The sequence below is a fragment of the Marmota monax genome, unplaced genomic scaffold (genome assembly GCF_021218885.2).
Source record: "Marmota monax isolate L192 unplaced genomic scaffold, Marmota_monax_Labrador192_F-V1.1 WCK01_AAM20220418_F8-fsc00161, whole genome shotgun sequence".
NCBI classification, from domain to species: Eukaryota; Metazoa; Chordata; class Mammalia; order Rodentia; family Sciuridae; genus Marmota; species Marmota monax.
The window spans coordinates 2,752,441-2,865,740 of NW_026693511.1; the positions used below are offsets into that span (position 1 = coordinate 2,752,441).

At 35.9% G+C, this 113,300-nt stretch overlaps 2 protein-coding genes and 1 pseudogene across 8 annotated transcripts; all 3 read right to left on the minus strand.

Annotated features, from left to right (window-relative positions):
• Nucleotides 1–16,720: 16,720 nt before the first annotated feature.
• LOC124102227 (large ribosomal subunit protein uL23-like) lies at nt 16,721–21,421 on the minus strand (annotated as a pseudogene).
• A 3,586-nt stretch (nt 21,422–25,007) lies between these two features.
• Znf248 (zinc finger protein 248) lies at nt 25,008–49,117 on the minus strand. Of its 6 annotated transcripts, XM_046458406.2 has the most exons (7): nt 48,924–49,117; nt 48,156–48,217; nt 47,103–47,204; nt 46,966–47,007; nt 34,008–34,134; nt 33,589–33,684; nt 25,008–29,203 (listed from the first exon to the last, which is right to left on the minus strand). In XM_046458406.2, the coding sequence occupies exons 4-7, from the start codon at nt 46,978–46,980 to the stop codon at nt 27,708–27,710; spliced, it is 1,734 nt and encodes a 577-aa protein (XP_046314362.1). In that variant the 5' UTR covers nt 46,981–47,007; nt 47,103–47,204; nt 48,156–48,217; nt 48,924–49,117; the 3' UTR covers nt 25,008–27,707. The 6 variants fall into 6 exon arrangements, with proteins under 6 accessions (XP_046314362.1, XP_046314364.1, XP_046314366.1 ...); XM_046458408.2 differs by lacking the exon at nt 48,156–48,217; XM_046458410.2 differs by lacking the exon at nt 47,103–47,204.
• A 38,096-nt stretch (nt 49,118–87,213) lies between these two features.
• Nucleotides 87,214–108,798, minus strand: Znf25 (zinc finger protein 25). Of its 2 annotated transcripts, XM_046458451.2 has the most exons (7): nt 108,643–108,798; nt 106,856–106,961; nt 106,632–106,748; nt 95,209–95,335; nt 94,015–94,110; nt 91,003–91,060; nt 87,214–90,550 (listed from the first exon to the last, which is right to left on the minus strand). In XM_046458451.2, exons 3-7 carry the CDS (start codon nt 106,644–106,646, stop codon nt 89,482–89,484), a joined length of 1,365 nt encoding a protein of 454 aa, XP_046314407.1. In that variant the 5' UTR covers nt 106,647–106,748; nt 106,856–106,961; nt 108,643–108,798; the 3' UTR covers nt 87,214–89,481. The 2 variants fall into 2 exon arrangements, with proteins under 2 accessions (XP_046314407.1, XP_046314408.1); XM_046458452.2 differs by lacking the exon at nt 106,856–106,961 and having other exon boundaries at nt 108,643–108,785.
• Between the last annotated feature and the right edge of the window lie 4,502 nt (nt 108,799–113,300).

Consider the following 113,300-nt stretch of genomic DNA (forward strand, 5'->3'; position numbering starts at 1 on the left):
CATGATTGAAATACAGCAAATCCTGAATCAACTTCGCATATAAACTTATTTCTCCTGTGTTAGAGTCTGTAAACAAGTCAAAATAACACCTGGCATTCTGCCAGGGGAATGTTGGAGTTCGTAAACAGGTCTGGATGGTGCCTGGCAAAATGCCAGAGGGAGTGGTTTGAGAAGTAACAAAAGCAAGCCATTAAGTGTGGAGATTCCTGATTGGTTGACTGATGTATCTAGTTTATGCTAATTAGATAAGCTGTGTGGAATGTATAAATACTGCTCCTGTCCTGCAATAAACGGCTCCCACTCCTGCTGTATCAACGTACACAAGTTATTCGTCACCCCCCGGTTATTTTGCTGCAGCCAGCCGGACTGCGGCACTCCTGAGATGGTTGAATGTTAATATTTCTGAACTAATAATTTAAGAAGGCATAGCTGAGTTGCTTAAACCATGGTCAGATCTGAGAAATAGAAAATTCCACCTCAATCAATGCTACAGTTAGGGTCTGTCCCTCAAGGGTCCATGTGTTGGAAGCTTGGTCCTCAGGGTGGCTGTATTGGGCTCCCAAGGTGATAGAGTTTTTAGAGGTGGGGTCTAGTGGGAGGTCTTGGGACTCAGAGGTGTTGCCAGGCATGGAGAGCTGCCTTCAAAAGGTTTAAAGTAACTCTCCCAGGAAGGTTATCGAACTTTCTGCCTCCTAATTCAAGATGTGATGCTTCCTTCCACATGTATTCATCCATCCATCAAGTGGTTCCTCCACAGAGCCTGAACTATGTTGTGGGACTTTCAGCCTCCAAAACTCTGAGCTAAATAAAGCTCTTTATAAGTAAGCCTGTCTCAGGTATTTTTGTCATGATAATAAAAAGGTTACTAACACAATTGATATAACAAAAGAAAAAACCTCATATAGAGAAGCTCCCTCAAGACATGTTGGTCCATGTATGTAATTCCAGTGACTTGGGAGGCTGAGGCAGGAGGATCACAAGTTTGAGGCCAGCCTGGGCAATTTAGTGAGACCCTGTTTCAAAATAAAAAAAAAATAAATAAAAAGGGCTGGGGATGTAATCAGTGGTAAAGCACACTAGGGTTCAATCCCCAGAACCAGAAAAGAAAGAAGCTTCAGAGTTGGCTAATTCACCTGATTAAAAGACATCCCTAGGGCTGGGGTTGTGGCTCAGCAGTAGAGTGCTTGCCTAGTATGTGCAAGGCCATGGGTTTGAACCTCAGCACTACATAAAAACAAATAAAAAATAAAGGTATTAAAATTTCTTAAAAAAATAAATAAAAGACATCACTGACTTTTTCCAGCTTTGTATTCTACTGTTCTCAGATACTACCTCAAGACCAAAAGATACAATCAGATGTTACTTTCAGATATAAGAATATTCATCAAAATCAACTGTCTGTTACCAGTTATATATAACTGGTAATATAACTGTATATTCCTAATATAACTGTATATTCCTCAGTTTTTCACTGGTCAGAGCTGGGATACATACTTAGTCCAAATCACTGACCAGGAAAATTTTTAAAAAATTAAGTTAGACCAATTATTGTTAGTCAGCTTTTCATTGTTTGTGAAATATCTAAGAAAAACATTTTAAAGGAGGAAATACTGGTTCAGGGTTTCAAAACATGGTGGGAAGTCTGCATTGCTTTGGGCATGAGGCAAGGGTGAATATCATGGCAGAAGATGTGCGGCAGAGGGAAGCCGTTGGCTTCATGGCAGTCTGGAAGGAAGGAGAAGCCTGGGACAAAAATATATCCTTCCAGGGAACACCCTCCAGTGACTTATTTTCTCCAACTAGATCTCATCTCCTACAGTTTCCCCCACCTCCCAATAATCCATCCATATTATTAATTCATAAAATGGATAATCCACTAACAATATTAGAACCCTCATGATCCAATCATTTTCTAAAAGCCCCCTGTCAAAACAGTGCTACAAGCCTTCGATACATGTATCTTTCAGGGACACTTCATATACAAGCCATAGTCATTTGCTACTGAATCATACAGAAGAAATGTGGACAATTAAAAAACAAGGTTTTGCTGGCATGGAATAAGTGGAGAAGAGCAAACTAAAACCAGCAAACCAAAAGCTGGTAAATGCTCCTAAAAATATGTTGCAAGGAAATAATGCTTCCTGTAGAAGGATTAATACTTGTGACATTCTATACATTTGTCTAAGTACTTTACATTTACTAACTTGCCCACTTCTTATTAGAAGATGATCATGGGGTCTTGTTATAATTTTCGTTGTGAGGAAACTGAAGAGAAGATGTTAAGGGATTCGTCACAGGTCACAGAGTTAATATGGAAGAGCATTGAGATTTGGGCCCAAGAAGGGTGGTTCACAGGCGTCTGATCTTAACTTCTATATCAAAGGTCAGCAAACTAAAGTCCTCAAGCCAAAGACAGCTAATACTTCAGTTTTCAGTGGTTGGTCTTTGAGGGATGGGTATGTGGCTCAATAGTTGAATGCTTGCCAATCATATGCTGTGCCCTGGGTTCACTTCCCAATTCTACAGTCCTTGAGCTGAGAACAATTTTTCTGCGTTTAGAGTATTGTTCTTTTTTTTTTTTTTAAACAAGATGACAGAAACATGTGAAAATATTTACTGGAAGGTGAAAATATTTACTATATGGCCTTCTATTGGAAATGTTTCCCAATTCCTGTTTTATACCATAGTTGCCAGTTCTAGGAAATCAAAGCAAAGACAATATAAAGTATGCTATATACAAATAGTTTCTGGGTTATGTACAAGTTAGCACATTCAAACCTTCTTGGGTTCATTTAGACATTTCAGGATACTGAAAGATGGGGCTGTTTTCTTACTAAGTACATTTTATGGCAAAAGAAACAATGAGCATTACTGTTCTCAGCTGCTTTCTTGAATTAATTCAGGCTCATGCTAATGTAAAAGTGGGGATCTTGACCATGCTATTTTATACAAATAATTGTTTTACATAAAAATTGTTTTACAAGTGTTTACATGTGGGTGATAAAACACTATTTGGCTCCTTAATTGAAAAAGCAGCTTGGTAACAATGACCATACTCATTAATATATGTGGAGAAATGGTAGAAGAAAATGTGTGTAGTAAATTGTTTAAATGTGTCAAATATTATTTCACATAAAATATATATTTGTGTTAAAATATAAAAATACTGCAGTGATTTTACAATAAATCATCATAATAATTAATTAAGCACTTTGATTTTCAAATTCAATGAAAAAGTTAAACATGAAAGTTACCTATGTAATATGCTCACATAAAAAATTTCCCCCATGACTCAAGGACTCTTCACACCTATTTTTAATTCTATATACCTGATTTATTTGGAAGATGTGTGACATTTTATAACAATACATGTTATATAGTGGCTACATACACAGGAAATATTTCATAGTTAATATTTTGTTACCACAAAGTAAACATTTTTTCCTAAAGAAAAAAATTTTCTGTATTTTCTAAATTCAGTTTCCCTCAATATTAACTCTGAGATATAACAAAGTATATTTTGCTAAAAACTTTTGGAAAAACATTTCTAAGATTTATTCTGCTTTTATTTACCTGAGGTTCCAAGAGATAGCATCTTTTGGTAAAGGCTTTTCCACATTTGTTGTAATCTCTGTATTTATTAAGTTGGATTTCTCCAATTACAATGAGTTTTATTTATAGATGAGGCTTCTAGATATTTAGGGTATTAATAGTAGTCTCTATTCTTGGGTGAATTCAGCAACATACAGTGAGCACCGACCTCTCAATAGAAAACACCCACATTCCTACCCCAGAGAAAAGAGCAGAGAGTACAAAGGGTTACCATGTTTCACACCCAGAAATGAATTACATCACTTACATCCACATCCTACTGGCTAGATCTCAATTCAAATGGCTCTGTCTGTATTTAATAGAGGCTGAGAAATATAGACTAGATATGTGCCCAGTAGAAAAAAATACACAATAAATAAACACAATGATAAAATTTCTCCCCATTTGAGTTCTTTGATGTAAACATAGTTAAATTCTAATAGAGGGACTAACCACATTTATTACATCCACAGGTTTTCTTCCCTGAGTATATTCTCTGCCAAATCAGAAGCTCTTAGTTACGGCAGGAAGGTTTCTGTTCCATGTGTGCTATGTGTGGCAAGACTTGGTTTGTAATTGAGGTCTTCCTACATTCATTACATTTATGGGATTTCTCCCTTGAGTAAATTCTCTTATGTTTAATAAGGGTTGAACTATCATACAAAAAAATTCCCCCTTCATTACATTGATAAGTCTTCTCTCCTGTGTTTGTTCTCTAATGCACAATGAGGGACACCTTCTGGAAAAAATATTATTCCACTTTCTTTGCATTCATAGAATTTCTCCCCTATGTGAAGTCAGTCTCTGATGTTGACTGAGCTGGGACTTTTAGCAGAAAGCTTTCCCAAAAGGGTTTTCTCCTCTGGGTGACCCTCTGATGTCTACTGAAGATGGACTTATCAGAAAAGGTTTTCCTACATTCAACACATGCATAAGGGTTCTCTCCTGTATGAGTTTTCTAATTTTTAAGGAGAACTGACTCCTTGCAAAGAAGGCTTTCTTACTTTCACTGCATTTGGATATTTTTCCTCTGTGTTTTACTTCGGATTGTTTACTGAGGATTGTCTTTTCACATAGTACGTTTTACCTTATTCTTTACATTTAGAGGGCTTCTCCCCTGAGTGCATTCTCTGGTATACAGTGAGTTTTGACACTATGCAAAGAATTTCTCACACTCATTACATTTAATTGGTTTTTCTCCTGTGTGAGATCTCTGATGCAGTGTTTGGCTGACTTTGGGGGAAAGATTTTCCACATTCACTACATTTGTAAGGCTTCTCATCTACATGTGTTCTTTGTTGTTGGAGATGGTAGGAAGTTTTCTCATACTTAGCACACTAATAGGGTCTCTCACCTATACAGTGAAGGCTGGCCTATGGTAAAAAGATTATTCACATTCATTACATTCATAGAGCTTCTCTCATGTGTGTGTTCTCTGATGTACTGTGAGGTTGTAATTCAGGAAAAAGGTTTTCCCACATATATCATAATCATGGTACTTCTTGCCCTTGAGAATTCTATGGTGCTTCTTCCAGAGGATTGACTTACCACAGGTTTACCCACATTCATTAAATGCATGATGATTCTACCTTGGGTAAACTGTCCTATGGGGCATGAGGTTTGACTCATTCCTGAAGATCCTCTTAGGTAAAATTCACAGTCACATCCTCAAATAAACTTGATCTCTGTAGTAGCACATATATAATCAAGCAGAAGTTTTAAAAACTGGATGGCATAGAAAAGATACTTAGGAAAAAATTCTCTGCTATGTCCATTGTTGAGTTTATCAGAAAAAAAGTTTATAATGAGATATTTAATATATTCCCTGTTTTGTATTTATATTTTGTGGGAGAAAGAGAAACATAATAAAAATACCCAATAAACTTATTAATTTATACATAATACAGATACACATACATTCATACATAAAACATCAGATGCATGAAACTGATCTGTTCAGGGAATAAATTATGTGGTAATTTTGGAATCATTCCTTTAGACAAATAGCTTCCAAAGTATTTGATGACTCAGCTTTGCCAGGAAAACTTTGAGCATCCACAAGTTTGTGGCAGCAGATAGTTATATATAAATATGTGTGTGTGTGTGTGTGTGTGTGTGTGTGTGTGTATATATATATATATATATATATATATATATATATATATATACATACATATATATATATATAAAGTGGTTTGTGCTTTACATAGTTCTGATAAGCAATTTATTTTCAATAAAATAAAACCAATCACCAAGAATACTGCTCAGATTTCATTTAAATTATGTGGTAATTTTGGAATCATTCCTTTAGACAAATAGCTTATTAGGGCATATTATTTATAACTGCACAAACAAGTTTTGCTTCTAGCTTTTCTGTTCACAAACAACTATACTACATTAATAATAGCTGTGCATCAAGGTCAATGACCAATCAAGTCATCTCTTCAAAATCTGCCAGTAGCTGCTTACTACGCATCTGTTACTTTGTTCCCATGCAGAAAGCAAAGTATGTAATTGTGTAACTCTTTATCTCCCAGCAATAAAACTATAAGACATTTTTGCAAATATAGTTAATGGGTAAAGGGAATTGGTCAACAAAGATGAATTGGTCTATGAAGATGAAAGAGCAATAAAGAAAGGAAAAGTGGTTACACTGTAAGTGAAATTCAAATCAAATATAAGTTGAGGTACAGAATAGCTGATGATGGGAATATTGACCCTGGTGCCCCTTATAACACTGTAGGCATGCAGCCAGAGGGACTTGGTAATGGGGAAGTTGGTACTAAGCAAATATTAGTTGTCCTATTTTTTTTCTTTTCTATATACATTTAGAAAATATATATAGAAAAGAAATTTATAAAAGAGCATTCGTGGACTATGTGTGAACCAAAATCAGCATTGTAGCCAGTGAATAGGAAAATCTGGTGTCTGGGAAATTCCAGTGGCAATCCCTCTGGTAAGATCACCCCGATACATATGAAAACCTATTCATCTCTGCCCCGGGTTCCACAAAGCACTGAAGATGGGGTGACCCACTACAGACACATAGAAACAGACTCTCAGAGAAGGGTGTAACCTGCCAAGATGCCAATCAACCTGTTGACTGCAAGACATCATGAAGCCAAACTTCACAAGTTTTCAAAATAATTTCTAATTATCTTCTGTACTTCTGTAGTGTCTGTTGTGATATTTCCTTTTTCATCACATATGTTAGTGATTTGAGGTTTCTCTCTTCTCTTCATTAGCATAACTAAGGGTCTGTCAATTTTATTTATTTTTTCAAAGAACCAACTTTTTGTGCTGTCAATTTTTTGAATTGTTTCTTTTATTTCAATTTCATTGATTTCAGCTCTGATTTTAATTCTTTCCTGTCTTCTACTGCTTTTGGTGTTGATTTGTTCTTCTTTTTCTAGGGCTTTGAGATGTAGTGCTAAGTCATTTATTATCTGTGAGGTGAATAGAGAGCCTACTTCTCGGGAGCAAATCTTTACCCCTCACATATCAGATAGAGCACTAATCTCTAGGTTATATAAAGAACTTAAAAAGCTAAACACCAAAAAAAAAAAAAAAAAACAACAACAACAACAAATAACCCAATCGATAAATGGGCCAAGGACCTGAAGAGACACTTCTCAGAAGATGATGTACAATCAACCAACAAATACATGAAAAAATGTTCATCAGCACTATCAATTAAAGAAATGCAAATTAAAACCACTATGGCAGCTATTGATGCTAAGAGCCACAGCCAAGTAATATGATGCATGGCATTTTTGGTTGAAAGGTGAAGCCAGCAAGCCATTGAGATGATATGATTATGTTAAGATCTGCATTCATATGGATATTGGGAGAATTCCCAGGGAGTGTGTGTGAAGTGTTTTCTTGCAGTTTAAAAAATAAAGTTTGTTCCTGCTTCAGTGGCTCGTGATTTGTGCCCAGCCAGACTGCGGCAACTATGAAGACAAACAAGTTGTTGGCGAGGATGTGGGGAAAAAGGTACACTCATACACTGCTGGTGGGACTGCAAATTGGTGCAACCAATATGGAAGGCAGTATGGAGATTTCTTGAAAAATTGGGAATGGAACCACCATTTGACCCAACTATCCCTCTCCTTGGTCTATACCCAAAGAACTTAAAAAGAGCATACTACAGGGACATAACCACATCAATGTTTATAGCAGCACAATTCACAATAGCTAAACTGTGGAACCAACCTAGATGCCCTTCAATAGATGAATGGATAAAAAAAGATGTGGAATATTACTCAGCAATAAAAGAGAATAAAATCACAGCATTTGCAGGTAAATGGATGGAGTTAGAGAAGATAATGCTAAGTTAATTTAGCCAACCCCCCCAAACCAAATGCCAAATGTTTTCTTTGATATAAAGAGGTGGATGCATAGTGGGATAAGGAGGGGGAGCATGAGAGGAATAGAGGAACTCTGATAGGGCAGAGGGGTTGGAGGGGAAGGGAGTGGGCATGGGGTTATTAATGATGGTGGTATGTGATGATCATTATTATCCAAAGTACAGATATGAAGACACTAATTGGTGTGAAAAAAACTTTGTAATACAACCAGAGATATGAAAAATTGTGCTCTATATGTGTAATAAGAATTGTAATGCATTCTGCTGTCATATATAAATTTAAAAAATAGTTTAAAACCCAAGGGCTGGGGGTATGACTGGGTGGCAGAGTCTTCCTATCATGCTTGATGCCCTGGGTTTGATCCCATGCACCAAGAGAGATGGGGAATCCAGAATATTTAATCAGTCAAATTAAAGCATTAAAATGAGCCAATGAATACCTGATAAGCTATGCTAAAAAGCAAGATGATCTGATGCAGCAAACAGAAGAAATCAGCAACTTGAGTCAGCTGAGTTTGTTTGGCTTTCTGTCTTCTGTGCCCACTAAAGAACAATCAGTGAAAACCATAGGCAGCTCAATTCAGACTATTAACTGAGGTTGTCAACTATGTTAATTTCATGAAGACAATAATAGACAGTTTTCGGAGTTCAGACCAGGAAATATTTATGTCCCAAGAAGAATTATTTTTGTTTATTCTATGGTTAAAGCAGCATTTTCTATTTTGCAGAGTATCAGAGATAAATTTGAACATTATTATTCAAAATATAGTTATATAATATGTATTGTAAATATACACTAAAATAAAACTATGATTATATTCACAGATCAACATGTTGACTTTATCCTGATTTAGATCTGCTAACTATATTCCTTGATTTTTTTTTTATCACTTTACTCTTTTTAATATTTTTTAAATTATAGATGGACACAATGACTTTATTTTATTTATTTATTTTTATAAGGATTGAACCCAGTGCCTTACACATGCTAGGCAAGCACTCTACCACTGAGCCATGACCCCAGCCCCTCACTTTACTCTTTCATTTTAATCTTTTATTGTTTTTATGCAATGAAAAACAATGTGAAAATTAATAAGCAACTTGCCTGAGATCTGCTCTTTTTCTGTTGGCTTGGGAAAGGATAAGAAAGATTGATTCGATAAACTAGGAGAGGAAAAAAAAAATAGAAGCAAATCATGAAAGACCTGGACTACTACCACAGGCCTTTGAGATGTAGTGTTTTAAAAATCTCTGCCCACCAGCTGGCTAAATGACCTCTTATGGTCAAAAGTTTCTTTGATCCTTAAGGAGGGACAGCAAGAAGTAGGTTGAATGAGAATTCACATATATGACCCCAACAGGATCTTGAAGAATTTATCTGTGCACTTTTTTTTTATTGGGTTCACTTCCTAATGGTCAATTTCATTTTATACACAGAATCAATACAGTTTAATTCAACAAATAACATTTCATAAGAACATAAATTATTATCTTTCATTATCAATGTTGTAGGAAAAATAGTCAAAGATATTTGTTGACTTACTTTCCTACTGATATGCTTACCCTTAGAAAAATTATTCTGTAGAAAAGGATGGGAGTGTTCTGGGGAAAGATTTTTAAAACTGTTTCTAACTCAACTGCAATAGAACCTGGCAGGTGACTTACCTGTTATAATGTGGAAAGGGGTTTTCTACTCCCCTGACTCTGCCACCAACAAACAAGATGATTCTGGATAGGTTACTTAATACATTGATAATTAAGTTTTCTCAACTTTGCAATGAAGTGGTCACAGATGACCCTACTCTGATTCTGTAAGGTCAGGGTAGAATGAATAATAGTATAACTCTAGATAGTACATGCTGTAATGGACATGTATGAGGACTACTCAAAATCTGAAAAAAAGTGAGTGCAAGTTGAAAGCAGGGTATCCTTAACATATATTATTAGATTGGAGGTAGAATTCCTTTAGCTGTGTCTAGGCAGACCATGTCCAGGCCGGCCCTCCAAAAGACTTACCATTTACTTGCAGCCTCCCCTTTGCCCACTTTTCAGTCCCCACTCACCCATCTTTTTGAACCATGGTCCAGACCTTTGGCCAACAGTGGGAAGCCTTCTGTATGTGATAACATTAGCAGAGCATCAACAAGGTGAAAACTTACTTCAGGCTGTCAAATAAGACCCTTTCTGACAGCTTTTTACCTTTGCTCTGTTGTGCTGAGGCATTTCGCATCAGAGGAGTTGTGTGATTTGGGTAAGATTATTCACCTCTTGGAATCTGTTTTCCTGTTTCTTGACACGGAGATAGTTAAACCTACTGTCAAAGAGGGTGGTGAGTACCAAAGAGATCTGAAGGAAGAAACCCAGAACTGTGTATTACTGAGCATGTATACTAGATTTACAGTTCAGAACAACGCCCTAAGTCAGGTCAGGTACCTTTGTACAGAAAGGTAAATGAAATTTCCCGCTGTTAACACGGTCATTCCTAGGGTTCTTAAGGGAGGCTCTGGGACTGAAGCCTAGTCCAGGTCCCGCTCTGACGTCGCAGTCTCTAGGGCCCCTTGTTCCACCAGATCCTGGCCTTTCCTTGACAGAGATGCCATCCACGCAGCCCGCTCTGGCTCACCCTCCGCTCCCCAGAAGTGAGGCAAGCTTCTCCTGCTTCCTACCTCCCAAGCCAAAAAGCAGATGGGAATTTACAAACGTGGGGGTAGGAGTGCGCACATGAGAAAGGACTCAGTGCCCCCACCCCCACCCCGGCCCAATACCAAAATTAAAACCACATTTTCCACAATCCTTTGCTCCTGTTCCCCTGGAAAAGATCAGATTCTGGTTTATTTTAAAAGTTCCTGATACCTAATGCCCAGGTTTTCTAAACAAAACGCTACTGACAAAACAAGCGGAATTGGTAGTTTTTGCTTGGATCTGAGTTAAATAAATCAGCTGAGAACATTTGGGAACCAAATAGATACAAATTGAGCAGTTTATTAGTGATAATAAGAAATTATTGTTATGTTTACTAACTGCAAAAATAGTTCACATTGTGGTTCTGCAGAAAATGTATTTAATTTCTAGAGATATAATATTGAAGTATATAAAATTTTTATGCAAAAAGTAATGAAGAACAAACATAGCGAAGCCTAACGTTTAGGCAATGAATAAAGATATTCATTTTTCCATTGTCTTCTTTAATATATGTTTGAAGGTATTTCTAGTATTTCTTCCCTACACAATGACAAAAACCAAAAACTTGGGATTTACCTATAATCTGTATATGCATGAATATTCCTACGTTTTAAGAATAATTTTTCACATAAGAAGAATTACATTTTAGGGAAGATGTATCCTTAACATATATTTACAACTACTTTAGCATATCTATTCTTTAATGTGATTTTTATTTTGGCATTAATAAACAGAATGCATCTTGTTACTGTACCTGTACATTGCATGGTAGTGGTGGTTTTAAGCTTAAAAAGCAAACTTCAGTTTCTAAACTGAAGCTTTTAGGAATATTTTTCATCCCTTGTAACTAGCATTACTACTTAATAACTGAACAGAAAACACTATTATATGTCATAAAAATGATTTTGAATTATAATAACACCATATCTTAAAATTGCAGATCATAAATTATTCACATTTACAAATCTATAAACAAAAATATATGTGATTTATTCATAAGCAACAAAATAATATTTAATTCTCCCTTAGTAGCTAAATAATTGTCATTTTATAATACTACATAAATATTCTTATTTACATTTTGTATTTCAGTTTATCAATTGATTCAATACAATTATGTTTTAATTTAGGAGTATCAATTTCAAATTCTGGGTACCACTACCCAAAAGAAGATAATAAGTTGAAGTAGACAAGGGCTCTCTCTTCAAAACCTAGAAAAAGAGACTAGATAAATTAAAACAATTTTATACTCAAAGACAGTGTGGATGGATAAAATCAATGAGGATTAAGTAAACTCCATCCCAGAGAGGAGGAACCTCAACTGAGCACACTGAAGGCTCTGGCTTTTTCTTCTATTGGGTCATTTGCCCTTTCTAGATATGGGCTGAACCAAGGCAGAGAATATACTACAGGAAAAGGATGATTTTTACAATAAATGGTACTAGAGAAATTGGTTATCTTAATGGAAAGAAAGACACCTTATACCCTCTTTGAATCATAATCAAATCAAAATGTGCTCAAGATGAATCACAGACATAAATGTGAAAGTAAAACAATAGTGCTTCTATAAAAAAACAGGTGAATATCCTCATGATCTGAGGATTGGTAAATACTTCCCTAACAAAACACAAAGGCACTGATCTGAAAAGAAAAGTTTGATAACTGGACTTCATTAAAAGTAAGTTAGGTCTAGGGTTGTGACTCATAGGTACAGCGCTCGCCTAGCATGCATGAGGCACTGGGTTTGATCCTCAGCCCTACATAAAAATAAAGGAATTGTGTCCACCTAGAACTAAAAAATAAATACTTTTTAAAAAGTAAGTTAACAAAAGACAAAACCGATACAGTGAAAATTAAAAACAAAATTGGAGGTATATATTTGCATAACATTTATTTGATAGAGAATTCAGTTCAGATTATATAAAGAATTCCTTGGGCTGGGGATGTGGCTCAAGCGGTAGCACTCACCTGGCATGCAAGGGGCGCTGGGTTCGATCCTCAGCACCAAATAAAAATAAAATGGAGATGTTGTGTCCACCGAAAACTAAAAAGTAAATATTAAAAATCTCTCTCCCTCTCTCTCTCTCTCTCTCTCTCCCCCCCCCCTCTCTCTCTAAAAAAGAAAAAAAAAAGAATTCCTACAAGTCAATGAAAACCAAGATCCAAACAAAACGGGGATTGGGGATATAACTCAGTGATTCAATGCTTGCCTAGAATGTACAAGGCCCTGTGTTTGATCCCTATCATTATAAAAATAAATAAATCCATTAATTAATTAATTTTTAATCATAAAACAAAGGGAGGAAACAAGGACTGGGAATGTAGCTCAGTCAGTAGACTGTTTGCCTAGCATGAATGAGTCCTTGGGGTTTCTATCCTTAGCATTACAAAATAAACAAATATAATAAAAAAGACGAAAGGATTTGACAAAAGATATTTCTCAAATAGAAACAAACACATGAAAGGTATTCAACATTGTTATTCATTAGAAAAGTATAAATTAAATTATAGTAAAATACAGCAATATATTTATCTGCTAATAGGTTAATAGTGGTATCTCATTGTTTTAATTTGCATTTTCCTGATGACATATGATGTGGAGCATCTTTTTAAAATTTTTTTTAGGATATTGATGGACCTTTATTTTATTCATTTATTTATATGTGGTGCTGAGAATTGAACCCAGTGCCTCACATATGCTAGGCAAATGCTCTACCACTGAGCCATAGCCCCAGCCCTGATGTGGATCATCTTTTATATTCATATTTGGCACCTATGTACATTCTTTGGTCAGTTGTCTATCTAGGTCTTTTGCCCATTTTTTTTTTTTTGAGAGAGAGAGAAAGAGAAAATTTTAATATTTATTTTTTTTTTTTTAGTTTTCGGCGGACATAACATCTTTGTTTGTATGTGGTGCTGTGAATCGAACCCAGGCCGAACGCATGCCAGGCGAGCACGCTACCGCTTGAGCCACATCTCCAGCCCTCTTTTGCCCATTTTTAAAGTTAGGTTACTTTCTTTCTTACTATTGAGTTTCCTTACTTTGTATAGTTTTGATAAGAGTATTTTATCAGATAATTTTTTGTAAATATTTCTCCCAGTCTGTGGTTTGTCTTTCATTCTCTTCATAGTTTCTTTCACAAAGCAAACATTTTTAATTTTAATGAAGTCCAGCTACTCAATTCTTTTCATGGATCACTGGCAAATCAAGAACACTAACAAAACCAAATGCTGTCAAGGATGTAGAGCAAAGTGAAATCTCATTGGTGTTGGGAATTCAAAATGGTACAGCCATGTAGGAAGACAGTTTTGGACCATCTTACAAAATAAAACATGCTTTACCATTTGATCCAGCAATCACAATTCTTGCCATTTAAATAAAGGAGTTGAAAACTAATGCCCACACAAAAATCTGTACATACATATTTATAGAAGCTTAAATTTACAGTTCCCAGAACTTTGAATCGACCAAACAGTATTTCAGTAGATAAATTAATCTGGTTTATCTAGACAATGGAATATCATTCTATTCTAAACAAAAATGAGCTATTAGGAACTGATGATGTCAAATTATCTGTGTTTGAAGATGACATGGTCTTACACGTAGAAAAATCTAAAGACCAACAACAAACCAGAACTAATAAACAATGCAGGAAAGTTACAAGATATAACATTAACATAAAAATCAGCTATCCCCATCTATCCTAGCTGGTGACCTAATGCTGAATTCACAAATTCTGACTATTCCAATAACTTAAGAAAACAACAAAGAAAGCCCGAAAACACGGAAGTACCTTTTCATAATCTGGGACGGCTCTCCGAACTTAAGGGTCCATGGAAAGAGATCGAGTCACTGGAATTCTTTATTCTTATATAGGGGACACAAGAGGAGGGTCTGTGGAAGTTCTATCCCTAAAAGGGCAGATGGGTAGGATTACAAAGGAACAGGTGAGTGTACTCTACCCCAGCGGGCAATGCCTACTGGGGTAAATAAATAAAACTCAGAGATGGGTTCAAGGGCTTCCCAAGGACTTACTCCAGAAAAGGAGTTGCTTGTTAAAGCAAATTTTTAAATGGAGACAAGACTGAAAATTCTCTGAGAAAAGCCATTTAAGCCTTGAAAATAACCTTAACCTTGCTTCAGTTGCAAACATAAGGGAAACTTGGGCTGCTTCTTGTAAATGTTTGTATTAGAGAAAAACAAAACTTAAGCTCAACCAATCAGAAGCAGTCTAATATTAAATGGTGTAATGGTGCCTAATATAACAATGAACTTTCCACTGAGCTGGAGGAAATAATGCAACTTTGTAACTGTAACCAATCATTTTTTTCTTTGTTTTACTTCTGCATTCATTCTGTAAGAGCCAGTCCCTTCCACACACAGTGGCACATACCTGTAATGCCAGCTACTTGGTAGGCTGAGGAAGGAGGGCCAGTCTTGAATTCATGGCCAGCCTTGGCAATTTAGCAAGACCCAGTCTCAAACAAACAACAACAAGAAACCCCCCACAATCCTCAGGAATACACACAACACAAAGCCAGTCCCTTATACTTCTTCAATGGAGACCAAAACCTCTTTCCATTGTGCGCTTCCCAATTCATTAATAACTGCTTAATCTCTAAAATTTTTCATTGAATCTTTTTTTTCCTTGTATTAGAAGTATATAAGGAATAATTGGGTCAATGTTCATGATGAAACCATTCTCTGGGATAGAAATATTGTCATGTTCTACATACATGATGTTTATATTTGTATCTTATGTTGTTCTAAAATAAATGGTGGGTAGTCAGCTACACAATGTTAAGAATGCTAATAGCCCATATTTTATATATATATATATATATATATATATATATATATATATATATATATATATTTAAGAAAGACCCAGAAAATGTTATTTCAGACAAAGAAAAGTTTCATTGAATAAAATCATGCAACATTCAGACATTTGCATTCACATAATGAATTTGAATGCACTCAGTATAAGCATGGATATACAAGCATCTGAGTACAAGCATTTGAGTATTTGCTTTCATTTCTCTTGTGTATATTCCTAAAAGTAGAATTGTTGACTAATATAGTAACATAATGTTTAATAGTTTGGGGTTGAATGACATTTTATTGTAAGTATATAACATATTTTCTTTAACCATTCATCCATCATGGACACTTGGTTTGCTTCCATCTTTTGGCTTTTGTGAATAATGCTACTATGAACATGGGCTTCCCTGCTTTCAATTCTTTTAGGTATATACCCAGAAGTTGAATTAATGGATAATATAGGAATTCTATTTTAATTTTTTTGAGTAACCACTATAACAGATGCACCATTTCACATAGTAACAGCAGCATTTTACGTTCCCATATCAATGGTGCCCAAGTGTTTCAACTTCTCCACATACTCTGTAACATTTGGTATTTTCTTTTGCAAATGTGATTTTCAGGTATTTTCTCCCATTTGGGGAGCTGCCTGCTTACTTTGTTGATAGTGTCTTTTGATGCACAAAGTTTTAATTTTTATGAAATCAAATTTGTCTATTTTTTTTCTTTTGTTGCCTTACCAAGAAATCATTCCTAAATCCAATGTCATAAAGCTTTTCTCTTAGTTTTATTCTAGGAGGTTTAAAGTTTCAGCTCTTTCATTTAGGTCTTTGATCCATTTTTTAAAGTTAATTTGAGAATACAGTATAGGGTAAATGTGCAGCTTCATTCTTTTATTTTTTTTAGGGTTTATTTTATTTATTTATTTATTATTTGTTTTAATTAGTTACACATGACAGTACAATGATCTTGACATATCATACATTTGAATCAAATGGAGTATAATTTCTCATTATTCTGAGTGCACAGGTTGCAGAATCACATTGGTCATACAGTCACGTATATACATACAGTGATACTATGTGTCTATTTTATTCTGCTGTCCTTTCTATCTCCCCTTCTCCACCCCTCCCATCACTTCTCTCTACCCAATCTAATGTGACACACTTCTTTTTTTTCCCCTCACATCATCATACATGTAATCTGTATAACCATGAGGGTCTCCTTCCTTCTTCCGTGCAATTCCCCTTCTCCCTTCCTCTCCCTCCCACCTCTCTTCCCTATTTAGTGGTAATCTTCTCAAGATCATGGCATTTGCAGGGAAATGGATGGCATTAGAGCAGATTATGCTAAGTGAAGTTAGCCAATCCCTAAAAAACAAAGGCCGAATGTCTTCTCTGATATAAGGGGGGTAACTCAAAATGGGAGGGAGGAAGAGCAGCTTCATTCTTTTGCATGTTGATACAGAAATGAAAATATCCTTTAAGGCTGCCCTTGGTCATTAAACGGCCTTGGCACGTGTTAGTCAGCACGGTAGACTGTCTTACAATAAGATACCTGAGACAGTCTACTAAAGAAAAGAGGCTTATTTAGCTCAGAGTTTTGGAGTTTGAAAGGCATGGAAATGGCATTGGCTCAGTCCAAGTTAGGGCCTTCTTGACTCTGTCACATTGTGTCAAGTGGCAACAGTGGTATGTGTGCAGGACCAAGTAATCACATCTCAAACCAGGAAATACAAAACAGGTTGCTCCTTTTTATAACCAACTTCTTAGGAGAACTACCTTGGGGTTACATAAGAACTACATTAATACCTTTCAAGAGTACAATATTGGTCCCTCAGTGGGACCAATATTTTAACACATGTGCCTCTGGTGGGGAGATACTCAAACTATGTCCAAACTATAGCAGTACCTTCATCTAAAATCATTTACCCAAATGTGCGAGGATTTATTTCCCTATTTTATTCTATTGTTCTGTCTGTCTTTTTGGCAATATCACATTGTTTTGATTATCAGAAAGTATAAGATTTCCAATGTTGTTCTTTTTTAAAGATATTTTGACCAATGAACTGTTTTTTTTGTGTGTGTGTGTGTGTGTTTCTGGGAATAATGTTAGCTAGTATATTATTAGCTATAGATTTTTCCCATGTCTTTTATTATATGTATTATTCCTTCTACTTCCGTTGATTTATCATTTGTGATTTATCATTTATTATTATGAATGAGTATTGAAATTTGAGCAAATGCTCTCCCTCTTCACCCATGAAATGATTGTTTTTAACCTTTACTCTGTTAATGTGGTATATTATATATTAACTGATTTTCCTATGTTGAAGTATCCTTGTATTCCAGGAATAAATACTGCTTGGTCACATCATACATATCCTTTTGATATGCTGTTGAATTCATTTTTGTAGTATTTTGTTGAGGATATTTGCATTAATGTTCATAAGGGATGTTGGCATATGGTTTTCTTGTAGAAACTTTGTTCTTGATAATTGTAACTTATACAATGAGTTTGGAATTGTTCCTGTGTTCAGTTTTTTGGAAGATTTTGAGAAAAGCTGATGTTATTTATCTTTTAAATGTTTAAAAGAATGCATCTGGGAAGCCATCAAGTCTGGTGCTTTTCTTTGTCATGAGGTTTTTGATTACTGTTTCACTTTCCTTATTAGTTATGTCTCCTTTTAGATTTCCTATCTCTTCATGAGTCAGTCCCAGTAGGTTTTGTGTTCTAGATATTTAGTTTCTTCATACATGTTATGCAGTTGGTTTGAGTGAAATTATTGGAGTTAGTGCTTTTTATTTCTGTATAATTAGTAGGTATGCCCCTACCTTCAGTCCTGATTTTAGTAATTTGAACCTTTAGTATTTTTTCTTGTCTATGTAGCTAAGAGTTTGTCAACTTTTTGACTTTTTAAAATAACCAACTTTTGATTCATTTTTTATGGTATTGGTGATTGAACCCAGGGGTGTTCTACTGCTGAGCTACAGCCTGTCATTTTTATTTCTAAATTTTGAGACACTAAATCACCAAGGCTGGTCTCAGACTTGTGATCCTTCTGCTGCAGCCTCCTGAATAGCTGAGATTACAGACTACCCACCACTCCTGGCTCATTGATTTTCTCTATTGTCTCTGATTTTTTTTAATGTTGAAAAAAATGGGTATTTTTAGAATTAGACAGCTGGACTCCGTTTAGATGATCCCAATTTTGTTGGCAACTGTCCAAAGCATCATAATCATGAGCCATTTAAACATATTAATTTTTCTCTCCTGATCAGGGTATTAATCTTGGCCACACCAATGTCACAGAGGTTCTTTACAGTTTGTTTGATCTGGTGTTTGTTGGCTTTGACATCCATAATGACCACAAGTGTGTTGTTGTCTTCGATCTTCTTTATGGCTGACTCAGTGGTCGGAGGGAATCTGATGAGGGCATAGTGGTCAAGCTTATTTTTCCTGGGGGTGCTCTCTGAGAATATTTGGGCTGCCTCCAGAGCCTCAATGTCTTGGGGTCGATAGAAAGTAGGTGATGTGGGGTTCTTCTTCTTTTTATGAATTCAACAGTTCAACACTGCCTTCTTGGCCTTCAAAGCTTTTGCTTTGGCTTCAGCTGTGGGAGTGGCAGGAGCTTCCTTCTTAGCTTTTGGCAATATCTTGGTGAAAAGGCTCTGATCTAATCTTTATTTCATTCCTTAAGTTACTTTTGGGTTTAACTAGTTCTTATTCTAATTCCCCATCTTATAAAGTTAGGTAATTGATTAGAGATCTTTTTTAATGGAAGCATCTAGAGCTACCATCATGCCCCTTATAGCTGCTTTAGCTGCATCCTATGTGTTTTGGTATGTTGTGCTTCTGTTTTCATCATCTTTAGGTATTTTTCATAATTTTCTCTCAGACTTTTTGAGCCATTGGTTGTTTAAAAGTGTATTATTTAAATTACTTTCACAAATGTGAGGATTTCCTAGTATTCTTTCTCTTAGTTTTCTAACTTCATCCTATTGTAGTCAGAGAAGATACTTCGTATAATATCTGCCCCAAATTGATTGAGACTTAATTTGTGGCCTAACATATAGTATATCCTGGAGAATGTTTTGTGTGCACTTGAGAAGAACATGTATTCTGTTGTTGGATACAGTTGTTAGATCAAGTTGGTTTACTGTATTTTTCAAGTCCTATATTTCCTTATCTGTCATGTTTTATCCATAGTAGAATTTTAAGGTTTCTAACCATTACAGTAGAACTGTTCTCCCATCAATTCTATCCATTTTTGCTTCATATATTTTGATGTTCTATTATTTGGTGTTTATTATTGCTGTATCTTATTTCTGAAGTGAACCTTTTATCAACATGCAATGTCCTTTTCCTTTGCACCTTTTAAATTTAAGGTCTATTTTTTTCTGACAATCACCACTGCTCTCTTTTGGCTACTTATTTGCTACTTACGAGTATATTTTTTTCTTTCTTTTCCTTTTTCTGTTAATTCTATCCTGAGTCTTTTGTAGACAGTATACAGTTGGATCATGGTTTTTTTTTTTTTTAATTTTGATTTTTTTCAACATGCAATATCTTTGCCTTTGATTTTATCATACTTGGAGTTTATTGAACTTCTTTCATAATTAGATTCATATATTTTATCAAATTTAGAAACTTTTCAGCCATTTTTTCTTTTAATCCATTTTACCAATTTGAGGACAATTTAATTAATTTAAAACAATTACTGAGAAAAAGGAACATACACATGTCCTTGTGCTGTTTTCTAAATGCCTTATAGCTTTCTGACCTATTCCCTGAATTAGTATTTTTAGTTGCTATTCCGTAATGTTTCAATTCTTATTTTTGTGTATTTTCTTTCTATAACTGGTTTCTGCTGTTAACAATCTAAGTCATTACATTCTAATTTTAATTTATTCTAGTTTAATTTCAGGAACCTAAAAAATACTCTGCCAGGAAACCTGTCTCCATCCCCTTTAGTTACTGGTGTCACAAATTACTTTTTTAGTCACTGTGTGTATAAAAACATAGACTAAAATTATTTTATGCATTCATCTCTTAAATCACAAAGAAAAAAGTGGGATAAGAAACCAATGTTAAAACACTTGTTTTTATAGTTTACCTTTACTCTAGTAACTCTTTATTTCTTTAATAGCAACAAGTTTCTCTCCAGTGTCCTTTTATTTCAACTTAAAGGACCCTCTTAAGCATTTCTTGTGGTAACACTAGCCCAGTTTTTGTTTATCAATGAATGTCTTAATTTCTTAATGTTTTAATTTCTTCATCTTTCTGGATATAAGATTCTTGTTTTTGTTTTTTTCCCTTAGCACTTTGAATATATCGACCCACTGCCTTCCGGCCTCCAAGGTCTCTGAGTAGACACTGATAACCTGTTTGAAGATCCCTTCTATGCAATGAGTTGCTCCTCTTACTATTTCATTTGAGGTGCTGGGTATCAAATCGAGGGCCATGGTAGAGGCAAGCACTCTACCACTAAGTTATACCACTAGCCCTCTTGCTGCATTTCATGGTCTTTGAAAGTTTGATTATGATGTGTCTCAATGTGACTGCCTTAGATTTTATCATACTTGGAGTTTATTGAGCTTCTTTCATATTTATCTTCTTTCATATATTTTATCAAATTTAGAAACTTTTCAGCCATTCTTCCTTTTCTGAATCCTTTCTCAAGCTATGTTGGTTCACTTAATGATGTCCAATGGGTCTCTTAGGTCTTGTTCACTTTTCCTTGATTTTTTTTCTCTTTCTGTGCCTCAGATTTGATGTCAAAGGTCCTATATTCAAGTTCACTGATTTTTCTGCCTGCTCAAATATGCTTCTGGATTCCTCTATCAAATATACTCATTACTGTACTTTTCTACTTCAGAATTTTTTTCTACATCTTTTATATCTTTTATTGCATTGTTTTCTTTGTCCACATCAGCTTTCAGTTCTTTGAGCATCTTTAAAACAGCATTTTAGAGCCTTTGTCCAATAAGTCCACCTCTGGTCAAAGGTATCTTCCTTTTATGTATTTTTTCCTTTGCATGGGCAACACTTCACTTTTTTTTTGGTAGATCTTGTGATTTTTGTTGTTGTTGTTGTTAAAAAACGGATGTTTGAAAGTTATACTGTGGTATCTCCAGATATCAGATTCCCCTCTTCTGCCGCAGTCTGGCTGGGCACAAATAACCCAGCCGCCACACAGCCTTGTAGGTTCAAAACAGGAACTCCTTTATTCTCCACACTCCCATGAACGCCATGCACGCGGCCTTCTCCCGGGACACACCACACCAACCGGAAATCCCTCCCCTGGGCTGCGGGCGCGCACTCACGGAACCGCCAGAACTCAATGAGAACTCCAACTTAGCGGGCGTCGGTCGCAGCAAGAGCCATCCTATTACTAGACAGTAAAGGTCTAATATACAATTGAATCAATCCAGCATCATCTTAATGGCTCACCTCTCAACCATTACTTCTGGCAAAATGCCAGGGGCCATTCCGACTCGGCTGTGACTCTCAACACTCTTCCATGGGGACTTGCTTAGTTTATGTTCATTTCTTTCATTATATTTAAAAAAATATGTTAGTTAAATAAGTTGAACACAAGTTTTCACTCATGTGGAAGCTAAAAGTGTTGATCACAAAGAATACTGATTACTAGAGGGTAGAAAGGAAAGAGAATAGGAGGAGGTTGGATAATGAATACCCAAATATGATAGGAGGAGTAAGTTTTAATGTTCTAAAGCACATCTGGGTGACTAAAGTTAAAAACAACAAATTATATATTCTATGAAGAACTAGAAGAATTGAGAGGGAAATGCTAATTATCTTGAATTGATAATTATATAATGTATATACATGTTATCACATTTGCCCCACAAATGTTTATTATGTCAATAAAAAGAAAAAAGTATATCTATTTCAAGATTTCCCAGGATATAAAATACTAACTTGAAAAAATTATATAAGTATTAAACTAAAATGAAAAAAAAAAAAAACAACAAAACACAGTCCAAGTAGGGTATGGTGGTGCATGCTTCTAATCCTAGCAACTTGGTAGGTTGAGATAGGAATATCACAAATTCAAAGTCAGCCTCAGTAATTTTGTGAGGCCCTAAGCAACTCAGTGAGACCATAAAACAAAAATAAAAAGGACTGGCAACATAGCTCAGTGGCTAAGCGTACCTGGGCGGCAGGGTGGGGGGAGCGGGGATACAACAAAACAATACTATCCAAAAGTAAAGTAGTATATTGGACTCATTCAATGAATTTTAAGTGCAACCTCTGACATTTTTACAACTACCAAATTCCACAGAACTAAATAACAACGCCAACCCCAAAGTGCACAAACTCCCAATTCTCTGCATAGAACCATGTCTTGAAAGGATGAAGTCTAGATAGTGTTTTAACAATCTTCACTAAACAGCACAGAGTGAAGATCTTTATTGGTAAATATATGTTATTACAAAATGCCTCTATTATATTCATAATATAGTAGAGATATTTATAAGTCCAAAGGAAAAAATATCTAGAAATAAATGGGCAGAGTCTATGTAAAGGAATATAGAAATTTACAGAATGGATGTTTATGTGAATGATGAGAGATACAAATCGCATATCATAAAAAAGATGAAGCATATTATGGCATAGCATTCCAAATTTTCAACATGGTTTTATATTTTCAAAGATTCAGTTCTTTTGCTGAATAAGAGCAGATATAAATTTTATGTTAAATAATGAGAATTTAGTATGTAATAATAGTAACACTGTTAGTCAAGTTTCTCCAAAGAATAAATGCATATGCATGTATATATGTATGTATTGGTATATAAATGTATATATGTGTATAAATATAATTATATGTAAATTCATATATAATTATTTTATGCATATAAATCAGATCACAAGTTTATAAATTATATATTTTATATATTTATCCACAAAATTCACAATATACTTGTATATGTTATATTTATAATAAAATTTTTTTGTTATAAACAAATTTTTATATATTTATAAATAAATTCATTGTAAGGAAAAGGCTTACATGATTATGGAGGATGACAAGTTCGGAGATCTATAGGTTGAATTGTCAAACTAGAGACCCAGGAACCCAGGTGTTGTGCCAGTTTGAATGCATATACATAGAATATATATGACTGAATAGACTTCTCAGCAGCACATGCATCCTTCTCTAATATAGAGCAGGCCAGAAAAAGGAAATGGAGGAGGCATTCCACAGATAAAGGAATGGGGTTGGGATATACAGTGGCCAGGCACTAAGTGGTAGATGAAGAGTCAGAGGAAATAAAAGAATTGGAGATGCAGGGCAGTCACACCTGCAGTCTTATTGAGAGCAATAAGCAATAAGCAATAAGCTGAGAGCACCAAGGACACCTATGGGCTGAACCCTCCTGTAGGTGATGGCACTACCTGTCAAGTCCATTGGGTGAAGTGCTGCAGAACACCAGACAAGGGGAGGACAAGTCAAGACAGAAAATAGGCCCACTTCCAAAAGTAGACTCTTGGGAGTTTCCAAGCAGAATGTGATTTACTTAATCCTCTTAGAAAGCACAAATCAATGACCCAGCAATTCACATCTTGGTTTCACACACTAGTGAACTGGGGATGATCTATTTGTTGGTTGTGAAATCAGTTTAGTATATGGACACAAGTATTTCTTTTAACAGAATGTACTACAACCCAAAAGGAAGTACAAAAAACATATTATAGGTAAATAGGATGTTTCATGAAAAAGAAAATTTATGTACAATTATTGATTATACATGCTTATGTCTCTCTCTCTCTCTCTCTCTCACACACACACACACACACACACACACACACACACTCTTCCAGTTATCCATTTGGCTCCTCTTTTAACGTAGCCTTCTCAGTGAGGTCTTTTCCTTTCCTATCTAAAATAAAACCATCTCTCTGACAACTTTTATTAATGGCATTTAACACCACCATCTCCTTTACAAATATATTTTCTTGTGTGTATTAAAGGCTAACTTTGAATACACTGCAGTACAATTGCAGTCTTGATATGATTGCTGGTGCTAACAAGTATACAAATGGTCTGGTCCATGTTGACCTCACAATGTTAAGTACTCTAGGATGGGTTCTCACTAACCTTATTTTGGAACAAAATGTTAATTTTGGGATCAACACAAATGCAGGTCAGGAAGACAGTACCATCTAGGGTAAAAACTATGTGACTACTACTAGAAAATTGTTTAAAAGTTATATAGCAGACAAAAGCAATAGAGATAATTTATATCTAAGTAAATGGTAACACCAGTACCATATCAAATCAATAAAAAAGGTGAACAGTATAGGGACACCTAGCTGGTTTTTTTAGAAGACTATAGAACTACTTCCCTCATACCACATTTAACACCACAGAGAAATATATGAACAATGCAATTTAACTTAACATCTGCTTCATACATGTCAAAAGGCAGATGTACCTGCTACAGGGCTCAGTTCCAAAATAATTTACTTATGCTGATATGAAAAATCACAACAAAGTGGAAACTTACCTTTCAACTAATATAATAACTTTATTTCTAATACTGAGCCTTTACATAGGAATTTACAGAAATGAAAAACAACAAACCACTGTGCTTATTCCACATTTTCTCCACCCAAACTCTCTCTCCATCATTCTCTGTGCCCACCTGGGCTCAACAGCAAAGGTATCTAAGTTGAGTTCTTCAAAGGAAGGTACTAACAATTTGGTGCCACAATTCTGGTAGTGACAATACATCCTCCATGACAGGAGCTCTCAAATGGACTCCAACCTTGTTCCCTGAAGACTCAGAATAGGAATGGCTTCATGCAGGTGATGGTTTCTAAGTGTATGTTTTAACATCGCTTGTTCCATATTATTGTAAAAAATCTACCACTAAAATGTTTTTAGATAGAAAATTCTGTTTTCCATCAGAAAAAAAAAAAAAAAAAACCTGGCTTATACAAACATCCATCCCCAAATCAGAAAAAATTCTTCCCTCAAATCACGGTGCAGAACTTGTAACACTTAGAAAAGTGTTCCTTTGTATCAACTAAAATGCCTTTACCTTTAAATATCAGACAGTCCTATGAATAAACAAGAAACTGTATTACTTCATGTAATCTAAAGTTTCAGAAGAGAGCAGCTGCAGAAAGAGTTGAGCATCTCAGTTCTGGGCCAGCTTTTCCCACATGTGCTCTGTTATCTTCAGGCTACTGCCCTTCAGGGCCACAAACTATAAGCTGATATCATGTACAGACATGAAAAAGTCTAGAAGAAGAGGGACAATCTCTTCTCATGTCTCTCATATCTTCTCATGTCATGTCAATGTTTTATCATTGAGACTTTTCCCAAAAATACTACAGTCTATTCTCCAAACATCTCCTTGCTCACCTATTCATCCAACAAAATTACCTGAATGGAATTTCTGTGATTAATTCCAACTAATCTGGATTTATCCCCTAAATCATCTAGACAATAAAAACTCAGCTCAAAGTGATAAAACTCAGCTCAGCAAGGAAGAAATAAGTAGTCACAGAATTATTAACCAATGTGGTCCTAAGAAGCATAGAGAACAAAGGAACAAAGGAGGCAAACACTATATGACATTAACACTAAATACAAGTACATAGTTTCTGGATTACATAGAACTAGGGTTACATATATCATGCCTAAAGAGATCCACAATGAAATACCAAGAGTATGAAAATGGCATTCCATTACATACCACCAGTTTTTATTTCTAGAGTGCATTGAGTATTACCATTTACAAGTGATGTTAAACTTTAATTTGTGTAAATACCATTCTTATTAACAGAATTTACATGACTGATTGGGAGGTAGCTCAAAAACCTCAGAAAAATATTGTTTTGACTTCTTCATTGAAGGGATAGCTTCATAATAATAACCATACTCATTTATATATGCCAGGAACCAGTCAAAAGTAGGTAGAATGCTTCTTTGTGAAATAATATTTCACTTCAAACATATACTGGCCAAGCTATAAAGAGTCTCTGATAGTATTTAGAATCAAACTGGTTCAGAGGTAGTTAAAACCTCACAAAACATCTTTTGGCTTTTTTTTAACTGATGAGGCAGTTCAGTAATAATGGCATAGCCATTTATTTGTTTCAGGAAATAGGAAAAAGGGTATGTGGTTTGTACTTTAAATCAGCCAAATATGTTTTCATATATAGACAGAGGTGTGCTGGTAAACACTGGACAACAGTTTCTCTGAGAAAATGAATACCCTGCTATGTAGAGTTTGCCAATTTCCATGGTTTAAATATGAATAAGGCCAAGTTACCAACATGATGGCACTGAATGTGGAATTGGGAAGAGGTGTATAGGAGCAAACCATTACACAGTATTCTCACCATATGGATCCAATAATGTAAATAACCTAAATAACAAAAAGAACAGTGAAATGCAGCAAGATTATTAGAAAGTTGTGAGTGATGAGTATTTGGGTTACCTTTGCTTTTAGTTTTAGTTTAAGTTTACAATAATTCTAGGTAATGACTGTGTTTAACAAATGACTTACAAAATTCCTGAAAATTTAATAATCAGCAGCACTTTTAAGTCAGTACAAGGTGACACTAACACATCACTGTATGTGTGGAGTAGTTGTGTACGTACAAATGTATTTACATATGTACACACACACACACACATATATATATACACACACACATATAGACATACAAACACACATTCACACATAAAAATCACTGTGGTATTTAGTGTGGAAAATATTTATGCCTTAAAATTCACTAACCTAGGGGATCATATTTTCTCCTTACAATCATGTTGGGCTCTAATATGCAAATCAAGCATACCCTTTATTAGTTACATTATCATACTCATGTAAATCTACAAATAGCAGGGACTCTTAACATGTATGTTTAATGTTACCGCCATTCAATTTTTAAACTTCAAATTCCAGTGTGAATACAAGTAAAATGAATATTACCAATTCTATTTAAAAATTTGGTATCACATCTGGAAGACATATCAAACAACATAAATTCTAAAGATTTTTACCACATTGATTAAATGAATAGGTTTTCCCTCATGACAAATTTCTTTAGTTAAGTTTCAATTTTTCTTGGAAGCTTTCAGATATTTAAATGAGATGTCATTTTTCTAGTACTCTGTGGCATTCTTTGGCTTTCTTTAATTTCATTTTAAAAATTTTACAACAAATCTGATGTCTGAAAGCTTCTGAACATTTAAGATGTTGAAAGAGCTTTCACTCTTGTGTGAATCCTCTGATGTTTAGTGAGTACTGATCTTTGACTAAAAGTCTTCCCACATGCAGTACACTCATAGGGCTTCTCCCCTGTGTGAGTTCTCTGATGTTTAGTCAGAGCTGATTTTTCACAGAAGGTTTTCCCACATTCATTACATTTATAGGGTTTCTCCCCAGTGTGAGTTCTTTGATGTACAATGAGGTTTGACTTCACACAGAAGGACTTTCCACATTCATTACATATAAAAGGTTTCTCTCCTGTGTGTGTTCTCTGATGGACAGTTAGGGCTGACCTGTGGCAGAAGGATTTTCCACATGCACTACATTCATAGGGCTTTTCCCCTGTGTGTGTTCTCTGATGTTCAGTGAGGTTTGACTTCACACAGAAAGTTTTCCCACATTGTTTACATTCATAGGGTTTTTCTCCTGTATGTGTTCGCTGGTGGTTGGTAAGATGTGGTTTCTGGCAAAAAGCTTTTCCACACTCAGTACATTCATAGGGCTTCTCTCCTGTGTGTGTTCTCTGATGTTGAGTGAGGTTTGACTTCTCCCAGAAAGTTTTGCCACATTCACCACATTCAAAGGTTTTTTCTCCAGAATGAGCTCTCCGAGACTGGGTAATATGAGATTTTTTGCTGAAATTATTCCCATTTTCATGGTACTCATAGGGTTTTTCTCCCATATGTACTATCTGATGTTTAAAGAGGGTTGACTTTTCCCAAGTTTTGTTACTCACTTTGTATTCTTGGGGAATCTTTCGTGTGTATCCCTGATGAATAATGAATGCTGAATTGTCACAGAAGACTTCCCCATACTCATTATATTCATAAGGAATGTTTCCTGAAAGAAATTTTTGATGTCCAAATCGTAAATCCATATAAAAGGACTTCCCACAGATACCACATTCATGCGGCTCCATTTCCAAATGAGTTCTCTGAGATACACTAAGCTTTAAACCATCAATGAAGTTTCTTCTACATTCAGTGTATTTACAGAGTGTCTCCCCTATCTGAGACCTCTGATTTATAAAAAAGGTTGCTTCTTCATTAAAGCCTTGTTCATCTTCACTATACTCAAAAGGCTGATTAAAAATTGGCTGAGTAAGATCCTGGCGATGACTGAGAACATTCCTTTTTTGATCACATTTATAAGATTTCTCTCCAACAGAAATTTTCTCATGCCTATCAAGGAGTAATTTTTCACATACATTAAACTCATCAGGCTTCTTTCTAGAATAGCTTCTTTTACTAGTAATTAAACCTGAAATATTTTTCAAACTCATTTCACATGAGTCGCATATTTTGAAATGAAAATTTCTTGAAGAAACGGGGTCTGTGTCCACACTGCAAGTTTTCCTAACTTTACTGCCACTTTCTACACTTTGTGTTTTACTGTTGGTGAACATGAACTGCCAAAAGTATTCATCTTGATTTTCCTGGCTGTTCTCTAATAGGTCATCAAATTTCCATTTTCTTTCTAGAAATGAAAAAAAAAAATAATCACAACTTACATATTTTAATACATTTCTGATGGACTTAGACTTTTACACAAATGCCCTATTCTATAGTCAATTCTTTAGTTTTAGACTCATTTTCTTGGTTTGAACTAAATAAGATATTTCCTTTGCTCTCTTTACTTGAGTAGAAAATACAAATGTGTTGCTGTGGAGTCAGGGAAAGGAAAGTGGCAAACACATTTAACACTTTATAAATACAAATTTCAAAACTGGACTTAGAAAGGCTGGGGATGTGGTTCAGTGGTACAGTGCTTGCCTGGTACATGTGAGGCACTGGGTTCAATTCCCAGCACCATAATAAAAAAATAAAAAACAAGGAACAAACAAACAACCTGGATATAAAAAGGATAGATAAAATTCATAGGACAGAGAACTATAGTGGCTAATTGAAAAATAGGGAAACTTGAAAACAATAAGGTAAGCCCAAAAGAGACACTGAACACTGAAATAAAGTGACACTAAAGATTAGTAGGCAAGGGTTTCAGAGGATAAACTACATTGGCTGGATACAAAATAGGGAGCCCTCAGACAACCTCTGCAACCTCAGCCCTCACACAATCACTGGAACAGATTTATTTCCACTAGAGTACATTCTTTTCCATTCCATTCATCACACCAACTTAAAGTCCTATAAACACAAACTTTCCCATGGTGAAAAGAATGATCTGATAGCACAGGCCTGATAGAAGTTTTCTTTAATTTTATCAACAAGGAAATTTTTTTCCCCCTAAAATGCTGTGGAAATGCATGTTAGAGGAAGTGAAATAAACTTGAGGTATGATAAATAGAGAAATGGAGATTATCTGAGATTGTTCATTTCAAAGAACAGAAAATTCACACAATAAAAAGAATGTCTGAGAAAAATATAGAAAGAATTAGGTTTTGGCAAAGGCAAGAGAAGTATATACCCTGTTTGCTCATAGACTTATTATTGTAGAGGGACTCTCACTAATATTCATGTGTATGTTCTATATCTAGGTGTTGAGTCTGCCTTTATTTCCACGATTTTCTAGGTTTACTTGTTTAATATTTAGTTTCATCTGTGTGTTTTTTATTTGCATGTGGGGCCCATAACAATCATTCCTATATATGAGACTAAAATCTTCAGTACACTTCATCATAAAAATTCTTGGCTATATACTTCACTGTTGCTAATCAATGAAACAATGTTAATCATGTTACAAAAATATCTATGAAGTCCACAGTCCCAAAGACAAACAAAGATGTTATTATCCTGGCCAAAACAAAGTAAGTAAGCAAACAAAAATTTACACCAGCTGATTTACATTGACTATTCAAACCAACATTCCTTAAGTCCACAAAAAACATCTCTGTGCATTCTAGCTATGTATCAGATTCTTGTAAATTGCTAATTCCTAATAACACATCTTTCACACAATTAGAAGCAATCTAGCCTTGGTTCTCTCCTTGGAATCTAGACATCCTTCGGTGCAACGCTATTTTTTTTTTCCATTAAAACAACAACAGGAATAATAAAAGAATGAAGCAAAAAATCTCTACAACATTCCTACCATTTTAAGACTCTACCTGCTTTATTCTTTAAAAGAAGCTACTGTTCATATAATTCCCCGTAACATAAAAAATCCCCTGCTCAATGCTAAGCCTCTGTTGTGACCAGGGTCTAACTCTTGGCAGGTAATACAAGTCTTGTTTCCCCTGCTTCCTCTGAAATGATTCTTAGGAAAACAATGTGCATGAGGATTATTTCCAAACTCTAACCAATAGTAATATAATACATTGGACAAAAGAAGGGAAAGTACACTTAGGAAGAGTACTATAGAGTGCTTTGTGAATGGATGGAAAAGAAAAAAAGGTTTCTCATAAACTTGGCTCTACAGGTAGTCAACACTAATTACCAAAATATCAGAATTAAGAAAAGTCCTTTTTTTAGAGAGAACAAAATCTCAGTAGGGAAAGAAACCCTAAGCAACTCAGGTCTGAGTTTTGAGGCACAACCACTGATGGAATAGTGTCACAAAATATGGTCTATTAATGGCAAAAAATTGTTATGACTTAAAACAAGTGAAATAGTAACAATGACTGAAGTCATTACCATGTACTATGCAGTGTCTGAACATTTTACACATATAATATTAATTATCTGAAAAAAAGCAAAGTAAATAAGAAAAAGGTTTTAGATAAATGAGAGAACATTTATAATCACAATTTAAGATATAGGATAGTATAAGGTTTAATATCGAAAGAAAGAAATGTAAGACAAGTAAAACAGAACCACATTATAACAGTCAATAAAAAGAGACTATAATCTCATTTATTTCTATAGATTACTTTGTCAGGCTAGTTAAAGAGAAACTGAAATGCTTGAGGTTAAAAAAAACAAAAAAAGAAGAATGAATGAATAAATGAATTAGGAATTAGGCCAAGTCAGAAATGAGAACATTGAGAGACACTGTTCTGCTTTCAAGTGTCATCAATGCAAAATTAGAATATGAAGAGATATAGGTAGTTTTGAAAGAAAAATAACATAAGTATGATAAGATCAGTAAGAGATGACAAGGAATAGTGTAGGGATCCCATGTTTGCCATTTAAGGTACTAGTAGAAGGTAGAACAGACTGTATTTAACTCCTGGCAAACAGGCTCTGTGGTTTTTGTGAAGCTCAGGTTGTTCCTTCTCAATCTCTTCAAATAAATGGACTTAATACCTTCAAAAAATAGTATTGTACTAGGACTACTCTCACCTACATGCTCAAGATAAGCTGCTGGCAAACAATGACCACAAGGAAATGGTCTTTTAAGGTTTTTGAAGGGAAAAAGAAGAAGAGTAAAGAGGTGGGAGAAGGAAGGAAGAAAGGAGAAAGGAAGAGAGAAAGAAGAGGAACAGGAAGAAGGAAGAGAACAGCAGTAAGTAGTTCATGTGGCTTTTTAGGCCTAACACTTTTATTATCTGGTCTTTTACAAAAAACGATTCTGTCAATCTCTGTTCTAGATTGCATCTCTGCCTTATCAGCATTTAAAGTTGATGCCTTTTAAATGGCTACCTCTAGTTCCAACCTCAACCATGCACCACACTTAGCCATATCCAACCTCAGATTCTAACAGTTATCTCCAACTTTTCTTTTCCAAAATTAAATCTATAATAACTTCCCTATAATGTCTCCTCCATAATTTTCTCTATATCAGTAAATGGCTCCCTAATTTATGTAGTTGCTTGAGAATCATTGGAATCATGCTAGACTCCTCTCTTTGACTCTGAGAGCAAATACTTGTGGCCTCATCTCCAAGATACCTACCAATTCTCAGCACCTCTAGCATGGTTTTTGCCATCACCCTCTCCCCTCTGGAGTACAGCATAGCCTCCTAACTAGTATCTCTTCTCTTGCTCATGCCTGCCTACCAATCACTCCACTCAGTACAGTCACCACACAGAAGTCAGACATCCTTTTAAACTGTAAATCAGATCTGATGATTTAATCTAATTGACATTAACTCAAGATAAACTGAAGGTTTTTCACATCCCTCAAAATTAAATTATTATATCTACATGGCACATGCTACTACTATTTATAAAATCCTCCTACTAGCCTCCTCCATACCCACCAGCTTCCACCCACTGTCATTATCTAAATAGTCCAAGAACACACTTGCCTAAGAGATATAGCACCTGATGTCCTCTCTGCCTGGAATACCATCAATCTACAGAGCTTGTACTCTCACTTTATTAAGTCTCCTGTTTAATGGGGACCTCATCAAAAGGATTTCTTTGATCTCCTTGCTAAATATGCTTTAGTCTCCTGTTCCCTGGGAGAACTCTCTTCACAGAACTTACCACCAACCAACATATTGTTTGTCCCTCACTGTAATATAAGCTCTATGATACCAGGACATCATTCTGTGTTACCTAAAACATAACTGGATCACAGGGAGTGTTCATCATCATGTTTTTGTCAAATGGGTATATGGAAGTAGTTCATGAATATATACCAGCTAACAAAAGGTGTCCTAAGAAAACAGAGAGGTGAATGATTGTAAAAAAAAAAAAACTAACAACAACAACAAAAAACTAATGTGAAGCCAACTAGCTTTTGATTATGAGTATAATAAATCATTCTAAAATGCTGAAGAAAAAGAAAAGCATTTATGAGGAGGAGTGACATACAGAAGAATTATTAAGATAATAGAATGGAGTTCTTGGTCATTTCCAAAGGTCTGAGGCTAAAAATGGAAATTTCTGAAAAAGTATTCCAGCATTCCAAAGATACTGGAATTAAAAAACAAGACCTTCAAAGGGTACAAACCCTAAACCAAATGACCTAAAATTAACTTCCTCTGGTCTTCATCTGCCTATGAATTCACTAACTCACCTGAGTGGCACTGGCTTGGGAATTCCTTCTCTAATATCCAGGGCTCTTCTCCTTGTTCTATTTTGAAGATCACTTCTGGCTTAGTAACGCAATACCCTGTTAAGACAAAATAACACAGGGCTGGGACTAAATAGCTTTACTTTGGGGATAAATGCAAAAATGAAGGGAAAGAAAGGTATAACTTCAGGAGTGCTTAGAGAAGGTGCTCAGATGAACCAACCACTGAGAGATAAGAATACATTCTTTACATAGAAGACTAAAAAGATCAGTCACTTCATAGCATTGAATCTCAAACTTTAAAACAGCAAATTATGAATCTCAAGCTTTAAAACAGAAAACCACAGGGCTTTCACTGTTCACTGTCAGCAACTGAGAAGTGCATGCAATTGGTAACCACACTAAAAACAAAAAATTCTCACCAACTGAGACAAGGTTACTGTAATTTTCCAGGATCACATCTCTGTATAGTATCTTCTGAGCAGGGTCCAACAGACTCCATTCTTCCTTGGTAAAGTCCACACACACATCCTTGAATGACACTTGCTCCTGTAAGAGAATATCCCCTTTATATATGAAGTAGTCAGAATGAAATGGTATAGAAAAAATTTACTGAAAAATGACAGAATACCTCCTTTTAAGCTTTACTACATAGAATAATATATTTTGCAAAAATTGAGTTTCCACTAAGGACTGTCCTAGTTGCTATAAATATTACTGAGGCGAACATAAAACATGGTTCCTGTTCTCAAAGTGCTTATGACCTCATTAGGATACATACATGTGAACACTTAAGAAGATGGATATTGCAGGAACTGGCAGTGTATACAAAGTGGATTGGAATTATAGAGAACATTTTTTTCCTACTATCTTTTACATTACCATGCTAATTTTCATCAGGAAGTAATATCTGCAGTTGTTAAAATAAACAGTGAGATTACAATGTATATGGCACAGGCCCTGACTAAGAGAAGTCCATGATTAGTTGAAAAGACTGCCTTGCAGTCTAACTGCCCACCAGAGAAAAGGATGAGCTCTGCTTGAAGAGATCATCTTCTGGAGATGATCTCTTCAAGCAGAGCTCATCCTTTTTTGTTCATAACACAATATTTGATATTCAGTAAAAATATTAGTGGTTTGTGAAATAACAGGGACCAAGAAACAAATTTATTTGTTCATAACACAATATTTGATATTCAGTAAAAAAATTAGTGGTATGTGAAATAACAGGGACCAAGAAAAAAAGGGAATAAAAGCAGCCACTCCAGTCAGATGTGGTGGCATATGCCTGTAATCCCAGCCATGTAGGGGAGGCTCACAAAGGGACTGGCAAGCTTGAGGCCAGCTCAGACAACCTATTAACAAGATCCTGTCTCAAAATAAAATTTTTAAAAGGGCTATAAATATAGCTAAGCGTTAAAGCTCTTGCCTAACATGCACAATACCCTGGCACTAAAAAACAAAACAAAAAAAGCAGATCCATGGGTGACCCAGATACTGGAATTAAAAAACAAGATCTTCAATATAAATTATGATGAATATGTCCAATAAAAAAGAGGAAAATATGAACAAAATAAATGTGAGGATGGTAAAAGCTCAACAGATAAATGAATTTATGTTGTATAGAAAAAGGGCTAAGACTATAGGCCTGAGACTGATGTCCTTTGAAAGGTCACCCTTTGTTGGATTTCTGGGAACTTGAATTTCAAGAGAATTTTCATTATCATTCCCTGATAAGAACAACCCACTGAGCCTGAACTGCTAATGTAAACAATATTGTTTATTCTGCATATGTGCTTTCCTTCTGGGAGTCTAGAATTTTGGGACATGCTACAACAGTGGTCCACTTTTTGCTCTGAATATAACCCTTGCTGCTCTGCCACTACAACTTATTTTTAAAATGGACATGTTTCTTTCTCTTCCTTTCTCCCTAGCTCCTCCCTAATCTCTCCCCCTCCCTAATTTTAGGGGAAAATAGGATTATCTTTCTTTACCATCCTAGGCAGAATTACCTGTCCCTGAGTAAACATCCACCATAGGAATGAAGTAATCCAGACTTTGGAGATGGTACCAGAAGATCTCAGAAATGACTCTCTTTCAAATTAACAAGTGAATTACAGTTCCAGACAGAGAAAATGTGGAATGTAGCCTTTGAATCACCTCTTTTAAAATCCCCCTATTCCTGCTGATGGGCAGAATCACAGCCTTTGGGACAGGAGTCCCCTGTGTTTCTCCTTGCTAGCAAAGCAATAAACCTTCTTTTTCCTTTTTCTCAAAACCATGTCTTCATTATTAAGATTGGCATTGGGAACAAGGACCAAGCTTTTGGCAACAATACTAGACAGTACCTATATAACCAGTGCCTGACAAAAACTCTGGGTGCCAAGTATCTTTGGGCTTTCTTGGTATGTATTTCATGAGTCATGGCTAGAGGACTTAAGTGTGTTCTTTAAGACTCCACTGGTAGAAAGCTCTTAGAATCTTGCTCATTATGCTTATATCCTTTTCATATGTACTAAAATACAGCCATTAAGAATGACTATATGCTGAGTCATTCTAGGGACTCACTCCACCTAGGATGATGCTGGAGACTTCTTACACATATATACACACATGCAGTGGGCATATCAGAGCTAAAAAACACAGTATCTGAAGTTAAGAGTTCATTAGATGGATTCAAATTCATACTAGAAAAAGATGCAATCTAAAACAGTATGCATCTAACAAGGCTGTTGAAATGCATTAGGAAAAAACTGAAAGATATGAAAGGAGAAAATGACCAATCTACATTACAATTAAAGACTTCAACCCGCCTGAATACTGATAGATCAAATGCAGAAAGTCAGTAAGCATATAAAGGACATAAGTAGCATATTAATTGATCTAACTGACATTCATACAGTACTCTATCCAAAAGCATAAAGGACATATCCTATCATTCTACTGTCCTGTATAACTAATTAAAACAAATAAAAAATAAAAAATTATTTTTCTTTTCTAATTTTTATTTCACATACACGTATACACATATTTTACTTTTTTATATTCTGCATTATTGTGTGTATGTATGTATGGGTGTAAGTGGGGGGTGGGGTGGGGGTGTTAGTGTTCTCACTAATGTGGATAGGTACAAAAATATATAATATAAATGTTCATATAAATTTTTATTCATTTTAATTGCTCTCTTATTCACTGTTTTGTTTTTAGTTTTTAGTAGTGGGGATTTAACCCAGGGGTGCTTAACCACTGAGCCACATCGCTAGCCCATTTTTAATTTTATTTAGAGACAGGGTCTTGCTAAGTTGCTTAAGACCTCAATAAGTTGCTGAGATTGGCTTTGAACTTGCAATCCTTCCGCCTCAGCCTCTCAAGCCACTGGGATTACAGGCATGTGCTGCTGCACCCAGCTGGTGGGGTAAAATTTTACATGGGTTTGTTCTCTTTAGATCTTTTGTTTTTTTGTACATTCTTCAGTTTTTGTTCCTCTTATTACCCCTTCATTCTCTTATACCATTAGTAACCAACTTTTCCTGTACCTTTTTTCTTCCACTATTACTTTTAGTTATTTTTTATTCCCCTATCTTTATAGCCATCATCTGATTCCTTTCTCCTGCTTCTCCTTTGTTCACTTTTAAAATACTTCAAACTTTCTCTTGCCTTTCCACCATATTTTGTCTTCATTTAAGGAACTATAATTCCATTATATGGTAAAATTATATAGTTTATGTAATTTGTACCCAACACATGTTGTGATTATTAATACAGTTGATGGCACAGTAGACACCTGCTGGTTAATGTCGGATTGAGGTCATAGTTGTTTACTATTAGCATTGATGTTAAATGCTGACCCCACTATTCCTCTGTAAGTAGCAGAGATATCCAAGTAGACACGGGACATTTATTTTAAGGATGTACATAGGTTGTTAACATTACTAGTCCTTGCCCTGTTTCTCTAAGAGGATCTGTGAAATGACAGGCATACTTTAAGCTTACAGAGTAGAGATCCTGATGAGTAGCTCACATTTCAGTAACCTTGATTCTCACTGAACACAGAAACTAGCCCTACTTGAGCCTCAACAATACTTCAACACATAGAATACAAGGAAGAAAAACCCCAAACCAATATCTGTGCCTGAAGTAAAAACAACTAGAGGGGGGCCTCAGGTCCACTTCTAGATATCTACTCATACAGCAAAAACCAGAGAGAAGTCCCTAGACCAAAAAAGATAACTACACATTGGTGGACACATGTATAAAAGAGGAAGAGGAATCAAATGTAACTTATGTACAAGTCCAATCTGAAAACATGAGGAAACAGGCAAACAAATCTCCCCACAAAATTCACAAACCAACAAAGAAACCCATATATATGGAAGTAGATGAAATTTCAGAGAAAGACCAAAACAAAGAGTGAACCAAAAGAATATCTAAGGAATGAATTAGAGAGAAAATGCAGGAGGTGAAAGGCCATTTCAAAAAAGAAATAGATATTAAAAAGAAAAAAATCAGAGCTCTTGAAATGTAAGGCATAATGAATCAAATTCAAAATTCAATTGGAAGTATCATCAACAGTAGAGATCATAAACAAAATAGAACTCCAAACCTCAAAGGTAGAACTCAGGCCTTGAAGACCGGGTACGTGACTCCAAATACTAAGTATGCAATAAATGGGGTTGGGGGGAAGACCATGATCAGAATATATAAGAACTCTGAGACAATAGCAAGAGATCAAACCTGAGAGTCATTATGATAGAAGAGAATAGGAAAATACAGGCTAAAAACATTATGAAACTTTTCAGGGTGATAGAAGCAGAAAAATTTCCCTACCTTAAAAATGAGATAGACATCTATATACAGGAGGTATACCGGACCCCTCAAATAGACAAGATCAAATCAGAACTTCTCCAAGATACATCATAATTAAAAAGCCTAACATAGAAAATAAGGGAAGAATATTAAAAGCTCGAAGAGAAAAATGTCAGGTCACATTTAGAGGCAAAACTAGAAAGGCTTACTTCTGACTCTCAAGTCAAACTCTAAAATCAAGAAGGGCCTGGAATAAGCTCTAAAAGCTCTGAAAGGAAAAATTGTACCCAAGATTGCTATATCTGGAAAGTTATCTGTCAGAATTGATGGACGAATAAAAATTTTCCAGATAAAAATAAACTAAAAGTGATAACTACTGAGCCAACACTACAAAGAGTACTTAAAGATACACAGAGGAACCCCAAAACAAACCCCACAGCTCCCAAACATATGAAGTTCACTAGAGAACCATTAACTAAATGAAAACCAAGACAATTAAATACAGCAAACTAACCAAAATGTCAGGAAGTAACAATCATCTATCCATAACAACACTCAATATAAATGTTCTCAACTCCCTAATTAAAAGGCACAGACAGATTGTTAGAATGTATTAAAAAATAAGATCCAACTATATGCTATTTGAAGAGACTCATCTCATAGGCACAGACATTCACAGGCTAAAAGTGAAGAATGGGAAAAATATTCCATTCAAATGGAGTCCCAAAACAAGGAGGAGTAAGTAGCTATTCTCATATCGACAAAGCAGATTTCAAGCAAAAATTAATCAGAGGAGACAAAGAAAACCACTAATTATTGGTGAAGGTAACAATTCAACAAGATGACTGAACACCACAAATAATTATGCCATAAATCTAAGTGTACTAATTACACAAAACACTACTTCTTCACATTAAACCTCACTACAATAATGCTGGGTGATTTTAAATATCCCTATCACCTGTTCATCTAAACATAAAATCAACACAGGTACGTCCATCCTAAATGATACTATAAATTAAATGGATCCACAAGACATGTATGGCTGAATTTACTTTCTTCTCAGAAGCTCAATGAGATTTTTTAAAAAATAGATCATATTCTAGGTTAAAATCCAAATCTCAGAAAATACCAAAAATTGATATATCCATGCATCCTATCAGCTCATAATGGAATGAAACTAGAAATCAACAGCAAGAAACATTAAAGAAATCACATAAACACATAGAGATTGAACAATACTCTTTTTTATTTTTTTTAAAATTTTTTCAAAGAGAGAGAGAATTTTTTAATACTTATTTTTTAGTTTTCGGTGGACACAACATCTTTATTTTATTTTTATGTGGTGAAGAGGTTGAACCCAGCACCCCGTGCATGCCAGGCGAGCACGCTACCGCTTGAGCCACATCCCCATCCCCAATACTCTTTAAAAAAAAAAAAAAAAAAATTCTTTAATTGTTTTTGGACCTTTATTATTTATTTATTTATATGTAGTGCTGAGAATCAAAGCCAGTGCCTCACACATGCTAGGCCAGCACTCTACCACTGAGCCACAACCCCAGCCCCTGAACAATACTGTTTTAGACAAGGAATGGATCATAGAAGAGACAAGTGAAGAAATAAAAAAAAATTCCTACAAACAAATCATAACAAATGTACAGCATAAAGGAAGTTCTAAAAGGCTAGTTTACAGATTTGAAATCTTACATTAAAAAAAAACAACAGAAAGATCCAAATAATCTAATGTTATGACTCAGGGCCTTAGAAAAGGAAGAAGAAAAGTCGAAATCGGTAGAAGACAGGAATAATTAAGATCATAACTAAAATTAATAAAACAATATACAGAATCAATGTAACAAAGATAAACAAGATTGATAAACCCCTAGCCAAACTAACCAAAACCAAAAAACAAACCAAAATATGCATTCAAAAACTCTTCAAGGAAGTAGTTGAAAAGAGTATACCATGTTCAAATGGGTTTAATCCCTTGGATGCAAGTTTGGTTCAACCTATACAAATCAATAAATATAATTCACCACATAGATGAAAAGGAAAGACAAGAGTCATGATTATTTCACAGATAAAGACAAGATCTTTGATAAAATCCAGTATCTATTCATGTTAAAAATGCTGGAGGACCGGGGTTGTGGCTCAGTGGTAGAGTGCTTGCCTAGCATGTGTGAGGCACTGGGTTCAATCCCTGGCACCACTTACAAAATAAACAAATAAAATAAAGATATTATGTCCATCTATAACTAAAAATAAATAAATATTAAATAAAAAGTTTAAAAAATGCTGGAGAAACTAGGGATAGAAGGAATTCACCTCAACATTACAAAGGCTATATACAACAAACCCAAAGCCAAAAATCGTACTGAATGAAGAAAAACTGAAAACATTTCTTCTAAAATCAGGAAGAAGAAAATACCACCTCTATTCAATATAGTCCTTGAAACTATAACCAGAGCAAACAGGCAAGAAAAGGAAATTAAAGGACACTATATGTTTGCTGATGACATGATCCAATATCTGGAAGACCCGAAACATTCCACTAGATGACTCTTAAGAGTTGATAAATAAATTTAGCAAGGTAATAGGATACAAGATCACTATTCACAAACCAAGAGCTTTCCTATACTCCAGTAGAGACTCTGCTGGGAAAGAAATTAGGAAAACTCTACCAGTCAGAATAATCTCAAAATACTTGAAAATTAATTTAGACCAATTCCCAAGTATTTTATTTTGTAGAGGAGGTGAAAGCCCTCTTCAATGAAAACTATATGAATACTGAAGGAAGACATTGAAGAAGACCTTAAAAGACAGAAAAACTTCCCATGTTCTTGGGTAGGCAGAAATAATACTGTCAAAATGGCCTTACTTCAATGCAATCCCTATCAAAATACCAATGATATTCTTCACAGAACTAGACAAGACAGCCCTAAAATTCATTTAGAAGAATAAAAAGACCCTGAACAAGAAGAGATATTCTGGAAGCATCAAAATACTGGATCTCAAATTATACTATAGGGCTATAGTAACAAGACCAGCATGATACTGGCATCAAAACAGACTTGAAGTGGGCTGGGGTTATGGCTCATTGATAGAGTGTTTGCCTAACACGTGTGAAGCACTGGTTCAACTCTCTGCACAACAGAAAAACATAAATAAATAAAACATTGTTTCCATCTACACTAAACAAACAAACAAAAATAGACATAAAGATCAGTGGAAAAGAATAGAAGACACAGAGATAAACTCACAGTTACAATCATCTGATACTGGACAAAAATACCAAAAATATGTGAGAGGAAAAGATATCCTTTTTAAAAAATTGGCAAGGAAAAACTGGATACCCTATGTAGAAAAATGAAACAAGATCCCTATCTCTCATCCTGCACATGTCAACTCAAAGTGAATGAAAGACTTAGGAACTAGACCATAAACTTTGCAATTGCTAAGAAAACATAGGCTAACACTCCAACATATTGACACAGGTACTGAATTCCTTAACAAGATCCCTGAAGCTCAAGAAATCAAACTAAGAATTAATAAATGAATCAGCATCAAATTAAAAAGCTTTGGCACAGCAAATAAACTACAAAAAGTGTGAAAAGAGAACCTATAGAACGGAAGAAAATCTTTGTCAGTTATTTTTCTGACAGAGTATGAATATCCAGAATTTATAAAGAACAACAAAAACAAAAACACAAAACAAACCAAGTGGCAATGAATAAATGGGGAAAAGAACTAAACGGACTAAACAGATGTTCCTCAAAAGAAGAAACACAAATGGCCAACAAATGTAAGAAAAAAATGTTTAACATCCCTAGCAGTTAGAGAAATATGAATCAAAACTATATTGAGATTTCATCTACCCTAGTGAGAATGGCAATTATCAGGAATACAAATGATAAGCCAGCCATGGTGGTACATATCTGTAATCCCAGAGACTAGGAAGGCTGAGGGAGGAGGATTCTCAAGTTCAAAGGCAGCCTCAGCAATTTAATGAGGTCCTAAGCAAGACCCTATTTCAAAAAAATAAAAATAAAAAGGGCTAGGAATTTAGCTCAGCGTTTAAGTGCCCCTGGGTTCAATTCCCAGTTACCAAATAAAAAGAATACAAATAATGATAAATGCTGGTGAGAATGCAGGAAAAAAGGTATGTTCATTCATTGCTGATGGTACTGCAAATTAGTATAACCACTCTGGAGATTTTAACCAGTATGGAGATTCCTCAAAAAACTAGGAAGGGAACCACTAGCTATCTCACTCAAGATTTATCCAAAAGAACAAAAATCTGCATATTGTAGTGAATAGTCATCTATGTTTATAGCGGCACAACTCACAATAGCCATATGGAACTAGCCCAGGTGCCAATCAACAGATGAATAGATTAAGAAAATATGGAATATATGGAGTTTTACTGGGCCATTAAGAATGAAATCATGCCCATAAATGGAACTGGAGAATATCATGTAAGTGAAATGAGCCAGACTCAGAAAATTAAGAGTCAAGTGTTCTCTCTCATATGTAGAAGTTATGAATGAAGCAGGGAAAAGGGATGGTCAGATATCATAAGAACAGGGAAAAGATCAAAAGAGTAGAGGATTAAAGAGCAGGGACAGGAAAGGGGAGAAAATGTACAATGAATTTGACAAAATTAGGCAATGTGCATGTATAAATATACCATAGTGAACTCTACCTTTAGGTAAAATAAGCACCAATTAAAAATATACAAATGGGGGTTGGGGCTATAGCTTAGTGATACAGCACTTGTCTCACATGCATGAGGCACTAGGTTTGATACACAACACCACATAAAATAAAGATTTAAAAAAGAAATAAATGTAAAATATATATATTTTGTATATATTTATAGAATAGAAAGCAGACCAGTAGAGTGGTAGAAAGGGAATGGGGGAGGGAGTACGCGAGTACGGGAGTACGGGAGTACGGGAGTACAGGAGTACAGGAGGGAAAGGAGGGGCACTGGGGACTGAAATGGAGTAAATTAATATCCGTTCATGTATGATTATGTCAAAATGAACTCAACTATTATGTACAACTATGAAGCTCTAATAAAAGCCAAAAACAAAACAAAACAACAACAACAACAAAAAACTCAATGTGAAAGAGAAAACTTTAGGGGTACAGAATATAGGACACTACAACAAAATAAACACAGCTAGAAAACTAACATCTTTGAAAGAGAGGTGAAGATTTACACAAGAAGAAATAAAGGAAGGAAAAAAAAAGAATGACAAGAAACGTTATGTATGCTAATAGACATAAGGAACTGAAAGATTCTGATTAAGTTTAACTGGAATCCCAGAAGGGAATTAGCAAATATTTGGTGTGTCGGGGTGGGGGTGGGGGGACAGCTGAGAATTTTCTCAAACTGATAAAAAAGATATCACACCTCAGAATCAAAACCTTCCAGAATACAGGATAAGTACACATAGAGAAAACAAAACCAAATAGTATCAAGAAACAACTGCAAGAAAAAAGGAAAAAATCTCATAAGCTGCCAGAGTTTTGGAAAAAAAAAAAAAAATCACTGCTTTCAAGGGGGGAGAATATTTAAAATGTTTCAGGGTGGGGTGTAGCTCAGTGGTGAATATTTGCCTAGCCAAATGAGGCCTTGGGTTTCAAATGAAGAAATGAAAAAATTAAAATAAATAAGGCTGACTTCAGATAACAACAACAAAGTTTCAGAAGATATTGGGATGGTATACTTTAAAGTACCAAAGGGGAGAGGGTGAGCTCTTAATCCAGAATTCTGTACTCATCAAAAATATCCTTCAGAAACAAAGAAATGCAGACATCTTTAAAAAAAAAAAAAAAGTTGAGAGAATTTCTAACTGTAAGACTGGCACAAGAAATAATGAAAGAAGTTCTTTGGGTTAAACACAAATAATCATAGATGAAGTAGAAAACTGCTGTTACAAGGAAGGAAAACACAGGAAAGAGCAAGCTTTTAAGTAAATATAAAGCTACTAACTATCTAAAGCTATAGAAGTCTTACAGGGTTGAGAAGACAGGGAGAAGAAAACAAGATAACAGCAGCACCCAGGGCGGGAAGTGGTAAATGTCACGATACTGTTGCAATTTAACTGTCCTGTTCTTGCATACTACAATAAACTCCAAATGAATTAGAGATTTAAACATAAAACACATAATGTGCTAAATTTTAGGATCAGATTCTTTATAATCATGAAGTGAGAAGAACTTTCTAATTATTCCCTTAAATGCTATAAAGTTTAAACCCATAAAAGATTGATATAACAAAAAGTAGTAATTTTCAACTCATAAAAAAACAAGTAAATTGTGCTCTATATGTGTAATATGAATTGTAATGCATTCTGCTGCCATATATAACAAATTAAAATTTAAAAATGCAAAAAAACAAGCATTATCATCTCTAATATATAAAGAGCTAACTAGACACAGGATGGGAACAAAATGTGCATAATAACAGACAGTTCACAGAAAAATACAAAGCACTCTTACACATGTGAAAAGGTACTCAACTTCATCCAGAGTGAAGAAAACTGCAGATGCTAACTACACAAAATACCACTTTTTACGTATCTGGTACCCAAAATCCAAAGGTTGAAACACACCTCTATGGGAGAAGCTGTGGAGAAATAAGTCCTCATGAATTGCCAATGAGACTATAAAATGATACCACCTCTAGGACAAGGCAGTCTCACTAAGCTGATCAAGCTCTGGGAATTAATCTAACAGACATATCTATTTATGGATTATTTTGTGTGTACATATATGCACATGTGTGTATGCAAGGTTACTCATTCTAACATGGTTTACAATAACAAAAGGTTGGAAGTAGTTTAATAAACTTGAATATTTACACTTAAATTACCATGTAATTGTGACAAAGAAAGCAGCAGCAATCCATGTTCTGGTCACAGAAATCTCTGGTGTATGTAAGTGAAAAAAGAATGGAAAACAGTGTACAGGCTTGCTACTCAAAGGGTGCCCTTGAGCAGAATTGGCTTCACCTGGAAGCTTATTAGAAATTCAGAATCCAGGATACCATCTATATCTACTAACTCAGAATCTGCCATTAACATGACACTAGAAATACACAGGCCCATGTAAGTCTAAGAGGCCCTAAAGGACAATGGATTCCTTCTTAAATAAAGGGAGGGGGTATATAAGAATATGTACACTTATTTCTTTTAACCAGATAAAGAAACACTGGAAGGATAGAAAAGAAACTGTTTTTAAAAATAGGGATCTATAGTAGGGTGACCATACACTCCAGTTTGGGGCTGTCCCAATATATGCCAGTTATCCTAGCATACTAATTTAAAGAACTTCTTTCACACTCAGTGAAAGTATCTCTGTAGGATAAATATCACCCTACCTAGAGGCTGTATTTATCAGGTTAAAAATGCAAGCAGAAATGAAGAGAAAGGGAGTGCAAAATCTTTTATCTTTAAGATTATCGTTTTTCTGGTTTGAAGTTTTAATTTTTTTATTAATATAGTCACTTAGTTTTTAAACATATTGGTATATTATTAATTCAAAAGCATTTGATTAAGAAAAAAAATAAAACACATGAAACCAGTCAATAAAGCACAGAGGAGGAGTAAGTCAAGGATGGAAATATGGGTATAAAATCACCTGGGACAAAAAGCAAAGATGCTTTCCTGAGGATTAGAGAGGAAATCAAGCATCAGAAACAGGGAGAGCTTACAGGCTGGGGTTGTGGCTCAGTGGTACAGCACTCGCTTAGCACATGTGAGGCCCTGGGTTCAATCCTCAGCACCACATAAAGATAAATAAATAAAGGTATTGTGTCCAACTACAACTAAAAAATATTTTAAAAAAAGAAAAAAGAAACAGGGAGAGCTTAAAGGATGATGTTGCAGACACCAACAGAGGAGACATTCAAATCAGAGATTGAGGTCAATACTATCAAATGTTGTTCAACAGTCTAGTAAGGCAGACAAAAATATCTACTGGTTTTGACTATAATTTGGTGGCTTTTTCTAAACTAACTCAGGTGAATGGTGGTAATGGGACAAGGATGTATTTATCAGGTTAAAAAATGCAAGACATAAGCCAGAACTACCTGTGACTGTATATAGAAACACCAAGCCAACACATTAAGGAATGCTGTTTTGAGGACATGTAACCCCTCCATTCCTCCGTACCTTTCAGGTTTTATTCTTGAATTAATCAGGATCATCAGAGAGCAGTCTAGTCAAACCTCTCAATGTTTGGTCTTCTGAAAAGAGAGACTGGGTTTTGTGCACTGGGTTTTGCTCCAGCACTACTTTGTTTCTAGCCAAGAAATGATTATAAACAATATATCACATTTATTTAAGGGATGTTATTAGAAAATTCACAGAAAATTTTACAATAACTTGGACAATCCTATGAAATTAAAAGTCCTTCATCTAATTTTGCCAACTGTCCTATTCTGAATTTGCTACGCTCTATTTCCCTTAATATAAATCTTTTGCCTTGTTTTACTTTTTCTCCTAAAAAAATGAGTCCTTATAAACTTAAAACAAAGTGGGAGTAAATAAACAAAACACTCACCTGGGATTTGTTCATTTTCCGCTCTTATTGGAGGAGGGAAAGCTAAGAGAGAAGGAAGGAGGATGTCAGGAGAAACTTGGCCTGCCTTGCAGTTCCTAGATTCACCTGCCTATACAGCTCCACAACAAGATACTTACCTGTCCATGTGTGGCTCCCATATGTGTTGAGTTTAGATATGATACTTTTCACTGAGTGTAAGCAAATATTTGTTTCTTATTCATTTGTTACCAATTTAGGTTCTGTTACACAGAGAAATTAAAAACATGAAAAGATGAGTTTAAAAATAACAGTAAATCTAAAGAAGGAAATAGTATGGATACCAATGTTGCAAAGGGAGAAAAACTATACCACATTGTTTATTTACCTGTTAACACCATTAATCCCTTGAGATCAGATAACCCAAGAAATCTCTAACCCTCCTTTATGGTGTGTTTAAGGCAAGATAAATTTTTTTTTTTTAAAGAATGTTTGTTCTAACTTGTTTACAATTAAAAAAAAAAACCTTTTTTTTTTTTTTTGCGGGTGTGGGGGGACACTGGGGATTTAACCCAGGGGCAATTTACCACTAAGATACATATCTATCCCTGCTTATCTTTAAATTTTGAGGCAGGATCTCTCTAAGTTGCTTAGGGTCTCACTAAATTGCTTAGGATCTTGCTAAGTTTCTGAGGCTGGCCTTGAAATTGCAATTTTCCTGCTTCAGCCTATGGAGCTACTGGGATTACAGGCTTGCCCCACCATGCCCACCTCAAAAAGATTTTTTAATAAGAAACTAACTATGACTTAACAGTGACAAAATGGATAGCAAGGGCCCAGGAATCTGCAAATCTTACATTTCTTGGTCCTGCCAATGACAAACTGCATGATGTGAATCACTTTCTCACAAACTATTTTTAATCTTTTAAATGCGATAAAACAAAGAGGACTTGCCTGCACTACCATCCTGTGAATCTATAAGGCCAGGAGAGCAGGAAACTCAGCATCTCTCTAAATTCCACCCTTGGATGGTACACTAGAAGTGCTAGCCTCAGTAAAGAGTGAACAGGATAGGAAGGATACGGGAGACTTTTAACGAGAAGGGATGGCATTTTGTTAGCTGCCTCTGGTGAGTCTTTCATTCCAGCCCATGCTCCAAAAAGGTGACATTTCCTGTGCAGCCTGGGTGCCCACCCCTCTCAGCTCCAGCTCACCTCTCTTCTTAAACTTGTCCCAGACCTTCCACCGGCACACAGCCTTCGATGACTTCAGAATACTGTGTTATTATACATAATAAATAATAAATAAACAAGTAACAAATAAGGAATATCTTAGAATGCAGGTGTGTTAGGGCCAGCAAAATGCCTTGGTGGCTAGATACGCCACTCCTTTTCCTTTTCCACTTCACTAACACAAAGGCCTTAGGGACCAGTCCAAGCTCCAGCAGCAAGGGAAGTCTTCTTGGGATCCTCCCAGCGCGCTACATATACACAATAAATCTATAGGATATTGGCTAAAAACCTGAAGGTGATCGAAACAACCCAAAGCGGCAAATATTCATAACATCCGCATTTTATAGAGAAGGAAGAATCTCACGTGGATTATTTGGTCAAGAGTAACAGTCACACCAGACCTGGCCCTCGCAGCCCCGCCCCTTCCCCGTGGGTCCAGCGACAGGCATACGTCACAACGTCAAGCACGCGTCGCGCACACGTCACACGCTACACACGCGCGGTCCCTTCCCCATATCCCCGCCCGCCGCAGCCCCACTCCCTCCCCGAGGGCCCAGAGCGTAGGAAAATCACTGGTACTCCCCACCTGTGGCCACACGACGGCGCCGCGGGCTAGGCGCTGAGGCTAGACCAGTGCGAACCCCGCGAGCACAAACACTACCGTTCCCGCGCCAGACCCGAGCCCCTTCCCCCGACAGGGATACACCCGTCCGGATGGCCTGCTTCAATTGCAGATGAACAAGGTCTCACCGCGGGGTCCGCGGGACTCCTCCAATCCGCCTAGGTCTCCTTCCGGTCCCCGAAGCCTCCCGGGCCCCCTAGGCCTTTGCTCAACTCCTCCGGGCTCACCCGCTCCCTCGCCGCGTGGACCCGGAGGCTGGCAATTGTTTCCCACGAGGGACTAGAGGCCAGGGACGACGAACTGCTGGGGGGGGGGGGGGTGCGCATGCGCAGAGGGAGAGGCGGTGCGACGGGATGGCTGGGAGACGGAAAGGTGGCTGAGCTCTTGGAAGGGATGCTGCTAGGCGGTATGCCTTCCATACCTCATTTTCCACTGTAGAATGAAGCTATTAACAATGTCTAGCTAGTAGAATTTCTATGAAAATCAAAAGCGGTTTGCATTGTAAAAGCACTTAGAACGCTGCCTGGCTCATAAATTGTTCAACACTTTTCTCGAGTTTGTACTTCCCGGTATACACGATGCCCATGTCTCTAAAAATCATCTGGATTTTTTGCCTAGTTTAATGAGAGATTACTATTATTCACTTGTGCAGGAAGCCAGCACACTGTTGGTGCACACTAGATTGTGGATCAAACCAATTTTTAGTCTCAAAGGAAACATATGCTTAAATTTCGTTTATAAATATACATTTATCGGAAACAGAAAACAGGTTCATGTAAACAACTGCAGCAAGCATGACTATTCTATGGAATAAAGAAAAAAGACAATCTATGAGTTCTGAAACCGGCAGGATGGCCCATGCATATGATCCCAACTCTTCAGGAGGCTGAGGCAGGATTCCAGCCTGAGCAGCATAGGGAGACCCCCCCCCCCCACCAACCCTACCTCATCTCAAAAATTAAATAATAAAGTAAAATTGTTTATATGTAGGAAACTGTTTACGTATCAAACTTATAGAAGTAAAACCTCTCTGATCTCGTGAAACCAAACATACTTTACAAACTAGAACAAAACATTCCTTGACGTACACCTCATACCATTTTTTTAGGACGCTGTTGTGTCAGAAGCAATGACTTAATCATTTGTTTTACTCCTCTCTTCAAAATTAGCTTTATTTTGCAAAGTCTCCCCTTGTAAAATCGTTTATTCTTTGCCCTAAGTGACTGATATAGTAACTGCTAGAGTCAACTATTCCAGGATTAAGAATTGAGTTGGTTTTTATAATTCTTTTGAAAAATGCCCTGGGGATATTGATATATGCTTCTAGTGGATTGACTCTTTCATAATTAGGCAATATCTTTTTTTTTGGGGGGGGTCTCTTTTGGTAGTTTTTTTTTTTTTTTTTTTTTACTTAAAATCTATTTTTTCTGCTAATAGAATAGCTTCCCTTTTTCTCTTTTGGTTATCTTTTCATGAAATATCACTTTATGTCCATTCACTTTTATCCTGTATGTCCTTAGATTTCATGAGCATGTCTTATAAACAACATATCATTGGATCTTTTTTCAAAAATCCATTCAGGACTTAAGAACTCTGCAGAAATCTCACCCTGGGGAGTACATTGATCTTCTCTGTCCAGACAAAATTCCGATTAACAGTATTTTATATTCCTTCCTACAATATACTGGTGAGAAGGAAAACTGAACTATTTCAACCAACTTCAGCTCTAAGCCGTTCCAGCTGGCAGCTCAGTGAGCAACACAAAAAGAGTAAAGGTTTGAAACCTTCAGGTCATGCTCTCTCTAAGGGGTACTTTGAGAAAAAGAAAGTAAGCTGGTTTATCTTCAGAATATTGTATTTAACCTTAGAAATGTCTAACTGTATCCCTTCCCTTTGCCCTGATGGAGGAGCTCTGTGTAGCTGTCTATTCGATTGGCTAATTTTAAAATTGGGGCAGGCATACTGGGGAGTGCTGTGTTAGGGATAGAAGCAGGTGGACTACCCACCCAGGCACATCTTGCTAGCCAGGTTACGTAGCATGCCCTTCTGACAGAAGTAAGGTGTGCCTTGCCCACCCACTTCCAAGCACATGTTTCATTTCTTGCAACACCTCCCTATTTCCAACAGTACACAGCTCTAGAAGAAACAGAAGGGCATCTGGTATAGGCAATGGACATCCACCCTTGTTGACAGTTTCGACCACCTCAGCAGAGACAACACTTTAATTTTTCATTGAGAATTTTTTCTTTTTCTTTTTTCTTTTTTTGGTGGTGGTTTTGCTGTGCTGATCAGTTCATGAATATATAAACACACACTCATTTGGGGTTTTCCCCATTTTTAAAAAAATTTGTAACATTTAATTAGTTTTATTAGAGCTTTATAGTTGTACTTTGTAATTTGATTCATCCTAACAAATTCATATATGCATGGAATTTGACTTCAGTAAAATTCCTCCCTTCTTTTCTTTCCTGCTCTTTTCTCCTGTTCTCCCTCCACTCCCCCATTCTCCTTCCTGTATTACACTTCCTTTTGCTCATCTATTTGTATATATTTGATTGGTTCTAATATATGCACATACCATGACTTTTTAAAGAACACATTTTGCATTGCCTCCCCTTTCCCATCCCTCCACTCTGTCTCTCAATCTCCTTCTACATTACTGATCTTCTCTTTATCATATCCTATCCTTCCCTTCCCTTTTCCTTTATTTTACTATAGCTTCTGTATATGAGAGAAAACATTTGACCTTTGAGTTTCTGAGTTTGGCTTATTTCACATAGTATGATATTCTCCATTTGCATCCATTTATCAGCAAATGGCAATTTTTTTTTTCACAGCTGAGTAGAACTCCATTATGTGTGTGTACACGCACACATATATATCACAATTTCATAATCCATTTATCTAATCCATTTATCTGTACACACACATCACAATTTCTTAATCCATTTATCTACTGTTGAACACCCTGGTTGATTCTATAATTTAAGCTATTGTGAATTGTGCTGCTATAAACATTTATGTGTCACTGTAGTATGTTGATTTTACATTTTTTGAGAAAAGACCCAGGAATGGGAAAGCAAGGTCATATGGTGATTCCATTAGTTTTTTGAGGAATCTCCATACTGCTTTCAAGAATGGTTGTACTAGTCTGCTGTCGCACCAACAATGTATCAGTATTCCTTTCTCCCCAAAACCTCATGAGCATTTATTATTGTTTGTATTCTTGATTAATCTGACTGGAGTGAGATAAAATCTTACTGTAGGTTTGATTTGCATTTCCCTGATTGTTAGAGATGTTGAACATTTTTTTCATATCGTTTTTCATATATGTGTTGGTCTTTTGCAATTCTTCTTTTGAGAAGATTCTGTTTAGTTCTTTTATTTATTGATTTAGTTATATTTATTGATTGGGTTATTTGTGGTTTTGGAGTTAAGTTTTTTTGAGTTATTTGTATATTCTGGATATTAATCCTGTATTGGAGGAGTAGCTGGCCAAGATTTCCCCCCATTCTGTAGGCTCTTTCTTCATGCTCTTAATAATTTCCTTTGCTGTGGAGAAGCTTTTTAGTTTGATGGCATCCAACTTATTGATTCTTGGTTTTATTTCTTGTGTTTTGAGGGTTTTGTTAAGAAAGTCAGTACCAGCATCTATATGATAGAGTGTTGACTTATCCCCCATGTCCATTATGGGGGAGGGAATGATTTTCCATTTGGTGGAATGGTTTGCTGAGAAATAAAAGCTAAGAAAAGTAGTACGATGAAATAACCACAGAATACAGAAAGTAGTTTCAAAGATTGGGCAGAGATGGACCCTCAAAGCTTACCAAATGAGTCCAGCTTCTAACAAAGAAAGGAACCTGCATTTGCTTTATTTATATTGGAACACATCAAAGGCTTTCTACAGAAAGTTCTTCACCAAAACAGGATAGAGGTAGGGGCAAATAGGCTACTCTGTTTCTAAAGGGTCACGCCCATCTCTGTTTCTGCATGAGACCTCTTAGCAAAGCTGAGGGGAAGTTCACTTGCATTTGAGTGATCTATCCCCATAGGACTGCCATGGTCAGTAATTTACCAGTACCAAATCACTGGCTCCAATGCTGAAGAAGCTCCTCACACATTTCACGGATGGCTTCTCACATTGATCCTATGTTTTCTACTAGCTGTTTCAAGGTTTCTCTAATTATTAAGTCTTTGATCCATTTCTATTTGAATTTTGTTCAGGGTGAGAGATACGGGTCTAGTTTCATTTTTCTACCTATCATATTATTCAGTTTTCCCAGCACTGTTTGTTTAAAAAGCTGTCTTTTCTCCAAAATATATTTTTGGCAACTTTATCAACTATCAGATGACTATAGGTATGTGGATTTGTCTCTATGTCTTCTAGTAGATTCCATTTGTCTTCATGTCTATTTTGATGCCAATACCATACTCTTTTTTGTTCCTGTAGTATAATTTCAGATCAGGTATTGTGATGCCTCCTGCTTTCCTTTTCTTGATTAGTATTGCTTTGGCTATTCTGGGTCTCTTATTCTTACAAATGAATTAAAGGGTTGTTCTTTCTAATTCTGCCAAAAATGTCATTGGTATTTTGATGGGGATTGCACTGAATCTGTATATTGCCATGTTATATGGCTATTTTGACAATATTAATTTGTCTATCCAAGAACATGAGATGTCTATCCATCTTCTAAGTTCTTCAGTTTCTTTCTTCAGTGTTCTATAATTTTAATTGTACAACTCTTTTATCCTTGGCTAGATTAATTCTCAAGTATTTTTATGTTATTGTGAATGAGATGGTTTTTCTTATTTTAGTCATTTTTTTAAAAGTTTGGAGATTTCTTGGTTTTTATCTTTTGAGGGATAGGTTTCTGTTGAGAGCCACAGCCAAAGGGGCCCCAGCAAACTTCCAGCTGCCAGCAAACTTCCAGCTGCTGGCTGATGATTGGCTCACAGCGGCCCCAGCAACATCTAGCTGATTGGCTCCTCAGCCCCAGCAACATCTAGCTGATTGGCTCCTCTGCGGTGATGCTCATTGGGCTGTTTCCCTGCCCTTTCAGACCACGGAGCTGCTCATTGGGGGACTTTTTTGGCTCCGCCCACGTGACCCAGCCAATCGGCCTCAAGAGCAGGAGGATTGTGGGAGGTGGAGAAGCTTGTGTGGGAGAGAGAGGCTTGGGGAAAGCCGGTGGTGGCAGTTGAGGCTCTGAGGGTTTTTCCTGAGAGACTATTTTGTTTGTCGTGTGTGGTTCTAAAAATAAAGTTAGTTTCTTTTGACAAGTGGCTCCTGATTGTGCCCAGCCAGACTGCGCCACTTGGTGGCTCGCACGGGGAGCGACTGAGGGTAAGTGAACTGCTCGCCCCTGAGGGCAGGGCGAGAGGATGGGTAGCCATTTTAAGATTCTTCTTTTGTTATTTTGTTTCACTTTTGTTTTAAGTTGCCTGTCCCTGGAGATGTGTAAGATGGAAGAAAAACCGCTCACATCTGAGGAACAGATAGGGAGAAAGGACGGATGGACATTTCAGGAGGCTATTATAATGATTTTGTGTTGTTCCAATTTTGTTTCACTCAGTTTCAGTTTTGTTAGGCGTTATCTTGTTGGGTTGTATTATAGTAGAAATACGGGATCAGAAATTAGTAAAAAACAAACTGAAAGAGTGTTAAGTAAATTGTTAGAGGAAGGAGGCATCTCAGTAAAATCAAGAACAATCAGGGCATACGTTGATACAATACAAAAATGTAGCCCATGGCTTTTTAAGGAGGAGTTGTTAAATATATCACAATGGAACCATCATGGTGAAGATTTAAAAAGAATAGAAAAGAAAAGCCCAGGGACTCTGCCAGTTGGCACATTGCCATTGTGGACATTCGTATCTTGTTTGCTTAGTCCAAAGCCTTCAGTTCAGACAATGGTAGAGGAAGGAGAAGACATAATGATTCAAGTAAAAGAGAAGGTCTCTCAAGTTAGTCAGACAGAGGAAAAGATTCAAGTAAAAGAGAAGGCCTCTCAAGCTAGTCAGACAGAGAAAGAAAGTGTAAAACAGAAAAAGCCATCAGGGGGAAAGTTACAACAGGAGACTGCTACTAACACCTTTCTATCACCAGAGGGTGTAAGTGTCCAACCAACAGCACCACCTCTACAGGAGACTGCTACTAACACCTTTCTATCACCAGAGGGCATAAGTGTCCAACTAACAGCGCCACCTCCATATGCTGGGAGGCCCCCAACCCCCGCAGTTGATAGTTGGGATCCTGAGACAAGGTCTCAAATATTAACATGCCCTGTATTTGAGGCAGGAGGGCAGCGATTTTACCAAGTTTTAAATTTCAAAACAGTGAAGCAGCTAAAAGAGGCTGTAACAACCTATGGTCCTCAAGCACCCTTCACTGTAAGCTTGGTCGAATCCATTAACAACTTGAACATGACGCCAGCAGATTGGGCTAATATGTGTAAAGCTGTGCTAAATGGAGGACAATACCTGTTATGGAAGGTTGCCAATGAGGAATTTTGCAAGGAGACGGCTAGGCGAAATGCAGCAGCTGGTTATCCTCAGAGAAATCTAGATATGTTGTTAGGAAAGGGACCTTATGAGGATCAGCAGCAACAAATTGCATATGATCCTGGCGTATACGCACAAATTGCTGCAGATGCAATTAAGGCATGGAAGACTTTACAAGGACATGGAGGTTTACAAGGTCAATTATCTAAGGTAATACAAGGAGCTAATGAACCTTATGCTGAATTTGTAGATAGGCTTATTCAAACAGCTACCAGAGTTTTTGGGAATACAGAACAAGCAATGCCATTACTAAAACACCTGGCTTATGAGCAAGCGAATCGTTGGTGCAGAGATATCATTAGACCATGGAAACATGAAGATTTAAACACATATATTAAATTATGTAGAGACATTAATGAACAAGAGCAAGTCGTGGCAGCTGCAGTAAAACAGGCTTTAGATGCCAGAGACATTAATGAACAAGGGCAAATTGTGGCAGCTGCAGTAAAACAGGCTTTAGATGCCAGGCCAAGAACATGCTACAATTGTGAACAAACAGGACATTTTAAAAGGAATTGCCCCATTGGAGGAGGGTTTAACAAAACTAGGTATCAAAGGAGTAGAATACCAGGTATTTGCCCACGATGCCGTAGAGGGAGACATTGGGCTAATGAATGCCGTTCTCAAACCACCATAGAGGGTACTCCATTATCAAAAAACGAACAAGGACCAGGTGTTTATCCACAATATCGTGGAGAAAGGCATCGGGCTCCATTGCCAAAAAACGGACAGGGGGGCCCAATGCTCCGGGGCCCAAAACCACAAATATACGGAGCACTGGAGGAACCCAGCAACCCCATCAGGGTAGTGCCCAGGACACATTGTCCATCAGATCCCTCATCAGACAAACCAGAGGGAGCGCAGGGTTGGACATCTGCGCCTCCGCCAGAGCAGTACTAACTCCAGAGATGGGAGTTCAAATCATTCCCACAGGGGTGAAAGGACCTCTTCCCAAAGGAACAGTAGGCTTATTATTGGGACGCAGCTCTTCTACTCTAAAAGGACTTATGATAAGTCCTGGGGTAATTGATCCCGATTATGAAGGTGAAATAAAAATTATAGCCAGTTCTCCAAAGGGTATATCAGTAATTTCACCAGGAGATAGAATAGCACAGTTACTAATAATACCCAGCCTACATGAGAAATTTTCCAGTCGTACTGTAGAAAGAGGTTCCAAGGGATTAGGCTCCACAGGTGTAGATTGGGCTATGCTTTCTTTAAATTTAGATTCTCGCCCCATGCTAAAACTAAATATTCAAGGACATGAATTTAATGGGCTACTGGATACAGGTGCAGACCTTAGCATCATCTCTCGTCAAGAATGGCCAAAACATTGGCCATTACAACAAGCCACTCAAACGCTTCGAGGCCTAGGAGTGGCGACTAATCCCCATAGAAGTGCAATGGTATTAGATTGGAAGGATCCTGAAGGATGTGAAGGAACTATACAGCCATATGTATTGGATCATCTTCCCGTAAATTTATGGGGACGAGATGTCCTAGATCAATTAGGTTTGACATTAACAAATAACATCAACCAAAATGCACCCACTATTATGACTAGACAAGGTTTTAGGAAAGGAAAAAGATTAGAAAAACAAGAACAAGGTATAGCAGCACCAATACAAATAGATCAAGGAACAGACAGACATGGGTTGGATTTTCAGAAAGGGCCACTGAGACAATAAAAATTACTTGGAAATCAGAAAGACCAGTATGGGTTCCTCAGTGGCCCCTGACTAAAGAAAAGATACAAGCAGCCCATGACCTGGTCAAACAACAATTAGCAGAAGGACATATACAACCTTCTGTATCTCCCCATAATACTCCCATTTTTGTCATCAAAAAGAAATCTGGTAAATGGAGATTATTGCAAGATTTAAGAGCCATTAATAATGAGATGGTTATTATGGGACCTGCTCAATCAGGGATTCCTCAGTTGTCTGCTTTGCCAAAAACCTGGTATGTTTTAGTTATAGATATTAAAGATTGTTTTTTTTCAATTCCAATTCATCCTGAGGATAGTCCACGTTTTGCATTTACTATCCCTGCACTGAATCATGAAGGTCCTGAACAGAGATATGAATGGAAAGTACTCCCTCAAGGGATGGCTAACAGCCCAACTATGTGTCAAATTTATGTTAACAAAGTAATCCAGCCACTTAGAAATCAAAATCCTGAACTACAAATATTTCACTATATGGATGATGTATTATTAGCACACAAAGATAAAAACACATTGCTAGAATGTTATGCCACACTTACAAACTTATTAAAAAATTATAATCTAGAGATAGCAATAGATAAAGTACAATTAAATTTTCCAATTAATTATTTAGGAGTTCTATTATCCTCAACCATGGTCCGTCCACCAAAAATTCAAATACGAGTAGATCAACTCAAATCACTTAATGACTTTCAAAAGTTATTAGGAGACATAAATTGGATAAGGCCTTATTTAGGTATACCAACAGGAGAGTTGGGACCTTTATTTGATATCCTACAAGGTCCATCAGATCCAAATTCACCCCGAATGTTAACGCCTGAAGCAAGAAAGGCATTAAAAATCATTGAAACATATATGGAAAATATGCATTTGGATAGAATTGATATAAGTTTGCCTTTATTATTTATTGTACTACCAACAAAAAATATTCCTACAGGAGTATTTTGGCAAGAAGGTCCATTATTATGGATACATTTATCTTATTCTCCTAACACTATTCTTACTAGGTATCCTGAGGCTGTAGGACAATTAATACTCAAAGGAATAAAAGCAGCAAAGGGAGTGTTTGGAATTTCTCCCAATAAAATTATTACTCCATATACTATGAATCAAATTGATGAGTTAGCTAATGAGTTAAATACTTGGGCAATAATCATGTGTAAATCTAATGTTTCATTTGATAACCACTTACCATCTAATCCTTTATTGTCTTTTTGGTCATTGCATCCTGTAATTTTTCCAAAAATGACAAGAAAAACACCTATCATGAATGCTCCAAATATATTCACTGATGGGTCAAATAATGGTACAGCAGCAGTCGTTACCCCTGATCAAACTTTTACATTTTTAGTACCCAAACAATCAGCTCAAAAGGTAGAGCTTAATGCAGTTTTACAAGATTTTGTGATGTTTAAAGATTCTGTATTTAATTTATTTTCTGATAGTCAGTATGTAGTTAATGCTATAGTATCTCTTGAAGATGCTGGTAGGATTTCCCCCTCTCTGTTTATAAATGTGCCCAGCCAGACTGCGCCAGGTTTCTTATTTTTGCTTTTGTTTCTCTTTGTCTCTTCTTTGTTTCTCTTTTCTCTCTTTCCCTCTAATAGCAAATTTCTCATTCTCTCTTTCCCTATTAAATTATTTTGTTCCCTTTATTTATTTTTCTTCTTATTTATAGCCATAATTTTACATCTCTTATGTTCATGTTTTGAACATCCTAAACTTTCTTTTACCTTCTTATCACAATTTGTTTTCTCTTAATGAACTGTATTTTACCTTCTTTTAGAACTATTTGGTTTGTACATTTCCTGCTCCAACCATTAGTATTGTGTTTATTAGTGCCGTGGATGACATAATTAACACCTACTATTTACTTTAATGCCAGATCTAATTCACAGCTATTTATTGTTATTACCACTGACAATTGCTGATCCTGCCATTCCAGTTTTTGTGTTATAGTGTTGTAGATGTCATAGTAGGAACTGAGCATTTATTTCAATGCTGTTTATTGTTCACTGCCATTGTTTGTTTCCCCTTTTCTGTGAGGTGCTAGGAATCTACTGGAAGTAGTAGTAGTGAGTTCACAGGGTAGAGACTCCTCTACTTAGCTATATCCAAAAACCCAGCCAAGAGACAGCACACCTTGCTCAAACTAACCACATTCAAACTTCAGTAATATTTTAATATATGGAGTAAGAAAGACAAAAACCCATAACCAATAATCAGGGTTCAAGTAGAAATAGCTGTGGGCACCCACCCTATCCCACACATGAACATCCATTCCTATGGCAAAAACAAGAGAATTAGCAGATAGACATGAACACCATGTACATGAAGGGTCTCAATCTAGATTGATCCCATGCCCTCTTATAATACATAGAGTTGTTAAGTGAAGAAGATCAATCACTGAGAATGTACTGCATGACCTGCTATATAGAACACAACTGCAAGAGCTACATGAAGAACCCTACTCTGTGAGGCTTACAGGGAAAGTGGAATCCTCTAGCTCTGACATAATACAAACTGTATCAAAGCACATTAATTTTCACTAAAGAAATAGCAGGGAAACCATACTACAAAACTCACTTGGAAATACATTGAAAAATTCACAACAATCTGATATTCCAGAATTCTTTGCTAACAGAAGGCTATACCCTGAAAAAGTCCACATAAAAGTGGAAGCGAAATCCATCCCAACAGGTTCACAAAACCCAACAGAAGAATATAAGAAATATAAAAAACTAAGGCAACAAGACACCTGCTAAGGTTCAGAATTCACCAAAAACTGACTTTAAAGATACTGAATTAGATGAAATACCAGATAAAGAATTATTTAAAATGATCATTAATTTAAAAAGAACATAGAAAAACAGGACATGAGTGAAAAATTCAATAAGGAGATAAAGATGGTGAAAAAGAACCAAACAATAATCTTATAAATGAAAAGTATAATAAATCAAATGTTTAGTGGAATGTCTCTCTTATAGAGGAAAACAGAATGTCAGAGCTGGAAGACAAAGCCACTGGCCTTGAACATTAAGACAGTATTAAAGAAAACCAAATAAATAACCATGAGAATATGAAAAATCTCTGGGACAACATGAAGAATTCAAATTTAACAATCATTGGAATTGGAGAGGGCTATGAGATGAATATGAATGGCATGGATAACTTCTTCATAATAATTTTTTTTTCATAACTTGGGAATGAGATGGATATCTATATATAGGAGGAATTCAAACCCCCAATAAGGCAAGATTAAAAAAAAAGAACCTCTCCATGACACATTATAATTAAAATACCTAGCATAAAGAACAAGAATAGCATTTTAAAAATCTCAAGATAAATATTAGTTTACTAATTAGAGGCTAACCAATCAGAATTACTTTTGATTTCTCAGCACAAACACTAAAATCTAAAGGTCTTGTAATGATGTTTTATAAACACTGAGTGAGAATAACTATTTACCCAGATTGCTGTATCCAGCAAAACTATCCTATAGATTTTAAGAAGAAATTTAGAAAACCTTTTAAGATAAGCAGAAACTAAAAAGAGCCATAAACTGGCATTACAGAAAATACTTTAAAAATACTCCAAAAAGCAAAGAAAAATACTGAAATAAAACAAACTCCAGAACTGAAAAATAGACAAATCTCATTTGAAGAGTGGCTAAACAATGAGAACCATAACCAAATTAAACATCAGAAATCAATCAAAATGGTAGGAATTTATAAATCTCTCTATCATAACACTGAATGTAAGTGGTCCCCACTCCCCAATTAAAAGACATAGGCTGATAGAATCAATTAAAAAAACCAAGACTCAAATATGTTGATAAGAGACTCACCTTATAGGCAAAGATATCAAAATATGGCACAAGGTGATGAAAATTAAAGGATAAAAATAATATTTCATACAAGTGGACCCTGAAAACAATCAGGAATAGCTACTCTCATATCCAACAAAGCAGACATAAAGACAAAATCAATCAGAAGAAATGAAGAAAGTAACTTTGAACTGGTTAGAGAAACAATCCAACAAAAAGATATAACGATACAAGATATTTATGCCCCAAATATCAGTGTATATAATTACATAAAACAGGTACTACTCAACAGAAAGCTTCAGATAAACCTTAGTACAATAATACTGCGTTATTTCAACACACTTCTTTCACCAACAGATATATTGCCCAGACTTAGTTAAACTGAGTCAAGACTCTTTAGACCTAAAAAATATCACAAATCAAATAGACATAAGAGATATGTATAGAATATCTCATGAGCTGATTCACTTTTTTCTCAGATGCTACTGGAACCTGGCCACAAACAATTCTTCTTTTTTTTTTAAAGAGAGAGAGAGAGAGAGAGAATTTCAATATTTATTTTTTAGTTTTCGGCAGACACAACATCTTTGTTTGTACGTGGTGCTGAGGATCGAACCCAGGCCGTATGCATGCCAGGTGAACGCGCTACCGCTTGAGCCACAACCCCAGCCCAGCAATTCTTAATAATCACAAAAATTTATATTATTCTTTGCATTTTATCTGTTCATAATGGAATGGCACTGGAAATCAACACACACACACACACACACACACACACACACCAAATACAGAAACTCTATAAACACATGGAGATTGAGCAATGCATTTTTAAATTATTAATGTGTGATAGAAGAAATCAGGGTAGAAATTTAAAAACTCTTAAAATCAAATGAGTATAGTGACAGAACATACCACTACCTCTAAGACACTCTGAAAGTTGTTCTGAGAGAAAAGTTTATAGCTATGAATGCCTATATAGGAAAATTAGAACATTTCAAACAACCTAATGGTTCTTCTCAAAGTCCTTTAATAAAGAAAAACAAACCAATTACAAAACAAGTAGAAGGAAATAATTAAGATCGTGACCTGAATCAATGAAATAGATAATTTAAAAACAATACAAAGATTCAATGAAATGAATAGTTGATTAAACAAAATTGACACACTCTTCACCCAAATAACCAAATTATTAAAATTAGAAATAAAAAGAGAAATTACCAGAGACATCACAGAAATCCAGAGGATCATTTGGGATTATTTTGAAAATGTATCTTCCAATAAATTGGAAAACCTAGAAGAAATGAATAGATTTCTAACAGAGATGACCTGCCAAAATTGAATCAAGAGGTCATAGAAAACCTCAACCATTAAATAACAAGAAATGAGATAGAGAATTAATGAAAATCCTTCCAACAAAGAAAGGCCCAAGACCAGATAGATTCTCAGCTGAATTCTAACAGACATTTAAAGAAAAACAAGTGGCATTGCTCCTCAAAGTATTTCAAAAAAGAGAAAAAGGTGGAACACTTCCAAGTTCATTCTATAAAGCCATTGTCACCCTGATGCCAAAACTAGATAAGGACATTCCAAGGGGCAGGGGACTACAGATCAATATTCTTAATGAACTTAGATGCAAAATATTCTTAATAAAATATTAACAAATCATATTCAACACCATACTAAAATGTTGGTGCATCATGATCAAGTTGGTTCCATTCGAGTTTTGCCTAAGATAGACAAATCAATAAATGTAATTTACCACATAAATGGAATTAAAGGCAAAAATCACATAGACATCTCAATACATGTTTAGAAAATCTTCAACAAAATCCATCACCCACTCATGATAAAAACATGGAAGAAACTAGGGATATAAGAAACTTACTCCAACTTCATACAGGCTACATATGACAAACTCAAAGCTAATATCATAATGAATGGGGAAAAACTTAAAGCATTTCATTTAAAATCCAGAACAAGAGAAGAATGCCCATTCTTACCATTTCTATTTAGTATGTGACTAGAAATTCTAGCTAGAGCAATTAAGCAAGAGAATGAAATAAAAAAGGGTAAAAATAGAAAAGCAAGAAGTCAAATTATTGCTATTTGTAGATTACACAATCCTAAAAGGCTCCCAAAAAATCCACCAGAAGACTGATAGAACTAATAAACAGACTCAGCACAAGAGCAATTTACAAAATCAACATAAAAAATCAATAGTTTTCCTATACACCAATAATGAATCTGGTGAGAAAAAAAAAAAACAAGAAAACTATCCCATTCACAATAGCCTAAAAAATAAATAAAATACCTAGGAATAAATCTAACCAAGGATATGAAAGAACTCTACAATGAAAATGATAGAACACTGGAGAAAGAAATTAAAGAAGACACTAAAAGATGGAAAGACTTCTCATGTTCATGGAGAGTCAGAATTAATATTGCCATATTACCAAAAACAATATACATACTCAATACAATTTTCATCAAAACATCCATTACATTCTTCATAGAACTAGAAAAAACATATATAAAATTCCTTTGGAAGAATAAAAGATGCACTCTTGCGTGGTGACAGATGCGTATAAGTCCAGCACTTCAGGAGGCTGAGGTAGGAGAATCACAAATTCAGGGCCAGCCTCAGTAACTTAGCAAGAATGTTAGCAACTTAGCAAGATCCCATCTCAAAATAAAAAATAAGAAGGATTGGTGATGTATCTCAATGGTAAAGCTCCTTTGATTTCAATCCCCAAAGGGGTGGGGAAGAACAATGAAAGAAAATAATAAAACACCCTGAATAGACAAATTCTAAACCAAAAAAAGCAATGTTGGAGACATCATGATATCCAACTTAAAATTATAATACAAATTTATGTGGTACTGGCTTAAAAACAGACATATAGAATATGAAATAGAATAGAGGACACAGAGACAAATCCACACAGATACAGTCATCTGATCTTTGACACAGGACCCAAAAACATACATTGGAGAAAAAACAGCTTTTTAAACAAATGATGTCAGAATTGTGGTTGTTCTGGTCACTGGTGTGGTTAAATGTAGTTAATATCTATAAGCCAATCATTTTATACCTAATGTAACCACACTATAAGGAAGCTCTAAATATTGCTGTCATGGTGGAAAGCAATCTAGAAGGGTCTTTGTCCCTAGGGAAGGGGGCCTTCTGAGTCAGGGGTTTGATGCCGAAGCTTCTGACTCTCAGTTTCCTGGCCTGGTAGTTTGGCAACGCTAACCACAAGTTCTGAGGATGTGGTTTCACTAATGGCTTGCTAGAGCAGAGCACCCAATCCTGCAGGTGTTCTTGTCAGGCCTGAACGAGAGTAGATTTTTCAAGCACTCCAAGTTCCTCTCAAGCACTCCAAGTTCCTCGTAGCTGCTAGCTGTAAACCAAAAGTTATTCCAATAATCCATACGTAGAAGAATGAAACTGAAAGGTTAAAGAAATTGAAAGATAAAAGATAAGATTTGTTTCAAGTTCTGTAAAGTTTTTAAGTTCTGTTAAGTTGCATTTGGAACCTGAAATTCACGTGGAAGTTAAAAACAACTCCCGGAAAAGCCACTGAAATGTATGTTGAAATCTCCCCTGACCATCTGGTTGCTCTGTAAAAACAACCCCCCCACACACCCAGAAACCATGCAGTCCGGCACGTGCACACCTCAGGACTTAAGCCAATCAGTTCGAATGTATACCCTTCTTTGTGCTGACCAATCACCCCTACCCGACTTGTTCCCACCAGTGAATGTACTAATCATGGTTAAGAGTTGTTGTTTGATTTTCCCGCGGCATGTGATGATTTGCTATGCTGTATGTGAAGTCCCTGCCCTTTCCAAAGAATGTATATAAGCTCTGCTCAAGCTGTTCTTGGGGCTCTTTGCTCTTTACCTCTTCGAGGTGAGCTTGGAGCCCCAGCATGCTGGACCCCCAATAAACCCTTTGCTGTTGCATGAGACAGTCTCTTGGTGGTCTTTTCCTCTGACTTTCGCCCGACCATTACAAAACTAGATCCCTATCTCTCACCCTGTACTAAAGTCAACTCAAACTGGATCAAAGACTTAGGAATTGTCCTAGACTTGACAACTTCCAGAAGAAAATGCAGGGTTAACACTCCAACATATAGATGCAGGCAAAGACTTCCTCAATAGAGGAACTTCCTCAATAGCTCAGGTAATTATATAAACAATTAATAAATAGGATGCCATCAAATTAAAAAAACTATGCACAACAAAGAAAACAATTAAGAAGATGAAGTGAGAACTTACAGAATGGGAGAAAATCTTTGCTAGGTACTCTTGAAAGGTTAAGAATGTAAAAGTTAAGTTTTGTTTTCTTGGTTGAGTCTAAGTTCTGTTTTCCTGAAACCTGTTTTCCTGAAACCCGAAATTTATGTAGATGTCAAAACAACTCCTGGAAAAACTACTAAATGTGTGTTGAGAAATCTCTCCTGACCATCTGGTTGCTCTGTAAAAACAACCCCTCCCAGAAACCATGCAGCTCAGCAAGTACACCCCTCAGGACTTAAACCAATCAGTTCAAATGTATACCCTTTTCTTGTACTGACCAATCCCCCTTACCCAACTTGTTCCCGCCAGTGAATGTGCTAATCATGATTTAGAGTTGTTATTTGATTTTCCCGTGGCGTGTGATGATTTGCTAAGGGATGCTATGATGTATGTGAAGTCCCTGCCCTCCTCTAAAGAATGTATATAAGCTCTGCTTAAGCTGTTCTCAGGGCTCTTTGCTCCTCTCAAGTGAGCTCTGAGCCCCAGCATGCTGGACCCCCAATAAACCCTCTGCTGTTGCAGAGGTGGTCTCTTCCTCCAACACTCGCTCGACCTTAACACTCTTTAGACATAAAATTAACATTCAGAATATATAAAGAATTCAGAACAAACCACTTAACATCACAAGAAAGCAAACAAATCAAATTAATAAATGGGAAAATTAACTAAACAGACACTTTTCAAGAGAAGAAATACAAATGGTCAACTAACATGAAGAAACGTTCAACATCTTTAGCAATTAGGGAAATGCAAATCAAAACTACAGTGTGATGGGGCTGGAGATGTGGCTCAAGCGGTAGCGCGCTCGCCTGGCATGCGTGCGGCCCGGGTTCGATCCTCAGCACCACATACAAACAAAGATGTTGTGTCTGCCAAATACTAAAAAATAAATATTAAAAAAAAACTACAATGTGATTATATCTCACTCTGATTAGAATGGCAGCCATCAAGAATACAAATAATAATAAATGCTGGAGAGGAAGTGGGGATAAAGGAAGTCTTCTACATTGTTGGTGCGATTGTAAATTATATGGAAATCAGTATGGAGTCTTCTCAGAAGAGTAGGCATGGAAGCACTATATGACCCAGCTATACCACTCCTTGCTGTTTATCTTAAAGAATTAAAGTCAGCATACTATAGCAATACATGCATACCTATGTTTTTAGCAGCAAAGTCACAAATTATGAAACCCACCCAAGTATCTCTCAATGGATGAATGGATAAAGAAAATATGGCATACATACACAATGGAAATTTATTCAGTGTTAAAGAAAAATGAAATTATGTAATTTGCAGAATAATTATGTTAAGTGTTAAATGAAATAAGCCAAATTCAGAAAGTCAAGAGTTGTATATTTTCTCTCATATGTGGAAACTAGAGAGGAAAAAATTCAAAAAAGGTGGAGGGATATCAAGAAAATTGAAAGGAGACCAATATAGCAGATGAAAGGGACCAGGGGTGAAGAGGAGAGGGAAAGCTCAAATACTAGGGAATAATACTGACCAAATTATATTATTATATCATGTGCATGTATCCATATGCAAAACGAATTCCATCATTATGTACAATTATAGTGTATCAATAAAAACATGGAAAAAATCCACTCAACCAACCTATACTTTTGATTAGGAACTTTAATTCATTTACATTTAATGTAATTACAGATAGGAAAAGTCTTATCACTGGCATTTCATTAATTTGTTTCTGTACATCTGTAGGTTTTTTGTCCATCATTTCCTCCTTGCTGCTCTAATGAACTTGCCTGTGTTTTTAGAAAACTCCAATTTGGTATACAAACTATGTTACCATTCCATCAATACCTTGGAACACGTGAGATGGAGATCAGTTTCTTGGGCTTGGGCAGTCCTCAGACAGTATAGAGCGGTGAATAGAAGTTTCATGTTTTTTTTTTTTTTTTTCATTCTGAGAGACAATCCAGGAATTGGGAAAAAAAGAAATTCCCTAATTGTACTATACTACACTGTTAGGGGTCCAGTGTGACTAAGCAAAATATGGCACGCTCCCCTACCATTTTTGATGCAGTCCCTTTTCTTGTTTGTGTGCTTACTTGGGTGATGCAATATCTAGAGATCTCACACATGTAGTTTCTTCTTCTTTTTTTTTTTTTTAAGAGAGAGTGAGAGAGAGGTAGAGAGAGAGAGAATTTCAACATTTTATTTTTTAGTATTTGGCGGACACAACATCTTTGTTTGTATGTGGTGCTGAGAATCGAACCCGGGCCGCACGCATGCCAGGCGAGCGCGCTACCGCTTGAGCCACATCCCCAGCCCATGTAGTTTCTTCTTGAGGGAATAAGGGTCTGGAGCTTCTTATTCTACCACCTTGTTGACATCAATTCCCACAATCACTACTGTTTTTGAGAGTGCTTAAGCATGAATTTTCCCATACTCTATTGTAAATCAGTTTATTTGAGGAGAGACTTGGAGTTCTCTGTTCTATAACATGCTTATTCCCATGACAAATCTCTGAGCCATGACTTTGGAGCCATGACCACAGTCCCCTTCTCCCTGAATGGCAGCCCTGATTAGTTAGATGAATATTTGCTTTCTTAGCCTTCTTCAGCTTTCTTCTCTATACATGAATCCTTCCTCAGAGATTGGGGCCAAAGTATTTTCAAAGTCACCATGCCAATATAGAGGCTCTCACCCATTAGTGGTGGCTGAAAAGAAATAATTAGCTCCCTCTTAGCTGTACTCACCAAGAACTTAGACTTGGCAGAAGGTAATTTGGAGCAAGATAGAAACTCCACCTATTGCCATTTCTGGGAAGATAGACTTATAAGTGAAAATAGAGAAAGTTACATATTCTTGGCTGTAACTGTTCAGATGGGAATGAAGGTGAGGATCTTTGTTTAGGTATCACAGACTCTTACTGTTCTTACTGAATTTTAGTAGATTTTCTTGAATAAGTGTTTCATTTGCTGCATGCACCTAGGATGATTTTTATAGACTTTCAGCATTTGCTTTTGGAGTTTCATTGCTTTCCCTGGGGAGCAGGTCCTCAGAGTTCCTCACACTCTCAAGTCTGAAGTGGAATGCAAAAGCCTCTTTTAGAAGTATTCTGTTTGAATACTTCCTTGCTTTCTGGCACTTTAAGATGCTTCATACTCTTCTTGTATATTTCCTGCCCCAGTCCTGGAGTCAGCCAATTATTCAAGGAGCTCTGGTTTCCTTTATTAGATAATGGTATAGAAAGTAAGAATGGAGTGCTAGCTGTGCTTGTTGCTTCTTATATGTTATTTCTTCAAGACCCTCTCAGTTGACAAGAAAAAAAAAATATATATATAATTACACACACTAACCCTTGTGTATAAACATATCTATAAATATTTCTATATATAACACTCTGCAGTAACTTTATATGAAGCTAAGCATGAGTTAATAATGATTCCTTCTGCTATAATCAGTTATGCCATTGCTCATTTTAATCACTTTCCCTTGCATGTGTGTAAACTCTCACCCAAACAGTGAGAAATCTGGTTCTCCTATCCACTATCCTTTTAGTTGTTCAGTTCCAGTATGCATGTATAGTGGTTTCAGAACTGTTAACTAGCACTCCCTTGGTAAACCACTTTGTCAACTAGAGTACAGGGGAATGTAGGTCAGTGATAGAGCACTGGCCTAGCAAGTGTGAGATCCTGGATTCAATCACAATATCACCAAAAAAAAAAAAAAAATTCATCATCTCTGTGATGACTAAAGTCAGCACTTCTACTTCATTTTAGTTATGTTGTTTCGTATATTTACAATGCACTAAGATTATTTTAGTCCCGATTTCTATTCTAAGGTCTCTGACTAACCAAATGATTTTTTAAAATGCTTACGTTAAAGTTTACTTTGTGCTATAAAGTTATATGTCTTTTGACAAATGCATCGTGTCCTAAATTTACCATTACATGTCATAAAGAATAGCTGTGCTGCCCTAAAAATTATCCTGCTAATATGCTTACTGTGGGAGGCCATCCTCGCATGTGATTTGAGTTACCTCCCTGGCTGGGAGAGATGTGCTTAGGCATAGCTGTATCAGAGCTTTCCCCACCCTTCTCCAGGTCTGAGGGCTTGGCAGTGTAGAGGCATGTCTGACCACTACCCCATCGCCCCTGACCTTGGGATGCTGCCCCCCTTAATCTTCACTGGATGGGATTTTCCCCAGAATTTTTTGTTCTCCAATAAAAGTCCACTCCCTGGCGTGTTCTCTCTCTCTCTCTCTCTCTCTCTCTCTCTCTCTCTCTCTCTCTCTCTCTCTCTCTCTCTCTCGCCTCTTCAGTAAACCTCGCTACACAATACGTGGCTAGAGGCTGGAGCTAAGAGGAGCCGTCCTGGAGCTGGTTTCAATGTAATTAGAGTCTTGTCTCTTTAATTCAAAACTCCCTAGTGGTTTCTCTTGTCTTGAACCTTCATTCATGAAGCCGGTGCAGGTTGTGGGCTTCAAGCGGTGCCCTGAAGTGAGGCACATAAGTCCAATCGTTTAGGTTGAGTTAGAAAGTGTGCTATAGAAATGCAGAATTTGTGACAATTTTTAGGGTCACGAAGGTACCAGGCAGTTTTTGGAGCTAAGGGACGTTAAAAGAATTAATAATGGGAAATTCAACTTCTACGCATAAGGACATGTATTTGACCATTTTAGAGACAATAATTAATCAGAAGGGAAAGCAGGTCAAGAGGACCCAGCTGCTACAATTTTTAAAAATTGTCGGTGAATTTTGTCCTTTGTTTTGTGACCAAGATTCACCAAATTTACATACATGGGAAAAATTAGGAAGAAAATTACATAAAGTTTGCCTTTCTAATGAATTACCTGGAAATATTGACAATATTCAAAAGGTTTGGACTGCTTTAGAGATCTGTCTTTCTGATTACGTGGGCCAAAGTCCTTGGCACCCTGAAGATCTATTGAAAGATATTCAGAGAGCCATTAAGTCTATTCAAATGGAAAAATTGCCTGATGCTAAGGAAAACTTTTTTCCTTTAAGCAGACTAAAAACAACAGAAAAATCTTTTCAAGCAAAAAACCTCAGGGCAAGACCTAAAGTAAAAAACTTAGCTTTGCCTGAACCAGATCGGAGTAATCCAGAGGAGAACCATAGATAGGAGGCCTGGGGGTGGGGGTGGGGGGGTGGCAGGTAGAAGATTTCTCTCCAGGAGAGGAAAATCCAGAGGAAATTCATAGAGAGACAGAAAGTCCTCCTCCTCCTCCTCCATGAGGCTTTGAAGGTCAGAGTCAAGATGGCAACAGGGAAAGTCCCATGGAAGGGTCCAGTCTGAGAGAGAGGAGTCAGACAATGAAGTCAGGAATTACCAGGGAATTTTTTTTAATATTTATTTTTTAGTTGTAGTTGGACACAAAACCTTTATTTCACTTGTTTATTTTTGTATGTGGTGCTGAGGATTGAACCCAAGGTCTTGCACATGCGAGGCGAGCCCTCTACCGCTGAGCCACAACCCCAGCCCTTACCAGGAATTTTAACAAATTATGCTTAATGGGGCCTGCTCCAGCCATTCAAATTCAGCCGCTCCCTGTTAGAAGGACAAATTTTAACAGGTATTCTGAACTGGTGATGACCTTCCTTACTCCATTCCAGCAGGAAGTTAGAAAGGCACCAGAAACTGGGAAGATATTAGTGACTTTCAACTTTCTCCAGTTTTTGAGCAGGTTAATGATCAAGACCAGCGTGTTTGCATCCATGTGGTAATTTCATTTAAAACTATTAAAAAATTAAAAAATGCTTATGATGTTTACGGTCCTAATCTGCCATTTATACAGAGATTGCTTAAGACAATTTGCTGCCAGCCACTCCCTCTGGGTGACTGGGGTGCCAATGAACTCTATTCTGATTTTGTTGCCCGGCTCAATCAGACCGCAAACCCATCTGTTGGAGACCCAGGTACATGTGAATTTATTGTTAAACAGCTAGCATTTGAAAATGCAAACAAATATTGTCAAGATGTTCTCAGACCCCATAGAAAGAAGGGAATGGTTTCAGAGTTTATTCGTTTGTGTTCTGATATCGACCCAGCTCATTTATAAACTTTTACTCTCGCAGCGGCTTTAAAACAAGCTCTCCTCCTAGCTCCAGCCTCCAGCCACCTATTGTGATAGTGAGGTTTACTGAAGAGGCTAGCAAGAGAGAGAGAACATGCCAGGGAGTGGACTTTAATTGGGGAACAAAAAATTCTGGGAAAAAATCCTATCCAATGAAGATTAAGGGGGGCAGCATCCCAAGGTCAGGGGCGATGATTGGGTCTTCAGGGTAGTGGTCAGACATGCCTCTTTATGGACAAGCCCTTGGACCTGAGAAGGGTGGGGAAAGCTCTGACACAGCTGTGCCTAAGCTCCTCTCGCCCAGTCAGGGAGGTAACTCAAATCACATGCGAGGATGGTCCCACTAGGAGCCGTCCTGGAGCTTGGTTTAAAGGTAATTAGAGTCTTGTCTCTTTAATTCAAAACTCCCTAGTGGTTTCTCACATCTCAAACCTTCATTCATGAAGTCGGCGGGGGTCAAGGGCTAAAGCTTACTGTTTCTGAAAACAAGCATTGAGACCAATTCTTGTGCCCAACAACCTACTTAACCTCACCTGACCCCTATCTTCCACAACAATAAGGTGAAGTATGTTTTCTTTCACTGTCATGAGTTTAGTGATTAGCGAGAAGGTCTCAGGACAGCTACCCTCTCTAACCTATCCATTGTGTAATATGTCAGAATCTGTATGTGGGAAAACTAACAAGAATAGCCTGAGAAAATATGATCTTTGTTTTTGATATTTGCAAAACTGACAAGAATCTTATAAATAAGTGTTAGAGTCTGTAAACAAGTCAAAATGGCGCCTGCCATTTTGCAGAGGGAGTGGTTTGTGAAGTAACGCCAGCGAGCCATTAAGTGTGGAGATTCCTTATTGGTTGACTGCTGTATCTAGTTTATGTTAATTAAGATAATCTGTGTGTAATATATATACCCCTCCTGTCCTACAATAAACGGCTCCCACTCCTGCTGTATCAATGTACACAAGTTGCTCGTCACCCCCCCCCCCCCCCCCCCCCCCGTTATTTTGCTGCAGCCGGACTGCGGCAATTAAGCAATTAAAATCATGCATGTGTCATTTGACACTTTCACTCTAATAAGGCACCCACCAGTCTGTGATCACATATCACTCCTGTGAGAAATGTCCACAGTCTGGGAGTACCCATCAACTGCCTATGTAATCAACTCCTAAATCAGCATCCTGGCAGGATAGACTTTGGACACTAACACTTCACTTTCTTGACCAACTGGTTTTGCAAATACATTTCCTTCCCTGCCTCAGTACTTTGTCTTTCTTGATTTACTTGGCCCATTGTGTGATGAACTGTCAGATCTCTGTCTGGGAATATTTGCATATTTTTGCTTTCTTCCAGAGTGTCAGAAAAATGGAATCTTAACCATTCATATTGGCTACTTACACTTACATTTAAGATTCATCTTTGTCTTTGCATGACTTGATGCTTACTATTTTTTCAAATCATGGAATAGTGTTCCTGAGTTGCTTTTACTCACAACACTTTTGATACTGAATAAGATATTTTTTTCTTCTTTTTGATACAAAATACATAGATCTTCTCCAGCCCTGCTTCTCCAATTCTCTGACATCAACTGAGGTCCCAACAATTTACTTCTCACACTATGGAAAGGTTCCAAATTAATAAGCCTTTTCTCACTTAATACAGAAATCACAAATCCCAGACCACTCATATTTCAGGTGTTCTCATGACCTATTCTTCTTAGATTTGATTATTTGCTAAAAATTTTTGTGAAAATATTTTTGTGTCACATATTTTTGTTTTACACACACACACACACATACATATGAGTGGAATTGCTGAGTCAGATAGGAGGTATATGTTTAACTATATTAGAAACTGCCCAATATTTTTCCCAAAAGTGTCATACAACTAGTAATTTATGAGAGTTCTAACTGTGCCATATCTTCAACACTTGATCTTTCATTTTAGGCATTCTAGTGGGTATATAGCAGTATCTTACTATATTTTAAATTTGCATTTCCTTGATGAATAGTAATGTTGAGTACCTTTTAATTTACTTATTTACTGTCTATTCACATTATTTTGGGAAATAAGCACTCAAATTCTGTCCATTTTTAATTGGGTCTTTTAATTATTTATTTGTAGGGGTTCTTTATGAATTACTGATGCCAATTTTTCATCAGATATATGTTTCTATAGAATGACTATTTGTGTGTGTCCAAAATTTACATTTTGAGATTCTAACACCTCACGGTATTGTGTAGTTGGAGATATTACCTTTGGGAAGCTGTTGTACTTTTCAGCCCCAGAACTTTTTATGAATTTATTATTTATAGTGTCTATTTGACCATCCATCATTCTACCTTTAACTCTTTAGCATATTTAAGTTAGTTAAAGTATTTGCCTAGTAAGTTCAACATCATGTTTATCAGAGACGGTTTTTGTCAATTTTTTCTTTGATCCATATAGTTGTTTCTTTATATGCCATGAAATTTTTGTTGATGCTGGATATTTTGAATATTACAATGTGATCACTTGGGAAATCAGATTCTCCCACCTCCATAGTGTTTTCTGTGTTGCTTACGGTTTTTTTTTTTCTCATTTAAAAATGAGATTCCATTCTATTGTATTATTATTGGCCTATAATGAAGACGATGTTATAAAACAATACTAAGTGATAATGTTCACTATGTGTTGTTTGGTGCAAAGAGATAAATTACTTTATCTTTTTTTGGTTCTAATGATCTTATTGTTGTAAAAATATCAGAAGAATTGTATCTAACATTTAATCTTGGTTTTCTGTGGGAGGGGAGTATGTGAGGCACTTGTGTTTATTTTGTTCCTTCACTAGTATTTCTGATTTATCTAAAATTTGCGTATATTACTGCTTGATTTATGGCCAAATCGTCACAGTTGCTCATTATTTACCCATTGAGATTGACCGAATTTCAAGCTTCTCTCCTCTTGGCAGGCCTCTGAAATTCTGAGTAAATACTCAAATGCAGAATGGCTGACCTTAGGAGGCATCATATCCTGTCAGACTAACCCCATCAGGCTGTTTTATCACTTTCCCCATTTGCTTGCCCACTTGCCTCTCAAAAGTTACTAACCATTCTTATCCCTCCATGTAAAAAAAAAAATCCTTTAATTTTTGAGATGCTTTCAGATCCTGAGATGAGTGTATTTCTTATCACACACACACACAAAAACTTTTTGAATAAACTTTCTTTTGCCCAAATCAGGATTTATTTTGTCATTTTAAGAGTCAACTTTCTTATTTTTCCCCCAGTTTTTTACTACTCACTTTTAAGTGTTTTTATTTGCTAGTATTTTAATTTCCTAGTATAATTTAACTTCTCTATACGTGTGTATATATATTTTGTTAAACTCAGCCTGATTGCCTTTTAAAATTGGGAGCCATCTCTCCACAAAGACATAAAAAGCTAATTTTGGCTTTACTATAAATTACTGCAAATTCTGAACTTGCTTAGAATGCCTGCCCTGTGCCTTAACTCACTCATGCCTGGCTTTCCGGGAACAGATAGCAGCCCTCTCTGAAACTTTAGTGATGCCTCATAAATATTGGCCTCACTAGCCAGATAACGACTCTCTTTGAGGCTCTAATGACCTTCATAAATTCTGATGTCGGCCAGCAAAAATATAAACTACCATTTGTGTTAAGCTCCTCAGAGTTTGCTATCTGTAACCCCCACTTTCTGGGCTATAAAGTTGGGCTACAGGAAAGATGCATTGCTGTCTCCTTCCTGCAGTTTTTGTTGGGAGAGGCAGCCCAGCTGGTGGAAATAATAAGATTGCTTTAATTTGATTTTAATTGGAGTCAGTGGTCTTTTCTTTGCGTCCTAGTCTAACAATTTATACATACACATTGTGTGCATGTGTGTGCCCCCGAGGGCCCAAGTTGTGTACTGGGGACCAAACCCAGCATGCTAAGCAACCTTCCTCCTATTAAATTACACCCCCTAGTCCCTCATTCATATTCATAATTCACACAGCTTTGTATCTTTACTCCCTTTGGTAGTCTTGTGTTCAAATAATACACTGATTATGTACATGGCCGTTTTTTCTGGAACACTGGAAAAATTCAGGGCTACTGAGAGTATACGTTATAGCCCTGGGCCACACCCCCTGAACTGCTAATGAAGGAATAGTCCCCAGTGTCGTGGATTGTGCTTATAGAAAATAGAGTCTGCACATTGGTGGCTCACTGCGCATAGCCCTGGACTGGTCCTCTGGTGTTTGTGCAACTTAGTGTAGATTTTTGCTTTTCGGATTCTTGGGTGCGATCTGGAAGACAGTAACAGATCGCGCAGGTTGACAGGCTGGCCTGGTCTGGCCTCGAGTAGTGGGGGGAGCGGGAAAACCAAGGAAGTGTATTACTTATAGTTTATCATTATTTTTAATATAAACAAATCCATATGTGTGTGTATTTTCCTTTTGTATATGAAAGCTATTATATAATATATAATACTATTATATATTATAGAATACTTGATTTTCTCAGATTTTCTTTTGTTACTTAATAATATAGTCTGGAGCTTCCCTTTAGTAGTATGTAGAGCAATTTCTCTGCTTTTTTTCCTTAAGATGCTAAGCTCTCTCTGTGTGTATACCACAATACATTACACCAGTTTATTAATCAACATTTTATTTGTTTCCAGTCTTTTGCAAATATAAAAAGTAATGTAGACTTGTGCTTAGGTCTTTTCATTTTTTGACCTATGTGTCCTTGTGGTAGGTGGATTCCTAGAAGTGAGATTTTCTGAGTCAAATGGTAAATTCATATGTAATTTTACTAAATAGTGGTTGATATTTTGATTCTCACCAGCAGGATGTAAAAATGCATTTTTGTCTATAGCAAAACCAAACTAATTATATATATTATTATACTTTTGGATTTTTGCCAGTCTGATAGTGAAATGATTTGATGTTATATTTATTTATATTTTTTCTTTTTATTTTAAAGAGCAATTTTGATTGCATAAACTTTAGTGTCATTTGGATTTCTCTTCCAATGAATTTTCTGCACAAAATTCATACCCATAGTTCTGTAGGGTTGTTGGTTTCCTTACATCTCCATACAGTTAGCTTTTTATATTCAATGGATTTTGCATTCATCAATTCAAACAATTGTGGATTGAAAATATTTGGAAAGAATTGCCACTGTACATGCTTTTCTCTCATCATCATTCCCTAAATAATAGCATAAATAGTATAACAAATATTTATGTAGTATTTACATTGCCTTAAGTATTATAGGCAATCCAGGGATGACTTTAAATATACAAAAAGATATGCATAGATTTTATGAAAATACATTATATATAAGGTAGTTGAACATGTGTGTATTCTGGCATCTGTGGGGGATCCCAGAACCAATCTCTCATGGATGTTGAGTGGTGACTATATTTGTAAGAACTCTTCCAATAGGAATATTAGTCCTTTCTTTGTTAAGAAAATAGCAAATAACTTATTCCCAGTTTAATCTTTTAATTTTGATTGTGAATTTATTTTTAGTTTACTTAACAATGCAGAGTTGTTTTGTTGTTAATTTTTAAATTTTATGTGGATAGATTTGTCAATATTTTCTTTTAGTGTATCTGAAGTTTTAATCATGGTGAGGAATATTAAGTTATGGGAAAATTCACACTTTATTTTTCTAGTATTTTTAACTCTTTTTACATTTAACATTGAGTAGTCCATTGGAATTTTTTTGATATATAAATGGGAATGGATTCTCTTTTATTTTTTTCATCTATCTATTCAGTTATCTTATCATCTCTTAATGAAAATTTCTTTCCCCTACTGTATAATACTACCTTTATCACTTGTTAAATTCTAGATGACTTTGAGCCTAAATTTCTGGAATTTCCTTTCATATTTCTATTTATGTATCTATATCCCATTATTTTAATTATAGGAACTTTATAATAAATTCAACTTATGATAGGTTGGCTCTTCTCATTTCTATCCTATTGAGCCATCCACTCATAAACTAGGCCTAGTGTTTTTCCCTTCCTGGTCAGCTGTTCACAAGAAATGCCCACAAGGCCATATGTATTAGGTATGAGAGTAGCAACAGTGGTAGGTAATACTTGGATCTGGGCCACCTCTGGGTATAATTCACTTGTGTCCTGTGGAAATATATCATTTCCTCCCTCCATTCCTACCTTCTCTGTTGACACTTCATTTTCTTTTCTACCTGTTTTTTCTCATGTATAAATGTTTCACATAGACACAAATAAATACACAATTAGTTTAATTTTTTACTATTTTTTTCATGTTTAAATACAATTTTAAACATAATTATTAGTGGCTATGTAATATTCCGTCATATATTTTACATAACTTATTTGTTATTTTTACCTATTTTCAATCATTACTATTATATTAATACCACATACATCTTTGTCTTCTTCTACAAGAATTTCTTTGGGATAATACTTTACAAAGTGAGTCAAAGGATCAGAACTGTTTTCATGGCATGTTGCCATCAGGGAGATTGTGCCTATTTATATTCCTATCAGCAGTACAAACATGCATTTATCCAAGGGCTTGATAATATCAAGTATAACTTGTTTCCTCATTATTTGCTAAACTGGTTAGTGGCAAAGTTATGTTATGGTTGCTTGAGTTTACAATTCTTTGCACTGAACATTTTTCCTTAACTTACTTTTCTATGAACATCTTCTGTTGTATTTCCTAATCATATCCTTTACTCATTTCTTTTTTTTAGTTTTAGACGTTTATTTTTGGCTTGTCTTTTTTCAGTGGGGGGGAATACTGGGGACTGAACCCAAGGGTACTGTATCACCATTGAGCTCCATTTATAGTTCTTTTATTTTATTTTATTTTATTTTTGTACCAGGGATTGAACTCAGGGGCACTTAACCACCCAGACACATCTCCAGTCATTTTAAAAATATTTTATTAGAGACAGGGTCTCACTGAGTTTCTTAAGGCCTTGCTAAGTTGCTAAGGCTGGATTAGAACTCTCCCGAGTCCCTGAGATTACAGGTGTGCACCTCCAAGCCCGGCTCCTTTTAAATTTTTGAGATGGAGTCTTGCTCAGTTGTGGAGGCTAGCCTTGAAATTGTGATCCTTATGCCTCAGCCCTGCAAGTAGCTGGGATTACAGACATGCACCAGTATTTTTATGCTTAATATGTTAGCCCTGTTCTTACCAACATAAGTGGAAATAATTTCTTAACTTTTTAAACATTTTTTTCAATTGACAAAATTTGTACATATTTTTATAACATGTTTCAAATGTATATATTCCTTGTGGAATGGCTAAATTAGGTAATTAACATGTAGTGTCTCACATATATATCATTTTGTGGTGACTACTTAAAATCTACTTTCATCACTTTTCAAGAATATAATATATTGTTATTAACTATAATTATCATGTTATATAATAGATCTCTTGAACTCCCTTCTATCTAACTGAACTGTTGAATACTTTGACCAACATCTCTGTAATCTTCCTATAACTCTAGCCTCCAGTAACAACCGTTCTTTTCTCTACTTCTGTGAATTCAACCTTTTTAGATTCCACATATAAATGAGATCCTATGATTTTTATTTTGCTTAACATAATGTGTTCCAGAATGTCCCATTTTTATCTTACAACAAATTGCTGTTTGTGGCTAGTCAGGTTTCCATTACTGAAACACAATACCTGAGATAATCAAGTTAAAAATAGGAACAGTTTATTTCAGCTCACTATTTTTGAGGTTTCAGCTCATGATTGGTTGGCCCCATTGCTTTGGGGTCTGTGGCAAGGCAGGATATCTATGGCAAGAAACACACAGTGGAGCAAGCTGCTCACCCTCATGGGGGTGGGGGTGGGGAGGGGGGGAAATAGATTCAGGAGTCCCACAGATGTCTTTAAGGGGACCCTCTCAAAGGCTCTACCCTCCTAATATTGCCACAGGCTAGGGACCAAGGCATTAACACTTATCCAAACCATATCATGGTTCTATCTACAAGACTTACTATAGGGCTGGATGTAAAAATACCCAGTGCATGAGGGCAGCTTCATTTGTACAGTGGTTTCTTATCCTGGTCAGATACTGTAATAGTCTAAGAGCTGTTTTAAATGGAGACAAGCTCTTTGCTAAAGAACAAGTTTTTTTTTTAGCCACAGAAGCCTGCACTGCAACTCTCCATTGTGGTTTCCCTATTATCTAGAAAAATCTACTGGTCTGTCATCTTATAGGGCTCGAGTAGCCGAGTAGCGGGGCAGCTTATATCATAGCCTGACCTATTTTGAAAGAATCCTATCTTGCCTTATTGCAATACAATTTCTTAATTCTATCATGCCTGGGCCAGTGTCTCTACATTATATTTTATGCAGGGTGTGCAGCTGTTTTGATTACATGTCTATTTCTTCCATTGAAACACTGGGCAGTCACTTTTTTTTTTTTCAACGAGTAATAATTGTACCTAAGATTAACCTCATTGGCTATGATACTGCCATTGCACAAAGCTGGGCAGTCACTTTTGAGAGTACCAACCCTCTGACCCACCAATTCCATTCCTCTTTTTAACCACTGGAGCTTTGGCTTTACACCTGGGGGGATAATACTTGCTTATAGATAGTGACATTTAGGAAGTGGATTTGGGAAAATGTTTTTACATACAAGGCTGGAATAGAATATAAAATAAGAATATATTATAAGGTATAAGGGCATTTTTCACAGAAAAACTTGTGGTATATTTATTATTTTTCAGTTGTTATATATTATATTTTTTCTTACGCCTTTAATGATTTTGCTATGATACCAACTTGGTTCTTTCCTTTACATCCTATGTCCTTCAGGCTTTTTCCTCAAGTCACACAAGTGAGAATTTCCTTGACCAAATACAATGTGATCTTCCCTATCATATCAATTCCCTACCTTTCATTCCTAGGTTTTCTTCATAGAACTTACCACAATATACCATAACCAAAAAAAAAAAAAAAAAAGAACTAATAAAAATTTTAAAGTAACAAACTAAAATAAAATTATTATTACAATTGGTTAAAACATATTTTTCCTCCTGTTTTCAACTACAAGGACATGAACATTTCTTTTGCTTACTGCTCTATACCTTAATACCAAGAATAGTGTGCCTGGTAAGTGCTAAAAAGTTATTGAATGTATGACATGCATATTTACGTTTTTATCGTTGTACAAAGAAAATTGCAATACATAGAATGGATTGAGGTTTTAAAAAATAGGAAAAAAACTGCCTAGAGAAACTCATTATCTGTCCAAGTTTTATCTGTTGATATAAACAAAAAAGGGTAAAATATTATAGAATTCATTAGAATATAATTGATTATTGCAATCCTCATCAGAACACCAATGGCATTTTTCACAGTTCTAAAATTCATTTGGATGAATAAAAGACTGGGATAGCCAAAGCAATCCTAAACAAGAACAGTGATGTGATGCTGGATGCATCACAATACCAGAACTCAAATTATACTGCAGAGCTATAAAAACAAAAACAGCATGGTACTGGCATAAAAACAGACATGAAAACCAATGGAATAGGATAGAAGACACAGAGACAAACCCACATACTTAGAGTCTCTGGAGGTGCCAAAAATATATGCTGGAGAAAAGATAACTTTTTAAGCAAATGGTGGTGGGAAAACTGGATACCTTATGCAGAAGAATGAGATTAGATCCCTATCTCTCATCCTGCACAAGTCAAGTCAAAGTGGATCAAAGACCTAGGAATTAGAACATAAATTCTGCAACTCATGGAAGAAAATATAGGCTCAACATTCCAACATATTGGCCTAGGCATTGACTTCTTTAACAATACTCCTAATATAAAATCAGGAATCAATAAGTGGGATGTCATCAAATTAAAAAGCTTCTGTACAACAATGGAAACAATTAAGAGCATGAAGAGAGAGGCTACAAAATGAGAGAAGATCTTTGCCTCCTATTCCTCAGAAAATTAATATCCAGAATATTTAAATAACTCAAGAAACTTAACACCAAAAAATCCTCAGTTAATAAGTGGACAAAAGAAGAAATACAAATGGCCAATAAATACATGAAAAAAATGTTCAACATCTCTAGCAATCAGGGAAATGCAAATCAAAACTACACTAAGATTTTTTCTCACTCCTCAGAATGCCAATTATTAAGAATACAATTAATAAAAGATGTGGGGGTATGGGAGGTACACTCATACATTGTTGGTGGAACTGTAAATTAGTACAACCATTCTGGAAAGCAGAATGGAGATTCCTCAGAAAACTAGGAGTGGAACCACCATATGACCCAGCTACCCAACTCCTCTGTATATATCCAAAAGATTGAAAATCAGCATCCTGTAGGGACACAGGCACATCGATGCTTATAACAGCACAATTTATAATAACCAAGCTATGGAACCAGCCTAGGTGCCTATCAATAGATGAATGGCTAAAGAAAACGTGGTGTATGTATACAATGGAGTTTTACTAAACCATAAAGAAGAATGAAATTCTAGCATTTGCTGGTAAATGAATGGAACTGAATAACATCATGTTAAGTGAAATAAATCAGACCCAGAAAGTTCAAGGGTGGAATGTTTTCTCTCATATGTGGAAGGTAAACCAAAATAAGGGGAAAAAATAAAGAAAAAAAAGGGGGGGAGGGACAATCCCATTAAAAGAAGAGAGACCTAGTGGAGTAGAGGAAGTGGATTGAGGGGGAAGGAGGAGGGATGGGAAAAGGGAAGAACATAGAATGAATCTAACCAAAACTCCTCTATGTACATATATGAATATACCATAATGAATTTCACCTTTATGTATATCCATAATGCACTAAAAAACTATAAATAAATAGAAACTCACTCGAGTAGAGGAAAGGAAATAGGAAGAAGGAGGAGGGGAGGGAAAGGGAAAGTACTAGGGACTTAATTAGAACAAATTATGTTCTATGTTGTATAATTATGTCAGAATGAACCCCAATATTATAAATATCTATAATGAAATAATAAAAACAGAATTGAATACAGTTGATTAGAAAATATAAAGTACATCATGGGTAGAAAAGTATTGTTCAACAAAACACTATTTCAATTTGATATATATACATTGTTCAACTATGAATACATACATAAATATATAAGTACATTTGGTTACATAAATATTATCTACATGTAAACCACATATTCTCATATCATATATTTTAACACATACCCACAAAATTTGCCTTCTCATTCTTCGTCAGCTATTTACGGAAATGTAATTTTTTTTTAGTGAGACTTTCTTTTGCCACCCTTTAAAATAGAATCCTTTCTCTATATATGTCTTTCTCTTTTTTTAAAAAAAATAGCCCTGGACAACTTACCTATGTGGTTTTTTCTTTTAATATTGATTAGATCTTACACCTCTGCCTTCCCCACCTCCACCAGCATCATTAGAATAAAGGGGTTTTTTTTTTTAATTCATTATGATTTTCTTAGTGCCTAAAACAGTTCCCTGATGGCACTCAATACAATTTGCAAAAGTTTGTGTAATTGTGTTCAGTCTTGATGTAATGAGTTATTTCTTAAACTATGTTAAGAGTATATAAATGTTTAAAATGCTCTGTAAAGGAATTCTTAACTGCAGAAGACATGAGCAAAAATTATACTTCACTAAAATAGGGAAATTATTTTACTTATTTCACTACTTATAAAAAATTGGAAAAATTTAAATGTTCAATAACTGAAAAGACTATTTTAGTAGTATAAACTACAATATTATACAACAGTTAAAACTTGAGCTACACAGATCAGTATGGATAAATTTTCAAACTAAAATTGAATTTAAAAAGCTAGTTTCAAAGGAGCATACAAGTTAGCATTGATGTAAAAAATTGCTAAGTAAAACATGTATTTACAGATGTATGCATATAAAGTGAAAGTATAAATAGAGAGGACCAATGAACATCAAGTTTAGAACAGTTGTTGAGAGTGAAAAGGGCTGTAGGTTGGGGAATAATTTTGCAAAGGTACATGTGGGCTTTAGTTTTGTAATCTTATTTGTAGACAAGATAGATGATCATGTTGTTCTGTATTTTTTTCTGTTAATATGAAATACTATATTGTTTTTTAAATATGAGGCTTTCTATACCCTGTAAGAGTCAGCTGTAGCTTAGTACCTTACACCTCCCTGACCCAGTGCTTGCTAGGAATTGGAGTGGTGGCAATGAGGACACCCATCCAGGGGTTTTGGGAATGGCAGTTTGTGCATAAACATTTTGCCTCAAGGAAAGGCAGCGATAAAACAACATCACACTCCCCTCGAGACTAGGAGCAGCAGTCTCAGTCTCTATTTGGGGAGGTTTGGCCCATCTTAAACTCCTTAAGGAAAACACTAAGATGAAACATGCAGGCAGTTTCTGAAAAGTTGATGCCAGTCTTCTGACAAAAAAAAAAGTGAGATAGGATAGGAACACTAAATCTTATTTTTATATATTTTAGGTAAATTGAGTTGTTGATAGCTAACAGAGTTCAGTCTGGGAGATCAGGCTATCCAGAACATCCAAAAATAACGTTAGTTTTTGATGGAAACAAAATAAAAACTTTTCAATCAAATACTAGTTTTTTATCAAGGGAATGTTTAATCCAAACAGAATTTACATAAAATTTTAAAAACACTTTATGCTTTGAAGTAACTGTCTAAATGTGTAAGAATGCCCTAAGCCATTGTAAGGATCCCGCGAAATGTCGGAGAAAGAGACCACCAAGTGACCACTCATGCAATTGGCAGAAGGGGGGATTTATTGAACCATGCTGGGGCTCCGTGCCCACTCAAGAAGCGAAAGCAGCCCAGAGCCCCGAGCAGGGGCTGAGCACTGCTTAAGTACACTTTTTGGGGAGGGCGGAGGGCCTTGTATACATCAGAACAAATCATCATGAGGCACGGGAAAATTGAATAACAACTCCTAAACATGATTGGTTCATTCATTGGCGGGAACAGGTCAGGCTGGAGTGATAGGTCTTTCCTAAGGAGGGGGTTACATTTAAACTGATTGGTCCAGGCCCTGCAATGCCTACGTGCGACCACACAGAGCCCTTATTAAACAACCAATAGTCAGGGGAAATATTTACTGGGCGGTTCTAAGCATTGTCTCAACAGCTACAGAAATTTCAGGTTTTGCAGGTAGCATAGATACCTAAAAATACCTAATCCTTTACATTTTAACTCAGACCTTGCAGCTTAGAAGCTTTACAACACCCGGTCTTTTACCCTTTAACTTTTACGCTTTAACTTCAATTTCTTTTACCCTTACACCATGTCTGAACTTTATAAGATCTGGCCACTTGTTCAATCTCTTGAATAATATCTCTATTTACAAAAATGGACAATTTCCCTATTAACTTGGGTTTATTCTTTGCTTTGTAAGTTTCAAGTTTTGATATAGATTGGGGTGATACCATACAGTATTAATTAGGAATGACACTCTAATTTAATCAACATTGCTTGTCTTTCTTTGGGGCAGATGAATATATTTGGATAAGTCCTTTTTATAAATCAGATTAAATAATTGTCATATATAGTGGCAAACTCCCTGAGGGCAACATATACTGCATAACTATAGTGAAAGAGAGTAACCATTCAGTCTCTGAAACAAAAAAAGGTTTATTTATTGTTTCCTGTTTCAATTCAAATAAGAGCAAAAATCTGTCCCCTCCTGGCCAGGAAGCAAAAGAAGAAAGGGCCAGCATCTCACAATCCCTTCCAGGGGGCACACCCCCAGTGATTTCCCACTAGGCCTCACCTCTTAAAGCTTCCACAGCCTCCCAGTCCCCTCACTCTGGGGACCACATGTACTTTGTGGGGACAGTCATCATCTGAACTATAATGGTCCCCCAAATCTTACTTTCTCTAGCCTTGTTCTTCCCTATTAAAAAAGAAACCCTTTCTGCCTGACTTTCTGAGCACTTATGGAGCTTATGGTCAGAGGATTCCAACTGAAAAACTCTCCCTCTCCCTTTGAAAGTCTTTTGTAAATAAATTCTCTCCTCACCTAAACAAACTAAAACACTCAAAAGTTCATGACTAATGATTTCTTATTTTTCTGTGTAGATTGGTTACTATTCCATTTCATCTGATGTTGGCTGGTTTTTCATTTGACCAGCTTCATTAAGCCAGTGGTGGGGTTGGGTGTGGTGGTGGGGGGGCTGCTGAGAAAACATCACTGACATTCTTGGTACCACAGAGTTTACCATGGGTAGCTTGAGTTTCTTCAGAGCATGGCCTCAGACTTGTTCAACTTTTTGCATGATAGTTAGCTTCAAGACAGAGAGTAGAAGTTGCCACAGACCTTCTTAAAGGGTAGGTCTGGCACTTCTGCCACATTCTCTGAAGCCAAAGCAAGTCGTAGACCAATGGGATGTACTTGTATATCACAGTAAAACAAAGCATAAAATGATATGGGATTTAGGGAACAAGGGGATTCATGGATTGGCGGGGCTTTCAGAAGCAATAATGTTGAGGGACTAATCAGTCATAAAAATACATTCACTGGACTGAGGCTTGACTTACTTGCTCACTTTAAAAGCATGGTCTGAGGCAGGAGCATTGCAAGCTCAAGTCAGCCTTAGAAACTTAGTGAGGCCCTAACCAACCTAGAATCTGTCTTAAAATAAAAAAAATAAAAAGGTGCGGGGATAAAGCTTTAGTGATAAAAGTGCCCCTGGGTTCAATCCTAAGTTTATAAAAAAGGCATGGTCTGAATGAAAGTTTTTGTTGGTTGGCTTTGAGAGAAGTGGAGCTGTTGCAGATTGGTTAACCTTCATGAACACATGTACTAGTGAGAGATTGTATTGGATTAACTGCTATCAATGTCTCATCAGTTCTCTTATCAATTTTGGTGGTTAATAATTTGTGATTTGAGACTATGGCCAAGAAATAGTCTCAGGATTGAATTTGTAGAATAGAAATATCATATTCTCATCAGCTATAGTACTATTTTTAAGTGTTCTTATCAGTACAGACTTTATTCTTAGTAACAGATTTGCCATAGTTATCCCAAGAAAGTACTAATAACTTTTATTTTTTGGTGAAGCTTGAGGGATTTAGAAAATGTCTTTTCTTTCATAATAGGTTGCAATACAGAATAACTCTAAATGCATGCCCGTGCCTAAACCTCTCATAGATGGTTTGAGTAGAAAGAGATATTGATAATATTTTACCATAGTGTACAAAAGTTATAGCAGTAAGTACAAAGTATGTCCTTCTTAAAATATAAGCAATCACTAAATATCATATTAAGTGTTCATCAGACAAATTAGAGTGATGTATGCTTAAGAAGTTCAACATCAAAAAGTCATCTATATTAGGAAGGGGAAGTAAGGTGCTGGTGGCATTTAGATTAGAGCAGCAACTGGCAGTTACAGATGCTGCTTGATTTACATTGGGTTATATCCCAAGAATCCCATTTTAAGTTGAAAATATCAAGTCAAAAATGAATTTAAAATATCTAACCTACTGAATACTATAGCTTACCAACACATTTTTTTTTTTTATCCTGTGACTGTGTGGCTGACTGATTGCTGTTGATTTGCTTCTGCTGCTTAGTGATAGGAAGGAATATTATACCTCATGTTAATAGCCTGAGAGAAGATAAAAATTTAAAACTTGAAGTATGATTTCTACTGAATGTGTACTGCATTCATACCATCATAAAGTAAAAAAAAAATCTAAGCTGAACTACCTTAAATTAATAATCATTTATATAGGAAATATAGGTAATAATTTTATAGGTTACTAATAACACAGCTATTGGAGTTAGGTATTACAAATTTCTGTCATTAGGTCATGTCAAATATAACACAGAGATGGTAACTTGTGATGGGATAGTGAGCAAACTATAAAACAACATGGGGAAAACTGCTCATTGACTTGGAAGAAAATAAAGAAATACTGTAGGAAAGGATCAATTAACAATACAATTCAATTTAGGCAAAATTTATTTCATATATGTTTCTTACACTCCATCAGTAAATTTGTTTTGATTTTATGTCAATACAGCAAGTAAAAAACACATTTTTTTGAAAAAAATACTTCTAAGCTTAGGTTTTAAACATATAAATATAATGCATAAAATAAATATACTGCACAAAAACATCCACCCACAAATTGTTGTTTACATCATTTCTGAATCACATTTCATGTATAAAAGTATACATTTACATTGGCTACAATGTTTTCAGCTCTACATAACAGAAAACTTATTTTGTAAAGTGCCAAGTAGTAAATGTCTTAGGATCTGTGGGCCATATGGTCTGTCACAACTACTAAACTCTACTGGTGAAGGCAACCACAGGCAAGGAAAAAAAGAAATGGGTTTTTATTTGTATTAGTGTTCTCAAAGTGCTCTATGGACACTGAAATTTGAATTATCACATAATTTGCATGCGTCCCAAAATATTCTGTAAGTTTTTTCAGCCATTTAGTAATAATAATAAAAAAAACTTTTATCAGCTTGCACAAAAATGGGCAGTAGACCAGATCTGGCAGATGGGCTGTGGTTTGCCAACCACTGGCCTAGCCTAATCAGGATCTCTTCCAGAATCACTGGGAAAACAACCAACCAAACCAAACCAAGGCACTGGAAGCAATAAGGTGGGAGATGAGTGTTGGGTTGCCAACATTATTTATATAGGATAATTCAAGAAATACATATTATAATTACTATAATATCTAATACATAGTTCTTGTGTCTCAGACACTATTCTAAGTGCTTTAAAATATTAACTCACTTCAACCTCAAAGCAATATTAAGATGTTACTATCACTACTCTTACATAAAAGAAACTGAGGCACAGGGAGGTGAGTGACATGACCCCTTTGCTGGAATCTAGGCCTAGGCTAGTAGCCTAGAGTCCTCACTCTTAACTGTCATGCCATGTTGCTTCTACTAGTGATAAAAAGGTTTGGGAGAACATTTAAGACTCTCATACAAAATACAAGCACAGATAATTACATACACTCTGCTAAAACACCAACAGTAAGATAATTATATTTCTTACATAGCACTATTTATTTCTATTATGTAGAGTATAATACATGTTAGTGTTGTCAGCTGCTTTAAAGGCAGCTCAGACTTTTGCTAAAAATAAATGTGCCCCTACTCCAAAATTTGGCTGACCATAAGAGAGCTGAACATTTTACAAGAACATTTCAGCTTCATTTTAAAGTGTTAGTTCAGTAACAATGTCTATATAATTGTTACAAGTGCCAGGAAATGGTAGGAAAAGATGCACTAAGAAAAATAAAGAGTATTACACTACAACACATATCATAACAACAAGAATCACTGCTCAGCTCAGATAATGTGACACGTCCTCCTACACGTAACAGTTATTGAACTAAGGTTACATGTTTTTCTATGTACAATTATGGATGGGTTCTACTTGCATGTCCAACTTCTACAAGCTATGTTTTGTAGCAAAATCACATGCACACTAAAGTCCCACATACTAAAAGACCCTTCATGTGTGTTTAATGATGTTGTCTGATTACTCAATATATTTTTGCTTTTTAAAAAGCTTCATATCTGTGGACATTTGTAGGTTTATTTAAAAAGAAAATCAAATCCCTTGGAATATTCATTTTTGTCTGCTTCCATCAGTAGAAATTATTTGAAATTTTGTTGAAAATCTCTCAAATATTTATAGAAATATTATTCAAATTATCAATGACATGACATTCATTGAAATATCCGTTCTTTAATAAAGGCTTCTATACCTGTTACAAACTTTGCAGTTATCTCCCTTGAGTTCTCTAATAAGTTCAACTTGTGTAAAAAAGACTTATGAATACTCAGGATATTCATAGGAGTTTCTTATACATGTTAGCTTTGGATATAAAGTGCTGACTGTTCTGTTAGAAAACATCTTGACATTTATTTACTTACAGGATTTCTCTTGTGTGATGATGTAAAATAAAATACAACTTCTGAAAGAAATATTTTTCTTCATATTTTATAGTTTGTAGAGTTTTGCCATCTATATTGTCTGATATTTAATAGTCTACTGGGTGGTAAAAATTTCTCCCTAATAAATTTATAGAATTTCTCTCCATGCATTTGCTGATATTCTATGAGTAAAGATTGTGGCTGAAATTTTCCCCTCATTGATGATACTCACGAGGTTTCTCTTGTGTAAATTATCTGATAACACTGAAGGATAAATTCAGACAGAAATTCTCAACTCATACTATTTGTCAGCTTTTCCCTTCCGTGTATGTGTCTTCTGATGTGCATTGAGTTGTGACTTCTGGATAAAGGTGTCCCCACACTCCTGACACTCATAGGGTTTCTCCCCTGTGTGCTTTCTCTGATGTATGGTAAAATGTGACTTCTGAGAAAAGGATTTCCCACATTCCTTGCATTCATAGGGTTTCTCTCCTGTATGAGTCCTTTGATGTAATCTGAGGACTGAATTCACAGAGAATGATTTACCACACTCTGTGCATTCATAGGGTTTCTCTCCTGTGTGTTTTCTTTGATGTTTAGTGAGGTCTGATTTATAGTAAAAGTTTTTACCACATTTATTACATTCAAAGGGTTTTTCCCCTGTATGAGTTCGCTGATGTACTGTGAGGGCTGACTTCTGGTAGAAGCATTTACCACATTCCTTACATTCATAAGGTTTTTCTCCTGTGTGAGTCCTCTGATGAGTTTTGAGGTGTGAATTTCTAGAAAAGAATTTCCCACATTCCTTACATTTATATGGTTTCTCCCCTGTGTGTGTTCTTTGATGTACTGTGAGGTGTGACTTCTGAGAAAAGTTTTTCCCACATTCCTTACACTCAAAAGGTTTTTCCCCTGTATGTGTTTTCTGATGTACCATGAGGTATGCCTTCACATAGAAGAACTTCCCACATTCAGTACACTCAAAGGGTTTCTCCCCTGTGTGTGTTTTCTGATGTTCTGTGAGGTGTGGTTTCTGATAGAAAGATTTTTCACACTGATTACATTCATAGGGTTTCTCCCCTGCATGGGTTCTCAGATGTCTACTAAGAGATGATAGGTGGTAGAAAATTTTCTTACATTCTTTACATTCATAGGTTTTATCTCTGGTGTGAATTTTCTGATGTTTTATGAGGTCTTCATTTATAGAGAAAGATTTCCCACATTTTTCACATTCATAGGATTTGTTCTTGTAATGTGTATGTCGATGCACTATGAGGGCAGACTTTTGGCAGAAGGATTTTCCACATTGGTTACATTCATAAGTTTCCTCCTGGTTATGAGTTTTCTGATGTTTTGTGAGTTCTCCCATCCTAAATAGAAAGTTCCAAATTCATTAATAATAGGACTTTTAATGCTTTTTTTGTGCTATGTATTTTCTAAGTTGCTCTGAGGACTGACTTCTAGAGATGTTCCCATATTCTTTAGCTTCATAGGGTTTCTCCACTATAAACATTCTCTGACCTACACTGTGCTTTAACATTTCATAGACTGAACTTGCATAACATACATAAGGTTTCTTAACTGACTGCACTCTACTTTGTGTAATAAAACCTCGATTTTTGGATAATTCAGAACAAAGAAGATGACTTCAAAGTTTGAATAACTTGATCTTGAGTAAGTTCTCCTGTGAAAAACGACATTTCCATTTGAATTACTTTCTTTAAAATTCACTCCAGTATTTTCTCACATTTAGTATTAACTAGTGCTATCTCATTTCTAGTACCCCCATCAAGACTTTCCTACAATACTTCTCTTGACTTGCCTTGAATTTCCAGCTTGACTTTTCTGGTACTTTGCCCCACGGTCATTCCATAGTTCTTCTACAAAGGAATCAAGATTTTAATACATTATTATGATTGTAGGGTTGATTCTATGTTTCAGGTCAATCTATCAAAATGAAAGAACTCTCAAATAGAAATTTATTCTATTCCTTTGTTTTAGAAAAACACAGAACAAACATTAAAAACTTCAGTAATAGACAGTGGGAAGAACATGATTACAAACCAAAGTACCTTTGGCACATTTAAAACAAATATGACCTTAAAAACTTGGATGTAAAAGTTAAGACAAAAACCAAAGAATATGGAACAGTGAACAAAAGATTTTTAAAATCATCCTGAACAAGAAGTGGGAATCACAGAGAACGCTGTGAGTTCATTAAAGACAATCCACCATAGTAATTTGGGTAAGAAAAATTGGAGGATAATTGTGTTTACTGGAATTATCAGAAAGAAGATAAAATTTGATGGAGGAGCTAACATTTGATGGAGGAGCATAACATATTCTATCCAGGTGCAGTAGCTCATGCTTATAATTGTAGCAACTCAGGGGGCTGAGGCAGGAGATTTACAAGTTTTTAGCCAGCCTTAGAACCTTAGCAACAATCTGTCTCAAAATAAAAAAGGGCTGGGATGTAGCTCAGTGGCAAAGTACTCCTGCGCTCAATCCTCAGTGCAAAAAAAAGAAAGAAAGAAAGAAAGAAAGAAAGAAAATCCCAGAAGCATAAGTCTTTATCCCCTCAAATTTAAATTTATATTACTATGTTAGGATTCCTAGTTCAATAGTCCCTCCTTATCTGGAGGGGATATATTCCAAAACTCCAGTAGTGCCTGAAACCATAGATAGTACTGAATGCTCTCTCTCTCTCTCTCTCTATATATATATATATATATAACATACATACATACATACATACCTATGATAGATACAACTTTTACATTTCTACTTAGAAGAAGCACTTTAAGGCTTTATTTTGGCATATCTTCATTGTCAGCATCACTACTCTTGAACTTTGGGGCCATTATAAAATAAAATAAGGGTTACTTAACATAAGTGCTATGATCCCTCAACAGTCTATCTGATGACTGAGATGGCTGTTGAGTGACTAATCAGGTAACATGTTACAGTACAGATATGCTAGATAGAGTTGATTCATATCTGGGCCAGACAGAGTGGAACTACACTAGATTTCATCACAGTACTCAGAATGACATATATTTTAAAACTATGAATTGTTTATTTCTGGAATTTTCTGTTTAATATTTTCAGACTGCAGATGACTGTGGGGAACTGAAAGGAAAGTGAAAGTGCAGATCAGGAGAAATACTGTAGTTAACAGACTATAAACTTATACTTTATTTCTTCCTTGTCTATCCATAATAATATAGCTGTCAATGCTAAAGTGAATTTCTCAGATCATCAATGTTCTCATGGTTAGAAGTTTAAGCTTTCATTAGCAATAAAATTAGCTTAATTTTCACTAGGACAGGAAGATCCAGGAACATAGACATCCAAAAAGAAGGACTTTTTTAAAAGCAGAGGCATGCCATCCTGCAACAGGATGAATTTCCTTGTAGCATCATGGATTTTCAGTTCTGAACTTATCCTAGCCATCAAAATCCTGCATTTCCAAAGATAAGATTCAACTTGAGTTTTTAATTCTGCTTTCATAATCTTGGCTCCTTCATTTCTGCTTCTAAGTTGCTACATGTTCCCTAAATATTAGGTTACTCAACATCATCCTAGAACCATTCTTCATATTTATTCATATTTAAAAAATAAAAGATTATGAGCAGAGGCTTGGGGTTGTAATTTCATGGCACTTGTGGGAAAAGTTATTTGATACTGAGTTGTGCAAAGTTAACTTGAATATGTATGAAATAAGAGCCTATGTATATAAAACATGTAAGAGAATGGTAAAGTGGAAATTAACATGTGATTGGGGGCTACAAGGAGAAATAAGTCGCAGTAGGCAAGAGAGGGCCAGACTTGTTCTTGACAGAAAATTAACATAAATGTATGCTCTAATAGTGAGTCAGTATTAGTTTACCATGACAAGCTAGTGGCAATAGAAGTCTGCTGCATTATACAATGGCCTTGAGAATTTAAATTAATAATTTGATTTTGACCTTAAGGAGTAGAATCAGTGGAACTATCTTATAAGAAGGTAAAATATGAAACCAGAATAAAAATAGAACAGAGATTCTGTCAGCTTTAGGAGTTCTCAGCACAAAAATTCATGATTTATTCTTAAGAGTGGATAAGTCCTCGCAGTAGTTAGTGAAAAGAGCATACAGCAGAGAATAGAGATTGTCGGTTTCTTATAAATCATATTTCATTCTTTCAACAAATACCTTGTGAGCAACTAATATGTACCAAGCAATACATCAGTCAGAAGATAATGAAAAAGATTTAAGAAGCAGGATGGGATTCTCTTGGTGTTATAATACCCCAAATAAGGTACTGAAGATTTTAGGAATAATCAACACTTTGTGTGAAGGGCAACCCCACATGAAAGAAAATGATGAACAACATAATGGTTTATAATTTGAGTTCAGAGTTTAAAGAGAGATGAGGAAGTTAAAACTGTTGCAACTGGTGCTAAAAATACATTTTTCAGTTTTTTTGTTTTCTTTGAAAAAATATAGCTCATATTTGTGAACACTTTCTAAGATTATAATCATATTATAATGTGCAGGGAGGAAGTTACTGTATTCTAGAGAAAAGACAAAAATCTCAGTTAAGGTTAGATATGGTTGCAATTCTGAAAATATAGAAAATAGAAGTAAATCTATTTTAAAATATTTAGCAAATGAGGAATTTAAGTGGCGAGAACAGAAATTTGAGGTATGATTTAGGTTTATTACATGTACAGATAAAGTGTTCTCAATCATTTCCAGAAGTCTACGGAATTTAGAGAAATTCCTGAAAAGTATTTCAAAAATCAAGAAGCATCAACCACCTGACTAATAATGGAATATAATTTCTAAGTTACCAGGACAACGCCGACGTGGAAATTCTACTTCCAATACCCATGGCTCTTTTCCTTGCTTCAATTTGAAGACCAGATTTGGCTTACTCACACGATAACCTATTAATGAAAAAAATAAAGAAAATGATACAAATTGCTTGAAGTTTGTATGGATAAGAAAAATACAATTTCAGGAAAACAATGAAGTTCCACTTAGGCTTGTCAAATTTTAGATTCTTTCACTGGAGATGTAGGAACACTTATTCTGGTACCCAAAATGGATTAAGTTTGACCTCTGAAACAAAGCTAATATCATTCAACCCCATAAGGATCTTATATGTTCCAGAAACTGAGAGAAGAAATATAAACGACTGGGATTTATACATTGTTATAGTTTGGATGTGAAGTCTCCCCCAAAAGTTCACATATGAGACTATACAAGAAGATCTGGAGAAGAAATTATTGGGTTATAGCCTTAATCTAATCAGTGAATTAATCCCTGATGTGATTTACTGAGTGGTAACTGGAGGCAGATAGAATGTGGCTGGAGGAAGTTGCTAAGAGCCATAGCCAAGTAGTAATGATGCATGGCATTTTTGGTTGAAAGGTGACTCCAGCAAGCCATTGAGATGATATGATTATGTTAAGATCTGCATTCAAATGGATATTAGACCCCTGCTGTCCACCTGGGCCTGCTACTTTGGAGCTCTAGCGGGACTCCCAAAGAGTTCCCATTGGTCGGGGAAGTGCGGTAGGAGGGAATTCCAGAGGAGGGATTTCCTGTTGGGGTAGTGTGGCCCGGAGAACGCCACGTGTGTGGGTCGGCATATTTCCCGGGAGCATACAGGGCATTGGCGGGAGTTTCAAAAATAAAGTTTGTTCCTGTTTGAGTGGCTCGTGATTTTGTGCCCAGCCAGACTGCGGCAGGAAGTGGTTTATTGAGGGCATGGCTATGAAGTATATGTTTGTATATAGAAAGTGGAGGCCTCTCTCTCTCTGCTTTCTGATCACCACACTATTCCTTCTGCCACACTCTTCCACCATGATATTCAGCCTCACCTAGAGCCCCAAGGAATGCAGCCAGTTTCTATGGACTAAGACCTCTGAAACCATGAGCCCTAAATAAACCTTTTATCCTTTACAGTTGTTCTGGTTAGGTCCTTTTAGTCACAGCAGTGAAAAAGCTGAATAAAACATATATGGGGAAGTTTTTCTCACCCACTGAGACCAGGTGATTGTAGTTCTCCAGCATGACATCCTTGTACAGGGTCCTCTGAGCAGGAGTCAGTAATTTCCACTCCTCCTTGGTGAATTCCACAGTAACATCCTTAAATGTCACTGGTCCCTGGAACAATATTTCAATTAAATCTGAAGTGACCAGAAAAGAGTACCATCGAAAAGATACAGTAAGGGCTGGGGACATGACTCAGTGGTAAAGCATTTGCTTTGCTTGCATGAAACTCTAGGTTTAATCCCTAGCATTGAGGAGGAAAAAAAAACATATTAAACTAGCTTTGTGTTGACTGTAGAATTTACTCTGGATAGTTATACTGCTAACTATATACAGTATTTTATACATAGATATATGTTCAATTCACATTTACTGAACTCCTACTCTGCCTGCAACTCTCCTGGAGGTACCAAAGATGAATAAAAATAATTCTTTCTGTTATCAAAGAACTGATATTTTGACATGAGGCAAAGATGTAAATGCTTAAAGGCAATATGTGTAGTGGGTGCATTGTCAAATATGATACAAGATACAAGATGGTTACAAATGGGGAAAGTTATTTGCATTTTGTATTGTCATGTTAGATTTTTTTAGATGGTCAACCTGATTTATGTACATTTTAAGAATAAACAATACATGATTGGAAAAAGCATGGGGCATGAGAAATGATGAAAGTTAAACTACAAAAAACACAGTATAATAGGAGAATAGGTTATAGGATGAAGATTAATTATGTTATAAATTCAAGTGACAGAACATAAAGAAATTATGTCTTTTGACCCATAGAATATATTTTTCATATATTTAATAGATTGCTTATTAATATATTACACCTATTAAAATAGGTTAACAACTCTTAAATTTAAGGAATAAAATTTATATAAGAGAACAATATCTATATCACAGTATGTAGACTATCTTATACATCTTAGGGATGTTCACTCCTTCACTTTGTAGATGTAAATACAGACAATAGGAGCCACTGAAGATACAGATGTGAGTGCTGGAGTTATAGCAGATAAGTAGTTTAGAAGAAAACTATAAAGAAGAAGTAGCAAATAGCACATCACAAAGAGACAGATATAAGCAATAGGCATTTATATAAAGTAGCAGCAGCAGTAGCAGTAGTATGGCAAAATAGTATAATGTAACTGTAATTAGCTGGTAATTAATAGCTACTGGGAAGAAGACAGAGGATAGCTCCCAGATTATTATGATTTGGTGGCCAGAGTTAGGATGCTAATTTCTTTCATTTGTATTAAAAGAAACAATTTAAGGCTATAAAATTTCTTCTGATAAATGCTTTATTTATATTCCATAGGATCTGAAATGTATTTTCACTTGAACAATAACTTGGTTGGGCATAAATTCCTGATTCATACTTTTTTCTTAATTTCTTGAAAACGCTTTCTATTATTTTATGTTTATATAAGTTGGTACTAAGAATTATGTCAATTTTATTTTCCTTCCTTGGCAAGTGATTTGTACTTTTCCCCCTTGAGACCAGAGAACTTTTTAATTACTTTTAAATAAGTATGGGGGTTACCATTCTGAATCAATGCTTTGTGGCATACAGAGGGTCTTTTCAATAAGTAGATTCAGTTCTTCTCTTTCTGGAAAGTTCCTTGAATTATAGTTTTTTTTTACTATTTATTTTTTAGTTGTAGTTGGACACAATATCTTTATTTTGTTTACTTATTTATTTTTTTAAAAACGTGGTGCTGAGGATCGAACCCAGGGCCTCGCACATGCTAGGCAAACGTTCTACTGCTGAGCCATAACCTCCTTGAATTATAGTTTAAAATTTTATTCTCTTTCGTTATTTGGTTTTTGTACCTTAGGGACTCTACTTTGTCTTTCTTTTACTTTTATTACTCAAATCTTCCTGATCCTCATTCATTTTGTTTCTGCCCTAACTTTGATCTCTTGTCCATTCATTTATTTCATGTCATTTATTGTACCTTCATTCACTTCTTCTTCCTTGAGCATGTTGTAACTTAACAGAAACCTTGAGTTTCTGTTCTGCTATATTTTTCCTAAGTTAATGAACCTACATTTTGTATTTACTTGCTTTTCCATTTCTATCATGAGTTTTTAATTTCTGGTTTGTAAGTTTCTTTACTGTCCCAAATTACTTAATACTGAAGATTTGTATTAACAGTTTTCTTCTATTTTGCTTTTGTTTTGGGAAATTCACAACAATTGAAAAAGTTAATTCACACTTTCTGCTTTCTTCTTATATTATTAATGCATGATTGTTGAGTAACTTCCTTTTTCATGATAAGTGACAATAAAAGTTAATTTTATGGTGGATAGGAAAGAAGAAATTGTTCTCTACTCTTGGTTAAAATATCAGCAACTATTTGAAAATAATAAGTGAGTATTTTGTTTACTGTTATTCGAAAATAAACTCAAAGTTGTTGGGTTTTTTGTTTTTTGTTTTGCGGGGGATGACTGGGGATTGAACTCAGGGGCACTCGACTACTGAGCCACATCCCAAGCCCTATTTTGTACTTTATTTAGAGAAAGGGTCTCACTGAGTTGCTTAGCACCTCGCTTTTGCTGAAGCTGGCTTTGAACTTGCAATCTTCCTGCCTCAGCCTCCTCTCAAGCCACCGGGATTACAGGTGTGCAACACTGCGCCTGGCCTACATAGACACTTTAAATCAACTCTTTGAAGCATGCTCAAGGAAGTATAGGAAATTGTGGACAAAGAACTAAAGGAAACCAAGACTATGTATAAACAAGTAAAGAATATCAATAAAAAATGTTTAAAAAGGGAAAGAAGTTACAGAGTTCAAAGGTAAAATAACTGAAATTAAAAATTCACTTGAGAGGATCAACATCAGATTTGAGCAGGCAAAAGAAAGAGATCTACAAAACTGAAGATTAGATGATTTATCCTGTTGCTGCAATTCTGGCTCAAAATAAAAATATCAATGTAAGTCTTAAATATGAAAAAATTAAAAAAGAAAAATATCATCATCATCATCTCAACAGATACAGAAAAAGCTTTTCACAAATTTTTTAAATAATTATCATTCATGATTAAACCTCTGAACAAATTAGGTGAAAAAGATATTATAATTTGCTTTTCAGTTTCCTCCAAAGAACATGTAGTAAAGGCTTGCTCCCTAGGGTAACTCCATTGGAAACAGAGCCTTACTATTGGGTAGAACCCTAAGGAAGCAGGGTCTAGTAGGAGGTCTTTGGGGTCACTGGGACTATCCCTTTGAAGGTGACTGTGGGACCCTGGTCTCTTTCTCTTTCTTTTGCTTTCTGGCCATGAGAGCAGTTTTGCTCAATCATGTGCTCATGGCATGATGTGCTGCTTCAACATAGGTGTAAATGCAACAGGTTCAACTGATCATGGACTGAAATCTCTAAAAGTGTGATCCCAAATAACCCTTTTCTCTTTATAAGGTATTTATTATAGTGACAGAAGCCAACTAATGCAGAAGGGAACTTCCTTAATCTAAAAAAGACATTTATATAAAATTTGTAGCTAGCACAACACTTATTGAATGACTAAATTCTTTACCCCTAATGACAGGAAAAAAATGTTTAATTTCAGTACTCTTACTTAATATCATATTAGAAATAATAGCACTGGCTAAAGAAAAGCATACAGATTACAAAGAGGAAAAATAAAACTGTTTCTGTTTTCAGATGACATTTACTTATGTGGACAGTCTCCAAGAATCTTTAAAACAAATTCTGGAACTAATCATTAAGCTTATTAAGGTCACAGACCAAATTTGTTTTTAAAAATCTATATTTCTATATGCTAATAAAAACCAAGTAGAAATAAAAAAGCGAAATCAATATTATTTACTGTTAGAGTCTATAAACAAGTCAAAATAACACCTGGCATTTTGCCAGGGGAATGTTAGAGTTCGTAAACAAGTCTGGATGGTGCCTGGCAAAATGCCAGAGGGAGTGGTTTGAGAAGTAACAAAAGCGAGCCATTAAGTGTGGAGATTCCTGATTGGTTGACTGCTGTATCTAGTTTATGCTAATTAGATAAGCTGTGTGGAATGTATAAATACTGCTCCTGTCCTGCAATAAACGTTCCTACTCCTGCTGTATCAACGTATACAAGTTATTCGTCACCCCCCAGCTATTTTGCCCAGCCAGCCGGCCTTCGGCAATTTACAATAGCAACAAAAATGCAATACTTGAGTGTTAATCTAAACTTTTAGCATGGTATATATCCAAAAACTACAAAACAACAAAGAAAGAGGTCAAAGACCTAAATAAATGGGGTGATAAATTTACTCTGAACCATGCCAACTCTTCTTAATATAATCTGTATATTTAATGTAATTCCAATCAAAACCTGAGAAGGCTTTTTTTTTGGTAGATGTCAATAGCTGATTCTAAAATATATAAGGAAAAGTAATGGAATTAAAATAGCTTTTGCAAAAGAACAAATTATGCGGATTCACACTATCTGATTTTAAGACTCGCTGCTATATTAAGGAAGATATTGCGCTAATAAAAAAGGATAAACACAAAGATCAATGCAATAAAAGAGTATTTTGATGTTTTAAAAGTCTCCTTAGTCTCTTGGTTTATGAGCTTCCTTGATTTTTTAAAAACATTATTATTTATTTTTGAAGTTCTGGGAATTGAACCCACAGCCTTGCACATGGTGAGCTATGTCCCTAGACCTTTCCTTAATTTTTATGACCTTGACAGTTTTGAAGAATACTACTCAAATGTTTTATGGAACGCCCCTCAAGTTGGATTTGCCTAAAGGTTGTCTCATGATGAGACTAAGATTTTAGGTTTAGGGGAAGAATAATAGAGAGCCCTTATCAAAATATAACAAGGGGTTCATAATATTACTAGTGACATTAACTTGGCTTACTTTGTTAGGGTAGTGTTTACCATTTTTCTCCATTGTAAAGTAGCTACTTTTATTTTTCACATTCTATTTTTTGAAAGCAAATCAAAGTCCAGCCCATATGCAAGAAGAGAATGTGGTAATAAACTCCACTTCCTGGAGGGACAGTATCTATACATATCACTTGGGATTCTTCATAAAGATTTGTCTCTTCTCATTATTTACCTATTTATTCATTTACTTATATCAACATGACCTGGTTTTTAAAAATGTTTTTAGTTAGAATATAATACTGCATACTTGTTTTGTTGCTCAAATTGCTTCAGCTTTGCCAATGAGGAGCTGTTACAGATTGGTTCTTGTGTCTATTTGACATGCCCCAATCATTTGTTTACTTTTATGTTACAGCATTTCCTTACTTTCTGATGGCACAAAATTCCCTTGGCTTATTTTGTATTTCCTTTGCTTCAGTCCTAGAATCAACCAATTATCCAAGAAGTTCTAGTTCTTTTATTGCAAAATGGTATAAAAATATGGATGTGGGCACTAGGAATGCTCATTGCAACTGGGTGTCATTGCTCCTAGGTCTTCTTAGCACAGTTAGGAAATACGTGTATGTATACTGACACACTTATATGCATGTATCTATAATATTTTCAGAGCTATCTATATATATGAGCCAATAATATTAAGATTATGCATAGATTACAAACACACATAGATACATACATATTACTTTTCAATAAATGGTACTGGAACATACAGAAATACATGTATAAAGGAAAGTATCTAAAAATGAAACCAAGCCAATAATTTATATAAATATCACCTAAAAATCATGTAAAACTATAAAATTTTTAGAAAGAAAAAGGCTTTGTGACTTTTGGTTAAAGCAGATATTTTAGACATGATACCAAAAGAAACTAAAAAAAGAAAAAATATGGAGCTTATCAAAATTAGCTCTTCAATGACACTGTTAAATAAATGAAGAGAAAACCCATAGATAATGATAAAATGTTTGAAAATTTACAAGTCACTTATGTCCAGAACATATAAAAAGCTCTCAAAACTCAACAAGAAAAAACCCAATTAAAAAATGAACTAAAGATCTGAATAGATACTTCATAAAAATAAGGTATAGAAACAACATGTAAACCCACCAAAATATATTCAATATCATTAAACATTAGGGAAATGAAAATTAAAATCATAATGGGATACTACTACTCAACCATCAGCATGACTTAAAAAAACTGACAATATAAGTGCTAACAAGCAATGTGAAGCAAATGGATCTCTAATACATTGCAGCAGGAATACAAAATAGTATATCTATTCTGGGAAACGGAATTCTTATAAAGTTAAATTGGGCTGGGGATGTGGCTCAAGTGGTAGCGTGTTCGCCTGGCATGCACGGGGTGCTGGGTTCGATCTTCAACACCACATAAAAATAAAAAATAAAGATATTGTGTCCACCTAAAACTAGAAAATAATTATTTTTTAAAAAGTTAAAGATAATACCTATAACCTAGAAAGCCCACTCCTAGTATTTACCCAAGAAAAATAAAATCTATGTTCACACAAAATTCACCACACAAATATCTGAAAAAGCTCTGTTCACAATTGCCCCCCCAAAAAGATGGAAACAAGTTTTCAACTAGTAAATGTATAAATGATGTATATCCATACAATTTAATCCCATTTAATAACAAAAAAGAACAAACTATCGATATATTACAATACGATCAAATCTCAAATGCATTATGCTGAATGAAAGAAGTCAGTCTTTAAAAAAATCAATTCAATATAAATTGAATTTATGTGATAGTCAGGGAAAGGCAAAATTATAAGAATGCAGAATAGATCAGTGTTTGCTAGGAATTTGGATAAAAAGGCTACAAAGAGGGAATAAGGGAATTTTGAGGTTGTGGAACTGTCAGTAGCTTGAGTGTGGTGATGATTACATGCTTTTATGAATGTGTCAAAAGTCAATAAAATGTACAACCCCAAAGAATATATTTTGCTGTGAGTTAAAAAATAACAACATAACAAAAAGTATAAATCATTTTATACGCACTAGGATAGCTATTCTTTAAAAACAACAAAATAACAATGTTGGTAAAGACTAGAGAAACTGGAACCCTGTGTGTTTTTGGTTAGAATGTAAAATGATGTAGCCACTATGGAAAACAGTATGACAGCTCCTCAAAAAACTACAAAATGATCCAGAAATTCCTTTTCTGGGTATATATCTTATAGAAATAAAAGCAGGGACTCAAATAGTATTTGTTCATCTATGTTCAAATCAGCATTATTTATAATAACCAAGAGGAAAAAGTAAACCAAGTGCCCATGAATGTATGAATGGATAAACATAATGTAGTTTATATAACCAATCTAATACTATTCCACTTTTTTTTTTTAATTTTTTGATATTTATTTTTTAGTTTTCGGCGGGCACAACATCTTTGTATGTGGTGCTGAGGATGGAACCCGGGCTGCACGCATGCCAGGCGAGCGCGCTACCGCTTGAGCCACATCCCCAGCCCTACTATTCCACTTTTAAAAATAAGGAAATTTTGACACAGGCTACAACATGGATGAAACTTGAAGACATTACACTAAGTGAAATTAATCAGCCAGAGAAAGACAAATATTGTATGATTCACTTATACAAGATACCTACAGTAGTCAAATTCATACAGACAGAAAATAACATTAGTAGTTAGTTGCCAGGGATTGGGAGAAGAGGGAACAGAATTGTTATGTAATGGGTTGTGAGATGAAAAAAGTTATGGAGATAAATGGTGGTAACTGGTAACTGTTAAGTAACAATGTGAAGGTATGTAATGCCACTGAACTAAACACTTGAAAAAGTTAAATGGTAAATTTTATGTGTCTTTAACCACAACTAAAAATAAAGACAAAACATACTAAATAGCTGTATAAAAGCATAAAGGATAATAGTCACCAGGATTTGAGGGATCAGGATCTTGGAAAAATGGAAAATCCACTGAGATGAGCACTATTCCTCTGCTTAGAAATTTCAAGACATTTGTAAAGTTCAAAGCCACGGAAAAGAGAGCAGAAAAGCAGATTAGAGCTAGTATCTTTATACTAAGGATTTAAAACATTGGTTCTGAGTACAATGTAGAATATCAAAAGATAGACTGATCTCACCCTAACAATTAGAACAAGCCCTTTACCTAGGAAATCAGGGTTTCCAAAATTAATCAGAAAACTGAGAATCCAAAGATGAACAAAGGCAAAAATTCAGAAGATTAGAATATTTCAGAAAACAACTACTTACATTTCTGGGGGATTTCTTTAAAATATTAGTAAATGTTTCAAGCAAAAATAACAAGTAAATACTTGTTAAAAATATATTACAAATGAACTAAAGAAAAAGGCCACAAAGAATGGGAAGAATAGGAACAGAATTATACTACTGAAAGTTTACTTCACTGTTTATGAATAAACAGTATGTTATTTGAAGATATTACATAGGTTAATCAGGCATAGTATAATTTCCAGATTAATCAAAAAATACAATAACACAAAAAGTAGAGCTTAAAGTCAATAAGTATAATACTCAAACCCAAAGAAGTACAAATAAATTTCATTAGGATAAAGAAAAATCCACACATAAACACACAATGGTAAAATACATCTCGAAAGCAGTTAGCCCAAAACAGACAAATTTGCTTTAAAGATCTGACAAAGGGACAGGTATATTTTTAACAGCATCAGTAGCACAAGTCTGTTTATGCTTTTCAGTGTTTTCAAAGATAAGAACTACCAACGAAGAATTCTATACACAGTGCAAATAAACAAAACAGAACTTTCCACTAGCAAACCCTCCTCCAAAGTAAAAATAGTAAATATAAAGGATTTTTCAAAAGCAGAGAGTTGCACCAATAAAAGTTGAGAGATGCAAGAAGGAATACAAAAAAAGAGAAATCTACTCTGGCCAAAATGGCTATAGACAAACAGTTCCAGAACCTGCAACAAATAAAATTTTCAAGGAGTTGGTAATGACAACTGCACTTAAAAAAAAAAAAAAAAGCAGAGCTGGGCATGGTACCCCTGATCTACAGTTCCAGCTACTTAAGGAGGCTGAAGCAGGAGAATCACCTGAGCTCAGGAATTTGAGACAAGGTTGGGCAACATAGTGAGAGCCTATCTCAAACAAATGAAAAACCCCCACAGGAAACAGGCTCATTAACTGTTTTTATTGTCCCAGACTGACCACTGAGCAATTAATTGTAGATCATAGGAAAACACATGTACTCCCCAATGAATTTTGGATAAGGAGGATTTCAAATAAAAGATAAAAATATATTCAGGATTTGCTGTAGCAGAACTGTAGGTCCTACTCTAGTTTTTAGTTGGTTCTGTTGAATAGGTTGAATCTTAGGTTCCTTCTACTTACTTTCTCCTTTGTTTCTAGCAAGATGCCCAAAGATTGTGATTTTCAATTGGTAACAGGTAAAGTCCATACCAAAAGTTTGTAATACGGTAGTATTAACATTTCAAAAAGTGACTTGAGGATTATGTGAGAAGAATATACTAATGCTCAGCAGAGGGCTGGATGTTTAATTGACAATTATGTTGTTTTATTTAAAGTAAATTTTTAAAACCAATGAACTGATAACAGAATTCAGTATTCGTTTTTCCTGGTAATGGTGAGATCAAGACCATCAGTTGTAACCAGTAATATTCATTTCTTAAGCCCAACAGGGCTGATATTAATATTCCTTAAGTTGTACATATATATTGTACATTTTAAATGAACAAATAAAAACAACATTCAAAGTTCTACAGTCCGCAAGGTCCTACATCTTCTAGCTTCTTCTACTTCTTTGATGTTACTTCTTGCCATTCTCTTCCAAAGTCACTTCTCTCTAGCTATAATATCCTGATATGGTTTCTAGAACATGCCTCAGAGTGACTGTATTTGCTGTTCCTCTATTTAACGTTTTGCCACTAGATTTCTACATAGTTCCCTATCTCATTTAATTGAGGATTTACCACAAATACCACTTTTTAGAATGGTCTAATTAACTTTAAATCTAAAAAACTATGTGTCCTTTATTTCTTTGTATTGCTCTGTCCTCTCAAATTACTTGACTCTATCTCTGAGCATATGCTTCATAAATATTACTCAATTGTTTCTAGGTACTGTGGTACAAGCCTGCAACTCAGCTACTTGGGCAGCTGAGGTAAGAGGATTGCAATTTCGAGGCCAGAGACCAGCCTGGGCAACTTAGTGAGCTGGAGATGTAGCTCAGGGGTAGAGCACCCTAATAACACCCACCATATATATATATATATATATATATATATATATATATATATATATATATATATACACACACATACATACTTATATACGTATTCTACTTTTGAAAATTTTTATTATACATTTGAAAAATTATGTTAGTATCAGCACCAATATTATCAGAAGTCTTATATATTAGAAAGTTGTCCAATTCATGATAAAGATACAAGTTCTACAAAAATCTAATTTTTACCTTAAAGCTCAAATTTTAATATTGGCAAAAAGATACCTTGAAGTGACAGGCTAACTTCATCTATTTATTTATTTATTTTACTTTATTTTATTTATTTTTTTTAAAAGAGAGTCTAGAGAGAGAGAGAGAGAATTTTCAATATTTATTTTTTAGTTTTCAGCGGACACAACATCTTTGTTTGTATGTGGTGCTGAGGATCGAACCCGGGCCGCACACATGCCAGGCAAGCGTGCTACCACTTGAGCCACATCCCCCGCCCTATTTATTTATTTTAGTTGTAGTTGGAAATGATGCCTTTATTTTATTTATTTATTTTTTTATGTGGTGCTGAGGATAGAACCCAGTGCCTCGCACATGCTAGGTAAATGCTACCACTGAGCTACGACCCCAGCCCAACTTCATTCACTTTTGAGAATATGTTTGTTAAATACCCAGGTGTAAATAACTATAGCTTTTTTGCCATTTGTTCTTTCATGTAAAAAAAGGTCTTCCATGAAAAGCATGTGCACAAATCAAATAATTGCACAAGGGCTTGTTATCCAGACCAGACAACTAACTGTTCAGGATGCAGAAGCGCATTATTTTAACTTTCCATTTCATCACATGGAATATTAAAAATATATGCACTTGAGGGTCAATATTTAATAAAATTAATAATTTTTACTATTTTATTAAGGTTATCCTTAAGTAAATGGCAGGTTTTTACTTGCAGAAATACAATGATTATAAATTAGGTGTCCTTATCTTAATTAATGCCAATAGTAGATAGGCAGGAACCTATCACCATTGCTTTCATACCAGCAGTGCAATTAGCATCTTAGCACTAGAGTTTTGAATTTAAAGACCTCTTGAGAGGGTCTTAGGGTTCCCAGGGGTCTTAAGACCATACTTTGAGAGCAGTGTTTTCCTTGAAGATGATCTGTAACATAGCTCCTTTTCTAGTTAAATAACTGAGCTCTCTTAAAAACACATATACACATTAAACACACATACACAAAGTGAAACAAAGGCTAAATAAATGACTCACCTTGAACTTGTTCATTTTCTGCTGCTCTTGGGAAAGGGTAGAAACTATAAAGCCCAAGCAGGGAAAGTTGTAAGAGAAAAGTCATAAGAGACCATATGTTACAGCTCCAGGAATCTCCTGTGGGAAATTTCCATACAATATTTTAGTAAAATATAAACCCCTGGAAAAATGTCCCTTTGACCCATGAAAAGGAATAGGAAGGACCATGATGAAGTAGTACCCACCTGTCCATTGATGACTCTGACATAATCTTGATGAACCTGGGACATTTTTGAGTGAATCTAAACATTTCTTTCTTATTGGTTGCTTTGAAAATTATGTGTATGTTCACTGAATAACACAAAAGAATTGAAAACATAAATAATAAATAACAGATTAAATAAGATGTATAATATATCCAAATATGGATCCCTATGTCTAGCATTACAGATGATGAATTGATATATTTATTGATATATAAAAGGTGTTTAGGTTACATGTCATAACAATTTTTCCTGTTAATATTATAAATCCCAGTTACAAAGTTATTTCAGAGTTTTCAAAAATGAGATAGTTCTTCTCCTTAAATTAGTTTCTTTTGATATAGTGAATCTGGAGACTTCAGTTCTACCTTAGGCTTAGTTTCAATGCTGCTATCTTTAATATAAGGAAAAATCAGGTAATCTTGAACAACCTCTCATGTGATTTTTAAAGTCTTTACCCAGGACCACAAATCTAGATAGTGCCCTGGATTTCACTGACCTCTCAAATTTAGGCTGGGTCTAGGGTTAAAATTTAGTTCAGCCTTGATAAACTGACATGGCCCCTAATCTGCTGACACATAAATCTAGCTTCTAAAATAGCACTTTGGCTCCAAAATTCCCAGACACTTCATAGATGTAGCAAAGACAACAGATGCCACAATCCTGTGGGCCTTTTCATAAGCAGCAGAAACAACTTCCAGCCACCCCGCGCTTACAAGATGATAATTATAAGCCCAGATACCACCAGCCATCAGAAGCATTATCACATCACCTACATAATAAAAAGCATGGAAGAATCACAGGTGGGTGTTTTTTTTTTTAAGTCTGTCTCTACCATTTCCCCTCTAGAAACTAGCCTTTAGCCTTGATAGAATTTCCAACTTCTTAGAGAAATTTAAAATTTTTCAAACTCTGGTTTCAATTTATGTGCTTGCTGAGAACAATCAGGTTGGAGGATGTAGGAAGGGTTTTAATTGACTTTTTGAGCCAAGGGTTCTAAAGGAATCCCAAGAATTTTTGGAAATAGAACACTACATGGAGAGATGATGTTCAATACACTTCACAACTATACTCTGGTGGTGCTTAAGTACAACTGCTTGCTTAAATACAAACTAAGACTGGATTTTAATGTAGGAAAGAGCATTAACTACAGAGTAAAAACAGTGAGAGTTTAAATCCTACCTAATTCCGAGTAAACCAATTTATATCTCTGAACCTGTAATACTATAATTTATTAAACGGAGGTGGTTACTGACAACGATTAAAGGAGCCAATAATGAAAACAACAGCATGCCTTGTAATAAAAGCAGCTCACCTTTATTAATTCCTTATTATTTACATCTACTGCCTTATTCAGGACAGCAAACGACCCTCAAGGGTGCTTTCATCATCATTTTACAGATGATTGAATCACCCTGAGATCAGCTCGCCCATCCAGCCGCACACACTGGATCTGCGCCAAGACTGGCTACAGCCAGCGTCGAAGACGCACTTGGACGCAGCGGGTCAAGCTCCACGTCACACAGAGCCGCTCCCTCTGGGCGGCCCGGCCTGCTTTCCCCGCAGAGTGGGCCCTCCTGGGTTGCCCCTCAGGTCGCGACAACAACTTCTGAAGAAGGTCGGCTGTGCAAAAGGCGGGCTTCCCTGCCAAGTCCCTCCCGCAGGCCCTCTAGGCTCTCGGCGCAGGCCGCGGCCTCCAGATTTTGACCCGGCTGTCGCAAAGTCCAGCTTTCCCGCTCCCGACCCGCCCACAGAGGCCTTCGACACACCTGCAAGGGATCTGTCTCCGATCCCAGGCCACTCTGAGCCCAGGCCCCTCCCTCAGCTGCGCTGCGGGGACCTTGAAGTACCGGAGTCCTCAACCCCCTGCGGTGTAAAGACAAAGCCGCCAAGACAGAAAGGAAAGGGCATTGCACATGCGCAGAGCGCACCCTGCGGGAAGCCTCCGCTTTAACTCTAATTTGGATGAAGTTAAGCGATTTGGCGCCCTCTAGTGATCTGATGATTCCTGCCGGGCTTTTCTGGAGACTTGAGCCTTTGGTTATTCATGGAGTTGAGTGGTTAAAATTGGCTTAAAGGCAGAAAACCACCCGAAGTGATATTGATGGACAACTTATGTAACGTGGTTGGGACTCAGTACCGTAGTGATGTACGACAGAAGAAATAAGGACAGGTATAAAGGAAGCATATGGGAAAGAAAAGGGATTGTAGCTTTAAATCTAAAAACTCCATGAACACCCACACTTTCATTTCTTCAGGCCTGAGTTCGTAAAAGTCCAATAAATCTTAGTCCAGATAATTAATGCCTTTATATTTCTTTAGTTAACAAAAATGTATTTTCAGACTGAAGCCTAGAGAAATTGCCAAGTGCTATTGACTAGATAGGACAACCTGAAATTCTGAAGAGTCTCAAAATAATTGAGCTCATTAAGCTGACACAGGAGAGTGGAGAGCTGAAGCTCCAAACTTCAGTTCTTATATCCCAACTTAATAAAAGCTAAAGTCAGACACAAAAAGTCAAGAGAATTTAGTTATAAAAAAAGATTCAAGCAAAGAATGCTTTCTAGAGAGGTTCGCCTGTGGGCAGAGAAGGGCAAAGGAAACAGTGCTGCTTCCAAATTTATTGCTGCCTTATGTTAACCTTGTGCTCTACCTTCTGTGGTCTGCACTAATCAGATGTTTACTCCCTCTTCACATAGATTGCAGGAGTTTTTGGCCCTAGTTGGTCATCTCTCTGTCTTGGAGACTATAATATTGGAGGAGGGGGAGCTTCCTCTGCAATTCAATTGTATGTTAATGAGGGTGCTGGGGTCATGACCTGGCAGACTTCATCTTAGTGTGCCTGAGGTATTAATGAAACTTCTTAACTACATTGAGAAACCTATGGCCATAAATATTAATTTTACAGTGACCTTGGTAGACCCTGTCAGGAGTTAGCCCCACTGATCTTTCCTTCATAGTGTATTTCTTAGTTGTCTTTGTTTCCTTGTGTTTATTCTCAGGTTAGTACACCTGCAATAGATGCAATACTAACATAATCTACAGTCCATGTTCAAATTTTGCTCACTGTCTCAATTAAGACTTAAGTAATACTTTGTTGATTCAATATCCACAATCATAAATGTTTATGTACCTAATAGAGCTTAAAAATATATAGTTTTATACATTGCTTACAAATTTATAGTCTAAGATCTCATACTTCCTTCTCAGTATTTTGTATGCCAATAGAAAATCAGCAAGTACATAAAATTTTTAACATCACTAATGTGACTAATGTTTATAAAGTACATTTACTCTCCAAAAGAAAAATATACATTCTGTTCAAGTGCACATGCAAAATTTACCAAAAGACACTATATAATATATCATAAATTTAAAAGGATTCAAGTCATTCAAAACACATTATTTGACCATATTGTAATTAAATTATAAGTTAATATCTATATGTATCTGGAAAATATACAAACATTTGGAAAATAAATAAAATAAATAATCTAAATATACCATGTGTTAAAGTAGAAATCAAAGGGGAAATTAGAAGCTAATTAGGACTGAATTAAAATAAAAACAATCCAAATTTGTATGTTGTTACTATGTAACTGCTAAATAAAAGGAACTTTTTTTTAAAGAAAAAAATCTCTAATGAATGACCTCAGCTTCTACCTGAAGAAACTAGAAATATAAGACCAACTGTAACTGAAAGTAAGCTGAAGAAGGGAAATAAGAGACATCAGAGTGGGGAATCAAAGATGATGAAGTAGAGGAAGACTGCATTTTCCAGTTTGCTCCATGGCTTGAAGCAAGAGTTCTCAATAAGATTGGTGACAGAGAGAATTGTGATTCAACATTGGATCATCAGAAACTCAAAGAGATGCCGAAATTCTATTACCACACAAGCATCTATAAAATTCAGAGGATCTTTAGAGACTACTGTGAAAACTTATATGCCAATATAATAGAAAGTCTTGAAGAAATGGAAAGATTTCTAGATACATACCACCTAGTAAAATTAAACCAAGAAGATATATAAAACCTGAAGAGACCAATAGCAAGTAATGAGATTGAATGGATAATAAAAACTGATGTTTGAACAAAGAAAAACCCAGGAACAGAAGATGTATTCCAGGCAAATGCAGGTGAAAGGTCAGAGGGCCTCTTTCCTAAATAGCACCCACTCATCAGGCAAAGGCTCCATTCTAGAAATAGTAGGTCAAAATTCCTGGGACCCTGATAGTCCTAGCCACACTATACTTGTAGGACAGAAGTTTAAATCCCATGTGTGGCATACAAAGAATACCAAAGAGTTCCAAGCTCGACCAGCAATCTGTGTGCAAACAGTGGTGTAACTGTGACAAAATTAGGCCACTGTTCCTATCTCTAGCTCCAGAGCTGTAGCATAGAGTTTTTTTCCCAGAGGGAGAAGCAAGTTACAAGAGAGAGAGAGAGAGAGAGAGAGAGAATGCAAGCATGAGCGAGCGTGTTATGAAGCTGTCTCCATGAGAATTGACTATGAAAGATAATATGGAAAGTGAAACAATAGAGATTTGGGATATTGACAATGAAGAAGGCTGGTAGTTCCATGAGGGAAACAAGTTATACCAGAAGTTTACCAGAATAAACTAGACAAAAACATTCTAGAAAGAATAGTCCTGGTATTAGGGGTCAGATAGATGAAAATGGTGGAACACAAAGTTAAGAGAATAATTCTATATAATGGACCCACTGTTCTGACCCCCACATACTTTCTTTGCCAAAGAGCAATTTGCCTGCAGCCTAGCCAGGCCTAAGTGGACAGGATATGTCACAATCCTCAGCAAACTAAGGGAGGGGCAAAAGTCAGGTAATCAGTGTAGGAGAGAGGATGAAGACTGGTTAACAAAGAACAATGGGTTGATAATGGTCAACCTCTGGATTGTGCTCCTAGGCACTCTGGGTTGCTAACAATTAACCTCCATGCTTCTGTTCCTTCCTGTTCTGAGGTTCTGTAAAAAAGCAAGTCGCACCCCCTTTCATGGACTCTTGGCTCTGAGGTTCCACTTCTCTTCAAAAACTCTGTCCCTATCACTTTCTTAATAAAACTTTCTCTCTATGCTTTCCTCAGCATCTCTTGTGTTTATTCTTCAACACTGGGGAATAATAACCTGTTCCCCATCTGCAATGGACTGGTATCACTGGAATCAGAATCTGAAAACCTGGTCTCAAAGACTATTTTTGAAAAGCAGACTGAACTTAATTGGATCATTGTAGTGTAATTTATATTCCAGATCATTGTGTAAAACAATAACTATCAGCTTGAAATTAGTAGTGACTAACCAAAAGGGACAGTTTTATAAAGAGATTAGGGAAAAAGAGAGTTTTTCTGGGAACATTGCTATTTTTGGCTCACCGTGAAAATGCCCAGGGCTTCACCATTCTGAGGAACTACATCAGAGGCTGTACTTTGCAAGGGAATTAGACTTCATTACAAAAGCCCAGACAAGTCACTCCTCAAGCAGGCAAACACAATGCCCTGGTGTGTGTGTGTGTGTGTGTGTGTGTGTATGTGGCAGGGGGATCAATAGACACATTGTCATAATACATAGTCTACAATATTCAATTTTAAACAACAGCAAATTATGAGATACAAAGAAGTAGGAATGTGTGACCATACACAAAGAAAATTCAGGTAACAGTGCCTACAAGAAGAAAATGTAGCCCCAACTCTCCATCATGTTGGCTTAGGAACCAATTTCCTCAACAAGACTCCTAAAGTGCAAGAAATAAAATCAAGAATCAATAAATGTGATAGTATCAAACTAAAAAGCTTCTTCACAGCAAAGGAAATAATTAAGAATGTGAACAGAGAGCCTACAGAATAGGAGAAAATTTTTTGCCACCTGCACCTCAGATATGGCATTGATCTCCAGAATATATAAAGAACTCAATCTTAACCCCCACCCCACCCCCCCAAAAATCCCAATCAATAAATGGGCAAAGGAACTGAACAAGTACTTCACAGAAGAAGAAATACAAATGGTCAACAAATTTATTAAGAAATGTTCAACATCCCTAGCAATTACAGAAATGCAAATTAAAAAACTACACTGAAATTCCATCTTACTCCAGTCAGAATGGCAATTATCAAGAATGCAAGCAATAAGTGTTGAGGACGTGGGGGAAAAGGTATACTCATACATTGCTGGTAGAACTGCAAATTAGTGCCACCACTCCGGAAAGCAGTATGGAGATTCCTCAGAAAACTTGGCAGGAATTACCAATTGACTCAGTTATCCCATCCCTCAGTATATACCCAGCATACTACAGTGAAGTAGCCACATCAATGTTTATAGCAGCTCAATTTTACAATAGCTACGCTATGAAAAAAACCTAGGTGCCCTTCAACAGATGAATGGATAAACAAAATGTGGTACATATACACACAAGGAGT

Bases quoted from the DNA above. Each gene is read 5' to 3' on its own strand.
- Znf248 (XM_046458412.2), bottom strand. The intron at 33,685-34,007 runs GTGAGAATTTTT...TTGTCTTAACAG, and splicing joins CAGTAACCTTGTCTCAGTTG to GGTATTGCGTTACTAAGCCA. The intron at 29,204-33,588 runs GTGAGTTAGTGA...TTTCATTTCTAG, and splicing joins CCCAAGCCAGTGCCACTCAG to AAAGAAAATGGAAATTTGAT.
- Znf25 (XM_046458451.2), bottom strand. The intron at 94,111-95,208 runs GTGAGAAAAACT...TTTCATTAATAG, and splicing joins CAATCACCTGGTCTCAGTGG to GTTATCGTGTGAGTAAGCCA. The intron at 91,061-94,014 runs GTAACTTAGAAA...ATTCCTTTGTAG, and splicing joins TCCACGTCGGCGTTGTCCTG to AAGAACTATGGAATGACCGT.